Consider the following 144,179-nt stretch of genomic DNA (forward strand, 5'->3'; position numbering starts at 1 on the left):
ACCTGCTTTTGGGGGGGAAATAAAGGGAAAATTTTTTTCCTTTATTTCCCCCCCAAAAAACTAGGCGCGTCCTATGGTCCGGTGCGTCCAATCGTGCGAAAAATACGGTATATGACTAACAATCTGGTTGCTTTTCATGGTACCCAAACTCAACTGCCTGAAATGGCCACCATACTTTGCCTAAGGGTAGGGCTGGCCCACATAAGTGCTCAAACTGAAACTACAACTAATCCAGAATGTGGCAGCTAGATTGGTGACTGGGAGCAGCCACCGAGACCATATAACACTGGTCTTGAAAAACCTACACTGGCTCCCAGTACATTTCTGAGCAGAATTCAGAGTGTTGGTGCTGACCTTTAAAGGCCTAAACGGCCTCGGTCCAGTATACCTGAAGGAGTGTCTCCACTTCCATTGTTCTGCCAGGACACTGAGGTCCAGCACCGAGGGCCTTCTGGCGGTTCCCTCGCTGCGAGAAGCCAAGTTACAGTGGTGCCTCGCAAGACGAAAAGAATCCGTTCTGTGATTCTCTTCGTCTAGTGGTTTTTTCGTCTTGCGAAGCAAGCCCATTGACGGATTAGCGGATTAGCGCTATTAGCGGCTTTATCGGCTTTTATCGGCTTTTATTGGCTTATCTGCTCATCGGATCAGCTGATAAGCGGCTTAGCGGCTTAGAAAAAGGGGGGAAAGGAAAAAACCCCCGCAGGAACTCGTGAAGCAAGCCCATAGGAAATTCGTTTTCCGAAGCACCTCCAAAACGGAAAACCCTTTTGTCTAGCGGGTTTTCCGTCTTGTGAGGCATTCGTCTTGCGGGGCACCACTGTACAGGGAACCAGACAGAGGGCCTTCTCGGTAGTGGCACCTGTCCTGTGGAACGCCCTCCCACCAGATGTCAAAGAGAAAAACAACTACCAGACTTTTAGAAGACATCAGAAGGCAGCCCTGTTTAGGGAAGCTTTTAATGTTTAATAGGTTATTGTATTTTAATATTCTGTTGGAAACCTCCCAGAGTGGCTGGGGAAACCCAGCTAGATGGGTGGGGTATAAATAATAAATTATTATTATATTATTATATAATGTTGAATTCTGCACCATAATCTAAATCCTATGCAATTTAACGTGTGGAAAATACATTCATATCAGACTTGGTTATATCTTATAAATTCAAGTCAGCCTTTCCCAACCTGATACCCTCCAGGTATTTTGGATTACAACTCCCATCATCCCTGACCATTGCCATGTTGGCTGGGGCATGATGGGAGTTGAAGTCCAAAATATCTCAAGGGAACCTGGTGCGGTCATTAGCATTACACCAGAACAGAGAATACCTCCTAAAATAGGAACAGAAGCTTATGGCATCCAGAGTTTTGTGATTCCTTGTTTCCATAATCCCCATTCTCCTTTTGGTCCAGCTAAAGTTTATTCTGTTTTGGCCTGGTGATAAAAGTGAAATGACACTCAAGATGAAAGAGTTAAATATAAGTCCTCCATTTTGGAGCAAAGTTTTAAGCAAAGCTTCATTTAATGCCTAATCCCAGTGAGAAAAAGCATCAAGTTTGTGGTTATATCCGTGCAGGGATAATTTGCATGATGACATATTCCGTAGCTCAGGGATAGTCAATGCGGTGTCTTCTAGAGGTCATTGAACGACAACTCCCATGCAATGGGATAAAAGACATTGCGAAAAATTTGGAAGTGACAAAAAGAAATTAGAAGAGGGAAGGAGGGAAGTCAGCTCATAGGAGCAAATTACAAATGTAAAATGTAATATAATATGTATTTAAAGTGTGAAATTTGGAAAACTAATAAAGATTATATTGGAAAAAACCAAACAAATCACAACTCCCATCATGCTTCACCATGCTGGCTGGGACTGAGTTGTCATCCAAGAACATCTGAAAGGCACCGTTTTGACTACCTCTGCCTTAGCTTTATTAGAGGGATTATAAAAAAAGGCATCAGAATTTGCTGGACTGACCAGCAAAAACACCACCTGAGAATTCTCAAAGCTCTGCTCTACGCTAATAATGGACAGAATGACCTGTAAAGTGTAAGGGCCCAAATTCCTGTCTTTTCCAACCATTGAATGCAGATAACTTACCCTAGTGAAAGAAGCAGGTGCAGTGCATTCCAGATTTTGCTCTATTTAAAGCTCCAGAAGCCTCAGAGATGTAACAGCAGAGTCGAACGTTAGTTCTGCTTAGACACACAAGAGAGGAATGGAAAAATCAGGTATGGTGAAAAGCCAAAATGTTTTAGAATTGTTGATCACCTGTGTGCAAGTCATGGATAAGAGCTTAGTCCTTCCCCCTTAAGTTTGTAGTTGGGCTCTTTTATTTTTAGGGCACTGCAATCTCATTTATTAGCAACCTAGTCTTGTTTTCCATTGGATTATTTAAAAAGTGCTTTTTCTTTCTTCTGCATTACTTTGATTGTTTGGTAATTCTACAAGCATCCTTTAGTAGGAGTGAGTAGCTGAATACTTTTCCTTTCTCAGCGGAAAGCTAAAGTTGCTAGCTCTACGGATGAACCCAGTGCGTATAATCTTAAATGGTACTGTGATTTAAATGTAGCTACCATGCTGTAAAAACTAAGTTTGAAAATGTAGCCAATGTAAGCACAGTACAGTGTGTACCTTTAAGGAGAATTGAGCATCAAAATTCTGTTTTACATTGCTTTTGATTATCGATTAATAATAGAACTTGAAACTGTGAACAGATTTCTCTTTTAGTTTCGTTAGCAAGTAAGACAGAAATTTGGCATTTAATATTTACTGACACTTTCTGTACTGTTTTTTGTACCCCTCCCCGAGTGGAGATAAACTTAGATGAAAGTTGCAGACTAAAACATGATGCTCTGTTGTATCTTTGTCTTTATAGCATTCACTTGAGCCCCTTGCCCAGCAGCAGATGACATGCCGGGGCTCTTCTGTTCCCCTGGCCAGCTGTGTATAATAATAATAATAATAATAATAATAATAATAATAATAATAATAATAATAATAATAATAATAATAATTTATTATTTATACCCCGCCCATCTGCCTGAGTTTCCCCAGCCACTCTGGGCGGCTCCCAATCGAGTGTTAAAAACAATACAGCATTAAACTTCCCTAAACAGGGCTGCCTTCAGATGTCTTTTAAAGATAGGATAGCTGCTTATTTCCTTCATATCTGAAGGGAGGGTGTTCCACAAGGCTGGCACCACTACCGAGAAGGCCCTCTGCCTGGTTCCCTGTAATCTCACTTCTTGCAATGAGGGAACTGCCAGAAGGCCCCCGGCGCTGGATCTCAGTGTCCGGGCTGAAATATGGGGGTGGAGACGCTCCTTCAGGTATACAGGATAGAGAGGGGTGTGGCGGTGGTGAGGTTGATGCAGTGCAAACACAGCAATGGAGCCAGTACAGTGCTCCTGCTGCCTCATTTAAAATGTGCCAACCTTGCCACCACCAACCCTCCCCCTCTCCATCCTGGTACGCTGCAGCAACTGCGTTGGAGGGAAGTGAGCGATGCAGCCTCCCCACGCCATCCGATACTGTCCTTGCTGCTACTAAACGTTCATCAGGAAGACAGGATCATTTTTGTTGCAACAAGCATCCCCTCCCCACCTAGGCTTATTTTTGTGGTTGGCATCCATTTGTCTTGGGAGACAATGGAGGAGTGTGCCTTTGGGGGTGAAGTCAAACCACTGGAGAGCCACAGCGCTTGCTGCGCTTGCTGTGGCTCTAGAGACTGTTGCGGGAGAGACATGTTTCGTTGCAGCTGGGGCAAATGAAGGCGTCCGGTTGTGCTGCTGCAGATGCGCCATGGAATTTCTTCTCTGCGCTCCTCCCAGTGGTCATTCTTGCTCTGGTCACTGCTGTGGATACGTGGCCTACTTGTTGCAATCATACCTCCTTAAAAAAAACACAACAATTTATTTGGTTTTTCAGATTAACATTTTACATTCACATCTTCATCATACAACAGAAAAACAAGATTCCAAGGAATCTCTTAGACTTCCCTCTTCCCCTTTGTGGGTCCTATTGTAAATCATTTCCTCCTGCATCTTTTATAATAATCCAAATCTTTTATCTCTACACTGTATCCAAAATTCACCATTAAACTACAAGTGATATTCCAATCATACTAGCAATTAGCTTACAATGGTCTTTAAGATAAGTTATAAATTTCCCCCATTACTTACTAAAATTTTGGTTTTCCTAATTTCTGACTCTTCCGGTCATTTTAGCCCTTTTGGCACAGTCCATTAAATTTATCTGCCATTCTTCTTTGATAGGAACTTTATCTTCTTTCCATCTCTGGGCCAATAATATCCGCGCAGCCGTGGTCGCATACATAAATACTATTTTCTGCTCCCTTGGGATTTCGGCACCTAGGATTCCTAAAAGGAAAGCTTCAGGTTTTGTTGCAATCATACCTCCTGTTACCTAGGAGTAAGCGCCACCAGTTTCAATGGGCTTACTTCCAAATGGGCATGTATAGGCGTACACTGTAACTTGGTAGTTTTTATGACCATTTTAATTATTATGTTTTTGTACTGAAGTTTTGTTAACTGAGAGAGAGAATGCACAAATGTCATCTCTGGAATGAAGAAACCAATGAACTCATTTTATGTATTACCCCAGAGGGAGTGGCTTCTGGGGATATTTATTCTGGCAACCTGCACTGATGTCTGCCCCATTTATTTGTGTGCCATTGGCAGGCCTTCATGCCTTTAACGATTCCCCTGAAACAGTATCTCTCCCAGCCAGCTGCTCATTGCCTCATGACATATGGTGGGTGTTTCAATGTTTCTGACTCTTCCCCTTTCATTGTCTTCTTTCAGCTAAATTGGATCTCGGTTAAAGAGCATGTTTTACGGCTTTGCTCTCTTAGAACTCTTCTGAAGGCAGCCCTGTTTAGGGAAGCTTTTAATGTCTGATGCATTACTGTATTTTACTATTTTGTTGGAAGCCGCCCAGAGTGGCTGGGGATGCCCGGCCAGATGGGCGGGGTATAAATAATAAATTATATTTATTGTTATTTTTATTATCATTATTCTGCAGTTTTCCACCACCCTGTTAAGGAATATTAAGTTAATAACTCTTTTTATTATATATCTATATATATCTATATATAGATATAGATATATAGATATATAGCAGCCTGCTTCCCGGAGCGTCGGGCGCCCTGAAAGCAGAGCGCCCGGCACTTCGGGAACACATCCGCAGCCTAGGCAGCCCTGCAGGAGTTCCCCGCAGGGCTCCCCACGCTGCGGATAGTAGCCTGCCGCCTGGCCGGCGGGGCACCCTGAAGCAGAGCGCCCCTCGCGCTGGGCAGACATTGGCCAGCCCCACAAGTTTGGGGGACAGCAGGGAGGCGCAGCGCCGCCACCCCGCTGTTCCTCGACCTGGTTTGGTTTCCCCGACCTGCTTTTGGGGGGGAAATAAAGGAAAAGTTTTTTTCCTTTATTTCCCCCCAAAAAAACTAGGTGCGTCCTATAGGACGGAGCGTCCTATGGGACGAAAAATACAGTATATATATGCGAGCACAAATTAATGCCATGGTGATGAGCCGTGTACGTAAGGTTTGCATATTGCAAAAATGTCTGCGAAGTGCATTGCATTTCTGGGTGCTCTGTGCACCCTCAAGCAGTAGGATCCTTCCCAATGATGCACAGGTAACCCAAGTTTAGCCTGTGTTGCAACAGTGTCCAAAATAGTACCATTACACTGTGTCATGCATTCTTGTGATGAAATTGTTTGCTTAATGAATAACACAAGACTGCCAAGAGGGAGTACTGCTGTACCAGTCCCAGAGCTTCCTTCCTTCCTTCCTTCCTTCCTTCCTTCCTTCCTTCCTTCCTTCCTTCCTTCCTTCCTTCCTTTTTAAAATAAATATCAAGCCCTCGTAGAATGAAAGTTATGAAACAACATGTTCAGGCAACATTCAGAGCAATTGCTTTCTGCAATATTAGTCTGTTCCCTTCTTTCGTTGTATTTAACCAGAGTTGTGATTGCTTCTGGAATTCCCTTCTCCAAATAACAGAGAAGGGATTTCCCGGTTCATTTTGGGGCTTTCCTTGCTACGTGTGACTCTAATTTTTCTCTAGATTCAAACCATGTGGTACTGCCAGATGAAGCTTAGTCTGAGGCAAGACCTGATAACATTAACCTTGAGTTCTTTGCATGGTTTAGGGTTGATGGGACCCTTGTACCTTTAACAGCTTTGTGGCACACAGACATTCAACTGTGTAAGTTTGATTAAAAAATAATAATCAGAGATGGAGGATTTCTAAAGGACAGGGCAGCCATTCGGACTGGATATGTGAAAAATCCAGGCAAATAACACAGTACCAATAAGTCTGCAGTGACCTCATGCCAGAGGAAATCAATTTCAGCTGCAGTGCTGAAAAGCACTGTCTCTCAGCCTAACCTACAGGGTTATCGCAAGGATAAAGCAGAAAGGAAAAAAAGTACATCACCTTGAACTCACGGGGGTGGATGGGATAGATGTCTAATACACTAATAAATACACAAGGAGACCTGTGGCGTGACACCCACTTCCCTCTTTCAAAAAAAGAAAAGAAAAAAAAGAGAGAGCCTGATCTGCTTTTTGCCCCTGAGCAATTTGGCTCCAGGGACCATGCATTTGCTCCATAAGAGGAACAGACATTTCCCCTTCCTTTTTAGGAAAGAAAAAATTGTGTCTTTTGGAGCGAAAAATACGGTATATGGCAGGGCATTGCAGTTCGGATGCCTTAACCATCATGGTGGATGGGATGAATGCTTGGCTCCCAATGTGGTACTTCTGTCTGCTAAGGCAGAGAGCAGTGATTGGTGGCACAGCAGAGTTGAGCCATAGTGAAACTCTAATTCCCTGGGACCTTTGGACAGTTCCTGAACTGACTGACTGCTGGTGGCAGGCCTGACTGGGCTGGCTGGCTGGGAGAGGTATCCTTTTCTAAACCTTTGATGGGTTCCCAGTCTCTGGAATCAAAATATTCCTCTTAAAGACCTTCATACGTTATGTCTCCAGCCACAATGTGAATAAAACCTTTATTTTCTTTCTTCAGAGACAACCCCATATTCCACTTATGTTGTACCAGCCCTCCTCTTGCTTGGTTGGCTTGCAGGGTGTGTATTAATGGTTTGGTTTGTCTTCTCTTAAAAGAGGGTAAGTATGTCCTCCCCCGCGTGTAGCAGAGAAGTGTTTTCATGTCATCGCAATAATTTATTAACTTGTGCTTCTGTTCTGCAGGAAAGAAGCCTTTGCAAAAGAACTTCGGGAATTGGAGGAAGAAATGCCTATTTCTTGTTTAAATATACTGTGCAAACTACTGTATGTTACAATGATGACATGACATATACTCTTTGTCTGCAAAGTGCTTAATGCAGAACTAATAACCAAAGCAATTTTGTAGCCTTTAAGAAACTTTTGTATTAAAACTGAATTGGATGTTTAGGGTTAGAATGCTGTTTGTTCATCTCTTGCTACCAACTTCATTTTTCAATGTGTGTATTTCAATGTGTGTATTCAAAGGCAATATAAAAATTCTTCCTTTGCCCTGGTTATGGTTGGAAAAGTGGGGTTAAGTGTTGGCTCTCTAGACCTCTGAACAACTCGTCACCCTATCATTATAATTTTTTTCCAGTTATTCTACACAACTGAGGTATAACTCCACCCAGTCAGTAGAGCATGGGGCTCTTAATCTCAGGATCGGGAGTTTGAGCCCCACATGGGGTGAAAGATTCCCGAATTGCATGAGGTTCGACTAGTTGACCCTTGTGGTCCCTTCCAGCTGTTTTATGATTCTGATTCCGTATCCTAAGATTTGCTTCTGGTGCACATGGGGAACCTGTGGTCCTCCGGATGCTTCTCAGCTACAATGCCCTTGCCGTTGTGGTGTAGTGGTTAAGAGCGGTAGATTTGTAATCTGGGGAACCGGGTTCGCGTCTCCGCTCCTCCACATGCAGCTGCTGGGTGACCTTGGGCTAGTCACACTTCTCTGAAGTCTCTCAGCCCCACTCACCTCACAGAGTATTTGTTGTGGGGGAGGAAGGGAAAGGAGAATGTTAGCCGCTTTGAGACTCCTTCGGGTAGTGATAAAGCGGAATATCAAATCCAAACTCCTCCTCCTCCTCCTCCTCCTCCTCCTCTTCTTCTTTCCTGGCTGAGGTTGATGGAACCGGAGTCGAACAATATCTGGAAGGCCACATGTTTCTGGACACTTTAGCTGTGTTCAAACATAGTTCTAGGAAACAGAGCTATTTAAAGTGCGGAAGCCTGATCTTTAAAATATGACAGAGGATTCTGGGGGCACAGGTGTGCATGACTAGGTGGGAAGGGTAATATAATTTGGAATACATTTAACTAGATTTGGTTTTTGTGAATTAAAGGCTAACCAGAAGAATGAATTTTAGGCAGATTGGCAAGAGAGCTAATTCCCAGTGCCCTTTGTTTCAATTGAACTTCTACCATACAGTGGTACCTCAGGTTACAGACTCTGCTAACCCAGAAATAGTGCTTCAGGTTAAGAACTTTGCTTCAGGATGAGAACAGAAATCTGGCTCCGGCGGCGTGGCAGCAGCAGGAGGCCCCATTTGCTAAAGTGGTGCTTCAGGTTAAGAACAGTTTCAGGTTAAGTACGGACCTCCGGAACGAATTAAGTACTTAACCTGAGGTACCACTGTATTCCTGTGGTGTAGACTGGGAAATCCTTAAACACACCCACACTGATGCCATGGACAGGACAAGACTTCCAATCAATAGTCATGACTCCACACCACAGAAACCCCTTGCTCTTAAACTTTAGGCTCATTGCCCAGGAAGACTATTTTTCTCCCAACAGGACTCCCACTATCTGGTGTTTTTGAGGAGTGCTGCCCACCTGCTGTGTTGCAGTGCATGGAGTGGAATAATCATGGAGAGAGGCTTTTCATGCCAGCCTAATCACTTGTTCCATCTCATTGTTTTTCTTTCCTTTTGTTTCAATAGCCCTCTGTGTAAAATACAGTCTGAAGTCAGAGTCCTGTAGTGATTTCATGCTCCTTATTGCAGCTTGTAAAACAGTGATTGAATTGCCCCCCCCCAAACCTCAGGCTTTTATATACATTATTTACACAATGCGTCCTGTCTGATTGGCTGATTCTTCTTCCCTCCTATAGCCTGATTGGTCTTTTCCTGCAGGCCAATCAGTTGTTTCATTCTACGCTCCTACCAGCCTAATAGGCCGATTAACTTCTTCCTGGAGCCTGATTGGTCTTCTCCTGCAAGCCAATCACTTCTAGGATCCTACTTGCCTATTGTTCTAGGACCCAAGGTTAGTACATAACATGCACCTAGCACAGTCTAGCCTAATTAACAGTAGTAAGTTCCAGTGTACTTTCTCTGGGCACGGGACTGAATTGCAGTTTAAGACTCCAAAACACGTCCTGCACTCTTTCTTGAGACTGTTGAAAATTGCAGACTTGCTGAGATTCTTCCATTGTGACTATTTCACTTAACAGCCAGCCTGAAGAAGAGTGCTGGAGGACTCAAACGTTTGCTCGGTGTTCCAAGACATTTTAGTTGGCTCCAATAAAGATATGACACTAGCATGGCTATTTCACACCTGCCAACATTCTTCAGATGAAAATCAGGATGCACATCTCTTGGTGCTGCACTGCTGCATGAGCCAGTGCTTGATGGGAGCCATGACATTCTTTCCCTGGAAGCTGAAGGCAGAGGAGGAGAAGTGAAGGAAATGCCGCCTAGGACTCTGGTTCCTGGAAGCCACTGCACATCAAGGTGCTGGTGGGTTGGCGGCTACTTCCGCTGTGGCTGCTTCTGGAAATCATAGTTTCTTCCTCCCCACTCTTTTGCTGAGGGAGGAGGAAGGTGAAAGGGCTTCTGTAATTCTGGGACCATCCCAGGAAAATCAGGACACTGGAAGGGTATGATATATTAACTAGAGACAGCAGGAATTCAGTCTGGGACTTTCTGCAGGCCAGTAATGTGTTTTACCACTGAATTATGGCCCCCCCTTTTTAACAAGCTTTCTTAAATTAAGACAATTGGACCTTCTGATCCAGTACTGTGGCAAGGATAATGAGTGGGGTGCCCTCCAGATGCTGTTAGACTACAACTCCCATCATCCATGACCATAGCCCAGCGTGGCTGAGGCAAATGGGCATTGAAGTCCAACAACATTTGGAGGGCAACTAAGGGACATAAGACAGGCATGTCAAAAGTCAGTTTGGGGGGCCTAATATGGGCCATCTATTGGTTTAATCCAGCCCCTGTGGGTAAAATTGTAAAAAAAAAGAGAGCTCAATTTGGATGCCCTCACACATGTTCACTTCATCAAATTTGGCCCTCTTTGAAAAAAGTTTGGACACGCCTGGCATAAGAGGAGTCCGCCGGATCAGACAGTCCAATCTAGTCCAATATCTCATACTGGTCAACCAGATGAATGTGGGAGACCCTCAAGCAAAAAGCACGTACAAGAAATTCTCTCCTCCTGCAGTTTCCATCACTGCCTCCATGGTGTCTACCATTAATCTATGGTGACCACCATCTGTTTTTTCTATTGATTTATAGCCCATCCCTACACATTCTAGGGACGCGGGTGGCGCTGTGGTCTAAACCTAGGGCGAGCCTAGGGCTTGCCGATCAGAAGGTTGGCGGTTCAAATCCCCATGACGGGGTGAGCTCCTTTTCGCTCGGTCCCTGCTCCTGCCAACCTAGCAGTTTGAAAGCACGTCAAGTGCAAGTAGGTAAACAGGTACTGTTTTGGCGGGAAGGTAAACGGCGTTTCTGTGCGCTGCTCTGGTTCGCCAGAAGCGGCTTAGTCATGCTGGCCACATGACCCGGAAGCTGTCTGTGGACAAACACCGACTCCCTCGGCCTATAGAGCGAGATGAGCGCGCAACCCCAGAGTCATCTGTGACTGGACCTAATGGTCAGGGGTACCTTTACCTTTATTACCTACACATTCTATGATATCTGTTTGAACAGTATGATTCCTGACTCATGGAACATATAAGGCATTTATAGAAGAAATTGTACACCTCAAACCATTCTGCATGGTGTTTCATGAAAAACAAGATCAACACGACACTACATTGCAGTCTTTCCCCCATTTGAATGACTGGTATAGTAATCGTATTGGCCACTGTCTGCCACATGGTGGGGCTGCGTGTTTCTAATATCACTTTTTGGAGCAATGCATCTGGTGTAGATCAACCAGTAGATGGCGCTGCCTTTGCACTCAGCGGCTGCTGTGCAACAATTAGCAAAACGCAAGGAGGTGTTTCATTTCCCTCTGTTTTATTTATGGACTCTGGAGGCTATAATTAAAACCCCATAAACTGAAACTGAAGTGTGAGGAAAAGAGAGAAAATATTTTGTTGATGTGAAAATGTTTTGCTTTTCGCTTATGCCCTGCTAAACGCAGGAGGGGAAACACAGATAAATTTTGAAAACACACACACACACCCCACACTAATAAAACCACAACAAGGAAGTGTTCAAAAGGCAACTCCACACTCTTAAACATATGTTAACCCTTACCATGTATTTATATCTCTCTCCACACACACCTGGAACTTCCATAATGTATATCACCAAAACCACCTTGTTAATGGTCACACTGTCAATATTTTGTTTTTTGTCATTGCAACTGCTCATTATACATTTTATATCCCTTGGACCACTTTTTCCTCTTTCTCCTCCCACCCCAAGCTGTATATTCCTGACAATTTAGGATTACACTTCATGGATACGATAGAGAGGTCCCTAATCCAGGAGTGAGCAGATACCAAATTTGCAGGATCTTGTCTTTATACTGCAATCTCGTGGATGCTGGTCCATTTGGGTAAATGGGGAACTTCCCTACCAACTTCACTCTGCCTCAGCCAGCACCTACTTTCCTGTCATCTTCCCCCTCCTTAATCTCAGTGTTACCTGAGTGAAGAATTCAGCAGGGAGGTAAAGGTAAAGGGACCCCTGACCATTAGGTCCACTCGTGGCCAACTCTTTATTGGCTGAGGGAGCCGGCATACAGCTTCCAGGTCATGTGGCCAGCATGACTAAGCCGCTTCTGGCGAACCAGAGCAGCACACGGAAAGACCGTTTACCTTCCCGCCAGAGCGGTACCTATTTATCTACTTGCACTTTGAAGTGCTTTCGAACTGCTAGGTGGGCAGGAGCAGGGACCGAGCAACAGGAGCTCACCCCGCTGCGGGGATTCGAACCGCCAACCTTCTGATCAGCAAGTCCTAGGTCTGTGGTTTAACCCACAGTGCCACCCATGTCCCTCAGCAGGGAGGTAGATGAGGACAAACTAGGATGAGTTGGCTCTGCCTGTCATTGGTTCTAGCCTCACCTACTGTGGTCCTCCTGTTTTCTGCCCTACCAGTAAATGGCATGGAAGACTGGTGGCTTTTCTTTTCTTTTTAAGTCATTTCAATTTTCTTTGCATCAGGTGGGGGCCATAGCTATTTCTACAACACATGCCCTTCCTATTCTGCTGCCCACTAACCTGCCTGCTGAGCGACTTTTTCACAGTCAGTCCTTGTTGCGCCGGCTCCATTCTCAGAAAAGCCCACACAAGATTCCTTATTCATAGCAAAACAACAGTGTTATGTCTCTGAATACCAGTTGTTGAGAATCACAGGCAGTGGGCAGAATGCTGCTGTGCTCATGGCCAGATTGCAGGCTTCCCACAAGTGTCAGGCTGGCCACAGTGAGAACAGAATGCTGGACTAATAATAATAATAATAAATTTTATTTATACCCTGGACTCCCCGGCCAGAGCCGGGCTCAGGGCACCTAACACCAATAAAATCACAGTAAAAACATAATATGGGAAAAAGAGAAGGGGAAAAAAAAACAGGTGAGCAGCCCATCTTTCCCTCCTTCAATGCTGTTTTGTCCCCTCACAGATCTGTGTGAAGAAATGGCACGGGAACTGACAAAAATTCCCTCTTCCAAGAAGTTTATGGCTGTTCCTGCTTTGCCTCATCACAATAAGATGGGCTAGGATGGTAGTGGGGAAAACAACTGGGCCTGATTGGGCCTGATCCTTTTGTGTGACGATAGGAGAACAGCTTGGGATTCAGCAGATCCCTGGCTATCTCATCCTTGGCCTCAGAACATTCCACTTGGGGGCCTTCCACTGATTAGCATCTGTAGACAGATCACCGAGAACATTCCTGTTCACCTGCATGTTCAGCCACTGATGGAATCCACACACACCCCTCAGCCTGGGATAAGCGGGTTGGATTGATCTGTTCATCAAAGCATTTAAGGTAGCTTACAATGTATTTTTTTTAAAAATCCATCTAGAATTATAACAATGCACTCATTGTTCACCATACTAAATAGTCAGCTTGTGTATCCTTATGCAGCCCAAATGGCAGACCTCTGGGGGACCACAATCAGGGCTGGCCCTAACATTAGGAAGAATGAGGTGGCCATTTTGAGTGGTGGATGCTGGAAGGATGAGGGGTGGCAATGAGGTGTTGGAGGACAGAGCTCCCTAGCTTGCTGCTTGCTGCTTGCTCCTTAAGCTAGACTGCTGGGGTGATATCACCCCTTTAAGACTGGTTTATGGAAATGGGCTAGAACCTCAGAAATAATGAGCTTACATACAGCTGTCTCCCGTTAAGGCTTCAAGGCCGGTGTCACAAGGTAATTGGGTGGAAGAGGTGAATGCCCATGGTCTTAGTTCCCATAAAACCTGGATTGGTGGGAGCTCTTGTCAGCCAGCCAGTCAAGTGTCTATTTGGGCTTTTGACAGCATCTTGTCCCGTTCCTCAGCCTTCTGAGGTTTAAGTGTAGGTGTTTATGTTAATTAACTGGATAAGCCCGTGTTTGTTGTTTTCTTACCTCCTATTTTAATCTGTGTAATCATTTGGAGTTTTTCCTTTCGTAGAGTGATGTTTTAGTAAAGTCTATATATGGTTTATGAAACTTGGTCTGGTCTGAGTTCCTGAACTCTTCAGTTTTGACCATGCTTTTTGGAGCAAGGGTCATCCACCACAACTGCTGCCCTCAGATAGGATGGGGGACAATTCCCTGCCACCAAGATGCATTCAACTGTCATCCCAGTCAGCTTCTGCATTTGTAAAGGTGACACCTACTTGACCATGGTCTCAGGCAGCAAAAAGTCTCGGGCCAGGCCTGCACATTATATATTCATTTATAGTCTGTCTTTCCTCTTAGAAAATCCCAAATTGGGCCACCTCCACGATTAGGCAGAGTGAGGCCTATTCTGGATAATTCAACCAATGTTGGACTTCATGAAAGGGCAGCAAATTTTTAGTTATTTAATTTGTCACTGGTGTGCTTTTATTGCTGAGGAGGATGAGAAGTGGTGCCAAAATAAGATAACATGAACACAAGGATGGCCCGTAATATGCATTAAATGGTGCTATGCTGCGCTCATGAGTACGATACTCAGGGCATGTCCTGAGGGCATGGATGACTCATTGTAAGGCTTCTCTGTGGTTCCTTTCCAGACTTTCTAACATAAGGCAAATGTTAAATAACTTGCTCTTAATGTTGAAAAATGATCTGCTATCAGAATTGTTTTGTTGCTCTGTGTTTTCCCAGGCAATTTGTCATTGTCGCAAAGAAATTGCGAGGTGAATGAAATAGAGGGAAAGGACTCACCTTGAACAAGTCTCCTCAAGGCACATTGAAGGGAGATCTGGGGAGCAGGACAACGGAATAAGAGTGACCACCCCACAGAATGGATTTCAGTACTAAGCCAGAGTGATCTATAGACTATGCTAAGGAGGCTCATTTGAATGTTTGGAACTGATGATGGGCTGTTGTTGGCCTCTATTTATAGATTCTGTTGAAGAGCCAGGCTCCTTCCCAAAGAGCATTTCAAGTGTTGATGCTTCCCTTGTTTATCCTTTTAGATCTCCTGTCTCTTGTGCTTAGGGCTAGGCGTAAATTTATATGCCCGGACATCACATACAGGCTGTTTAAATAGTTCCATGCAACGAGGGCTACCAGCAGTTGTGGACTTTTCTTTTTTGCATGTTACTAGTGGTTGTAGCTCACCATGGGATAATAGCTATTGTACCGAACGATCTGAAAGCAGTTTTCGCTTGGAACATGAAAGACTACATCCACACCATAAATTTAAAGCACAGGGATTCCCCCAAGAATCATGGGAGCTGTAGCTTTCTGGGAATTGTATCTCTCAGTACAGTTCCCAGGATTCTTTGGGAGGGGGGAAGCCATTTGCTTTCGACACTTCAGATGTATATTTTTAGAACCCATGTTCCTTCTGTGATTGTAAGTTGTCCCGAATTGTTGTGACCTGCCTTGGGACCTTGGGATAAAGGGCAGGTGAAGAATAATAATAATAATAATAATAATAATAATAATAATAATAATAATAATAATAATATCATCTAGATTATTATCTAGAATAATAAAACGAGTCACCTGCATCTGGGAGTGTGACCACAGGCTTAATATTCCTTAGCTGTACCCCTAGGGTTCTCTTTGACCATCTTTTGCACCCACCCAGCCCACTTTTTCTTCTATTATAGGATTTTTGGGGACGTGGGTGGCGCTGTGGGTTAAACCACAGAGCCTAGGACTTGCCAATCAGAAGGTCAGCTGTTCAAATCCCCGTGACGGGGTGAGCTCCCGTTGATTGGCTCCTGCCAACCTAGCAGGTCAAAGTGCAAGTAGATAAATAGGCACCACTCTGGCGGGAAAGTAAACGGCGTTTCCGTGCACTGCTCTGGTTCGCCAGAAGCGACTTAGTCATGCTGGCCACATGACCTGGAAGCTGTACGCCAGCTCCCTTGGCCAATAAAGCGAGATGTGCGCCGCAACCCCAGAGTCGGTCACGACTGGACCTAATGGTCAGGGGTCCCTTTACCTAGGAATTTTTTGCCTGCCTTCAAAATGGCTGAGGTGGGCAGCTTTCTTTGCCTTCTCTGTATTTGATTCTGGGAACATAGAGGTTTAGGGGTGGAAGCAGTTTAATAGGTTAATTTGGTTGCAAGGTTCATTTGCCACGTTGTTGGCAGAAAGGTGTGGGAAAGGTTAATGAAGGGAAATGTCTGCACCCTTAGGCACCTTTGAAGCCAGCTGCTCTGGGGTGTGGGGACTTTAACCTGAATATAGGACATGAGGCTCTCATGTTGTGGGACTCCAGGAATGCATGGGGCAAGAAGGCCTCCCTACTCATCATAAAGTGGGTCCCAGGCTTTGAGGCTATACTTTGTCATGCCCCTTGGAATGGGCAGGGTTTGGCTCATTCAAGGTTGAGTTTTAAATTAGCTTCCTGCACTTCTCATTTCGCTTATTATTAATAAAATGTGTCCCTTGTTCAGCCTATTGTTTGTGTTTCCCCTGTGTTTATTACCGTGTCCTGTCATGGGAAAAGTATTAGGCCTTCTCTGTCTCATAGACCTGAATGGGACGCATAGTACCGTATTTTTCGCCCCATAGGACGCACTTTTTCCCCTCCAAAAATGAAGGGGAAATCTGGGTGCGTCCTATGGGGTGAATGCAGGCTTTCGCTGAAGCCTGGAGAGCGAGAGGCATCGGTGCGCACCGACCCCTCTCGCTCTCCAGGCTTCAGGAAGCTATCCGCAAGCCTTGCAAGCCCGGTGGGAGTACCCGCGGGCTCACAAGGCTTGCGGGCAGCAGCCTGCAGCCCCCGCGAGTGTCCGCAAGCCTTGCGCACCCGGCAGGAGGTCCAACTGGGTGTGCGAGGCTTGGGGCGGCAGCCTGTCACCCGAAGCATGGGGAGCCCTTCGGAGGGCTCCCCTTGCTTTGGGCGAGTGTCTGCAAGCCTCGCGCGCCCGGCAGGAGGTCCCGCCGGGTGCGCGAGGCTTGGGGCGGCAGCCTGTCACCCCGAAGCACGGGGAGCCCTCCGGAGGGCTTCCCCTGCTTCGGGCAGGTGAGCGCAAGGCTTCGAGCAGCAGCCAGGGCTGGGGGGGGGAATAATTTTTTTTAATTCATCCCCCCCCCAAATGAGGTGCGTCCTATGGGCCGGTGCGCCTTATAGGACGAAAAATACGGTAAATATATTTGGTCTGTGACTTTTGGCTGCTTGTTTGGGCAGCTCTGGTGGCATGAATCAAATGTCAAAACTGAGAATTGAGTGTGTAGCCTGATACAGTAACTGATCAGCCGAAGCAGCTGCGATTTCCTGGAAGTGTTTGCAAATGTGTGTGCAGAACACTGAAGATCTGGGGGTCATCCCACGCTATAGCGTGCTTCTCTATTGGGGCACAAAACTGCATTCCCCGCTTCCTGTTGTTATAAGAGATGCTTCTAGCAATTAGCCTGCCATGCATTGGCCTACAAAATACATTAATTAGCAGTGACCTTGCTTGCTCCAAAGGGCGTGAGCCAAATACCAATTACAAATGTTGAATTGCAAACTAAATTGCAAATTAGGGGAATAAATCAAAGGCAGTCCAAGTTCAGTAACAACTGTGTTTGCGATTGACATATTTGCTACATGCAGACCATTATGAGAAATAGCCTGTACCAATTGTGGAAACATACTAATGCTCATCTCCTCCCACCCCAGTCATGGGTACATTATTTGGGCACCAAAGCTACCCATCCCCTTAAATGTGTTGTTGATCATGAGACAAGGAAGCTGTAGTACCTCCTGACGGACCATTAGTCCACACCACACCTTCCCACTATGGTGAGGACACCGGTCCTGAGAGATCTGCATTGGCTCCCAGTATGTTTCCAAGCACAATTCAAAGTGTTGGTGTGACCTTTTAAGCCCTAAACGGTCTCGGTCCAGTATACCTGAAGGAGCATCTCCACCCCCATCTTTCAGCCCGGACACTTAGGTCCACCTCCAAGGGCCTTCTGGCGGTTCCCTCATTGCGAGAAGTGAGGTTACAGGGAACCAGGCAGAGGGCCTTCTCGGTAGTGGCGCCTGCCCTGTGGAACACCCTCCCTTCAGATGTGAAGGAAATAAGCAGCTATCCTATCTCCAAAAGACATCTGAAGGCAGCCCTGTTTAGGGAAGTTTTTAGTATTTAGTGCTGTGTTGTTTTTAACACTCGATTGGGAGCCGCCCAGAGTGGCTGGGGAAACTCAGCCAGATGGGCGGGGTATAAATAATAAATTATTATTATTATTAAAGTGTAGTCCAGAACAGCAAGCAGGGGGCGAGCTTAAAAGGAGAAGGGGAGTGGGAATTGGTTGGAGAGGCAATGATTGCCTTGTCTCAGGATTCAGTCACTTGTCTCCCATGTTTGTACTTACCAGGTGTGCCAACTTTAGGAAGCGGAGGTGTCTTCAGTCCCCTCAGTATTTATTTGAAGGGGGCCCAGACATCCCAGCCCCTGTGTTGAGGGGCCCATTGCAGAAGGCGGCACCATGGGAGACACCATGGGGACTGGCAAGGCCTGGTGCGAGGTCGCACCGACCTGAACAGCGTCTCTCGATGCTGCTGGGACCGGTGTAACTTAGCGGAAGGCTGCGCCAGCCTGCGCACTGTCAGGAGATGTGTGCGATGTTGCGTGTTGTGCATATACTCTCACCAGCACGCAACATGCGCTGGCCCCGCCAATTTTGGGGGCAACCCGGCTCCTCTGGGACCTACTGCCCTGTTACAAACTCTGGATTTGACTACAACTGCTGTTCTTGGTAGGCTTATTTGCTGAACTGAAATTAACATTGCAGCCATAGCCTTTCCTTCAGCTAATTCTAAACATGGCACGGACTGTTAAGTAATTCAATGTACAGTGGTAGCTTGGTTTACGAACTTAATCTGTTCTTAAACCAAAGCGTTCTTAAACCAAGGTACGCTTCCCCATAGAAAGCAATGAAAAATTGATTAATCCGTTCCATACTTTTAAAAACAACCCCTAAATCAGCAATTTAACATGAATTTTTCTATCTAACAAGACCATTGATTCGTAAAATGAAAGCAATAATCAATGTACTGTACTATAAAATAAATAAAACAGTATTGTAGGTGATAAAAATGAAAATTAAAAAAAATTCTTACCTGCACTGATGATAGTCATTGTTTGGATGGGGGGCTTTTATCCTTTTCCGTAGTCACACAATCAATCAATCAATCAATCAGTAGCTGAACTGTGATCCACATAGATTCCCCCCCCCCCCCCGCGGCTGTGGGAAATGCTCCCTAGAGCGCACGCCTCCCGCTACTGTGAGAACAGAGTGCTTGGCCTGATGCTACAAGTGCATTTTACACCCTTAGGTTTGGTCTGAGGTCTGAGTTCCTCAGTCCCAAGGTTGATTTCTCAGCTTTTCCTGCTGTCTTGATGCAGCACTGTTTTCATCTGCACAAAAGTTCACCAAATCATGAAAACCCAATAAACCTGGCATCTGCACTTCAGAGCAGAATGGTTCTTTAGTTTCCATATGTTGGTGGCATTTATATCTAGGGACTCAGCTACATTAGTAAAGAAAAAGCGTTTTAAACGCGTTATAACATTGTGACACCAGATAGTGGTGTGGAGTTTCATTTTTTGGCAATGTGATTTCCCTTTATGAGGTTTACAATGCGTTTTCCTGAAACTTTTTTTATGTGTCTAGATCCAGTCTGGTTCATATATGCATACATATTTTTTTCCCCATGCTGTTTTGCACGCAGATAACCAACAATGTGGAGAAAAGTGTTGATGTCACTAAGTGGATTTAATTGCACAGCCAATTCTGTCTTTATGGCTTGGGGAAAATATAGTGGCAATTTCAGAAGCAGCTGCTGGCTGAGTGTTTGTGTGTGGTGGTCCACCTGCTTCACACCAGTGTTGCTGCAAATGGCTTCTGTGATTCTGTGTATGAGATCATGTGGAGAAAATAAGCATGCTGAAGTCTATGAACTGGCTCTTCATTCAAGTCCTCAACCTTGGGCTTTGAGGGTCAGTTGAAACAGAGCAGCTGAAAGGCCCAGGCCACGAAGCAAGGCTCATGTGCTCCTTCCATGTTTTCCCCTCAGCAGGTTGCTTGTCCTGATAGGAACCTTTTGGATCTCTATTTTAGAAAGTGTGAACAAAGTACTCAAAGGCACTCTGAACAACATTCCCTCTGAGGTCCATCATGTCTAGGGAGAGAGGAGAAATATAGAATTGTAGAGATGGAAGGGACCTTACTGCCAGAAAGCTATTCCTGGAGTTTGGTTGGAATCTCTTGTAACTTGAAGCCATTGGAGCAGGAGAAAACAAGCTTGCTTCATCTTGTGTGTGACAGTCCTTTAGATATTTGAAGATAGCTAGAATGTCTCATCTCTGTCTCCTCTTTTCCAGGCTAAACGTACTCAGCCCTCTCAACCGTTCCTCATAAGCCTTGGCTTCTAGACCCTGGATCATCTTGGTTGTCCTCCTCTGCACACATTCCAGCCTGTCATTTTGAAATCTGAATGTGTCTTCTGTGGCATTAGCTACCCCTCCCAGTTTGGTGTCATCTGCAAATTTCATGAGCACACACCCAATTCCTTCATCCAAGTCATTTATACTGTAAAGACGTTGGAACAACAATGGGCTCAGGTCAGAATCCTAAAGCACCCCACTTGTTATTTTTTCTGCAGAATGAATGAGCACCCTGTGGAATTTAGTTCAGTTCTCATTTAAATGTGAACCTATGTCATTTGCGCTTCCTGATACAGGGTGCAAACGACAACAGAGCCATCCTTCAAAATTCACACTTCTCTGAATTTTGCAGTGCAGGTCTCCAGGGCAAGCAGTGCATACAACAGTGCATATACTAGGATAAAGTGTGCATAGAAACACATATATTCATGTAAACAACATACAAAAATGCAATATATATGGGGAAATGACTTGAATAATTGTGCCTACTGGGCAGAATTGCATACAAAAATGTGTATGTGATGGAGAAATTCACCCTAAAACGTTGCTGAGTTTTCATAAGAACTGGGTTTTTTTTAATGATGTGGAAATGTGAAGAACTGAATTTAAGATGGGAAAAATGAGAAACTGAGGGAAACCTAATTTGATTGATTAATTTATCTTCGAGCCAATCATTCTGCCCAGACTAGTGATCAAGGAATATATATATGATTTCTCATTAATCATTTGTTCCTTCCATACTTTTTAGTGTATTTCGCTATTACTTTCCTAACCACAAAAGTTCTGGGTTTTTGTTGTTGTTGTTTTTAAAAAGAAAGTGGATTTTCTGTGCCAAGGTGACACAAATAATGCACTTTAATTGTGCATTAATTTTTAGGTCTTATTAGGTTGAATTGGAACAATACAGTGAGTTTCAAGGACATGTTTTACCTGATGGTTACTATAGCAATGTAATCATCAGACATTCAGCAACAAGTGTGTTAAAATAGAGTTGGTTTGAAATATAATTACTCATGAGGAGTTGGTCTGAAACTTGGAGGGAGGTGGGCATTCTTAAGATATGCACCTGGTTCCCTGTGTCAACTCAATAAACTGAAGGTCATTGCATGCCAGACAGAGGTGATGTTAGTGGGAAGTTCCTCTGCCCATTTATAAATGCTATTTAACTTGTTTTGGATGTGACTGAACTTATGCTAAAGCAGATTACTGAAACACATTAACCCCAGTGACTATTCTGGTCTGCAAGGTGGATCCTTTGCCTTTGATCTCAGAAGGTTTCTGTCCACAGGCATGAGGATCAAACAAAACAATACTAAGGTGACACAGGTACTCCTTGGAGATTAGAAAAGTTCAGACCTAAGGATGCACCCCACACTAAGTATTGCTGGAGAGGTGTAACATGCCAATTTGACAAAATGAGATGACACTGGAGCCTAAAAAAGAAAATGAAAGAAAAGGGCAGCCATAGAAGCAGGTCACCAGACACCTTCACTGCAAGCAGAAGTTGAAATTTTCCAAATCATCACTCAATGCGCATTGAAGAGATTTATGATGGCATGTGGAATTTCAGCTTCTAAATCTCAGAAATCATCGTTCTTCCACCAAAGAAAACTGTGTAATCCCATGTACAGGGCACGCTCCAAGAGCCACTTTCCTCCAACTTAGTAGTGTCAAATGAATGTGTGTGTGTGTGTGTGTGAGAGAGAGACACCCTTCCATGCCAAGCAAAGATGTACTGCAACTGTACAGGGAATAAGAGACACGTGGCTTAAATTTAATTATCACAATGCTTTATCAGATGACAAACTTGAAAAGAAAGAATTTGCACAGGCAGTCCTCAAATGCTCAGAAATGGACCCATTCAAGTCATCTGAGGTATCAAGTAGTAATTTATTTGGAAAGATCTGTGTGTTTCAGTGCCCGAAGCAGTAGGTTCCTTGGCCACCTGCAGGAGGGCATTTGAAAACTATTGTAGCAGATTTAAAAGACTTATCACTAGTAAGGGTCCACATAATGTAAATGCCTACATATGCACCATTATTACTGAAGCAAAATGTTCTGTTGGTTCAAAGGAATCACAAGCAAATTTGTGCTACATTTGAAAGTCCTAACATTTGTAGATCTGGCTTCTAGAAGTTCTACTCAAAACCAGTCAGTCAGTCTGTATATCTTATTAGTAGAGATCTCTGTGTTGAGACTTAATCATCTGTTGAATGGTTTGTACCTCGACACTCTAACAAAATGCACCCATTGTAATAATATATAACAATTCATGTCCGGTATAATTCAGAATTAAATATAAAAAGTATGGTCATATATATTATTACAAATACTTTTTCATCCTCTTCTTTGGAAAAAAAAGACAAAAGTTTTGAGAAAAAGCAGGAAAATCTTAGAAAAAACATGAAGGAATTTTTGATTACAACTGCAGTGATTACAACATACGCTAAAAAAATTTCATAAATTATCTACAGTATAGGTTTTGGCTGGAAAGCAGCAAACAATAAATTTGGTCAACAGTTAATCCCTTAAGTAGATTACACTTTCATCTTTGGGTTGTTCTCATGAAGATGGCTTCACACAAAAAGAAAAAAGAAAATGAAAAGGAACAGAAGAAAGCTTGGAGACGAGTCCACGGGGTGAAGATGTCTTGTATGGGCAAGGGTGCCATATGTAATATGTAAGTCAGAAGCGCTTTGCACCACTACCTGCCTCCCGTGAGGATGAAAACAGTAGTGAGGAAGGAGAAGATCTACTTGGTGGCTTTGCCTTCATCCAGTGATTGTGGATGTCAAAACAGAGCACAGGACAGTACCAACCACAACCTCTCAAGAAACAGCACCCATAAGCAGATGTTTGCAGGCAAGCACTGCCATCTCACATATGGTTCCACATCTCACCTGTATTGGAACGCTCACCTGTTCCCTGCTGATTGTGCACGTCTTTTGTTGTAAATACAGAAATTCCTTACATGTGACAAGCTTTCTGCCACTATGGCTGGGGCCATTGGTGTTGTCTAGATGCAAATCACTTTTTTTTTTTTAAAGGGTGCACTGAGTTTTGAGCATTTACAAATGGCAAATTGCTAGGGTCCCTTATAGGGTTCTTTTTTCCTCCAGGCCCTGCAGTTCCCAAGGCCACATTGGGAGACACAAGCATTTGCTGAAGCACGCCAGCCGTAATAGGAGATGTGTGAGAAACCACATCGTAGGCTTTTGACTCACTTGACACATGTCCAAGCTAATGTGTGACTTGGTGCTCCCTTCTTTCATCTGATTTATAAATATCGGAACACCTTCACGGGACGGCAGGTCATTAAGGCTGAAGGAACTTTCCTGGAAACAAGTTTCACTGGAATCGGTGGGACTCACTTTCACAGAAAAACGTGGCGACGGAAAGGGTAAAACATGAAATAGAATCTGCAGGCTAAATGGAAAGCAGGATTAAAATGGTAAGATCATCGTGGGGAAAAGAAATGAAGAACCCTTAAGTATGCAGTGATTTATCATTTCCCGAGTTTCACCAGAGTAACTGTTGGCAGTCGCTGCCTTAGCGAGGTTTTCTCCTCCTCCTCCTCCCTTTCTAGAAAATGCATCGCTTGGTATGTCTCTGTTATCGTTCCTTTTTTTTGTGACAAATCCACTCCGGCCATCCTCAAAACAGTCTCGATTTCTGGAAAGCTTCTCCTTCTTCGAGTCCACTCTATGTAGCTTCATCACCAAACGCGGCACTTTGTCACGGGGTCCATGTATTCCGCATTGGTACACTTAAAGGCTTCAGAAAACTCTGCTGTGTTCTGCAGTGTTCCTAGGACCCTTTAAAACAAGATGAGAATATGTTAGTTCTGCTTCATAAATAACTACACCCAGGACAGCAACTTCTGCTGCTTGTTCAGGAAGCATACAGTTTATAGGGAGACAACTATGGCATCTTAGCACTGCGTGAAGAAGATCCTAGTTTCAGTCCTCAGCACCTTCAGGTAATAATAATAATAATAATAATAATAATAATAATAATAATAATAATAATAATAATTTATTTATACCCCACCCTCCCCGGCCAGAGCCGGGCTCAGGGCGGCTAACACCAATAAAATCACAGTAAAAACATAATAGGGGAAAAAGAGAGGGGGGGGAAAACCCCAATTTAAAATACAGCTTAAAATGCAATTTCAAATGCAGCCGCATTTTAAAATAGCTGATAAATCAAGACCATAAGGGGAGGGCAACATAAGGGTCAGACTGAGTCCAAACCAAAGGCCAGGCGGAACAGCTCCATCTTGCAGGCCCTGTGGAAAGATGTCAAGTCCCTCAGGGCCCTAGTTTCTTGTGACAGAGTGTTCTACCACGTTGGGGCCAGTGCTGAAAAGGCCCTGGCCCTAGTTGAAAGCAATCTAACCGCCTTGAGGCTCGGGACCTCCAAAGTGTTGTTATTTGTGGCTCGGGACCTCCAAAGTGTTGTTATTGAGGCTCGGGACCTCCAAAGTGTTGTTATTTGTGGACCTTAAGGTCCTCCACAGGGCATACCAGGAGAGGCGGTCCCGTAGGTACGTGGGTCCTAGGCTGGGAGAGAGGAATCTGAAAAACTGGAGAGCTATTGTCAGTCACTATTGAGCTAGATGGACCAGTTGGTATGCAGCAGTTCCATGAAATATACATTTTTTAAAAGCAACCATCTTCTTTGCAATGTGGCTGTCATTGCAAAACCACTCCCCCCAGAGCTGGTTCTCACTGTGCACAGGGCATTGTCTTTGCAGAAAGGCAACTAGGAACTGGGAGCTGGAACACATAGCATAAAGGCAGGCCAGGAGAACTGTGCATTCTTTCCCTCTCATAGATTACCAAGGAAGAAGGAAATGAACGCTGCTATCCCACAATGCTTAAGTGATGATGCCCTCCCACTCACCACTAGGAATTACTACCCAGTGGTTGCAACAGTTACTATTGGCTGAATGAGCTGTCCAAAGTGGAGTGTATATCTTTACAGCAGTCTCGTCAGTAATGAAATGCAGTGCTTGTTAGGGAACGCTAAACCGTGTCCAAACAAAAGATATACAATGATCTCAAAGAATGAATCAGCAATGCAAGTGGATAAAAGGCACACCAGGCAAATGTCCTGGGAACTGCCCCATCCAAAGCAAACACTGTAGCTGAGAAATTCAGCTGAGTGTAGGATTTTGGAATATAATTGCATCAGGGAGAAAGTCGCAGATTTCCTGGAAAAACAACAACAAAGCCTTGAGAGCACACCCACATGAAAATACCATTCTGAGGCCAGCTTCAGGAACAGTTGATGCATTCAATAAATGTTTGGTTATGCAGGGTATACTGATGAAGTGAGCATTTGCAAAAACGAAAAGAAAGAGGAATACTGACGAGAAGTATACCAGGTAGATAAAAGCACAGGCTCAGAATTGTATAATAGCAGCACAAAGGCATTCACTCATCTATCACAATATCTTTATATTTTCCATTATTAATCCACTTTGATTTAATAGAACATTGCATTTCTCAAATGATATTTATCTGGACCATCTTGTGAACTCAGAACAGGATGGAGAAACCGAAGCCTTATGATGGGTAATCAATGTGTACTTTGCAAACTGGGTTTTTTTAAACCCGTTCAGGTACAATGAACACATTTCTAAGGCCGAATTTTTGTGTGGCTCTCCAAACGGTACAACTGCTACCCAAAGAGACATTTGCTGTTTGGGTTTTAGTAGTACTGTTGTGTACCATTGAAAGTTGCTGCTCTCCCACACTATGATGAAACACAAATTGTTCCAGGAAGCAGACATTAAAAAACATGTGGTGGAAGCCATTTGAACCCACGTCTTCTGCCCTAGAAACAAGCATCTTAGAATGCAGGGAATGTGTCAGTAGTGGACCTGGGTAATATGGTGCCATGCGCGAGGCCAAAATCCACTCCCCCCCCCGCCCTTGTGCTGCCTTCCCAAAGCTGGGTCAGAAGGTGACTGGCTTTGGAAAGGAGGCACAAGGTTCTGACAGGGTCCTAGAGCCTTTGCACCTCCTTCCCAAAGGTGGGAAAGTGCTAACTAGGCTTTGGGAAGGAGGGGAGAGGATTCTGTGACCCCGCCAGAGCCCTCGCATCTCCTTCCCAAAGCCCTCTTGTGGGCAGTTAACAATTACTGTATTTTTCCGTCTATAAGACACCCCCATGTATAAGATGCCCCCTATTTTGGGGGACTCAGATTTAAGAAAATGGGGGGAGATGGCCCAGAGTATAAGACGCTCCCTAATTTTTGACATTGTTTTTTAGGGGAAAAACCTAGTCTTATATACGGAAAAATACGACACTGCACGACAAAGAGTCTTAAAGATTAACATGTTTAACTGTGCTGTTGACTTTTGTGAGAAAGGTGTGCATTTTGTGTGTGTATGTGTATGTGCATGTGTTTTTTTTTTAAAAAAACCACTGTTTAAGAAAATGGATGATTTAAAATACTAACCTGAATTGGCCTGGGCTGTGGACGTCTGTTTTAATAGAGTTGACAGCATATTCCGGCCTGTATGTCCCACACCATACCTTTAAAAGAACACACACACACACAATATTGCAGAAATGATTATTTAAAAAAGCAGTGACACCTTAGTTTTGATTTCCAGAACATTGGTCATGTTGCAATTGTAGCACATTACCTGCCACATGGTTTAAAGACTAACAAAACGTATTGTGGCATAAGCTTCAGCAGTATTTTCCTGTAGTGGGGATGTGGGAAGGCTGTGTCCCATGCAGTTTTTCTTCTTCTTCTAATTGTTTTTTAAAGTGAAGTCATATATATATCTGTACTGAAATTATATATATATTTCAGTACAGATTTTTTAAAAAATGAAAAGGAATTGTTTAGCTTAGAGAAACAAAACCAGCAAGTGCATCAGCTTCAGGAGTTCAGTAGGCAGCCTCTGTTATCTAGCAATGGGTAGCTCAGTTGGTTAGAGCACGGTGCTGATAACACCAAGGTTGCAAGTTCGATTCCCTTGCGGGGCAGCTACATATTCCTACATTGTAGGGGATTGGACTAGATGGTCCTCAGGATTCCTTCCAACTCTACAATTCTATGATTTTGTGTAGATTCCTGCACTTCAATTAAAGCCCAGAGGAATATGTCATGAGGTAACACAGTTCAAGCAGGGACGCTGCAAGGCACTGGGATAAACGTTTAATGGAAAGAAAAACACCCACCCACCACCCTCAGCCACCTCACAGTGGAAAGGGAAGCTCAGCACCTATGGAAATCATAAAGACATTCTACAGAGCCCCCAGAATGAGGAAGAGAAACAGAACCATTTTGCTCTGGGGAAGGAGCCTTTCAGGAAATCAGAGAGCAGGTTCCATCTCGGCACTAGTACATGACCACACGTTAACTGCGCTTTACAGACTCACCTCCTGGATGCCTCCGTGCACTTAGCTGCGATTAACTTAATCTGACAGGCCACTCTCCTCTCGGCCCTGCTGCCATGAAGGCTGCTCGATTTAGCAATTCTGCCAGTTCACATTAAAAGGAGAAAAGCCAGCCCTGCTGTTTCCAACTTAACTGTGAAATTGCAACTCAAAATAATTTCCAAAGCTTTCAATCAAGCAGAGTATAATACCTGTGCAAAGTTCAAAAAGAACAGCTGCTTATGGTTGAAGTCGAGTCCGGGGAGCAGCTTCTCCTCTCCGTTCTTCTCTACAAACTTTTCATAGGCCTGCCAAAGGAAGAGGAAGGGAAGAGAGATGATGGCCACCGTGAAATCCAACCAGCTCGAACTGCAATGAGAATCAAGCGCAAAACTAGGGAAGGAGAAATCATAAGATTTCTGGTTGCTGCCACTTCATGTCCTTGTCTTTGGGCACCTCCAGGAACATTATGCCAACGTGCTCTTGATCCAATAATAGTGAATTAGTGGTTATTATTATTATTATTTGAGGGACACAGGTGGTGCTGTGGGTTAAACCACAGAGCCTAGGACTTGCCAATCAGAAGGTTGGTGGTTCGAATCCCCGCGATGGGGTGAGCTCCCGTTGCTCGGTCCCTGCTCCTGCCAACCTAGCAGTTCGAAAGCATGTCAAGTGCAAGTAGATAAATAGGTACCGCTCCGGTGGGAAGGTAAACGGCGTTTCCATGCGCTGTTCTGGTTCACCAGAAGCGGCTTGCTGGCCACATGACCCAGAAGCTGTACGCCAGCTCCCTCAGCCAGTAAAGTGAGATGAGCACCGCAAGCCCAGAGTTGGTCACGACTGGACCTAATGGTCAGGGATCCCTTTACCTTTACCACTATTATTATTATTATTATTATTATTATTATTATTATTATTATGCGTTATTAGTTGCCCTACAATTCTTCTCCAAAGCTGCCACATTTTTGTCGGCCAGTGGGGGGTGGGTGGGCTATAGCACAAAGAAAGCAGGACAAAGACAGAGACAACATGGTATGAAAAGGTTATGGGATTTCAGCAGGAAGTTACAGAACATACAGAAAGAAAGCAATATGACCATTCCAAAACAGCTGTGTTCATCAGCTGATGAGCAGATACTTCATCCCTGCTGGGTGCTTCTTCAGAGTGCAGGGATCACAACGTGAGCATAAAGATGGCACAGTGCCACCTTCAGAATATATGTGGATGCCACACAACTCCTCCAGCACAGTATAAAGAGAAATTTAAAAGCAAGTCAGTTTCCCCTTGTGGAAGATATCGCATGACTCACAACGCACTGGGACCCATTAGTAAAAATGGTTTCCTGTATGCTGTGGAATCACATTATACTAGTATAAAAACCACATGGAAGGAAGATGGCTTTTATGTCTCTTATGTTGGGATAGTTCATCTTGCTTTACTGTGACTACGCACTTGGGAAAACTTCTGAAAAATGTAAATGAAAGATAAAAGAGCCATAATCTCAGTACAAGCAAAGAATGACAGTGTTGTTCTTACTAGAATGCACTTTGTCCTGGACATTGGGCTAATAATTACTGTGTGTTCTGTACTCTTAATTAAGATAACAAGAATAGAAGGGAGGAACTGTTTTTTCCATGGCTGCCCTTGAGAAAGATTCACATCGGAACTGTATTTCACAGACAGAATTGGCTTCCCTTATTTTTTAGCACTATTTATTCACCTACCACAACATTTGCCCAATTCTTGCTTAATGCCACAGTGAAAGTCCAAGCTTCCCACCTCATTAAGAAACATTCTTCCCAAGACACACAACTAAGTTAGGTCCATTCATGCTAAGGGGGTCTACTCTAAATAAAACTTAGCTGAATACCACCCTGTTTTTTGTTCATGTCAAATCTGCGTTGTGTGCATGTAGTTTAGTTTATGGAAATGTCATAACTCATTTCTTCCTGAGAAACCCACACAATTTTGCTTTTTAGATTTAGATACTCTGGAGCAGGCTTCCTCAACCTCGACCCTCCAGATATTTTTGGCCTACAACTCCCATGATCCCTAGCTAGCAGGACCAGTGGTCAGGGATGATGGGAATTATAGTCTCAAAACATCTGAAGAGCCGAGGTTGAGGAAGTCTGCTCTGAAGGGTCTCAGCAAGTCTGCATGGAATTGGAATTGAAGTAGCAAAGCCTAAAAGCAACTTCCACAAGCATAGTGATAATGATGATGATGATGATAAGGAGGAGAAGGAAGAAGAAGAAGAAGAAGAAGAAGAAGAGGAAGAAGAAGTTGGCTCTTATAGTCCTCATTTTTGGACAACTGTGGAAAGTTGGAAAGTTCTTAGTATAGAGCTTTGGTGGGGACTCTATTGATTTGACTCATCAAAATTACGTTTGGTGATTTTGTTTTATGGTGTTCCAAATCCCACAAACGAAGCATAATTGTAGCTTAGAAGGACAGAAAGTGTGAAGCATGGTATGAATGAGTTGCCAATAAATGGATGTGGAAATTCTGAGGCAATGGGGAAAGAGGAGCATAACTCGTGCCCCCCTTTCTCCCTTCATGATTTATGTTGCATTTGCAAATTTACAAATGCAACCAACTATACAATATTTTTTTTAGATACCTAGGATTTTCAGTATTGTAACAAGCCACCTGGGCACTGTGCTGCTTACCCTTGCTTTGAATCAGGGCTGGGCAGACTGAAGGCTTGCAGGAGCTACTTCCTTTCTCCCGGAACCTTGAACCAGTGCTTGATGCAAAAGCACAAACCTACACACTTAGAATTAAAGAATTGTGAGGCCAGGAACCTGGCGGCATCTTTTGTTTTAGTACCAGAACTCAACAGAACTCACTGTTCCTCAACACAGAGCTCTACTCTGGGTCATCACCCCAAGTTTTCTTGTGTTCAACAGTGGTTTTTTTTTAGGGCACAGGAGGAGTCATTTTGTTGTTGCTATTGTTAATCAACTGGTGGTCAAAAACGCTTGTTGATCTACTGCAGATCAGCCGGAGGTCCACCAGTAGATTACCATCTACCTTTTACTCACCCCAGTTACTCATCTATATCAGGGATGGAGAATCTGGTTCAGATATTGTTGGACTCACAACTGCTATCAGCACTACCCAGCATGGCCAATGGTTAGGAATTATGGGAGTTTTAGTCCAGCAATGTCTGGTGGGTCACGGGTTCCCATTCCCTGCCTTCCTTTTCTGTCCAGCCACTGGACCTTCCTCCCATGAAAAGAGGTAAATTGTGGTACATGCAATAAATGAATAGATATTTATTAAATTTGGATACTACCTTTGATTTGAGGATCACAGAGTGCTTTACAATTCCCTAACTCTCTTTCCCTAACTTTCTTTCTAAAGTATTCCTATTGAAGAGGGAGAATGAAGGACAGGGAGAGGAGAGGGAGACAGGGGATGAAGCAGGAAGTGAGGGTTGTAGTCTTGAAGCGAAGAAACATGCATAAGGAGGGAGACTTCAGTTGTACTGAAGTGCTGCTTGAGGGTTTCCCATAGGCATCTGATTGGCCACTGTGAAAACAAGATGCTGGACAAGATGGTCCAGTCCTTATGTTCTTATGAGTACAGATTAGGCCCTGAAGACCAGGTAACTAAACTTCAGGGGTTTAACAAAGCAGCTTGTGTGGCACATAAATATTTTTTTTAAAAAAAATTAAAACCCCAAACAACCCAACATTTTAACGAATCTGCACCAACTAACAAACATATGAAGTAAGAGAAAATGGGCATTTCTTACCCTGTATGCTTGTCTGATGCCACCATTATCGGCAATGTTTTCACCAAGGGTATTGATTCCGCTGAGCTGCAGAGAAAAAGGAAGAAATGAAAATGCTACTTACTCCCCCCCCCCTTTTCTTTTTGCCTGAGTGCGGAATGAAATTCTTGGAAGAACAATGAGTCATGGCTTGAAGGTCAGAAAATGGATTATTCCCAACCATCTAGATGTGAAATGTAGAATATGAAGTCTACAAGGCAACATCCAGAGGGCTATGGCTGTCAACAGGGGGAGAGCTACAACCAGCAGAGCTCAGTGGGAGCTCTCCATGGTGCTGTTAAGGCCTGACTGTATCTGGTCGCATCTTGCCAAGTCCAGCTACTTTATCCTGAACCCGTCTTTTACCTTGATGTGACCCTCCTCACTGAGACTTTACATGACATGACCTTTATGGAAGAGTCTTGGTTTCATGGGAGATCTGCTACCACTTCCTCCAATCACCCCCAGCCTCAGCAAAACAGGATTTTCTGAATTACTGATTGTCGTTGTCGTTTTCTATTTTGAGTCGTCTTCTTCTTTGGCGATCACTTGGAGCTGAATAAGATTCTCTTCCATGAACACAGTCTTAACAGTGAGTCTGTAAGTGACTGTGAAGGCCAATTCTGGATCCACACGTCCCATTAGCCACAAATTGGCTTTCTTTGAATGCAACACTGAACCATTGTTTAGTGCTACGTGTCCAAGCAGCAGTTAGCCTGAGCTTTATCAGTGAGCCTTTGACTCGTGCACATTCCCCTCTCCTCCCTCCCTCCAGAGAGGCCATGAGGAGGAGATTGAAAGCTTTTGCTTCCTGTTCTAAATTAACTCGCTTTGGCTGATACACCAGGAACCACCATAACTGGATAGAAATGAGCAGGCCACACTTTCTGGAAACCTACTGTTCAGACTATTGCTGTGTGTGTTGGCCTTAAAATAGTCTAGGAACTGAAATTGGTCCAGAATAGGGCCAGGAATATATTGACTGGGACTGGGTGTTTCAACTATATCACACCTGATGCTCCCCAGTTCATTTCTGGGTACAATTTAAACTGCTGGCTTTAACTTTTAAAAGCCTTAATTGCTTGAGATTAGGTTACTTGTCCCAGTAGTGATGTATGGAAGTGAGAGCTGGACCATAAAGAAGGCTGATCGCTGAAGAATTGAAGCTTTTGAATTATGGTGCTGGAGGAGACTCTTGAGAGTCCCATGGACTGCAAGAAGATCAGACCTATCCATTCTGAAGGAAATCAGCCCTGAGTGCTCACTGGAAGGAGAGATCCTGAAGCTGAGGCTCCAATACTTTGGCCACGTCATGAGAAGAGAAGACTCCCTGGAAAAGACCCTGATGTTGGGACAGATGGAGGACACAAGGAGAAGGGGACGACAGAGGACGAGATGGTTGGATAGTGTTCTCGAAACTACCAACATGAGTTTGACCAAACTGCGGGAGACAGTGGAAGACAGAAGTGCCTGGCGTGCTCTGGTCCATGGGGTCACGAGGAGTCTGACACGACTAAATGACTAAACAACAACAGGTTACTTGTGAGATTGCCTTCTCCTGCATATACCTACTTGAAACCTATCCTCTAGAGAGATCCTGCTCCAAGTGCCTTGATCTCCTCTCTGGGTTATTCCATCACTGAGAAGATCGTCTTCCTAGTGGTCACGCTATACTTCTATACTTCTCAGTGATGGAATAACCTAGAGAGGTTTGCCCAGTGGATGCTGCCAATCTCTTTATCCTGGCTTTACAGGAAGATGAGATGGGAGGGCTTAATGTGCAATCAAAAGCTCACAGACATAACACTAGACCATGATTTAATGCTATATCTGAACCACAGCATTTTTTCTTCAGCTTTATCTGCGAACCTTGGCAAAGGCACCTCTAGGAATACAAATCATCTAAATGTAAAGGGTTATTTGCACCTATGCACATGTCTTTCTTCTATGGAAGTGCAAAGTGTGGTGGCTCAACTACTGTCACAACATACCACTACTGAATGAATTGCACCGGCTGCCAATTAGCTACTGGGTAGGTTCAAGGTACTGGCACTGGTTTGCAAACCCCTACAGAGCTTGGGACCAGGATACCTAAAAAAATTGTTTCACCCCAACCAAGCAATGCTTTTTGCAGGAAAGGGTTAGGGTTAGGGTACCATCCTATGCAGGTACCATCCTATCAGGATGTCCAATCAGCAGGATGTTGGAATTGGACATTGAGTGTGCTGGTACCTGCCATTTGGAATTTCCATTGCATAACAGACAGCTGCCTTCTCTATTGGCTTTTGGCACCTGCTAAAGATGTTCCTCTTTCAACAAGTCTTCAAAAATGATTATCTCAATTGGGACCTGTCCTGGACCTGACCTGACCTGTTGTTTTAACCTGGTATTAGACTTATAATTGTTAATTGTTTTTATATGCAATTGCCTTTACATAACTGTTTTATATATGCCATTATATTGTAAATTGCTTTGAGATGCCTCATTGGGAGGAATTCATAAATGAAATAAATATACAAATAGTAATAGAAACTAAATTTGGCCTCCAGCAGGTTTGTTCACATGGTTAAGTTTCCTTTTGAAGCTATTCAGTCTCTCAACATCTCCCTCCATTACCATGTGGGATATGTTTCATCTAATAAAATAAAAGAATGTTCATTCAAATGTAAGCATTTCAATAAGAAAGAAGGGACATACATTTTGTCCACCAGCCAGATCCCATTTGAAGTTTCCATACTGGTTTACCATGCACTCAGACTGCTTCTTAAAATTTGTTGCAGATGTTTGACTCCACCAGTCTACAAGGTCCCCATTCTCATTAAAATTTCTACCTGAAATAACATATACACATAAGAAATTTGCAATGATAGTCTTGAAGACACTGAAAATATGAAATTGCCTTGTGCAGTAGCAGACTATTGGTCCATGGAACAATATTGCCTACTCAGAAAGGCTCTCCATGACCTCAAGCTAAAGTCTCAAGGACTGAATTTAGGATCGTACACACCAGGTTGAGGAACCTTTTGCCCTCCAGATGTTTTGGAACTCCAATACCAACAGCCCCAGCATGCATGGCCATTGTCAGATATGGGGATCTGCTATTGAGTGATAGTCTTCTGCCTAGCAACAAGAGTTTGCACCATGAGCACACACTTCCAAGCCAAAATCAGTAGAATGTGCAGTGCTTGACTCAAGCACAACTTACTTTCAGCACCATCGCCAATCCTTTTTGTATAATGTTATATCATAATGTGAGGGATGCGGGTAGCGCTGTGGGTTAAACCACAGAGGCTAGGACTTGCCGATCAGAAGGTCGGCGGTTTGAATCCCTGCGATGGGGTGAGCTCCCGTTGCTCGGTCCCTGCTCCTGCCAACCTAGCAGTTCGAAAGCACATCAAAGTGCAAGTAGATAAATGGCGGGAAGGTAAACAGTGTTTCTGTGTGCTGCTCTGGTTCAGCAGAAGCGGCTTAGTCATGCTGGCCACATGACCTGGAAGCTGTATGCCGGCTCCCTCGGCCAATAAAACAAGATGAACGCCACAACCTCAGAGTCGGTCATGACTGGACCTAATGGTCAGGGGTCCCTTTACCTTTATATCGTAATGTATGGTGACATCAGACAAAATATGAAGGTCTTTGACTTTTCTGATGGATTAATCTGATTCCAGCCAGGTGCTCTGCTTGATTCAGGAACCTTAACATTCATCAAGCATGTTTCCCAATGCAGACAATGATGTGCTCATCCAGTGGTTGGCAGGAAGCTGCCATTTGCACATTCAACGTTCCTTTGGAATCGGTTCAGTGGCTGGCCAGGACCACAAGGTCATCCCTCTTGGAAAGGTGCAGGGGTGGGGTGGGGAAAGAGGAATATTTGGCATCATGGCGTGACTGATGTTTCATTCAGCTGCTTTGTTAATAAGGTGCTGGTTGTGAATGAGGAAATGTTATGTTGCTGGCATAAATCTTTGGTTCTTGCTTTATGGTAAGGGTGGGGAAGCTGTGGCCCTCTAGAGGTTGCAAGATCACAACTTCCCTCATCCCTGGTCATTGGCCATGCTGTCTGCGGCTGATGGGAATTGGAGTTCAACAACATATAGGGACCACTGGTTCCCATCCCTGTTTTATGGGTAGTATCATGTAATGCAAGAAATGCCAAGAAGCACAGGAGAGAGGGCCTTGCTGTTTACGAGATAATAATAGTTGGTGCTTCTGGTAATATGTAAAGCCACCCTTAGCCCCTGGGAAACGAATAATAGAGATATTTTTTTCTGGTGCAAAGCACACTGCCACACACAAGAAACAGGGCTTGATTAAATTAAATCAGGATTGTCTCTCTCCATGCACCATACAGATCGTGTAAAGTAATACCAATGGTGAAACATGAGTTCTCTTTCTTACCATTATCGTCAAAGCCATGAGTGATTTCATGCCCAATGACCATGCCAATGCCACCATAATTCAAGGATTTAGGCTGAGCTGCACTGAAGAAAGGTGGTTGCAAAATGCCAGCAGGAAAGACTGCAGAAAGAGATATGACGCCATAGATGACAAGTTAATCTTTTGTACCAGCTCAAACTATTTGCAAAAACACAAGCTCAATTAAATAAACACCCTGGAAATTTTAGCCAACGGTGTGGCTGATTAATTCAAACTACCTCTCCTTCCCCTTCCACCCGATTTGTCTTGCTCTTTGATCACCAGGTGACCTTCAAATGCATGCTCAACTGTACAGGATCCAACAGCATGATGCCATCCAAGGCTGGAGGGGGACAGCTGTGAATTATGTAACCCCTGCAGGTAAGGCCAATGGTGCGAGGATGTAATTGAATGTCACAATTAGTGCAAGGATTTTTCTGTCCCTCTCCTCTCCTCACCTGCCTCTTAAACCTGCTCTAGGAGTTCCCCAACTCAACTCTCTGGACCTCTGGAGTACATTTGGGAAGCACGTGGGACACATGCGTGGAGAAGAGAGTGGGAACACCCCACTGCACAATAGGAAATCCTTGCTCTGATGGGACATGGTAGCTGCATACCTCCCTAAGTCTTTCCTATGAAAATGAGAGAGACATACCAGGGCAGGGCTGGGGAATTTGTGCCCCCCCCCCGATGTTACTGGACTACAGTTCCCATTATCCCTGTCTTTGGCCATGCTAGTTGATGAAGTCCAATACTATCCTTTACCTGCATGATCTGCACTGACCACATGGTCATATTATTCATGGATGTGCCCTTCTACCCTAAGTCAGCATGATGCTGAAACAGTTGCTATTTTCTGGGTCTGCAGGTTCAGGGCACATGAGTTTCTAAAGCCCACCGACTCCTTTCTTGCCTAGAGCACAATGGCTCTCTTGTCCATAAGCCATGGATGTGGTTTTCCCTCTGTTTCCCTTCAACAACATGAGTTTTCCATCCCTCCCCTTCCTTTCAGTTTCCTCCACTTCCCAGATTCCAACCCCACTTCTCAGCCTATTGCCCACTCTTTTGTTTTGTATTTTGTTTCCAACTATCCTGCTTTCCAAAATTGCAGTTCTCCTGTCCCATAGCTCGCATAAGTTTTCCTCCGATGCTTCAAGCTGAAATTCCAGGATCTGATTAACAGGACCTATTATGTTTCTTCCGTAATCACCCAACTCTCAGAGGAACTGGTCCAGATATTGCAGCCAGCAACTGTTGGCTTGTCCAACTCTTTGCTAAGGTCACGCTAACCATCTGTTGTCTTGTGGCCCTCCAAAAATTAGGGTATTGCCATCGTTGGTTGTTTAGATAGGAAAGGGAGCTGATTCCAATTTGTGACAATACACCATGGAGGCATTCCATTTTCCACGGTTTTTACAAATTGTAGACTGTGATTGGCAAGCGCAACCCAGCTTACCAAGGAAAAACAGGTGACCATTGCCTCAGGGAATAAAATTACGATATATTGACTTGAGGTTAAATCCCATACTACCTCCACCACACATTGGTTTAGGGTAAAAGTGCACACAAAAATAAACACACCATTCCCTACACATAGGCTTATTGTGTTTCCTTTGCAATTTTATGAACTGCTTCACTTTGCATTGCAGCCCTTGAAAGTGTCAAAACGTTCTGCTATTAACTCTGTTAGAGAAATGCAACTCTAATGGATGAGATGTTTATTCTAAGCTACTTCATAGCAAACCAATGCTTGCTTATAACATTTGCAAAACTTGAGCAATCTCAAGCAATGCCAGAGATATGAGAATTATTCCTACGAGGCTCCCCCTTCCTAACTAGTAAAACATTTGCCCATATCCACGAGCCATAGAGCTGTGAAGAGGGAATTGCAATTCTTTTCCCGGCTGCCCATTTAAAGACTGCCAGGAATAGAATCCAAATTTCCTAAATTCTTGTAACTTGAGTATGTCCACAGAGACTGTTGCCATAATATGTTTATGCACTGAATGTGGGCACGGTGGAACTAACTCTTTTTGTTAATGGATGAGTAAGCATTCCATTGCTGCTTCGTTCTGTCTTGCTTCTGCATAGCACGGCATTTTGCTGTGCTGCACTAGAACCCTTCATGGCTGCCTAAAGTTTTGCAGCTTCATTTTGACCTAAAGTATATTCCAACCTATTTCAGTTTATTCCAACAGGGCCAAGCTCTCTTCCTCAATGTCCATCAGATTTCACACCAACTGTGACTAGGATGAATTTCCCACAGCTGTGTCAAAGTTGTCCTCACTTAGCCATGATTTCAAGCAAGATATTCTGCTTGTTTTTCTTCAGAAAGAAAACAGCTCTAGGCCTATGACACCAGAGGCCTAAAACTGGTGTGTGAAGAAGTGTCAGGAGCTATTGGGATCTGTGGTCAGCTCCTTCATATGGTCAGCCCCAGAATTGCAGCTGGCAGCTTCCAAGGAGAAGTACCTTCAGGTCCGACCTAGACAGAGTCTGTCCACCCATAATGTCCATTGAGTCCTTCAGGACAGGAAGGAGTATAAGAGGACTTCCTGTCCCAGTTAATCCTGCAGAACTGTATTGCAAAATTCTGAGAACTGTGAATTTTAAAGGATGGCTTCATTTTGGTTTGCTTGTTTCAGGAAGTGCAAATTAGGTAGATTCACCTTTCAGTGGGAACTGAACTGAATTTCTGCCCCATCCCTAGTCTAGACTCTTTTACTTTCTTGATTCTGTCTCCATTCATAGGTATTTTCACTGACTCCAATGCAGCTAGATTTGGTGCATGGAAGAATCAGTGTAGGATTTTGTTGGAGATGTTGTTCGGATGCCTTCCAAAGCAACTACTCTATTCTGAACTTAAAAATGGAAAGTGTAATGCTGATGGTCAACAAAAGAGGTTTAAAGACTCTCTCAAGGCAAGTCTACAAAAATTGGGAATCACTGGCCTGCAAGCATTCCAGCTGGAGAACAGCCTTTACCAAACGTATCATAGACTTGAAGACACTCAACTCAGGACGAAAGGGAGAAAGAGAGAAACGTACTAAGATGAAGGTGTGTTTGGCAAACTCTCACCATAATCAACTCCCACCCGGAAACCTATATTCCCACTGTGGAAGGACGTGTGGATCCAGAATTGGCCTCCACAGTCACTTACAGACTTACTGTTAAAACTTTGTTCATGGAAGACAAACTTACTCGGCTACGAGTAATTGCCAAAGAAAAAGAAGTCCATCACAGTGAACTCAGATGTCCTTGTTCAGGGTAAATTCCACTTTCTGTTGTGTTAATAAAGTGTGAAAATATGGTCCCAGAATAGTTGCAAACCATCACTTTCATTTCAGCCTTACTGCTGGCAAGGTCATCTTGCACAAAAACTGACATCATTCTTTTTACACCCCTGCTATGAAAGTTCAACATGCAAGACTTGCAATCGGGTTTGAACCTGGCTGAATGCTTAGCTTAAAACCAGAAAAATTCATTAAAGAATTTCGCTTTTACTGGGCAAGGACTGCAGGGTCACAACTCATGCTTTTCTTCTATGTCTGTCTGTCTGTCTGGACTGTCTATCCTAATTTTATATTGTATAATATAATAATAACATCTAAGTGTTTTAGATAAAAATTTTTAAAAAAGCAACAATGACATTCAATAAAATTCCCTCAAAACTAGATAAAAACTAAATGCAATATTAAAACAAAGTAAAGCTATATCTCACAAATAAAACTGAGCAGTAAATAATAAATACATGGCTGACTTCTGGGTTCACAGGCACTTCAGGTATAGAGGGCTATGCTAAAATATTACTTTTAATACTAGTGGTCTGTGGAGAAAACATATTGCAGAGGGACAGAGAACTTTGATGCTTTCTTTCCAAGCATCGGGGAGGGGCGGGGGAACCCCACCCCTGTCATCTTGTTTGTAAGTAAGTAAGCCAGCCTCCCACACTTGGAATTTTCCCTTATCCAGAGAAATGAACAGAAATCCCCCCTTTTTTTCAATGGAAGAATGAGGCAAATAAAACGGAAAGGCAAGTTTAGTCCAGCACTGAATTAGGCTGCAGGCTTCCCCCATTCTTCCAGAGAGTTGGCGGTAGTGACTGCATCAGTATAATGAATACAAAATAAATAAGCAATAGATTAATTCAGCAAAAGCACATGCTCCAGTAAAATGCTTTGAAATTATCCCCCTCCAACTTGATTTGTGCTTTGTTGAGTGTGTCAAGTCGATATTCTCATATTTTCCAAAGGAAGCAAGAATGAAAAAGATGCTTCCTTTGCTAAAGCAGCTCATCTTTAAAGCATCTGGCCAATGTCAATAGGACCAGAAACCAAGGAAATTACGAACCAGAACATGTTTTTGAACGTCTATAGTAGAACAGCATTTTGGATAACAAGACTGCCTGCTGCAGGGCAAGGACACACAACACCAAAATTATAGTATGGCATGGTGTAGCAACGTCCTCTAGATGTGGCTGGACTACAGTTTCCATCATCCCAGACCACTGGACTTGCCAGCTGGAGCTGATGGGAGCTGGAGTCCCTGATGTTATTGTACACTACAGTACAGCATAAATCTGTATGTTCCTACAGCAATTTATTGCATTTCCCTGGTCGTTCCCTAACTGTTAATTTCCGTATTATATTTGAGCTTTCACATATTGTAAAGCCCGCTTCTGTAAACATAGCAGATTATAGCATGAGTTTAGAGCTCATTCACATGTTATTTGGGGGGCGGCGAAGATATTTTCCCCCAGAAGCATATACTATGCTATACTCTGCTATATTTCTGGAAGCGGCTTTTACAAACAGAGTGCAGAAATCAAAAGTTAGGGAAACATTGGGAAAGCAGAATAAACTACCATGTTGAAACAACCAGAGAGATGAACAAGTGAAAAAGTCCACTTTCTGACCTGATCTGAGCTGAGACAGGGGACAAGAAATAACCTGTTTCTCACCACATGGCCAGAAAGTGTTTCTAAGAGAGACTCAGCTTACCAATTTGATTCCTGCTTGCTGAATAAAAGGCATTGACGACAGCTGCGCCACTTATCCACCTATGAAAAATTGAAGAGACATGGAAATGTTGATGATGGATGGCATCAGGGCTGCATTTAGGTTTGATGAGGCCCTAAGCTCCTGAAGGTAATGGGGCCCTTTATATGTCCAGCTGTCCTTTGTCAACAACAAATTGTCACTGTTTTTTTGTGTTGAATATATGCTATATGGTAATTTATGAACCTCATAGGTATCTAAAGCCATTTGCACATAACAAATAGGAGCCTACGCAACACAAAACACTGTTGCTGTATGTAGGTTTTATTTTATTTGTTTTTTATCTTATATTTTGGAAATGTACATTCAGGTTTGTTTTTTTAAATTTTTTGAGAGGCCCCAAGAGAGTGGGGCCCTAACCTATAGCTTGTTTAGCTTATATGTAAATCCGGCACTGGATGGCATCAGCAAGAGGAGAAAACTGAGTTGGAAGGGATCTTGAGGGTCATCTAGTCCAACCTCCTACAATGCAGGTGTCCTGGGTGGGCTCGAACCACCAACCTTCTGGTTAACAGCTGGATGCACTGGTGCAATGTGTCACAGGAGGCAAAATCCCACTGGCATGTTCTCATGAATTTCAAGTCTCGTTGAAATGAATGGGTGCCATGGAGGAATACACTACACCATACTGATAGAAGACTGAAAGCCTGATTCACCATTCAGTTCCCTGGTAAGCTTGTTTGCCTGTCAGCTCAGCTGGGCAAATGGGTGGGCAGCATGACTGAAGGCACTGCACCCATGGAGGCTTCCTACCGACATGCTAACGAATGTCCATAGATCATGACAGACGCTGCTCCCTAGCACATGGAGTCAGTTTTACTCCTACTGGACCTTTGCAAGGAGCTCTGGTTTAGTGGGAACCTGAGTTAGCATTAATCATAGGTCACATTGGTGCTGACATACCACTGAAGCGCAGTTAAGCTCAATGGGGGACAGTTTAGGGGAATTGATCCTGAGAATATGTGTGCATTGCCCTCCCTGCAAGAGTTCTCCATTCCAGTAAGAACAGTGCACACAAAGAAATTATGAGGTATAGTATTTCAATTCCTGATTGCTGTGATACTAGGAATAGAATTCAAGATTCCCCAACTTTGTTTTAAAATCATGAGACCTGGTGCAAAGGCAACGATCCCTCCTTTAACATGAAGTTAAAATGAACCCTTCTGGCTATCAGCAGGGGCCACTTTTGCAAATAGCCAGAACCAGATTATTATTATTATTATTTAAGCACTGCATTCACAGTATAAACCATTTAAATACGTACTCTTCCTTGTCCACTTTTTCTCTAAGCTTCTTCAGCCTTTCCTTCTGGCTAAAGTTTAAGTTCTGAATAATGTTCTCAAAATATTCTTCTTCTTTGTAGTGCAGCTTACAAGAAAGAGAGAGAAATGCTCGTGTTATTTGCTGGAGGGTAGGGAAAAACTAGAGGAGCATTGTTGCTCGAGTAGTATTCTTCCCCAACTTCGCACCCCCCATATATTTTGGACTATGGCTCCCATCAGCTGGAAAAGAGGAACTGCTGTGTGGACTGTGTAATAATAATAATAATAATAATAGTTTGGATTTGATATCCCGCTTTATCACTACCCGAAGGAGTCTCAAAGCGGCTAACATTCTCCTTTCCCTTCCTCCCCCACAACAAACACTCTGTGAGGTGAGTGGGGCTGAGAGACTTCAAAGAAGTGTGACTAGCCCAAGGTCACCCAGCAGCTGCATGTGGAGGAGCGGGGACGCAAACCCAGTTCACCAGATTACGAGTCTACCACTCTTAACCACTACACCACACTGACATAAGGCTTTTCACTTATACCTCCAATGTAGACACTTGGTACCTGCTACCATTAAATCTTAAACACACTCTGCTGTCCAAAATAGTTTTTCATATGTACTTACATCTTTGTATTCCGCATTCAGCTTATTAGTATCCGTCAGAATCTCATCAGGGTAGCCAATCCTTTCTTTGATTGCTATGGCCTAAAAAATAAACCATGGTCACTGGTGAACTGGAATCAAGTTGTACATTCAGACATCATAGGGATGGCGAGAAGTCATCTACAGGCTTTTCAATTTGCTCTTCTAGATTTTGCAAACCAGACCCAGTCAATGAGTGGTGGTCTGGGCAACTGCTACTTTCTTTATGATACCAGTTCCCAAAGTGGTTTTGGAAGCGATGGGAAACTCAATTCTTCCTTGTCCTTGTTGTATGCTGAAGATGCTCTTCTTTGCCATGGCCTCAGACACGTGAGATATGTATTTTTATGGCTCTGTTCTTGGGACTGTGATATATTTTAACTGTTTTTCATGTTGAAATTTACATGGCTGTAACCTGCCCTGGGACCTGCTAGTGAAGAGCAGGTAATAATGATAATAATATCACCCAAGAAGGGCTGGGAGAGCAATTTGCCTGAAACCCAAGGAAGTCACTGGCAGTCTTCCCAACAATACTATACTAGCTACTATGGATGTGGAATCTCTGTATACCAACATCCCACACAACGATGGTTTACAAGCTATAAGGAACACCATATCAGATAAAACCACAGCGGACCTTGCCACCAAACTCTGCCAATTTGTCCTTACCCACAACAACTTCAAATTCGGTGATGACCTGTTCCTTCAGATCAGCGGCACAGCAATGGGCACCCGCATGGCCCCACAGTATGCCAACATCTTCATGGCAGATTTAGAACAACGTTTCCTGAACTCCTACCCACTCAAACCTCTCTTGTACCTGCGATACATTGACGATATTTTTATCATCTGGACACATGGTCAACAGACCCTGGACACCTTTCACCAGAAATTTAATGATTTTCACCCCACAATCAACCTTACAATGAATCAATCTATGCAAGAAATACATTTTTTGGACACTACTATAAAAATACAGGATGGGCGCATAGACACCACCTTATACCGCAAACCAACTGACCGACAAACATATCTACATGCCTCTAGCTACCATCCCAAACATACCAAACAGTCCATTGTATATAGCCGGGCACTACGTTACAGCCGCATCTGTTCCAATTCTACAGACAGAGACTCTCACCTAAGAGATCTACAGCAAACCTTCTCAGAACTAAAATACCCAGCAGATGAAGTTAGACAACAGATCAACAGAGCCAGACTGATACCCAGAGAGAACGTGCTGCAAGACAGACCCAAAAAAGAAAATAACAGAACACCTCTAGTCATCACATACAGCTCCCAAGTTAAAACAGTACAACGCATCATCAGAGATCTACAACCTCTCCTGGACAATGACAGTTCTCTTTCTCAAGCTCTGGGAGGAAGACCTTTCATTGCCTACAGACAGCCACCCAATCTTAAACAACTCCTAACCCACAATAATACTACAACCAGACTTAACACAGACACTGGCACCAGAGCCTGCAATAAACCCAGATGCCAACTTTGCTGCCACATACACCCGGACAACACCATTACTGGCCCCAACAACATCATACATACCATCTCGGGACTATTTAATTGCTCATCGTCTAACATTGTGTATGCCATCAAATGCCAACAGTGTCCTTCAGCTCTCTATATTGGACAAACAGGCCAAACCTTACGCCAAAGAATAAACGGACATAAATCTGACATCAAGAATCACAAAACAGAGAAACCAGTAGGAGAACACTTCAATCTCCCAGGACATTCTATACAAGATCTCAAAGTAGCTGTTTTACTACAAAGGAATTTCAGAAATAGACTGGAAAGAGAAGCTGCTGAATTACAACTCATTACCAAACTTAAAACCATGGAAAGACCTGGGCTGAACAAAGATATTGGATTCTTATCTCACTATACATGACTAAACCATTTCTCACCTTCCCACCCCTTGCCTTTTCCTGTAAGACCTATTACAGTCGTTAAGAGTCGTCAACAGGCTCTCTCAGCTATCTGCCTATCTCCCATTCCCACCACCCTTCTGAGTAACACCCCTCCCCACCTTCTCACTATATATAAGGATCTGGCAACTTCTGTTTCAGTGTATCTGAAGAAGTGTGCATGCACACGAAAGCTCATACCAAGAACTAACTTAGTTGGTCTTTAAGGTGCTACTGGAAGGAATTTTTTTATTTTGACTATGGCAGACCAACACGGCTACCTATCTAATACTGATTTAGTTGCACCAGCATGAAGAAGCTTCCTATGTTGCTATCACCATGAAATAACCCCATATGTCACATCAGGGCTTCCACAACTTGGGTCTCCAGCTGTTTTTGGACTACAATTCCCATCAGCCCTGACCACTGTCAGCTAGGGATGATGGGAGTTGGTCCAACAACAGCTAGAGACCCAACTTTGGGAAACCCTGTGTTACATGAAGAATGTTCTACCTGTTCCACTCTTTGCAATGAATTATTTCTGATCTTCTCTTTTGGATAAAGAAAGTAACAGGCTTTCGTTGGCCTCCAAATTTCAAATTCTCATATATATATATATATATATATATATTTGCTTTCGTAGATTTTCACGGGTACAGGAATGTAGGTTTTGGTGTCTTCGGGTGTCTTCCCGTGTAAGAGTTGGGGTGTCTAGGCGACGTTTCGACGAGGTCTCACTCGTCATCTTCAGGCTGGTGCTTTCGGCTTCTTGTTACTAGAACAGAGCAGGATCTCAGTGTTTGAGTTCCTATAAATACTGTTGAGGGGGTGTGGTGTATAGCCTCCAACGTTCTGGGCAGATAGGAAGTTCCTAGGTTAATGTGCCTTTTCTTCTTTTGTTCATTAATTACTTGAGGGATATCTTGAGTGATTACTTGAGTGATATTCTGAGTACCACTTAGGAGGGTCATTAGGTGTGGATTAGTTGCTAAAGCTTTCGTGTCTTGACCTCTTGACCTTGTGAAGAGTTTTTCTGAGAAGATGGCTGTACTGCACTTAGTTGTGCTCTGGCTTGGCTTCGTGTATAGGGGCGAGCTGTGGTTTTGTGCCCTGTGCCAGCCAGATCTGTGTAGGGATTGCAGGGGGGTGCAGCATCCGGAGGTGCCACTATGGTTTGGCTACTGGATGGTGTCTGTAATTTATCTGTGGAGAGGGTCTGGGTTTGGGTCTGGTGTGGTTGATTGGAGATGGCGTTCTGTGTGCCTCTGGTTCTGGTGTCGGTTTTTGTGGGGAGGGCTAATTTCCAGATGTCTGGCAGGCGGGACGTGTCGTCACGCTTGTTCATGTTGTGAGGGTGTTTCTCTATCTCGATGGCTTCCATGATTATTCTCTTGTGGTGATGTTCCATGTTAAAGAGCAATTTGGAATCTGCAAAATTAATTTCGTGTCCTGTTTCTTTCATGTGTTGGTAAAGAGAGGAAGTTTTTTCTTCTTTTTTGACGGCATTCTTGTGTTCTGCGATACGTGCATTTATTCGTCTGTTTGTTTGTCCAATGTACGTGGCTGGGCAGACTTTGCAGGGTATTTCATAGACCCCTTGGTTTTCTAACTGGATTTTATCTTTTGGGTTTCTGAGGATATTGGCTATTTTTTGGTTGGTGCAAAAGGCTGTTTTGATATTGTGTTTATGGAGGATTTTGCTAATTTTATCTGTAGTGCCCTTGATATAAGGAAGGAGGGCCATGCCATTGTTTTCTTCTGTGTCTTGGTTTTTGGGGGGTGTTTCTTTTTGGATTAGCTTCGTAACCCTGTTTTGCTGGTATCCGTTGGCGATTAACACATTTGAGAGATTCTGTAACTCAGTTGTCAAGTGGTCTTTGTCAGCCAGGCGTTTGGTTCTGGAGATGAGAGTCTTGGCTACGGAGTTTATTTGTGCAGGGTGGTGGTGTGATTGTGCATGTAAGTAGCGGTTGGTGTGTGTTTTTTTCCGGTAGATAGTGTGTCCTAGGGAGCCATCAGGTTTTTTGTAGATTAGGACGTCAAGGAAGGGAAGTTGGTTGTTGGCTTCTATTTCCATAGTGAATTGTATTTTGGGGTGTAGGCTGTTGAGATGTGTGAGGAAGCTATCTAGTTTTTCCTTCCCGTGTGGCCAAATTACAAAGGTGTCGTCAACATATCTGAGCCAAAGTTTGGGTTTGTGTTCTGACTTGTCTAAAGCATTGGTTTCAAAGTGTTCCATGTACAGATTTGCGATGACCGGTGAGAGGGGTGATCCCATAGGTGCTCCTTCTATCTGTTTGTATCTTTGTCCATTGTGGATGAAGTACGTGTTGGTTAGGCAGTGGTTGGTCAGGTCCAGGATGTATTCGGGGGGATTGTATTTGTTTTGAATGGCTGTCAAGGCTTCATTAATGGGCACTTGTGTGAAGAGAGATACAACATCGAAGCTCACAAGTAGGTCATCGGGATGTAGGTTTTGCTTCTTTATTGTTTCTATGAACTGGAAGGAGTTTGTAACGTGTGAAGCGATAGATTCTGCATAGGGCTGAAGTTGCTTAGCGAGAAATTTAGCGAAATTTTGTAGAGGTGAGCCTATGGAGCTGACTATTGGTCTGAGTGGTGTTCCTTCTTTGTGTATCTTGGGGAGACCGTAGAGTTTGGGGCATCTGGATGATTTTTCTCTGGGGATGATTCTTAGCTGGATTTCTTCACTGATAGGAGAGGCTTTTATTTTGGATTTGGTGGTTTTTTCCAGATAGGTGGTGGGATCTGTTTTTATAGGTTGGTAGGTAGGGTCTTGGAGTAGATTTGATAGTTTTGCTTGGTAGTCCGATGTGTTCATCACAACAGTGGCATTACCTTTGTCTGCTGGGAGAATGATTATGTTGTTGTCTTTCCTCAGGTTGGTGAGTGCTTTCTGTTCTTCTTTGTGTAAATTGCTTCTGGGTGGTTTGCTGGAGCAGAGGATGTTGGTGACTTCAAGTCTGATTTTATTGGCTTCATCTGGGTTGATTTTGGTTAGGCTAGCTTCGACTCCGCATATGATGTTTTCCGTGGGGATGCGTCTCGGGGCGACTGTAAAAATCATCCAGATGCCCCAGAGAAAAATCATCCAGATGCCCCAAACTCTACGGTCTCCCCAAGATACACAAAGAAGGAACACCACTCAGACCAATAGTCAGCTCCATAGGCTCACCTCTACAAAATCTCGCTAAATTTCTCGCTAAGCAACTTCAGCCCTATGCAGAATCTATCGCTTCACACGTTACAAACTCCTTCCAGTTCATAGAAACAATAAAGAAGCAAAACCTACATCCCGATGACCTACTTGTGAGCTTCGATGTTGTATCTCTCTTCACACAAGTGCCCATTAATGAAGCCTTGACAGCCATTCAAAACAAATACAATCCCCCCGAATACATCCTGGACCTGACCAACCACTGCCTAACCAACACGTACTTCATCCACAATGGACAAAGATACAAACAGATAGAAGGAGCACCTATGGGATCACCCCTCTCACCGGTCATCGCAAATCTGTACATGGAACACTTTGAAACCAATGCTTTAGACAAGTCAGAACACAAACCCAAACTTTGGCTCAGATATGTTGACGACACCTTTGTAATTTGGCCACACGGGAAGGAAAAACTAGATAGCTTCCTCACACATCTCAACAGCCTACACCCCAAAATACAATTCACTATGGAAATAGAAGCCAACAACCAACTTCCCTTCCTTGACGTCCTAATCTACAAAAAACCTGATGGCTCCCTAGGACACACTATCTACCGGAAAAAAACACACACCAACCGCTACTTACATGCACAATCACACCACCACCCTGCACAAATAAACTCCGTAGCCAAGACTCTCATCTCCAGAACCAAACGCCTGGCTGACAAAGACCACTTGACAACTGAGTTACAGAATCTCTCAAATGTGTTAATCGCCAACGGATACCAGCAAAACAGGGTTACGAAGCTAATCCAAAAAGAAACACCCCCCAAAAACCAAGACACAGAAGAAAACAATGGCATGGCCCTCCTTCCTTATATCAAGGGCACTACAGATAAAATTAGCAAAATCCTCCATAAACACAATATCAAAACAGCCTTTTGCACCAACCAAAAAATAGCCAATATCCTCAGAAACCCAAAAGATAAAATCCAGTTAGAAAACCAAGGGGTCTATGAAATACCCTGCAAAGTCTGCCCAGCCACGTACATTGGACAAACAAACAGACGAATAAATGCACGTATCGCAGAACACAAGAATGCCGTCAAAAAAGAAGAAAAAACTTCCTCTCTTTACCAACACATGAAAGAAACAGGACACGAAATTAATTTTGCAGATTCCAAATTGCTCTTTAACATGGAACATCACCACAAGAGAATAATCATGGAAGCCATCGAGATAGAGAAACACCCTCACAACATGAACAAGCGTGACGACACGTCCCGCCTGCCAGACATCTGGAAATTAGCCCTCCCCACAAAAACCGACACCAGAACCAGAGGCACACAGAACGCCATCTCCAATCAACCACACCAGACCCAAACCCAGACCCTCTCCACAGATAAATTACAGACACCATCCAGTAGCCAAACCATAGTGGCACCTCCGGATGCTGCACCCCCCTGCAATCCCTACACAGATCTGGCTGGCACAGGGCACAAAACCACAGCTCGCCCCTATACACGAAGCCAAGCCAGAGCACAACTAAGTGCAGTACAGCCATCTTCTCAGAAAAACTCTTCACAAGGTCAAGAGGTCAAGACACGAAAGCTTTAGCAACTAATCCACACCTAATGACCCTCCTAAGTGGTACTCAGAATATCACTCAAGTAATCACTCAAGATATCCCTCAAGTAATTAATGAACAAAAGAAGAAAAGGCACATTAACCTAGGAACTTCCTATCTGCCCAGAACGTTGGAGGCTATACACCACACCCCCTCAACAGTATTTATAGGAACTCAAACACTGAGATCCTGCTCTGTTCTAGTAACAAGAAGCCGAAAGCACCAGCCTGAAGATGACGAGTGAGACCTCGTCGAAACGTCGCCTAGACACCCCAACTCTTACACGGGAAGACACCCGAAGACACCAAAACCTACATATATATATATATATATATATATATATATATATATATATATATATATAATTATAAACTTGCCTTTTCTTCTGCTTTCTTTTTGGTTTCTGCATCCATCCAATTGAGCTCATCAAGTGTTTGTATAAAAACCTCACGAATCTGAGTGATCATCTCTTGCACCTGAGGATGTACAGCACAACAAGATTAAATCATTCAGTTTTTATCATACATGGGTGACATTCTGACATGTTGCATCCTAGTTGCCACTGATGGAAGCATCGGCTTTTGTTTTTCAAAATAGACTGACAACGACTGTTTTTATTTTTCAAGGTCAAATTACGGCAAAGCCAAAGTTACCAAGGAGTGGAGTTATTGCAAAAAAAAGAAAAAAAAAACACCTTTGTTACTTAAAACATTTCTATGCCTTCAGATGAAAATATAGTGGGATGTTGCAGACTTATATTGTTTTAAATACTAGTTTAGCTGCCATGGCTTCCACTAAAGATTCCTGGAAAGGGGAGATTGGTGAGGTTGCTGAGAATTTGTGGTCCTAGCCTCCTCCTAACAGAACCATAGATGCTAGTAACAAAAAAAGGTAAAGGACTTTTTACGGTTAAGTCCAGGCAAAGACGACTATGGGGTGCGGCACTTATCTTGCTTTCCAGGCCAAGGGAGCTGGTATTTGTCCACGGACAGCTTTACAGGTCATGTGGCCAGCAGGACTAAACCACAACTGGCTCATGGAGGACTGTAACAAGTGCCAGCGTGCACAGAAATGCTGTTTACCTTTCCGCTGCAGTGGTACCTATTTATCTACTTACCCTGGTATGCTTTCGAAATGCTAGGTTGGCAGGATCTGGGACAGAGCTCACCCCACTGTGTGGATTCGAACTGCCAACCTTCCGATCGGCAAGCCCAAGAGGCTCAGTGGTTTAGACCATGGCGCCACCTGTGTCCCATAGATGCTAGCATCCCTTAGTGAGAAGTGAATACTATTAAACCAGTAGCAGCTTGTAGGTTAGAGCCAAACTAGATATGACTCGCATGAAAGCCCATAATGTGCACATTTTGGTTATGTAAACAGGAGCCAAGCTGGGAAGCTTGAGGAGCCTCATAACTGTGAGGGCAGGAGGGCTGAGGATGCTTAATTCTTTCTCTTCCTGCTGTGGTCCTGACTAGAATCACCATTCCGATGCTACAATTTGTATTTAGGAAGGGCAGTAACTCAATGGTAGAGCATTTGTTTTGCATGCAGAAGGTCCCAGGTTCACTTCCTGGTGCCTTCAGGTAGGACTGGGAATGTCCCCTAGTTAGTGCAAAGGAGTGCACATCTATGGTTCCACCTCCTATTAACCTGACCCAGCATGGCCAAAGGCCAGGGATGATGGGAGTCTGCAGGGCACCACACAGACAACTACTGGGCAACACTGAGCTGGAAGGATCAATGATCTCTCTCAGTATAAGTCATCTTCCTGTGTTCTCATCTCCATGTAAAGAGAAATTCCCCATTGGCACCATTTGCAAAGCTGCTTAGGCTTCCCCGCAGCTGCTATTAGTGCAACAATATATGCATTCTCAGGATTGGAGTCACATCTAGTTTGGTCCTAAGTAACCCTCCAAGGCTCCTTTATGAAAATATAATCACCAGTCCTTCTTGAGCTGCTTCCATCTTATTTGTATTGTAGACCCAGGGAAACCTCACTCTGCAGCAGACTAATAATGAGACATGTACACTGGGGTAAGTCCTCCTGCTGCTTTGGCGCACACATGCATGCAGTGCCAGATTTATGTATAAGCTAAACAAACTACAGCTTAGGGCCCTACTCTCTTGGGGGCCCAAAAAAAATTAAAGAAAAAACAAAACACTGGATGTACATTTCCAAAACATAAGATAAAAAACAAATAAAATAAAACCTACATACAGCAACAGTGTTTTGTGTTGTTTGTGTTGTGTAGGCTCCTATGATGTAAGTAATGGGCCCCGCCTCCTAGCCTGTTCCGTAAAATATCGCTATCACTATCACTATTAATATACTTCTTCTAAGTTGTATTTCACTATTAATATACTTCTTAATTGTAGTTCAGTTCAACCATTACTTTGATAAAATACTTATTTTGTTATCTACAAATGGCTTTAGATACCTATGAGGTCCACAAATTACCATATAGCATATATTCAACCCAAAAAAGCAGCAACAATTTGTTGTTGACAAAAGGACAGCTGGACATATAAAGGGCCCCATTACCTTCGGTAGCTTAGGGCCTCATCAAACCCAAATCCGGTCCTGCATGCATGTATACAAAGGTGTTTTTAATCACCTTTGTGGCTTGTCTTTCTCTAGGGGTATGTATGCCCGTAGTATAGATTCCAGTATTTGGCAAGTCATTTAACTGGTTGCTGAAATTTGTGAAGATGGAACACATTCACCAAACTCCCAGTCCAGCAAGGAATACTCTGAATGCAGGTGATTCACCCACCATAAGATGGGTGGAGGGGTAACTGCCTGCATCAGGAAGCCCATATAATCAATATAATCCTTCCAGCCACAAACTCATAGGTACAGGGCCAGATGGCAATACCTGCTGCTCTGCTTATGGAGACACCCCCACCCCCAGTTGTGGGAGTAAACTTCCCATCTTCCATTGACCATCTGTTCAGCAGGATGAAGACAGAGCTCTGCAGATCACCATTTCTTTAGTGGATACACAGATCCAGGGCAATTGTGATTATATGAGGACTCATGATTAGCTGGGGATACATTATTCTTATTGACATGTTTCCTTACTGGCCACTGCTCCTGTGGAGAAGGCTGCAAACCCCAATGGTTTCTTTTGAAGCATTAGACAAAATAAAAATAAAATGGTATTTGGAAATCTATTCTAAGATGGGGGGGGGGGAGAATCAATTAACACACCCCTCCCCAATTTCAGCAAAGTGCATTAAACTGAATTTCCTTTCCTGTAATCTACTGTTCTTTAGCACCTTCACTCTACAACATGCAAGGACTTCTAATCTGCATCATTAGCTAATAACTTGGCTTACAGTCCAGGAAGAGACACATAATCCCATCATCAGTCTGTCTGCCAAAAGATGTCTCTTCCAGCTTCTTAAGCCTACTTTTTTTAAAAAAATCAGTGTGCGAGATCTAAAATTTCATCTCTGCTTTTGGCACCAGAATTCTGTCCTACTGAGCGCCAAACAGAGAGAGTGATCTCTTACGACTTCATCCTCATTCAACACTGCACTAGGGGGGAAAAGTGGCTTGAAGTATTTTGTGCTGCAACAACATCACTGCTTTTGCCATTCCCACCAATAATCCAAAGCTAATGTCTGTTTAAATACCCAGTAAATAAATAATCAGTTAATGATCTAAGAGTGTTACCACGTGTTTACTGTCTCCAGCAAATGCTTCTTGTACATACAGCCTTCCCACAGCATTCTCCATGTTGCCATTGACATAGTTTGCGCAACGGCGCCAGACAGCAGGATCCGAGGTTGTGCCGTAAAGCACCTGTTAAGCGTAAGCATTTGAGAAATTAGTGACAAGCAAGAGGAGAGACTTTGTAGCATCACTAGGTGCTTTCAATTAATCTCGAGGGCTTGATGTTAATAGACATTAAGTGATATTTAAACAGGAACACAGGTTAAGTGAGCCCATGCAACTCTCTCTGCATCTTCCTGTTTGCAGCTCTGAAATGTTCTCCCACCCATCTGCTGCTCCTGCCATTGCATTAGCACTGCACCTTCCACTTGGCCACCACCTCCTCCTCCTCTTCTCCTCAGTAAATGACAGTGACCCACCCGCGGGAAAGCTGAAGTAGTGGCTCTGCCCCAACCAGTAAGCCTCTTCTGGATATAAACACACTTTCTGGGTAATATGGAGGGCCCAGTGTGGAGACACCATTCATTCAAGGCTGCATCCTACAGGAAATGAGCCCTATGAAAATCAAAGTGACCTAGACTGCTGCAGAACAGCTGGCTTTGCCTGTGTTCGTTGCGTACTACTTTTTGATACAACAGGAGTTCCTTCCTTTTCCTTTGGTGTCCTTTAAGGATGCTGATCATAAAGAAGGCTGATCGCCGAAGAATTGATGCTTTTGAATTATGGTCTGGAGGAGACTCTTGAGAGTCCCGTGGACTGTAAGAAGATCAAACCTCTCCATTCTGAAGGAAATCAGCCTTGAGTGCTCACTGGAAGGACAGATCGTGAAGCTGAGGCTCCAGTACTTTGGCCACCTCATGAGAAGAGAAGACTCCCTGGAAAAGACCCTGGTGCTGGGAAAGATGAAGGGCACAAGGAGAAGGGGACGACAGACGACGAGATGTTTGGACAGTGTTCTCAAAGCTACAAACATGAGTCTGACCAAACTGCGGGAGGCAGTGGAAGACAGGAGTGCCTGGCGTGCTCTGGTCCATGGGGTCACGAAGAGTCAGACACAACTAAACGACTAAACAACAACAGACAACAAAGGATGCTGGGGGCAGGTAGTTCAGTGGAAGAGCAGTGGTTTTGCATGTAGAAGGTCCAAGGTTCAATCCCCAACATCTCCAGGTAGGGCTGGAGATGTCCTCTGTCTGAAATCCTAGAAAGCCACTGCCAGTCATTGTAGACCAGGAGTATTCAATGTGGTGCCCTCCAAATATGGCCGGATTCCAACTCCCATCTACTGTAGCCAGCATGGCAAATGGTTGGAGATGATGGGAGTCATAGTCATGGAGAGTGTGCCATGACAACAGCTAGATGACCCAATGACCTGTCTCGTTATAAGGCAGCTTCATCTGTTTACATGTTCCTGTGAGAAAGCTGGCAGGGCAGATCTCAGTCTCAAATTCAAAACTCCAGCAACAGGTGGGCTGAGGAATTTCCTGAAGAACCGGTTTGCAAGTGCCATACGGATTATTGTCATATCTCTCCCCTGCAGAAAGAGCTCCCAGTCAATTTCACAGCTCTGCATGCAAACCATTAGAGCTAGATGAAACTTTGCAGCTTCAGTGAAACTTACTACTGTTTCATGTGCCTTCTATTGCCTGCAAAGAAAGCAGCATCCTTTGGCTGTGCAGATTCTACCTTCAGTGATCTTGCTGCACTAGGTGAGAAGAAGCCGAGGCTTAAGAACTACGCTATGGTAGAGAAATCTGATACAGTCGTGTTAGTAAGCATCAAAGCAATCTTCTGGCAAGCTGAGTTCTTCGTTCCACAGCCCACCACAGTGGTTTTCTTGCTTTATATTTTGAAAAGAAGTATATTATTACGGAAGGGTCAGTTCAAAGTTATTCTGACTTCAGAAAGACGCTGGCTTTGGGGTGATGGCAGTGTAGAAGATTTCATGGTTACGTTCTGGAATGCAGTTTTTATTCACCAGTTTTTAATTTTAAGACAAACAAACGTGAATCCATTCATTGCTTTGTTTTCAACTGTAGCCCACAGTAACTCTTAAGGTCCCATTATCTCCTACCACATCAGTGTGCTGTCAAAAGAAAAAACATTCTTTGGGGTCCGGTTTCGCCACAAGACCTTGAAACAGTGTATGAGGGATCTCTTGAAATTCTATTGCTTATTTCTGCTTGGATACAGAGTGATTCTGAAGCCTGCTCATTTGCGGTCCGCTCGGCTGGCCCCGCCTTCACCAAAGCCACTGATTGGATTATTTGAACCGGGGTTTGGCGGGAACCCCCAATTACTGCGACGTAAGGAAGGTGGGCCAGCACAACCAGCTGATAAGTCTCATGTGACTCAGGGGTGCTGTGTGCGGTCCCGCAAAGGGCGCCCACAATCGGAGGCGTTAGCATTCATTCTGCTGCCACTACCATCTCTGGCACAGCACCAAAAGTGTGTCTGTGTGGAGCCCACTTTATCAGCCACACATGTTGCCAACAACCTGTGCATTTCAAAAAACCTCCATTGATCACGGTAGAATCTTTCCATATGAATATATCCAGCGCTACATGGGGGTAACATGGTCTATGCTGAGAAAACTGTTCACCCCATCTGGCGTGGCCAGTGGTCTGCGATGATGGGAGCTGCAGTCTAGCAGCAATTGGCCATTGCCCATGCCTGGTTTACAGCTTAGTGTGTGGACAGTGAATTAAGCTAGCAAGGTTGCAAAAATGATGTCGTTTCCCCTCACTACTGAAATAGTTATTTCTGTATCTTTCTCCACAGTTGCCAGTTCACTTGACCTTGTGTCTGAAGTTCTAAGTAATCATTTATGAATTCCACCCTTTGGACGAAATTAAAGGCGCTGGGAAAAAATAGGTTGTTTTCGGTCCTAATAAGTGCATAAAGAACGAGGCAGAGAGGAGGCGTTATCAGTAAAACTGGAAGAAAAGAACAGCCTGCCTCTAGTCTAACTCCCTTGCAGACTGCATTGTTTCAGAATCCCCCCCCCCATTTTCTTTTCAACGGGCCTGTGATTTAGCACTGCAAAGGAATATCTGAACAGAGCGGGGCCATCTTTCGACTTCTAATTTGTTTCACCCCTACAAACACTCATATAGACATCTCGGATCCCGAAATAAAGACAACATGGGCTGCAATCCAGTCAAAGTTAAGCTCCTTTTGGCCTACTTATTTCAAGAGGACAACTCAGCTCATGTATGCTTCCCCGCTGAAATCAATGGGACTTAACTTTGGTTGGGTTGTGCCCTTTGTTTGTAACACAATGCAGCATATAGTGATGATGGATTTGGTATTTCTATGTTTCATTAACTGCCTTGGGCACTTTTTCTTAAAGATGGAGTAGCAAGCTAGAAATCGAATACATAATATAAGCAGAACCCATCTGCTATGGTCAATTCACTAGTGGCCATGGAAAACACAGACTACAGCAGACACACACACACCACGCGCAATTCTCCTATGGGTGCAATCTCCTGTTTAAAGAAGAACAAAATAAACTCCAGTTTGCTGGACAGAGAACTAGTGGAGCAACTTTCTTCAACCTGGGGCAAGAAGTTGGGGGAGGCTGTATTAGAGGTAACGTTTACCGTTCTGTATACGCTGTCTGAAAACATGCATGGTCCCAATCCAATGACAGTGCATTTTTCAGAAGAGAAATTGCACATGAGTTTCCTGGCTCTGCCTTTGTTTATCCAGCTATACCGACCTTTCTTTCCTTCTAGAGATGTGCTGGCCCAACTCCATGGCTCCTAATCACAATGACATTTCCACAAACCAGCTTTTGCCCGTCCCCATCTAGCCAATGTCTGGGCACCCCCAACAATCACCATGTACTTTCACCTCTATAGATTCTGAAACCTGTTTATCCAGTTCAAGAAGAGGACAAGTTAGACTTATATAAACCTCATGGCCCTTGAGCTTCTTGGAGAAAAGGCAAGGTAAACAAACAATTGTCTGCTTTTTCCCCTTGAGTGATTTGCAAGAGCTGTGATCAGGAGGACACCTGTGTAGGTCTCAAAACTGTATGGTACGTGTGTGCCTTGGGATTTCAGAGACCATTTTAAAATCTGTTTTCTAAATATTGGCTCACCCGTATCAATTCTACATGCCTGTCCCAATGCAGTTTTTGTTGCGCTCAGATTTATATGTGCCAGAGCATAGATAGGGATGTGATGTTTTGTTTTGTTTTTTTCAAAAACATGCATTTACATGAGGACAGGTGCGGACAGGTGCTCCCTTCAGGTATTTGGGACCCAAGCCATTTAGGCTTTAAAGACAAATAGCTGCAGTGTACATTGGGCCCAAAAGGAAACAAGACAGCCAATGGTGTCATTTTATATTAGGTTTGATGTGCATAGACCTGGTTGCATTACCAGCAAGTGGTATGAATGCCAGCAATACACTTTATGAACACCTACAGCACCCTCATCTAGCATTGTCTACACTGACATTGGCTCTTCAGGGTCTTGGGCAGAGGCATTTCTGATATCCTTAAGTGAAGACCGCTTCTTAAAAAACCATCTTTAGATGAGGCCAATATGGCCAACTATCGCCCAGTCTCAAATCTTCCATTCTTGGGCAAGGTGATTGAGCGAGCGGTTGCTGAACAACTCCAGGCACACCTGGAAGAAGTGGACCATTTGGATCCCTTCCAGTCAGGATTCAGGCCTTGTCATGGGACTGAAACTGCCTTGGTTGCACAGGTCGATGATCTCCTGTGAGCTAGGGACAAAGGTGAGAGCTGTTTCCTAGTTCTGCTGGATCTCTCAGTGGCTTTTGACACCATCGACCATAACATCCTTCTGGACCATCTAGAGGGGCTGGGAGCTAGGGGCACTGTTATACAGTGGCTCCACTCCTTTTTCCTGGGCCATGTTCAGAAAGTGGTGGTGGAGGATAAGTATTCAGACCCCTGGGCTCTCACTTGTGGGGTGCCTCAGGGTTCTGTCCTCTCCCCCATGTTTTTCAACATCTACATTCAGTCACTGGGAGAGATCATCAGGGGGTTTGGGTTGGGTGTTCATCAGTATGTGAATGATACCCAGCTCTACCTCTCTTTCAAATCAGAACCAGTGAAGGCAGTGAAGGTCCTGTGTGAGTGTCTGGAGGCAGCTGGAGGATGCATGGCAGCTAACAGATTGAGGCTGAATCCTGACAAGACAGAAGTACTGTTTGTCTGCCCATGGTTTAGACACTGCAAATCTTAAATGTTAAATATAAAACAAAATATGAATTTCTGCACCTTACGGAAATTATTCCTTGTGTCCCTGTAGTTACGACTTAGAGTGTTTACCATATCCATTATGTATCTCCAGCTCATGTAGTTCTGAATTTCTCTAAATGATAAAACAAGAAGTAGAATCTGGTGAATTTTCTTTTTAAACAGTGGAACGTATTAGCAATGTAAAAAGCAAAACTTTAAAATGTATCTTGCATACATACCTGGGAGAGTATTTATTAAGGATAGCTTTTAGCTTGTTGAGATAGTCTGGAGCATAAACAACCACATCTTCAGTTTCGCCAATATTAATTTGCACAGTTGACATGATATGGTTTATGAATGTTAACCAGTTGAATTGCTGGAAGAAAAATGAATGCACTTTAAGTAGGTTCAACTTATGACATGTGAATAAAAGCGTAAGAAAAACACATTGGTGATCATTAACTCTTATATGGTTTCTTGTGCTGAGTGACTTGTGTGCCTTGGGAAGATTTCAGGCTGCAATCCTCTACACTCATTTGGAAGTAAGTATCATTGAACACACTGAGACTTTTTTCTAAGTAGACATGCATATGTCTGTTGTGTTCTGTATTCCTTAATGATATATTGGATTTACATCTTGCCAACCTCACCTAGGATGGCTCACAAGCAAAAATAACTTGCCACAACTATAATAGCAAGCTAATATTATATATTGGGGTGGGGTGGGGAATCTAGTGAAAATCAGAAGTATATTATATAAAAATTGAAATTTTGAAAATGCAACCATTTTTAAAAGGAAACAGTGCTGGCCAATTAAAACTGTCCTCATCATTTATGAAAAGTGCCATTCGCTTTTGCCTGTTGCCTTTTGGCTCTCCACAGCCAGACTGCTGCTGTAAACAAATTCCTCATACATAACAAGGGGGGGGGGGAGCCCATTTGGTAGATAACAACAAACCTCTGCCGAGTAATGTGTCTTGGAAGCTCTTGGTCAATAGGCAATAAATTAAGCTGAATTCATTTCAATTAAGGTTAATGAGCTATAAAACAATCCTAAGTGCCCTTATGTTGTGATTACAATCTTGATAATCAAAGGGACTTGTTGGACATGATCCAACCATAGTTGATTTTGGCACCCTGATTCAAACCAATGATTTTTTTTTTAATCAACATTGGATGCAATTTTATATTTCTTTTTTTCTTTTAGGATTTGATATTTGAATTTGAGAACTGAAATTTGGCACAAAAAAAATCATATTTGACTGTTAACATGTTTACAATTTCCCTGCCAAATGGTAAAAGAATGGATGAAATTTACTGAACGTTATTGCAAATATCATGTCCAATATTGACTACTACATGATAGCTGTGTATACTGCCAAATACAGATTGCTATTTAGCTATTAGATGCTAACTGTTGCTGATGTGGAATATTGATGTTTTTGAGGGATAGGAATTCATTTTAGTTCCAAACCTGATCTGAAGAATCTGCTTAGCTTGCCACCCTCCCTCCCCCAAAGTCACTGTTGGTTTCCTGGATGGGGCCAGAATGGGATGGCAGCAAAGTTGGGGCCACACACTTGTACCGGCAGGTAGTATTGTAATATGTCCAAGACCCATGAAATATTAGTTTTGTTTTATATTTTCTCTATTTTTGATATAATGTCCCCCACCCCTTGCATATAAACACATAACAAACCAAACCAAACGATTAATAGGTTGAAAGGCAAGTTCACAGACACAAAAGTCCCTTAATCAACTGACAGGCTTATAAATAGATCACAAAGGCCAAGGACCTCAGCCTTTGGACTTACAGAAACTGTCACATTAATCATCTTTCCTTAATGTGTATTAGATAAACAGTAAAAGGTAAAGGTAAAGGGACCCCTGACAATTAGGTCCAGTCGTGGATGACTCTGGGGTTGCGGCGCTTGAGGCAGCCAGCGTACAGCTTCTGGGTCTTGTGGCCAGCATGACTAAGCCGCTTCTGGTGAACCAGAGCAGCGCATGGAAACGCTGTTTACCTTCCCGCCAGAGCGGTACTTATTTATCTACTTGCACTTTGACGTGATTTCGAACTGCTAGGTTGGCAGGAGCAGGGACCGAGCAACGGAAGCTCACCCCATCGCGGGTATTCAAACCGCTGACCTACAACCACAAACCCTAGGCTCTGTGGTTTAAAAATATAAATATATGCTAGACTTCAACCATTTCTGATCCCTACCAGTAAACTTTGTCTACCTGTCAACTACATGAAACACTTGATATATTTTCTGTGGATCCTGATCTACCCAGCAAAATATACATGGCGAAAGAGCCTCATTAATTAGCATAGTTCCAAGGCTTCAGCCATTCTTAATCTGGCTTGATGCTTGTATGTTTTAGATCCCATAAGTTCCAGTAAAAACAAAAAACCTGCTCCCACTTTCCAGAGATATGATGCTGTGGCAAGGTAGGGGCTGCATGAGTGCGCCATTGAAATCACTGGACTGGCTCTGCTCAGGCTTAACCTCAGCAGCACTTCATTTCTAGTAAGCAGCAGCCATGTTGCAGCTGGGAAACCAGCAATGAAGCCCTGCCTTGCTGGACAAACCACTTCTGACTATTTAGCGTGATCATCAATTGTTTCAAAGGGCACCACATGCACACCACTGGATCAGGACCTTTGTTGTCTTTTTTCTTGCTTTCACGGCAGAATACAACAGGCTGACAAATTTAGGTCATCATTTTCAGTTCAAAAGATGAGTTCATGTCACACCACTGCATTGATTATAGCCAGTCACTGAAGGTGAAAAAACCTGTTATTGATCTTTTACCTGGTTATTAACTTCAAAAGTGAAGTTCTTCTGGACATTGGCGAGTGTCATTTTATTGTACAGCAGGAGAGGGTCGTTTCTGTCATCAGCTTTGGTTGTAGCCTAGAAAAACAAATTAGCAGGAGACAGAGGAGATTCTTTGAGGATGCAGCAACAAAAACAGAGACACAGAGAAGCATCAAACAAATAGGCACCAAGATCTCTAAAGTCATATAACTGAAGGTGCTTAAGCTGTCTTGTTAAAATATGGCAGAAATCAGAAACCACATAGCTAGCTAATTCTATCAGTCAAATGATGTTGTTGAAAAATCCTGAAAAGTTATCTGCCTCTTTCCCCCTTGATCTGTTTAACTAGGCTCTCAGTTGTAAGCTACATCCCTGAGAACATAGGAGGATGCTGTCTCCAGGAGCCCAGAGAGTCAATCGCAGCAAGGAAATTATCTTCTCCCCCACTTAGCCACCTGTTCTGCCCTCCCATCCCATGTGGTAGCTGTGAGCATCTTCAGTCTACTAAAGCAAGTATACAATTCTTCTTCTTCACCACACTCCTTGGCAGCAAATTCCACTGTCGAACAGCTCTTACTGTCAGGAAGTTCTTCCTAATGTTTAGGTGGAATCTTCTTTCTTGTAGTTTGGATCCATTGCTCCGTGTCCGCTTCTCTGGAGCAGCAGAAAATAACCTTTCTCCCTCCTGGGATTCTAGTTAACTTGTAGTATGTGTGATCTAGGTCACTTTCTTTCTGCTTACTAGACAGCAATGCAATTCCCACTTCTTCTGAGTGGGAATGTTCAGGGAGGCAGGAGAGGATGTATTGTTTAATTATATCCTTCCCAACTTGTGTTAACAAGTTCTACAATTTAGCAGAGTAACACCCTCCTTTTTTAAAACTTACACAGCAGATAATGTTTTGCCAGGCTTGCTTAAGCCTCTAAAATAAGTTTCCTGGTAATTCAACTTTATTCCCTCCTAAAAGGAATAGACACAACACAGTCTTATATAAAAGTATAAAAGAGTTTACTCACACGTTCTGTACTCAGATGGATCCCAGAAGTCAGACTTAAGTTACAAAATATATACACTTGGAATCTATCCCATAGGGAGATAGTTCCTTTGTCCTCTCTTGGCCGGAAGCATCTCAGGCTGATGCTTCTTTGATTAAAGTAAAATGGAGAAGAGAGAGATGCGGTGGCCAGTCCTGTGCTTTTGTTACCTGCACAGGTGAGGTCACGCCCATCTCTGGTCACATGTTGAGGAAGTTTGTCCCAGCACAGGAGGAAACAGGAAGTTTATCTACTGGCTGGACAAACATCCCTCTTCATGTCTAAACATGTCCACTCTAGGAATGTTGTATTTGACTATTCTGTGTTTCACACCCCACACAGAGGTGTCATCAAGGCATGACTTTGGGACAGAAGTCAAAATGCCCGTGCAACAGAATCAGCAGGGTTGGGTTTTCAGTATGAAATGAGTGAACCAATACATGTTATCATCTAAAGAAGGAGCCACCCCACCCCACATAAGACCATTAGATCCATAATGTACACCACTGATTGTATCAGTTTGTAGAAGGAGAAGGAAAAGGGCTGAATCTAATTGTGTCCTTCCATTAAAGAAGGGTTTTTCATCAGCTCCACTAGCAAAAAAGGTGGGGAGGGTATTTTGACCAATCTCACCTTCTTGAAAATCAGTTCCAGTGGGTTGGGTGACCCTCCAAAAACAGCTTAAGATCCCCACACTAAACATTTTGTGTGCATGAAAACAGTTAATTGTGCATGAAAACAGTTAATTGTGTGCATGAAAACAGTTAATTGTGTGCAAGAAAACAGAAGAGCTTATTTACATTTGCAATCTCCTTCTCCAGATCCATAACTTTGTTCATTTCTGTGGAAATTTGGTTCTCGTCGATCGCAAGACCTCTTTCCTGGCGGATCAGCTTTGCTACGGAAATCATGAACTCAACATAGGCTGAACATGCCTGTGAAGGGGAAGAGGAGGTTGGGAGGAAGGGAGAAAGGAAAAAAAAACACTTTTGCAAATGCATGTTGGATGTTATGCAGAACAGGCAAGTTGATACTTGTGGAATGTAGGCACTGTCTTTTTCTTGCAGCTTAGGGCAGAAATAAACTTGGCATCAGGCTGCCCCCCAAACCAACATGCCTGTATTGGATTCTCCACATTTCCCATGAATTGTGTTGAATTCCATGATATGGTTTCCCCTCCCTTTGTCTGAAAAGATGACTTTTGCGGTTCATTCCAACTCTAAGGTTCTGCAATTCTATCATTAAAAGACAAGTACGAGACTAAAGGTGCAAGAACACAACGTGCCCAAATTAACCACCAGGAGTTTACATTCATTTAATTAAATAGGATGGGGAAATGCACAATCTGGTGATGTCCCTTTTGTGGGTAAGTGAACTTACATACGATGGGAAGGAGAGAATGTGCTCTAGGGATGCTGCTGTCTGCACAAGTCCTGCATTGAGGACTGAACTAGATGCGATGCTAATCATGACATTTGTTCTTAAGTGCAGGATTTTTCTTGCAGAAATAGTCAATGAAAGGGGGTACAATATGGATCAGGATCCTGGCCTAAGGGACATTAGCTGTTTGTCCCCTACTGTGATCCTGAGCTGAATCAGGCCTCTTGTGTATTCAATTTTCAGGAGAGAAAAAACTCCCATCTGAGTGAATGGGAAGTCCAACTTCCCATGGCAGGATTAACATGACATCTGGTTTGACTCTCAGTGTGCTGTGCCATTCTACTTTATTTTACCCTTTCCCTGAACAATAATTTCTTTTACATGCACCCTTTTTTCTTTGCCCTTGTGCATTATCTTTTTAAACAGTCACAGCTTTGTTAAATTACTATTATTGAAAAGGAAAACGAATAGTTAGCTCAGGGTGTGGGTGGGAGGGCCTCACAACAATCCATGTCAAAATAATGTTAACAATAATAACAAACCCAACTGGCAAATGGTTATATGTCTCCAATTAAGACCAATCACAATGCTGTACCAGTCCTTCCTTATGAGCATAATTACATATATCCTAATGTGTACTTAAAACCTACTGCATAAATTGCAGATTTCCTAAGCACCTTACTTAATTAGAGTTTCTGAAACTGTGGTTTCTAGACTACGGCATCAAGCGGATGAGCTGATACCATATACTCATTACAGGAACAATGATTCCTGTGTAGTCAAATACAGTGGTGCCTCGCAAGACGAAAATAATTCGTTCCGCGAGTCTTTTCGTCTTGCGATGTTTTTCGTCTTGCGAAGCACAGTCCGTCGCAACTGCGCCTCTTCAAGCGGCTTTTAAAAAAAAGCGCAAGACATTTTTGTCTTGCGAAGCAAGCCCATAGGGAAATTCGTCTAGCGAAGGAACGCAAAACCAAAAAACCCTTTCATCTAGCGAGTTTTTCCGTCTTGCGAGGCATTCGTCTTGCGGGGCACCACTGTAACCAGTGTATCTTCTTCAGGTATCTGTAGGAAGTTCTGTGATCGGAGCCGGCCCTACCATGAGGCAGAATGATGGGATGGGAGGTGCTGTCCCATCACCAGTGCTGAAGTACAACTGAACTGTGGGTCCAGTTGGATTCCACGTGTGAAATTAAAGGGTGCTATCTTGCCCTTGGACTCAAGCAGCAGAATGACTTGGGCTAGCAGTGCCTGTGATGGATGTTCTGCTTCTTATCAAAGATTCTACTCCCAAAGTGAGCATAGGAAGCTGCCTTCTGTTGAGTCAGACAAATGGCCAATCTAGCTCAGCATTATCTACACTGACTAGCAGAACAGAGGCAGATTTAGGTCAACGCAACCAATTCCACCACACTGGGTGCTGGCTCATATGCAGGCTCATTTCTCATCTATATGCAGGGTAGGTTCCTGCACAATGGGGCCCATGTGAATGAGGCCAGCAGTGTTGCCTTGAATTTCCTGTGCCAGGCATCAAAAGGGCATAACTTGATGTGACAATATGAACGTAAAGAATTTCAAGATGTGATGGGACAATTTCATTTTAAATACAGAAGGAATTAAGATATAAAGAAACTAGGACATCAGAAAGGTGGTGAAGACCGCCTTTCTGATATCCACTACAGGCATATTAGCCTCAGTGAGGCTTCGGAATTAGTTAGGAAGCGAGCAGTTTTTGGAGCCTCTCTTTTCAAGAGAGAGCTGTAGGAGATCCTTGTCCCAGCGTACCTCTTTGTATACTCCAGCGCATTCATAGTAATCGCGGGAAGGGAGTCCAAGTCCAGGCTGATCGATCTATAAAACCAATTGTAAAATATGTTCACAGGCTTCAGAAAGAATGGCAATCCACGGGCAGATAAATGTTTGGGGACCACGGCACCTACCTCTCCCACAGAGATGGCTTCTGGGAAGGACTGGTGTCACAAACCTATCATCCCCTCAACTATATTGCTGTGCTTACTGGGAGGGGTAGGGATGAGCTGTTGGGGAGGTGCATGTGCAAGGGCAGAGTCAATCTGGTGCAAGCATAGCACCAGCCCTGCGCTGACCTCCTTGCGCCTTGACTGTCTCCTGCCAAGTAAGCAATGTGATGCAGCTGATGGGAGGCCGGATGTGAGGTGATGCCCTTCCTCTCGGGACCACCTTGGGCTATGTTTTGAGACATCATCAATGATAGGAGACAGCATCATGTAGGGTCCCAAGATATGGATCCCAAGTCTTCACAGGGCTGCGATTGTCAGCCCCAAGCTGTGTGCTTCCATGGCACACTCTTTTGTGGACTACTACTGGGAGTGGGGAAGGAGGCAATATAGAACCTAAGTCTGAGATGGGGAGCCTGTGGCACTCCAGATGTTGTTGAACTACAGACACCATCTCTAACCATTGGCCATGCTGGCTGGGGTTGGGTTGATGGAGTCCAGCAGCACATGGTGGACCACAGGTTCCATATCCCTATCCTAAGACATGGGGAAAAGGAAATGCAGAGGAGGTGGCATTGACCCACACACCTTTCTAGTATTTATATGCCCCCCACAACAAAAACATTGTGGGCAACACACATTCTGTTCACCTAAAAGTCAACTCTCACAGGGTAAGAGTATTGGTGTTGCTGTTAAAGAATTTGAACAGCATTCTCAGAGAAGATCATGTCATCTTGACTTAGCCTGACTAAGTATATTCCGTACATTGCAGGGAAAATGGGAGTCTGACATTACGTGAAACCTGAAATGAAATGATTGATTGTAACAGGTTTTCCTTAATAATAAAATATGGCTAAACAAGAAAAATGAACAAAAATACTAAGGGTAGCTAACACAGTGCACTCCACAGTGGACTACAACTTCCATCATATCTGATCACAGGCCACACTGGCTGGGGCTGATGGGAGCTGGAGTCAACATTTGGAGAGCAAGATGTTGGCTATGCCTATGTGCTCACAGAGCATGAGCTAGTTGTATATATGCATGGCACTCCTTCAGTGACTGCCACACAACTGTCTGTAGGAGAAAGATAGATGGCCACTGCTGAACTCACACCTCCTTGTGGTTGTGTGAAGCTGCAAGGCCTTTCGAAGCGTGATCAACTCACATGGATTACATGTTGTGTGGAGTTTTTATCATCTGTACCAACAAACAGGCTAATGATGACCTTCTTTCCATACTTAGAGTTTAATTCTGCGATAGACTTCTCTGCGTTCCATGAGGCGCCTAAAACAGCAAAAACATGCTCACACTCAGCATTTTGACACATGCAACCCTACCCCTCATGAATATACAGTATTTGAAAATGGAGCTGGAGAAGAACAGTCCTACCGTAATTGGCTTCCCAGGAGTCTGAAGCCACAGGCCAATCAGAAAAAGTTGGCAAGATGTCAATGAGTGGTTTGCCTCCTCTGCTATCAATAGCGGCTTGTGGGTGGAGGGAAAAACTTCCATGAGTTACTTGTCTCAAAAGCACATGACACTGACATATGGAAATAAGCCTAAATACACACACACACACACACACACGTTTTTCTTCTGCAGAGGCCTTCTATCCCCTGGCAAAATTTATTTGAGACCAAAGTTCTTGGGGCTGGGGTGAGGAAATTGGTAAGCAAAAAGGGAAATGATATCTAGCAGATAAAATATGACAGAATATATGGTGTTTTTTAGCACTTCCTTTCAATTGTATCCATTCTAAACCCATTTAAGACTTAAGTCTTACGTTAATTTCCATATGAATTTATCCCCTACTGTTTCCTCTCCTCTCATCCTGGATGGATATATCTGCTAAGTTGTTGCGGTCCCTTCTTTTCTATTGTGGCTTGTTTCCGTGTGTTTTGAGTGGATTCCTACAATAATGCATTTTCAGGTGTTGGCAGGACCCTCCTAAGAGATCCTGCTAGCTACCTGCATGGGAAATCCATCAACTAAGGCTGTGTACACACTATACCTTTAAAGCATAGTGAAAGCACACACTTTCCTGCATAGAATTATGGGTACTGTAGTTTACCCATCTCAGAGTTACAATTCCCAGCATTCCTTAACAAACTACAGTGCCCAGAATTCTTTGAGGGGGGGAAATGTTTGCAGGGAAATTAGACAAAGTTGGCTATTTAGTGAGCATTTATCCTGGTTTGTTTGCATGGAGGTTAGATGGCATTGCATCAAAGCAAGCTGTATTCCACCCTTTCCTATCAGTTTCCTTTATCTCAGTAAGTTTGACCTGTGGGGAAAGTGGGTTTGCTGTGCAAGAGCTTCAAATGTGCAACCAGAATTTGCTGGTATGTGATTGAAAGCCACCACAAAACGGGTGAGATGCCAGAATCTGAAAGAGCTATTTTAAAATTTTCTATTGGCCTTTACAAATACCCCCTAAATATTGCTAGGATATATTGAAATTTGCAATCAGAATATTTACACATCATAATATTCTATAGGAATAGTTTTTAAAAGTTTTTTTTGCTTTTTTGAATAATAAAATATGTTGAAATTAAAGTATATAAATAAATAAAATAAAGAAGCATGGAGAGAATAAGATAAACCAATCCCTTTGTTAATATTAGTTTAAAACAGATTCTACTGTACTGCACTGATCATATTGTACGGCAAAACCCAGGGACCATCAACAGCCATAGGACTGCTGGGACACCTCTATTTTCATCAGCTCCTGAAGCCAGTCTGATCATACTTTGCACCACTTGTTCCTGTTAATATTTTAAATTCTAGAATGCCTTAGGTGCCTTGGCAGAAAGGCGGTGTATAAATGCAACTAATAGTAGTAGTAGTAGTAGTAGTAGTAGTAGTAGTAGTAGTAGTAATAATATTGGCTGGGTTGCCCAAGCCATTCTGGGTGGCTTCCAAGACATAAAAACATAATAAAACATCAAGCATTAATAGTAACAATCTGATCCAATATAAAAGTTGCAATAACTTTAAAATAAACAGCTTATATCAAACAAAGCAACATTCAACAATTTATCAGAATCTAATAGTAAGCAGTAAAATTAAACACCAGCGAATAATAATTAATCAGTTCAACCACAATAAAGAACTACCAATCTATAATCAATAAAAGTGACAGCAAGTCACAATGCATAAAATACTGCAAAGCATACAAAACCATGTAAAAGGATCAAACTGAGAAACAAAGAAGCACAACTTATAAAACTTTTTAAAAAAATATCCCAGAACTCCTCTCTTCACAGCAGCTGCTGTTGTTCTCAAAGTCATAGTCTGGGGCAAGGCAGGTGAAGAAGCTGTTGCCTCATGTGGAACAGAAAGTCTGTCTCCCCTCACAGTTCATACATGTCTTTATATTGACCCTACCAGGGTGCCACAGAGCCAAATGGAATATTTTTTCCTACAGAGTGGTGTTATCTGGGAGCTGCAAGAACACAGAACAGAGCTCCATACCCTCCAACATTTCTTCGATGGAAAGAGGGATGTCCTATTCCATCATAATAATTTTATTATTTACACCCCAGCCACTCTGAGCGGCTTCCAACATATATAAAAACATAACAAAACACTATCTAAAAACTTTGCTTTGCAGGACTGCCTTCAGACATCTTCTAAAGGTTGTATATTTACTTATCTCCTTGGCTTGGGGGTCAGATAACTCCATACCCTCCAACATTTCTCTGATGAAAACAGGGACATCCTACCATACCCTCCAACACTTCTCCGGTGAAAATAGGGGGCGTCCTAACGAAAAGCGGGACATTCTGGGATCAAATCAGAAACTGTAAATCTGGGACAGTCCCTGGGAAACAGGGACACTTGGGCGGCCTGTGTCTCTCCCATGTGGCAATTTGCAAAGGAACTTACTTTCGTTTACACAAGACCTGTAGAGTGTTTTTGCTTTCTTGACAGCTTCTATATCATCATCACTCTTTGCCTTGTCGAGGACGTCTGAAAAGAAGGGGGAATCAAATGTCGTAAATTAGAATTGGAGAACACTCAGGCCCAGAGGCCAAATGCAGCCTCCCCAGGTGTCTCCATATGTCCTCATGACTGCCCCCCCTTCCTCTGCCACACCTGCTCTCCCAAGCTATACTCCTCAACTGCCTTGCTCTGCACCTTCCTAGGGTGTCTTTGCCTGGTTGAAATGTATCTTGGAATCTGGACCATGCATCATGTTTTGCTGGGGCAGAGGATAAAGTGGGGTGTGCACAGAAACTATCCTACGGCCCAAGGCCAAATTCCCATGTGTTGTTCTGATCACTTTTGTCTCTAGCCCTGCTCACCGCTAGCATGTCGCCCCTGGGAGGCTGCCGAGAAGACAATGTGGCCCTTGGGCTTCAAAAGGTTCCCCGCTCCTGATATAATGTAATTTAAATTGTTCCTGTTATGTACTGAGTTGAATAGGATCCAAAATGCAGCAGTCTGATTGGTCCTAGAACAATAGGATCCAGAATGCAGCAGTCTGATTGGCCCGCAGGAGCCACCCAATCCAGCTCCAGGTGGAAATGAATCGGCAACCTGATTGGCCTACAAGAGAATCCCGGAATTAGCCAATCATGTGGCCCATTGTGTAAATAATGTATATAAAGCAGATGTTTTGGGGGAACTTCCATTCCTTGCTACTATGAGCTGGATAAAGAGCATGAAATCCACACTTGACTCCGATTATATTTCAGTTCCATTCTGCAGGCATCGGTTCACACTGCACCTTCAGTAACAATAACAGACAACTTCGACCAAAGAGCGCAATTTGAAGCCTCTTAAGTTTGCAAATGTTCTAAGGTCCACTTCGCATTCTTATCTAGCCTCTCTTCTCAGCCTCACTGGATGTCACAGCTATAAGTAACACGGACAGTGTTCCTAGAACTATTTTATCTAATTTGGAATGCAGGCTGCTCTTCCTTTTTTTAAAAAAAATTATGCATGAAACCAGATGCGCCTATAAAACATTTACAAACACCGCCAGTGCGCTACAAGGTCAAATTACACTACGTAACATACAAAGTAACTTGCTAGAGTCTCCTTCTTGTGCTCTCTTCTTCTCTGCAACAGTCGTTTTGGTCTTTAGCGGCTTCTTTCAACATATGCAACTAACTAGGAACGTGCTGCCAGTTTCAGAAACTGTATATAATGGAAGCTTCCTTCCTACAAATCCTAGAGATTTTTCCCTTTATTGATTACATTGCATGCATGTTCAGTATTCTGAACAAGACTTTTAATAGCAGGTACTGGAGGTGAGTTTATGGAACTAGGCAGGTGGTGGCCTGGAAAAAAATGGGAAAGCACTCTTCTAAGAGAAGTTTGAGACGCAAACCAATACAGTGTTTGCTTCCAAGCCAGAATTTACTTTCCTCCTTTTTTATGTTTTGAAAAGATACATAGCTTGATAGAGTTGCCATATGCTTATGTTTAGAAAATGCCTAGATTACTGTACCTAAATGGAGGATATAAGGTGGGACAACATTTGCTGCCAGTAAATTTAGCATCGTTCCCGGCTGAGTTGGCCTGAAAAAAAACCACCTACTTCTCACACCTAGGACAGCTGCCCACTCTTTCAGGGTCACAAGGACAGTGGATTCAGCTGTTCAAAGAGTCAGAATGCAATGCTGTGCTCTTTCTTCAGACTAGGGCCGAAATTCACCCGAGTCTGAAATGGTCTCTGTTTGCTTTTGCCAGACACAAGAGAACAATTCCTAAGCTTGTGTCCACACAACAGGAAAACAGACTAGGGTGATTTTAGGCAGCCTGGAGTATGGAAGAACTTCTATAAAGCGCATGACCTCCTGACACAAAGTTGGAGGAGTGGAAAAGAAGAGAAGACCGAACGGTTCCAAATGTTTCATTCACAAATTTATATCCCACTGACCTTTCAAAACAACTTCGAGTTCATCTCTCAAAATGTCAAAGTTACTATAACGGGAACTCGTCTCTGGAATGATGTTCTTCTTTAACCACCCTCCACAGGCATACTGGTAAAAGTCTTTGCAAGGCTCTGAAGTAGCATCCATGTTGTTGATGATTCGGGCAGCTGACACAAGAAACAGACACCAAGGAAATTTTTAAAAATAAAAATGAGGGTTTTTATGGAAGAAAAACAAGACAATGTTTGAATTACTAATACAAAAGGGTTGAAATGTAGTTGCATTTTTGTAAAGTTTTTCTATAGATCTTGGTAGCCTTGCAACTACACGCTTTGTTGAGAATTAGTGGAGCATACTTCCAAGCAGAGATTCATTCATTGGTTTGTACCTACACTGGGGAATAGCTTTCATGATGAACACAATGAACCTACTCATTTACAGAGTTACGGAATTTCTTCCATTCTACCCTGAGAAAAAGATTGTGAACAGAGAGGGGAACTTTACAGTTGATTGATGTGATTCAGAACTTGGGTCACTTTAAAAGATGACAAGTAGTGGCACCAGATTTGGCTGATGCCCACATCACAAACCAAACCAGGTCAATTCAGATAGATCTGGCTGACTCAGGTTGAGACAGCCTCTGGTTGCCCCTGGTTGGGTCAGCTCACTCAGAGCAATTTGGAAGTGTCAAGAGATTGGGGTGGGGGTGGGAGAGAAAGAGAGGCAGGTGGCAGGCTTTGCAAAAAGCTGAATGGGGCTGTTTGCAATAAAGCTTTCAATAGCCCTGCCCTGCCACTGTGGGTTAAACCACAGAGCCGAGGACTTGCCAATCAGAAGGTTGGTGGTTTGAATCCCCGTGACGGGGTGACCTCCCGTTGTTCAGTCCCTGCTCCTGCCAACCTAGCAGTTCGAAAGCATGTCAATGTGCAAGTAGAGAAATAGGTACCGCTCCAGCGGGAAGGTAAACGGCGTTTCCATGCGCTGCTCTGGTTCGCCAGAAGCGGCTTAGTCATGCTGGCCACATGACCCGGAAGCTGTACGCCGGGTCCCTCGGCCAATAAAGCGAGATGAGCGCCTCAACCCGAGTCGGTCACGACTGGACCTAATGGTCAGGGGTCCCTTTACTTTAGCCCTGCCCTGCACTTTGCCTCTATGTGCCTGTTTCCAGAGGGGAACACACACACAAACAGCCAAACTGCCCTGGATAACTCCAACCTGATCGGCAGTGATCTGGGACTGCCTCAATGCAATCCAGCTAGAACTGAAATTTGCTTAAATCATCCCAGTTCTGTTTGGGATCAGGAATTTGACTGGCTCCTACCTTTCAGGTGTATAACACATGAAGTGGGTTTGTAAGACAGGATTTTGGTGAGCCAAGTACTTCAAAATTACTTTGAAGCAGCAGGCAGAACACTCCGCACACTGCATGGTTAAAGTTCAGAGCAGGGGATACGGTCTTTCAAATGAAGCTATGATGATAGTATATCTTCAAACGAAAGATGGAGAACCTGCAGCCCTCCAAATGCTGCTGCACCACAGTTCCCATCATCCATGACCATTGACCATGCTGGATGGAGCTGATGGGAGTTGTAGTCCAACAACATCTGGATAGCAGCAAGTTCCCCATCCCTGTTTTAATTTTTTTGAGTTCACTGAGAGCTCTAAATAAGAATAGGTTAGTCATCTGGCAGTTGAGGAGAGATTGCCAAAGTGAGGGCTCTTCCAGACAATCTGCTCATTCATTCCTTCATTCATCCTGATTTGATTGCACAAAGCTTAGAGTTTGATCTATAGCAGACAAACATTCTGATTTGCTTATATTACAATGATGGTTCATCCTTCATTGTTTGCAGGACACTTACATGTCTTTCTGTTAATCATTCATTCACCCCACACTTTTCAATCTATTGCTTTGTCACTCTCCAAACTGGAAAACAATGTTTCCTTCATTGAAATAAGTGGATTTACTGTTTTGGGGCAACAGAATGCTTTAATCCACTTTACTTGTGCAAAACTAATGTTTCAGTACAGTGGTACCTCGTGTTACGGACGTGATCTGTTCCGGAAGCCCACCCGTAACGTGAAATGCCCACAACCCGAAGCGCTGCGTCTGCGCAGGCGCGCAGTGCGATTTGTCACTTCTGTGCACACGCAAAGCATGATTTAGCGCTTCTGCGCATGCACAAGCAGCGAAACCTGGAAGTAACTCATTCTGGTACTTCCAGGTTGCCGCGGGATGTAACGCGGAAAGACGCAACACGAGGTATGACTGTATATGATTGAATTTGTCTACAAACAGTCTGGAGCAGGCTTCCTCAACCTCGGCCCTCCAGATGTTTTGAGACTACAATTCCCAGCATCCCTGGCAACTGGTACTGCTAGCTGGGGATCATGGGAGTTGTAGGCCCAAAACATCTGGAAGGCTGAGGTTGAGGAAGCCTGGTCTGGAGGATTCCAGCTGGGGATGCAGGTAATGAGTAACCTGCATATACTTGTAATTATAAAGAAAACCTTTGTTAATGAAGTGCCCATCTTCACAAAAGCAGGGCTTGAGTACCAAGATAACAGGAGTGAACATTGCGAGTTTGTAGAGGTGCTCAAAAGACAAAGCAATTGGAAGCTCCAGGAAATGTATGCTTGACTCTGAATTCTGCCAATGGCTTGAATCGTTTCATACAGAAGTTAAATTTCCCACATAAACTTGCCCATAGACCAAGATTATATTCAGAATCAGTCTCCAGAGGTTAAGTAATGGTTGTAGAACAGTGTGCCAACCATACCATTAGGCAGAGTGAGGCAGGTGCCTCAGGCGGCTGATTTTTGAGTGTTGTGAAAGGGCAGCATATTGTTACTTGCTTAATTTATTACTGTTGTATTTTTACTACAAGGAAGATATTATCGGAGGAATTTCTGCCAAAAAACAAACAAACCTTAGCTGGCCTTCAGTAGTGTGCACCTGAAGGAGAAACCATTTATATAGTAAAGCGCCCTGTCATCTTTGGGTGAAGGGTGGTATAGAAATTAAGCAAGCAAGCAAGCAAGCAAGCAAGCAAGCAAGCAAGCAAGCAAACAAACAAACAAACAAACAAACAAACAAACTGCTCACTCCAGCCATGGAAACAAAGTCTCCTGGTTTATCTTGTACATTGGGTGCATACACAACATACTTTAAAGCACATCTCCCCCCCCCAAAAAAAAGAACCATGGGAACTGTAGTTTTTAAGGGATGCTGCAAATTGCAGTCCTGTGGGGGTGAACTACAGTTCCCAGGATATTTTTTGGGGGGGGGGATGTGCTTTAAATGTACGGTGTATACACAACCCTCCTCTTGCATCTCTTCTGGTACCAGGCAAATATCCTTTCTTTCTCTCAGTTCTTTTAAACTGTAGGAAATCTTACAGGTTTTATTCTGCTACTTGGTTTTGCATTTTTTTTTCTTTCTTGATTGCCTTGCTGTTTTACAAATGAACCTGTTTGAAATTATACACTGAACAATTTTTATGGTTTCCTAGTTTACCCATTTATTAATGCTTGGGAAATCCTAGAAACATACTAGGCAAGGGGTCTGTCACTCTCGCACCTCTGGGTTGCTGCACAGCATTGCCTGTAGAAAACTAATTTATTTTATACTATTCTCTACAGTCAAATTGTCAAGATGAGGTTCTTCCTTTTAAATTATAGTTAAGGACTCTCTTCTTTCATGGAGTGCAATGTGACTTGAATTATTTTGTGATTTTCTCTCGGGAGATGGAAAGGTATTTCAGAATGCATCTGAAGAGAGAGTAATGAGCCTTACTACCCATGGATGTCTATTTGAAGAGCTGGAATACTAGGGATTTGCTTTAAAGTAGCAAATTAAAAAGTTTGCATGGCTGGCCCTCTCTCTCTGCAAAGGATCTTTGCCTTGGTTCAGGTGTTCACCACTGTGCATTCTCAGAATGAATGGAAGGAAGAGAGTAGAGCTGAAGGAACTTCATCCAACTCCAAAATCCCCATCCTTGATGGCTCCAGCTCTGACCTTCATGCATTGAATTGGTTTGAAAGGGGGACTCTCTGAGCATTTCACAGAAAGTGTTTAGAATTTTCTGTAGGTTTGGGAACTCTGATCATGCAGGGTTTCCAGTCATGTGCAACATTCTATATATGTCCTGATGAACCCTTCACGCCCAACACAGGAAAGCTACAGCCGGTGAGGAAGGAGGCATCATGGGTAATGCTAGCATGTGAAGTCCCATTAGTACCACCATGTATTCTCAGGCCAGTGCACTCCCAATTCATGTTGGAAGGAGGGCAATAACTATGAAAGGGGGCATTTTTCCAGTGGCTAACCCACTGAATTAAAAACTGCAGCAGATGGGTTCACATCTCAACTCTGAATATAAAAAAAGGTAAAGGTAAAGGGACCCCTGACAGTTAAGTCCAGTCGCGAACGACTCTGGGGTTGCAGCGCTCATCTCGCTTTACTGGCCGAGGGAGCTTGCGTTTGTCTGCAGACAGTTTTTCCAGGTCATGTGGCCGGAATGACTAAGCTGCTTCTGGCGAAACCAGAGCAGCGCACGGAAATGCCGTTTACCTTCCCGCCGGAGCGGTACCTCTTTATCTACTTGCACTTTGATGTGCTTTCGAACTGCTGGGTTGGCAGGAGCTGGGACCGAACAATGGGAGCTCACCCCTACACAGTGATTCGAACCACCAACCTTCCGATCGGCAAGCCCATGGCTCAGTGGTTTACACCACAGTGCCACCCGTGTCCCAACTTTGAATATAGTGGGCCACTAAAATACTTCTCAGCTCCTACCTAGGTAGGTAAAGGTAAAGGTAAAGGACCTCTGGATGGTTAAGTACAGTCAAAGGCAACTATGGGGTTGCGGCGCTCATCTTACTTCAGGATGAGGGAGCCAGCGTTTGTCCACAGACAGCTTTCTGGGTCATGTGGCCAGCAGGACTAAACCACTGCAATGGAACACTGTGATGGAAACCAGAGTGCACGGAAACGCCATTTACCTTCCCGCTGCAGCAGTAACTTTTTATCTACTTGCACTGTTCTGCTTTCAAACTGCTGGGTTGGCAGGAGCTGGGGCAGAGCAACAGGAGCTCACCCCGTCGCGGGGATTTGAACTGCCAACCTTCTGATCGGCAAGCCCAAGAGGCTCAATGGCTTAGACCACAGCACCACCTGCACCCCCTACCTACTTATCTACGCCATCACAGGTGTAGTGCACGAAACAGATAAGGTATTAGAAATACCTGCTAGAATAGTGGCTAGCCTGTTAGGACCATCAAACAAATGGAGACATTCCTACTGAAGGAGCGTCTCCACCCCCATCGTTCTGCCTGGACACTGAGGTCCAGCTCCGAGGGCCTTCTGGCGGTTCCCTCACTGCGAGAGGCCAAGTTACAGGGAACCAGGCAGAGGGCCTTCTCGGTAGTGGCGCCCACCCTGTGGAACGCCCTCCCATCAGATGTCAAAGCGATAAACAACTACCTGACATTCAGAAGACATCTGAAGGCAGCCCTGTTCAGGGAAGTTTTTAATATGTGACATTTTAATGTATTTTTCATCTTTGTTGGAAGCAGCCCAGAGTGGCTGGGGAAACCCAGCCAGATGGGCGGGGTACAAATAATAAATTATTATTATTATTATTATTATTATTATTATTATTATTATTATTATTATTATCACTCACTCTCCTTTTCCTATCTAAATGCACATATAAGGTGAGGTCTGGTCCTGGCAATGTAGGTGGCTGTGCCCAGTGATGTCGTGGGTAGGCATGTACCAATATTGTAGTGTATTGTAGTGACCACTTCCTTTTTCATTCAGCTGGAGCATGTGCAGAGAGGAAAAACATGGATAACCTAATCAAGGGGAGCAAACCCAGGCTTGTGGATGGCAGAATCTAGAATCAATCTAAATCGAAAGCAGCATGTTGGATTCTGCATTGAGAAAACACTACTTCTTAGTGCTACAAAGGAGTAAGTGCGTACACAGGCCAAATCTAGGCAAATCTCTCTCATAATCATGGAGCCTACAAAGAAAATGTCCCAACAAAGAAAATGTCACTGCTGGGTAGACTTTGCAGACCACCTATTAGGCAATTTAAGTAGAGGATCAAGCACCTTCAGTCTAGCATCCACATTTGGTTAGCTAATAGCTATGCCTTCTATTTCATCCAAGTTACAAAGACTTCTATCTTAAGTACAACAACAGAAAAACCTGTGGTGGAGGGTTCTGCGGATGAGACAGCTGCAGACAGATGGCTTATGAGCTTTATGGTTGACGTTGCCAAGATGTTAATTCTGTGAGACCACAACAAATAACACTGAGGGAGGTATTTTAAGGCAGGCATGGTTTTTTGGGTGGTTTCCCCCCCACTTCTTCTTCCATGACGAACATGGATTCCTCCCAAATAAGATATAAGGGTGGGAGTCAAAGGAAGATATGCTTGGCAATGTCAAAGGTGAGAAGAAAGATGCCTGTGAAAAGACGTTCAGATCTGAGGAGTAGGAAGTGGGCGGGCACAGTTTCAATCACAGAAAATCCAATCAGAAATGGTCAAGGCAACAGCTGGAGGTCAAAACGTAAATCTGCAGATATGCCTGCATGAACGCCATACATTTAAAGCACATTATTTCTCCCAGATGGTTAAGGGTGCTGGGAATTGTAGCTCAATGAGGTGGACACTCTCCAGCAGTTAGCAGCTGGACAGGAGACTGAGCAGGCAAACAGGTTATCCTTTGCACGCAAGGGTGGCTTTCCCTCTGAAATTTTGCCTGCATTTGCATCTATACGTATAAATCATCATATGAAAAATCTATGCAAATTTGTGCCATAGGCTTAAGCCCTGAGTTCTTTAAGCAGGGTCCCAGCAGCCTCGCGGAGGTGCAGAGAAGGCAAGCTGCCTATGTCAGAGGTGTAGAACCTCTCGATTTCATCCCTCCCCCCCAAAAAAAAATTGACATCAGGACAAAACAAAAAACAGAAGGATGTGGAGTGTGGGGTGGGGTGTGGGTGTGTGAGTGAGAGAGAGAGAGAGAGACGCATGCCTCTCCAATAACTTTCTAATTTATCTCTACTAACTGTCATACTTCTCGATAAGCTACCCAAGAGCTTCAAATATCTCTTTCTCAGTTTTCAATTACTCAGCACAGAACAACATTGTCCAATCCCTCTACGGCATATGGCTTGGGCTTATTTTAAAATAGTAAACAGAAAGGGGGGGAAATCACACAATTCCTGTGTTATAGAGCTTCCTTCCAGGAGAATTGGTTCCAAGAATGACAGCCACAAATAGAGTGATCCTGAGACACTCCCAAAGTCCAGCTGAGGCACATGGCAATAAGTGTGGGATGATGGGAGAAGGAAAATTGAGGACAGAAAGGAAATCAGCCCCTAACAGCTTAAGCAACACATTTAATCAATCCGTTCTCACTGTTTGCCTTCTCATTATTTTTGTGCCACCCCCTCCTTTTTCTCCCAGGAAGGAAAGAAAAACAGCCCATGGTGGGAACGAATAAGTCTCATGAATTTAGCTTGGCTGTGATTAGTAGCATCCCAGAAGGCTGCACAGACACCATGCAGCACTGGCGGAGGAAGAGGAGTGCGGGGGGAGCGCACCGCCCCCGGCAGCGCGATCCAAGCAGGGTGCCACTGCGGCTGTTTCCCCGCCCACGCTGGGTGCCCCGCCCCCGCAGGCAGCACACCACATGCCAGGATGTGCTCCACGCCCCCAGGACAAGCACCAGCCCTGCACCCGCCTGCTCTCCGCCCCCCAGTGCTGGAGTATGAAGCTCCGCCACTGCCATGCATTGCAGCCAATTGCCAATGGGCACTTGGCATAGTGCGGCACAGTAGTGCAGGCAATCTGCTGCACCTAGTGCTGCTCCCGCATGCTGCTGAGCTCCTAATGTATGTATTTCTGCATCCCTGGGAACCCCCTAAGTACCACTCCTGTGTTTTTGAGTTGCCTAGCTTCACTCCCAGATTGAAAAGCACTTGAGTTTGCTCTTGAAAAGAAATACATGAATCTTAACCAGTGGAACAGTCACTCCCATCTGCAGCCCGATAGTATTCAAAGAGGCTATTAGAAAAGTAAGCTGATTTTTTTTTAAAAAAAATCCAATTTAAACCCCCATAATTGCAGAAGGAGAAGAACATGGATCACAATCTGAAATCCTGGTATTATTCGCCATTGCCGGGTTTTTCATATATTACTTAGCAAATGCTGTGGTTCTTCACAACATTGAATTTATCCAATTCTTTGTAGATTGCTTCACTTTGCACTGGTTCCAGGAAAATGGAATCTGTGATATGAGCTTGCTGAATGCCTCTAGATTATCGCTGCAAGCTGTAACCAGTTTAATGGAGTACTGTGCTGGAAATGTCTTTTAAAACAAAAAACCAAACAAAAAACCCCATCAATTAATGAGAGAGGAAATTGCATTCAAAAATTATTGTTATGAATTTGGGAGAGGGTGGTGGTGGAAGAAGGCTGTATGTGAGCTCCTTCTAACCCCTGGATTCAGCAAGTATAAGCCAGGCTAGCTTCCTGTATTGAGGCGATAGCCTGGGTGATGGGCCATTAAGGGAAACAAAGAAAAGGAACAAGGCAGAAGGATGAGGCAGAGTTTAGAGCCGAGATTCAGTGACAGTGACCCTAGAAGTAAAGAAGCAAGCTGTAGAGAGAGTCAGAGAAATTTTTGAGAGCAATGTCTGATTTCTGTTGGAATCCAGTGCTGTGCTTATGGAGGAGGCAAGACCGTCTTGGGTATAATGCTGGGAACCCCTCCATTGTAGGCTTGGGTTGCATATACAGTGGTACCTCGGGTTACATACGCTTCAGGTTACAGACTCCGCTAACCCAGAAATATTACCTCGCGTTAAGAACTTTGCTTCAGGATGAGAACAGAAATTGTGCTCAGGCGGCACGGTGGCAGCGGGAGGCCCCATTAGCTAAAGTGGTGCTTCAGGTTAAGAATAGTTTCAGGTTAAGAATGGGTCTCTGGAACGAATTAAGTACTTAACCCGAGGTACCACTGTATGTGTAAACAAACCATATATCATAAAGACACCACAGTTTACATGGTGTCCCTTTTCCATGAACCCTGGGTGAGAGCCTTGAACCCCTGGAATCTTGCACAGACTGGGGTTGCAGTGGTGTGCAACATTATTAAAGGGGAGAAAAAATGTTGGCAAAGTTCTCGTGACTGGGGTTCAGGCTATTTGTTTCCCTTTCCTTGCTTTTTTAGGCAGCTGAAGGGAGTTTGTGATGAGTTTCCTTTATTTCACCCTACAAAGTATCTTGCCAGTGGTCTGCACTCGGCAGCCTTCCTTGGTGCCACAGTTTAATTGAAAACCCTGAGCAAGACACATCAGGAGAGACATCTCTTCCCATGAGGAATTTTCAGATCAGGAAGCACAGAGTGGCTGCGAAGTCCTAAAGCGTGGGTAGGCAAACTAAGGCCCAGGGGCCGGATCCGGCCCAATCGCCTTCTAAATCCGGCCCGCAGACGGTCCGGGAATCAGCGTGTTTTTACATGAGTAGAATGTGTCCTTTTATTTAAAATGCATCTCTGGGTTATTTGTGGGGCATAGGAATCCGTTCATTTCCCCCCCAAAATATAGTCCGGCCCCCCACAAGCTCTGAAAAAGTTTGCTGACCCCTGTCCTAAAGAAACGTTTGCAATCATTTACCTATTGATCAGTTGTTTACACAGCTGAAAAGGTTCAAATAGTTTGTACCCCTGATAGAGATTAATTTAGGTTAAACAGTAGCCTAGTTTATCAGATAGATTAGCTCCCCTAATAAGCAAAATAATCATAATACCTACATCAACTATGTCCCATTGACTCATGGAAACCTGATAGTGTGACCTTGTATAGTCAAGATCCAGCTTTGCTGTCGCAGTTCAGATTAAAATGTATTAATCATCAGTGGTTCTTTTGACCCCATGTAGACCCATCTGACTACTGTAATTTGCTCTACGCGGGGCTGCCCGTGAAACTGTCCCAGAATCTCCAGCGAGTGCAGAATGCTGCAGCGAGGCTCCTCAAGGATATTCACCCAGTGCTTTACCAGTTGCACTGGCTCCCGGTGGAGTATCGGGTCAGGTTTAAGGGTCTGGTTTTGACCTTTAAAGCCTCTGTGGCCTAGGGCCCTCGTATTTACGGGACTGCCTCTCCTGGTATGTCCCACAGAGGACCTTAAGATCCATGAATAATCATAGTTTAGAGGTCCCGGGCCCTAAGGAAGTTAGATTATCCTCCACCAGGGCCAGGGCCTTCTCAGTGATGGCTCCGACCTGGTGGAATGCTCTGTCCCATGAGACCAGGGCCCTGCAGGATTTAACTTCCTTCCACAGGGCCTGTAAGACAGAACTATTCCACCAGGCTTTCAATTTGAACTTAGTCTGATCTTTTATTTCCCTTCCTTCCCTCCCCCTCCCCTTTTTATGAAGGTAACCCGCTCTGGGATCCCACAGCTAATTGTCCCCTGGTCTCCTCGCTGGCCCAAATAGGACTAATTTAGCAAGCTAGCCCTGGTGATCATCAAATGTTTATTGGATGGATTTTCCCCCTAAACTGATTTTTTATTTTATTGTTATTCACGTTTTATACTGTATTTTATGCTGTTTTTTTGTAGCACCAATTAAGTGTTTTAAATTTGTTGTTAGCCACCCTGAGCCCAGTTTTCTGAACCGGGAAGGGCGGGGTATAAATAAAAATTAATTATTTATTATCATGGATATAAAACTATGTGGTATAAAAATGGACATCAGCCACATTTGGCAACATTATCAGCTCTGCTTGGAGTTGCATGTTTCTAGTGACATCTCATCACAAGGTTCTGTATTTGCTGAAGTCTGTTCAGAGTATGTGCCATCCACATTATGCAAAATGTGTAGTGTTTTGAATTTTCTTTAATAAATTACAGGTGCAAAGAGTGACAGAATGGGCTCCAGGTTCTTCATGTGACCACAGCAAGCAAGGAGGAGAGTTTTATCTCTTCCTTCCCAGACAAATTCCACACACAAAAACTTCCCAAACCCACAGCTTTAGAGGCAATTCTCATTGGTACCAATTAATAAATCGAACAAATGATCTGGAGACATAGCTGTATGTATGGTACTCAATTTGTGACCCTGTACCCTGTGCTAACCTGATGTTTCTCAAGCCACACCAAATTAATCCATCTACGTTTTGTGTGTGAAGAAAGCACCAACGCCTGATTTAGAAAAATCTCCACCCTGTTAGCTCCTAGCAATCCATTATCTCCAGTATGACCGCCTCTCCCCATATGAACCAACCCAGACCCTCAGATCATCCTCTGAGGCCCTTCTTAGTGTGTCTCCTCAACTAAATAAGATCTTATAGATGTATTGTGCTGCTCTCAACTGTACGGCAGCTTGAGAGGGTTTTCACAGCCTAGAAACATTCTAAATAAACAAACCATATCTCAGTTTTAAAAGCAGTTTGCTATATTGAATGGAAGTGGAAGGTGGGGAAGGCAGTAATTCAAGAAATGCAAACCCAGAGCCCGTTTTATTCATATCCCCAAGATACATTACTTTCAGGAAAACAAGTTGAAATGTTACAGTAAAAAGAAAAAAAAGCTTTGTAAATCTTACCTGATTTTATACAATCTGAAGTTTTGCAAACATCATCTGCGGGGGGGGGGGGAATAAACACATTTATATTGTTATTAAAACCCTTAATAAACTTAAAAAAACCCTCTTAACAACTTGGGACCAGTTTACCTAACAGATCACTTTACCCCATACTTGGCCATTCGACCGCTTCAGTTGGCAGAGTTGGCACTACTGCCAATTCAATTGGCACTTGGGATTGGCAGAATTGGTGCCACATAATACCTGTTTCGCATTTGTAAGAACCTGATTGTTTAGTGTAGCAGCGCCTGCACTTTGGCAACTCGCAGCCTATCGATATCAACCAGACTGTATTATTTTCGGTGCCTGCTGGAGACATTCTAGATTAGACAAGCCTACTTAGATGCTTAGAAATGCTGGTATGAATTTTAATCTGTTTTAGTGTTTTAACTTCTTGTATGTTTAAAAATACTGTTGCATCCCCCCCTCCCCAATTTTATGGTTTTCTCTTCTGGGGGTGCCATGGAGTGCCCGGGACAGGCAGTCAGGTTGTGTATCCACAGCAGTGACCAGAGGAGAAATGACCACTGGGAGGAGCACAGGGAGAAGAAACGCCCTGGTGCTTCTGCATCAGCACAACCAGACGCCTTCATCTGCCCCAGCTGCAACAAAACATGTCTCTCTTGCATCGGTTTCTACAGCCACAGCAAGCACTGCAACCTTCCAACAGTTTGATCTCACCCCCAAAGGCACACTCCTCCACTGTCTCTGGAGACAGACGGACTCTACCTTGGGAGGGCAACTGCCTTCATAGATGGTGATTTAGAAGGCAGTTAATAAACCAATGTCAATAATAATAATAATAATAATAATAATAATAATAATAATAATAATAATTTAATTAACTAACCCCCCCTTCACCATAAGGTCCCAGGACAGGTCACAACAATTTTAAAATAACAATATTTTAACAGTTTATCCATTTGGGACAAGCAATTTACAAGGAACGGGAACGGAAAACATCTTAGGAAAATTTGGCTCGGGTGTCCCAAAGTCTTGGGCTTCATTTTGCTTGGCGTAACCTTGAACATTTCCCAAGTTATGGTAAATTGTTGATTTATTTTTAATTTTTTTTTGTATGAGAAAAAGAGAGAGATGGAAACCTGAATGAATTCTGCTGCTGATTCCATCTGGTCTTGTGGGTTACAAATTGAGATTTGAATAGAAACTGCAAAAGGGGAATCACTTTGACATATGCAGTAGTAAAAGCAGAAATGATAATGTAAGACTGAGCTTTGGTTTTACTAATTGTGTACATTTTTGATGATCGTTTATGGCTTTCACGGGAAGAGCTGCTGTTCTTTTTTTTTTAACAGCTGTGTGCAGGATGGAGAGTTCGGAGTGTTTGGGGTGGACAGGAAAGGTCCATTGGGGTGAGAATGTCCCTGGACATGTTCCTTAGTAGCCAGTGACAAAGTTGCCAGACATGCCTTCTGTTAGGGAAATTACAGCTAAATGGCCATGGGAGGCTAGGAGGTGATTGGAGAAGATGAGTCATCCTTATTCCACTCTCCCTCTATCTATGAGGAAGTGGCAATCGAGGTGTGAGTGGAAAACAACAGAGACCAGGCAGAGCTTCAAAGAATCATATAATGTAAGAGTTGGACGGGCCCCTGAGGGCTCTGCAATCTTGCTCACAGTGGGTGGGCTTGAACCACCAACCTTCTAGTTAACTGCATCACTGGGGAATGCTTTTGTGTGAGTAACAGAAAAAAAAGAGAGAGAGGCAAGGACATCCCATGCTCTGGGACATACTGTTTGTGTGTATTGTCTCTCTATGATGATCTGATATTGGGCAATGAGTTTTCCTGATGGAATGCATAAAGAGAGGGCCACCATCTATTATCAACTCGTATATTTACAAATATACAAATACAACATGAATACTCGTCACAATCTGGCATAAGCCTCCAGTGACTCCTTCCGAAGGAAGCTTATCAGTGCTTGGAAAAATAGGACAAGCATGTAAGTTAGCAAATTCGTTTTCTACAATGCTGTCCAGGGTTGTAAAGACTGCAGAGAGAATAATTGGGTGCACTCTTCCCACCTTAGATTAAATCTATGCTGTCAGGTGCCATAAGAAAGCGGCAGAGATAGCGCGGGATAGTACGCACCCCGGAAATGATCTCTTTCAGCCTCTGCCTTCTGGAAGAAGGTATAGGGTTATAAAGGCCAGGACTAGCTGCCTGAGAAACAGTTTCTACGCAAATGCAATTCTGGTTCTAAATGCAGCATAAGGGGTCTCTATAGTGTAGTGTATTTTAAAATGGGGTTTCAGAGTTGTTAGGGGTTTTTGAATGTTTTGTGTAGTTTTTCAATTTCATTGTTCTGCATGACAATAAAGATATCGTATATATATATATATATATACCTTTTAGGCTGATCACGGGCTCCTGAAACGATCTCGGAGAAGCCAGTCCCAAACAAAGGTCTGTCGAACCGTTTTAGGCATATAGTTATTACACTAAAAGCACAACACAGCTTTTTAAAGTCAACTTGCTTCCCCCAAAAAGGGCATTGGCTCCTTATCATAGAATCATAGAATCATAGAGTTGGAAGAGACCACAAGGGCCATCGAGTCCAACCCCCTGCCAAGCAGGAAACACCATCAGAGCACTCCTGACATATGGTTGTCAAGCCTCTGCTTAAAGACCTCCAAAGTAGGAGACTCCACCACACTCCTTGGCAGCAAATTCCACTGTCAAACAGCTCTTACTGTCAGGAAGTTCTTCCTAATGTTTAGGTGGAATCTTCTTTCTTGTAGTTTGGATCCATTGCTCCGTGTCCGCTTCTCTGGAGCAGCAGAAAACAACCTTTCTCCCTCCTCTATGTGACATCCTTTTATATATTTGAACATGGCTATCATATCACCCCTTAACCTCCTCTTCTCCAGGCTAAACATGCCCAGCTCCTTTAGCCGTTCCTCATAAGGCATCGTTTCCAGGCCTTTGACCATTTTGGTTGCCCTCCTCTGGACACGTTCCAGTTTGTCAGTGTCCTTCTTGAACTGTGGTGCCCAGAACTGGACACAGTACTCCAGGTGAGGTCTGACCAGAGCAGAATACAGTGGCACTATTACTTCCCTTGATCTAGATGCTATACTCCTATTGATGCAGCCCAGAATTGCATTGGCTTTTTTAGCTGCCGCGTCACACTGTTGGCTCATGTCAAGTTTGTGGTCAACTAAGACTCCTAGATCCTTTTCACATGTACTGCTCTCAATCCTTCTAAATACAGAAGCTAAAACATCCAGCAACATCCCAGCTAACAAGTTCAGATGTGCTTAAAAGCATCTTACCAGGGTATTTTAATCAACCCCTTTTCAAGGTGATGAAATTTTGTGTTTTTTCCTCCCCCCCCCTGAACTTCAGGTTCTTAAAAGAACTTTTGCCACAAAAGTAGTAGCTTGATTCACTTCTACTCACCATCATAGGTTGCATACAGAATGATCATGGTGATAGCTATGATAGCAAGGAGAGCAACGACAACAGCAAGCCCAATTTCCAGTGGACTCCATCGCAGTTTTTTCTTTTCTTTTGCAAGGTTCATTTCAGTTATATCCATCTGACTTTCTGACTTGCCCATAACCTAGAGTCTGGGACGAAGAAAGAGAACAAAGAGCAGTGACTGAAATGCTTAAAGCATGGAAACTTCCAAGTTCCTTTTACCTAAGACCCCTTTTTTGTTCCAGTAGGGAAGAGGAAGTATTGGTGTTTTTTTAAAGAAGAAAAGTTAAAATACATCTGTTAGTCATGACGGCAAAAAAAAAATGACAGTCCAATTGACATTTTGCCACTTACAATCCACAGAACAATGTCGTCCTTACACACACGAAGAACAGCTAAAAATGGGAATGGGAACAAAGGAACACTTGGTTTTATTGCTAACATATCTACTTTAATTGCACTCCTCTGCCACAAGAGTTCACAGGCAAGCGAAATGCAGCCCCTACTCATTGAATAAAAATTAACCTAACCTTTCAATCTTTGATCCTTTGCCAATGATCAAAAGTGTTCCATTTTGCCTCTCTGGCATTTTTCAAGTCATTTCAACAATTAATGACTGAAGAATTTATGACTCCTAAAGTAGCTGAGGGAGGGAACATCTTCTTCCCTCTGAACTCAAGTCTGGCAAATGGCATTGTATGGGTGGGTGGGAGCGAACTTCCAACACTGCAGGGCCAGCAGCATGCCCTCCCAGTGTCCCGATTTTCCAGGGACAGTCCTGGAATTATGAAACCATCCCGGCTTCTGATTTAATCCTAGAATGTTCCCATTTCCCCTGCCGGTGTTGCTGGGAGGAGGCCGAACTAGCGCTTGCCCTGAGTGGCAGTTGTCTCTCCATGGTTGTTGCTGCTGGCCTCCTCCCTTTGGGCAGCTCACAGCGGCTGCTGGAGAGTGGACAAGGAGGAGGATAGGCTGCAGCCACTGCGACCCAGCTCCGTGTGACGCACTGGCTCTGAGGGGCAAGGAAAGTGCAGAGCCACCCTGGCCAGGGAAGAAAACGGGAGCAGAGCAGAGCAGGGCACAAGGAGACTTGATTTTTTGTATTTAAAATTGCTTTGTGCGTCTGCATCTAATCTTGCCCATTTCCAACATTTTGTGATGGCCTGGGATTTGGGCTCGGACTTGGAACCAGAGGAGTCTCAGTCTGCACCTGATCCTTTGCCTCAGGCATCACCTGAACCAAGTCTGGGGCCTGATCCTGAAGAGTCCCAGTCTGCACAGGTTCCCCTGCAACAAGCACCAGCTGGGCTGAGTCAGGGGCCTAAGCCTGCCCTGGCTCCAGATGCGGGGATTACCTCGTTTCCTTCAGCTGGGCCATCACTTACAGCTGCTCCACTACCGGTTTGGTCAGGGGAGGCTGAGGCGGCCTCTGGGTCTAGTAACCCATTGACATCTCCCAAACTACAGAGACTAAGGTCTGAGAGAAGGAGAGACCTGAGTACTCGCAGGAGGAGTGCTCACCTCTGGGTGAAACAGGGAGGTGAGTCACCGGGGATCAGGACCGGCTGTTACCCCGACAAAGATAAAAGGCTGTCGGACCCTGCCCCAAGTTGTGGGAGCAACATTGCTGTATGCTAGATCCTGCCTGAGATCCTGTACCTGTCCTTGCCTGGTGTCCTGCCTTGGCCCTGTCAGACTGACTCCCAGCAGAACCTTCGGATTCTGGACCGGTCCTGGACTGCATTTCACAGGTTACCCCCGGGCCCAGCACACATTTATTTATTGGTGTGTGTTTTACTTTTTGTAACTCTACCAAAGAATTATAAGATAAAATTGGGACTGAGGGGTTTTCTCAGGATGGTGGAAGGTGTGCGTGATGTGTCCCAGTGGTGAAGTGGTAAATGGTGGAGACCACCTCCCCCTCCTGAACCTTCCAGAGAAGAGGAAAACAGTATAGATTTACAGGAGTGGTTTGAGGAAGGTCATGGCTCAGAGGCAGACAAAGAGCAGAGTTGGGAAATAATTGGAAAGGAAGTGAGGGAAGCAGAGCCTGAGCCATCTGAGTCTGACACGTTATCACTAGAAAGCATTCCAGTCCCCTCTTCTCACAGAATCTGGCGGGCATTGAAAGTAGGAGAGCAAAGGGCTTGTAGGCAAATGGCCCTGAGCGGCCACTGTAAGGTGGATGGTGTTGGTGATTTACTCAGAGCAACACCATTACTCCAAGAGGCAGCATTTCTCAGCCTCTCTCCGTGAATATTGAATAAAATACATTGGTAAGAGCTTCTTTGTCTGTCTGTTCCTGGCCACCTGCCCTGGGGGGGGGGGTCAGATTTCCTGACGCCTGACAGTGTGCAAAAATGGGGGGGTCAAGGAGGGTCAGTTGATGAGTGAATTCATTTCAGGAATGTTGGAGGGTATGCAGCAGAGAACCCCCAAATCTGCTGTCATATGCCCTTCATTCTACACGTTGCTAAAGCAATGCCTCCACTGATGCCATCACAAAAAGACAGGCTTCACTGGGGCGATGTGCACTCATGAGGAAGAATGACTAGTCAGGCTTCCTACGATGCAATGGCCTCACAGCAGATCCATCTGAATATGTAGAACAGACAACACTCCAGTGCTGCTTGTTATTGTTGAGGTCAGTTGCATTGTAAACTTTTGAATGGACAAAGCAATAAATGCATCTATATTATATATGAGTTTAGGGTGGGGGGAAATAGGCTGTACGCAGAGAACCTCCTAAACCCCCGGATCTAGCAAGTGTTACAATATAAGCTTCCTGTTGCTACTAACATGAGTTTGACCAAGCAGCAGGAGGCAGTGGAAGACAAGAGTGCCTGGCGTGCTCTGGTCCATGAGGCCACGAAGAGTCGGATACGACTAAACGACTAAACAACAACAAAGCTTCCTGTTGAGGTGATCGCCTGGGTGATGAGCCATTAAGGGAACAAAGGAAGTGGATCTGTGGGAAATGGCAAATGGGAGGGTTGCCTGATACAGTGGTACCTCAGGTTACAAACGCTTCAGGTTACAGACTCCGCTAACTCGGAAGTAGTACCTCAGGTTAAGAACTTTACTTCAGGATGAGAACAGAAATCGCATGGCGGCAGCATGGCGGCGGGAGGCCCCATTAGCTAAAGGGGTACCTCAGGTTAAGAACAGTTTCAGGTTAAGAACGGACCTCCAGAACAAATTAAGTTCTTAACCAGAGGTACCACTGTAGTTAGAAAAAGGCAAAGGCAAAAATTGAGAGTTGTAGTGAGGTGCGCCAGAAGATATGCAGCAAATTGGAGAGAGAACATTGTTTGATTTCTGTTTGACTCCAAAGCTGTGGCTATGGGTGAAATAAGCCCCTCTTGGGGTGATAATGCTGTGAACCCCTCCATGCTCAGGTTGTCTATATGTGTAAATAAAAAATATATCATAAAGACACCACAGTCTTCACTGTGCCCTCATTCCCAAAGGAAACATGAACTTGCGGTAACCGCCTAGAACCCCTGAAATCTCGTAGCACTTGGAGATTGGGGTGGTGTGCAACACTACACACACACACACACACACACACAAGCACACTGAAAATGATGAATGTGCGAAAAATAAGGGAGAATAAAATTAAAAGCAATAAAACCGGTATCAAAAACATCACTTCAAAATCAGGAGAAGCTGAATACAGCAAGAACTGCACCGTCCAGCACTACCCCAAGGTAAATCCTGTTGAATTCAGTGGGGTAAGTGGGACTATGATTGCTTGGAAGAAACAGAAAAGATCTCTGAGCTTCTCATGGTGCTCAGCTGGGTATGTTTCCCCCCTTTGGATTTTGTATTTATCCAAAATAAGCTGCAGAGGCTGCAGTCTTGAGTGAAGGGCCCACTGATAACTGAGGAGAGCGGGGAGAGAAGAGGGAGATTAATGCCGGGCAAGTTTTTGTTGGTTGGTTTGTTGCCAGAGGCATTCAAAATCACTCCTCCACTCCCAAACTGCTTTTTTTTTCCATGTGAGGGAAAACATAAGGACTCTCGTATCATTTTCTGCTCATCTCATTGCTGCCCCTGCCATTATCCTAACGTACCTAACGTTTCTGAAAAAACATCATTTCATGCACCGGTTCAGCCCACCCAATAGCGCCTCCCGCTTTTCCTCTCTTCACAACTTGTCCATGCCCTGACTGCTGCTTTAATGTTGCATGGCAGCATTTAAAAGCTGGCATTTCTTTTTAACCGTACAGTGATTTTTATGAGCCTTTTTATTGTGTGTGAAATATTCCAGCCACATGAATGGCTCACGAAAGCTCACATGTTGAAAATATAATAATTGCCGGCGCTCTGAGGGGTCCCGATGAGCGACAGTGACTTTCGGAGATCTGTGCATTGGTTCCCATTCTGTGAAAGCAGGAGGGGGGAGTGCAGTTGAGCAGCGATACATCACTGGCCTCCCAATAACAGCATCTCTGCTGCTCACTGAGATGGTGTGGGGATGGGATAGGGCAGGGGTGAGGGTGAGTGGAGGCTGCCCTGGCAGAGCCAATCAGATTCTCCCTCCACTGTGCCTGCACAGACCCAGTCTCACCACTCCCATACCCTGCCCCATCCCAGTAAATGATAATTCTGCCACTGTGTCAGAGTCCTGCCTGTCACCACCCTTGCCAGACTGTCTTCTACTGGGCATGAGGAATTTTTTTATCTTAGGCCCGATATTGTTCAGTGTGATCTAGTCACATGAATTCAGCCTCAATTATTCCAGGACCAAAACGACCTCGTTACGCATGGTAAATGTATCTTTATGCACATGAGCAGTGAGGACCATTCTTCTAAAATTTCGCAGTCTGAAGTAAAGTACTGTCTTGTGACCCCTTCAGGGAAGTGTATAACTTAGTTAAGTCTACAGAATTCTCATAAACAGCATTCATTTAGTGCAGCCGCTGTTTAGCTAAGGAACTTGGATGAATCAGAAGAGGTGAATCCAATGAAGTCATCCCATCAGCACAATGCAACTCCTTCTCCTCTCTGCATGTATCCCCTGCACCCCCTCAGATCTGCTCCAGAGAGTTGGACAGGGGAGAGGGCACTAGAGGCATGTGGGGAGAAGAAGAGAAGTCCCATTACACAGGTAGAAATCCATGAGCTTACAGGATGACTTTATTAGACACCCCCCCCCATTAATTGGTGATAGGAAGCAGGAATGTGATGGGATTCTAAATGCCCAGATTCTAGTGACCACATAATATCTAAGAAGGTGAATTGGAACATACAGTATCTGAGTCAAAGTTGGGTCACCCTAATTTGCAATGTATGGATAATCATAGCAACCTGCTTTACAGCAGTTGCTGTCAAGGATTACTGAATGTATGTGAAGCACTTTGCACACCCCAAACAACTGCCTAAATCAGCCTTCTCTATGCTGGTGCCCTCTTAGTTTTGGGCTGCAGATCCAATCATTGCTGACCGCTGGCTGGAGCTGATGGTGATTGTGGTCCAATATGTCTGGAAGGCACCAGGTTGGAGGAAGCTGACATAAATTCAAAGTGTGATGGGTAAATTATCTAATCCCATAACCTCAGATAAGTTTGCCATCAAGGCATATGTGGGGATCATTTACAAGATCAGTGACAATTCAGTTTTTAAAAGGTAGCCCATGTGGTTAGAAGGAAGAAACACCTTTTACATTTTCTTATTTATCGATTATGATAAGCCATAACAATAGAATTGCTTCAAAAGGTAATCAAGTGTGCCCTTGAATCTTAACCTAACAGATCAGATGTTCACTTTTAAAATCTCTTCACTGACAAAGTAGCTGAAACTTTAGGCAACTGATCTCCCAGTTAAAGCATGAAGATTTAAGGCTTAAAATGGTTCTTGTGTATGCATACTCACCTGGGAGTAAGCCCCACTGAACTCAAGAACTCGTAAATCTGAGAACACATGTATAGGATTGCGTTGCAAGATGGCCAAACCAGTCCTTATCATACGCCAGTCAAGCAGAAACTTTGTAGGTTCATGAAGTCAAAATTAGAAAATGCCTCAGCTTCTTAGTTTGGTGAGTGCTTTAATGTTCCTAAATTGCAATTTATTAGCACACCAAGAATCACCTGCTTTGACATGCAAATGTGCTTTGTGAAGACAGCATAACTTCCCCAAGGGAGATAGTCTTTATTATACTGCTGCTGGAGTGTTTCCATTATTTAAAGGCATCCCACTGATTTGTTCTTACCTGCAGCTTTTTAAGAAAACAAGCGAACACTATAGGCCACCTAGCAAAGGTCTATTTATGTGATCATTCATTTATACCACCAAGACCTGGGCATAATTAAAGCAGACAGGAGCTTAGGTATTAGAGTTCTGTTCTATTTCTCCTAGGGCTTCAATGATCCTCCCCCAGTTGCCCTCGAAAGTGTAGACAAAACAGGCAGCTGCAATTATTATGTTTGGCAGCAATGGAAATTAACAATCTGAGCTTCAGTTTTCATTTTCAGTCCACCTGCTTCAATCTGACTTCTTGGAGCGGCCTACATGTTCTTCTTTGAAATATGCCAGACCAGGTGATATGGACTTGCGAGGGGGTGGGGGACAACACTATTCCTTTTGGTTAATTGGTTTAGAAATGCATTTCCTTAGCAATGGATGATTCCAAACACTGCATTGGCAGTTGAGGCTGAAGTTGGCTCCTGCTTCCTAGTTCCTTACTCAGTCCAGGTGCCTTGTGGGATATCTTTTTTTTGGGGGGGGGGGGAGGCTAAGGAGTTAACCCTATACAAATCTGGGATGGAGTCCTTAAGATGGTTGGATGACACCTTGTACGCCTCCTTCTGGCAACTCCTGTAGCTAAGATGGTACCAAACGTATTGCTCTACTTTCCTTTGGAACACATCAGTGGAGCCTTGTTGTCTGGGCAGCCCAGGACCTCCATATATGTTAGCTTGCTCCCTTAGAAGGTCACTTGGGTGCTGCTAACACAGCAATTTGATTTCACTCACGGAGGTGTACTCCATTGTCTCTTGAGGCAGATGGATGCCAACAAACTCAGTCAAGGCATGTGGAACCAGCCAGAAGAAAGCACAGTGGTCCCTTGGTTTTCAAACACCTTGATACTCAAACAACCTGGAACCCAAACACTGCAAACCCGGAAGTAAGTGTTCCGGTTTGTGAATTTTTTTCGGAAGCTGAACGGGCTACATTTTTAGTATTATGCTTCCGATTTGAGTGCTACACTTCTGTTTTGAGTGTTATGCTGAGGTCTGTCTGTTTTTGCTATTTATTTTGTGTTTTTATTTTTGCGGCTCTTTTTGTTTTGTTTTTCTGACTATGTGGAACCCAGTTCAGCTACTGATTGATTGATTGATTGTGTGACTGCAGTACATTGTTTATTGCTTTCATTTTATGGCTCAGTGGCCTCATTAGATAGTAAAATTCATGTTAAATGGCTGTTTTAGGGGTTGTTTTTAAAAGTCTGGAATGGATGAATCCATTTCGCATTACTGTCTAAGGGAAAGAGCGCCTTGGTTTTGGAACACTTTGGTTTTGGAACAGACTTCCGAAACGGATTAAGTTTGAGAACCAAGGTACCACTGTATGTGCTTCTCTGCTCCCTATTGTTGTTTAGTCATCCCTGCCAGCAGGACACTCTCCATTATAAGATGCCAAGAATCATGTCTGGCTGCAAGTGGGAAGCAATTGCAGCCTCGTGTTTATTACCCAAATAAGCCATTTACAATGTTTCTGCATACATAAAACTTATTTCAAGTTTCAAGCTTAGGTCAAACATTTAAAGGTAGCATAAACTGTGTAATATGCTTCTGGGAAAATCCCATTTGTTTGAATAGCTTGTGTATACAAAAATGTACCTGGGGTGTGCATTCATACATTTCAGAGTTTATGAAAATGCATTTATTCTGGCCACATATTGACATGTATTGAAGACATACATAGCAGATACGTGTGTGGGTTTCATTTCAGAGAAAACGTTTTTGCAGGAAAGTGGTGTCTCAATGTGAAATTGACATGAAATTGGCATACAATGGTATCTAACCAAAACGGAAACTTTCTAAGACAATTAAGGTCATGGCATGAATTGTTACAAAAAAAGTTGAAAAAAACTCCTTCCATTGAGAAAGGGTATGGCTACTGGGAGAGTTGAAATGGTGACAGATTCAGATTGCAGTCCTTGGTCATCAATTGACTTGTCAAACAGGAATCTAAGGTGGTTCTCACCTTTCAATTTAAATGCATGGAAGCAAGTCTTCCTGCATCTAAGGTGCAAACATTGACTGAATGTAACAACTTCTGAGAGAAGACCTGTGAACTGTGACACCTTAGGAGACACAATTAGTTTGGAGTGTTCTCATTCAGCAAATACATTGGTATCTGAAAATAAGAGGCATTTCTGGTTTGGTTTCCTGGTGTTACTCATAAATGGGGGGGGGGGGATGATGATTTAGTAAAACAGGCCAGCGACTTTCTGAAATAAAACACCATCCCTTGATAGAAAGTTATGTGGCAACTTTTCAAAGAAGCAAAGATAATTGCATACACCTACAGTTCCCATAGAGTTTGCTAGAGGACATATTTGAATTTGTTACTGATAAAAACAGATAATGCATTCACAGCAACACTTCCCTGTTCCTGGATTTCAGATTTTATTCATTTCAGCGTTCTCCTGAAAGCTTATCTGCAGAGTGAACCACTAACAAGACTGGGTAAAAAGATGTCAAGACTTCTGGGGGCCAATTACTACTGTTTCAGTAACATCTTCCATGCATTCAAATATGATACCCAACAAGAACAATATAAATGGCAAGGCAATAAATTGCAAAAATGAGAAAGAGAGCGAGAGGTTTCTTGGTGGGGAAATTAAAACATCAGCTTGTGGGGTTCTGCCAGGGCAAATTTAAACATCAAGGGTAAGGGAGATGGATAAAGTATTCTAAACACACACTAGTAAATTCTGGTGATCAGATATTTCAGGAACCACAACAATCTATTGTTCTCTTTGTAAATAGCTGTGTGACTGAGCACGTTTCATATTTCCTTAAAAGCCACAGTAAAGGTTGCAATTGTAATTCTATAAAATGCTTCAAAGAATAGGATTCAAGTGATGCAACAAGCAGTCAAATGTTTGTGGGTGGGGGAAGATTTGAAAAAGTTATGTTAAACAGCCCATATGTTGTTGCTGTTATAAAAAGATTTAGTACTGAGTTAATGAAGCAATTTTTAAAAAATTAGTAATGCTTATTTTCTAAGTAGTACATGATTGCTTTTAAAAATTGGCAACGGTTAAACATTTATAATAAAAGTATGAAAAACAAAGTTTCATTATTGATGAAGAGTAACTTCATGATTATAAATAATTCCAGGATCTGCCGCTGGTTCAGATTCTTATGTCACACTTACAGGACAGTGCCTGTTGATTCTAGGTTAACCAAGAATCTATCAGCTTGGCGTTCTGCACTAGATATCAGCACGACATATGAGAAGTTCCACTTTGCACATAAAATAGCCACTGGAATTGTATGTGTAAATCTAACCTTTTGCTGCATTTTAACCAAACTTGAGTTTAACCGAACCCACACAAGCCTGCTTCGGAAAAGAAGTGAATATGTACTTTTACTCCTATGAGCAACTGCACAGCAAGGTGAGAGAGCTCATCCTGCTCTCTGGGACAAACAGAGCAATCACACTCTTCCAAAACTCTCCCAACAACTTGGAGCCTTAGGACAATAGAGGCTGGACAGCCAAAGTTTCATGCTTACAGAAATATAACAATGTACAAAGCAAACAGTGCTGTTCTCTCCCCGCATAGAGCGTTTTAGAGCTTATTTTAACTGGCTCTGAAACAATGAAGTTTAAAACGTGTACACTGCAGTTAATTTACTGATGCTGTTGGAAAAATGTAAAAAAGAAGGATGTATCAATGAAATGAAAGCCTTAAATTTAGTTCTCTGCTTGCTCTTAAGGCTCGGGATGAAACGCACGCTATTAAAAATACACGAAAACCAAGTTTGGAAGGTAGGCTAGATGCTATGAGTCTACCTCTGAGGCAACATGCATGCTGAAGTTAATCAGAATCAGGTCGCTACTAAACAGCCGGAGGAAAACATGGGGTGCTTTGAGAAGCTACCTAAGTTGGCGGAAACAATGCCTTTTATCTGCACCCTCCCAAAAGAGAGAAACGCAGAGGCTCCAGTGTGCTAAGAAGAGACCCCTTTTCTGCTCTCAAATCCCAGAGGGCGTGGGGGGGCTGATTGTGACTGCAAAGATGCAGCCCACGGAGAAAGGGGGGTTATATGGGGCACTCAACACATGCTCAGAGGTACCCTTCTCCATTCTTGGCACTGCACAGTGATGAAAGGGCTGAGATTGGCTCGAATGAAGCCCAATACCTGCCCGGCTCTTCTCCTGCTTTCCCTCCTCTGCAGAGAAGCTGCGCTCAGATTTACTGGAGAAGTGATGCCCCGCTCTTCATGCTGGGACTGCCCTCCTTCCCATCCCTCTCTACCCCCTCGCCTTTCTCTAGTCAGGATCCCGCTTCTGGGTTTCACCATCTGTACCCACCCACTCCCCTGTTCCACGGCTCGCCAACTCTACCTCTCCGGTCTCTCTAGACTTACCGAGCTGTTCCTGGGAGAAGTTCGGGGCTGATGTAAATAGACACATCACCGACCGATGGAGAGAAGAAAGCGCAAGCGGAGGGGGGAAGAGAGAGAGAGGCGCCGCCGTGGGAAGACCCAGGAAGGAGGAGGAGGAGGAGGAAGAGAAGAAGTCAGCCGGCAGGAGCCTCCAGGGAAGCGGCGGCGCTCAGGTCCGCGAGACGGGATGGAGGGGCGGAGAGGGGGCGGCGGCAGGCGCTGCGCTCCCGGCGCTCCCCCTGGACTCAGGCGGCGGGTCGTGCGAAGAGCCACCCAGGCATTGCCAAGGCAGCCGAGGCAGCCGCGGATCAGAGAGAGAGAGAGAGAGGAGAGAGTGGGTTTTACTCTTCCCTTGCAGGAGAGGGGGGGGGGGGCAGGCAGGGGCGAGCTGCGCTGGCTGGTTGCGATCCAGCCTCTCCGCTGTTCCTGGGGACTTTCAAAAGGTCTTGCCTCTTATCCCGATTTCTAAGCAGAGACTGGGCTGGGGGCAGGAAAAACGCACAACTCCTCCTCCTCCTCCTCCTCTCTCTCCCTCTCCCTCTGTCTTTGGGGAAACCCAGATGAGGCCGGGAGGGAAGCTTTGTTTCCTATCCCCACAAGATTAGTCAGGCCCTCCAAGAAAAAGAGGGACCCAACGGGTCATAGAAACCAACTCCTAGGAGCCAAGAGGTCTTCACCCCACTCCCATAAAATATATGAGCGGGTTGCACCCCCCCCCCAGTTGATAGGCATTGCCATGCACCACATCATGTGATCGATTATGTAGGGTAGAGCATACCTGTAACCCCCCCCAAAAAATGTTTTATTTAAGTTGGCACCCCTGCCACAGGTAGTCTGAACTCCAGTTTGGCTTTGCTCCTATGGCCTGTGAAGAATGGGAGATGCCCTCACCTTGACAGGCAGGCAAGACTCTGTCCATACATATGGGGTGAAGGACAATAGCTCAGTGGTATAGCACCCCTGGTTCAAGGACTAATCCTCAGCATCTCCAGGTAGGGCTGGGAGAGGACCACATTTGAAGTCCTGGAGAGGTTCCATCAGTGAATGTAGACAGTACACTTACTAGGTGGACCAATGGTATGAGGCCTCTTCCCCTTGCTTCTGATGCAAATGGGGAGAGCTCTGCTGGGAGCCTACTTGAAGTCCACTTTTTGGGAAAGCATAGTTTACAAACAACGGTCCTATTTTATTTTTTAAAGAATTGGGTTGGTTGTGCTGAGTTGGCTAACTCACAAAGGATCTTCCTCAAAGGCTCCACCAGATCTATCATGGGTAGGTGAAATATGGTGTGGCCAAATGTTAGCCCACCAAACCACTATGGAGGACTACAGTGAACCCAAGGTGAAGTGATGGTGATCTTTCACTTGGTTATAACTGGATTTTGGATGGTTTTTCTTCTTCTTATGGGTACACAAATTTTTCTTTCTTATTGTAGTATAAGTTTCCATGCATTTTGTGCACATCTGTGAAATTTATTTGCCACAGATTGAATTTATTGCGTTTCATGGTATTTCTGCCCCACTGTTAACATTTTCTGCCTACATCTCTCTGTTGATCTCTCTCTGTAACTAGAAGGCCTTGCTGGTCATTCCACAGCTGGCAGATTGCCATCGAGTGTCGATGGATAAGTGGACCACTTTTGCAGTGCCACTGACCCTCTGAAACACCCTCCAATAGGTTCATCTGAGGATAATGGGGCTTCCTTCCACATAAATCCTACAGCGTCAACTCCCATTGAGCACACAAAGAGCCCTGCTTTGATCAGGCCAATGGTCCATTTAAGACCAGCATCCTGTACTCACAGTGGCCAACATGTGGGAAACCTGCAAGCTGAACATGAAGGCAATAGCACTCTGCCTGCCTGCGATTCACAGCAACCGATATTCTGAGACACAATGCCTCTGACAGTGGAGGTAGAATAAAGCTGTTGAGGCTGGATAAACACTAATTGTTAACTCATTTGCATGTAGTTTCCCCCAGTTTTAACCTATAAAGCCCTAAACGGCCTAGGACCCTCATACCTATGGGACCGCCTCTCCTGGTATGCCCCACAGAAGACCTTATGGTCTGCAAATTACAACATCCTAAAGATTCTGGGCCTCAGACTGGCCTCGACCAGAGCCAGGGCCTTTTTGGCCATGGCCCCGGCCTGGTGGAACGCTCTCTCACAAGAGTCTAGGGCCCTGCGGGATTTGACATCTTTCCGCAGAGCCTGCAAGACGGAGCTGTTCCGCCAGGCCTTTGGTCAGGGTTCAGTCTGACTCATTTTCTCCTTGAATAAGAACAAGCACGAAGGAGGTTCCCAGCCTGCTCTCAAGTGCTTATAATATCAGTGGAAACAGCTGGTAACTGCCTTCAATTTTAACCTGAAGATTGCCACTTGTCCAGTTTTAATTTTAATTTGTTTGAATTAATTGTGGGATGTATCTTAATTTATTGATCGATTGTTTTTATGCACTGTCTTACTTGTATGATGTTAGCCGCTCTGAGCCTGGCTTTGGCCAGGGAGGGCGGGATATAAATAAATTATTATTATTATTATTATTATTATTATTATTATTATTATTATTATTATTAACAATGCTTTCCCTCAACATGCTGCTTTCAGTTGATATTTATTCTAGAACTGGCCATCCACAAGAATGGGCTTGGTTACTTGATATGCATTTGAAATCCCTTTCCTTGCTTAGGTTATTCATGCCTTTCCCTCTTTGTACATGGTCCAGGTGAATGATGGAGCAAGTGGTGATGGCAGTGATGTTATGTACCCACTCGCAACATTAATTACTGAGAGCCAGTGTGGTGTAGTGGTTAAGAGCGGTAGTCTCGTAATCTGGGGAACCGGGTTCGCGTCTCCGCTCCTCCACATGCAGCTGCTGGGTGACCTTGGGCTAGTCACACTTCTCTGAAGTCTCTCAGCCCCACTCACCTCACAGAGTGTTTGTTGTGGGGGAGGAAGGGGAAGGAGAATGCTAGCTGCTTTGAGACTCCTTTGGGTATTGATAAAGCGGGATATCAAATCCAAACTCTTCTTCTTATCAGGCAGGTGTAGATACGCACCCAGACCTCACACCAGCTACATGGAATGGAAGAAATGGACAGGGAGACATTTTTCTCTCTCTTTCAGAACACTAGAACCCAGGGCCATCCAACGAAGCTGAACACTGGAATATTCAGGACAGGCAAAAGAAATTCCTTCTTCATGCAGTGGGTGGTTACAGAATTCATTTCCTCAAGATGTAGTTATTGATGGCTTTAAAAGAGAATTAGGAAATTCCATGGACTGTAAACCTATCAAAGACTACTAGGCATGATGGATGTGTTCTGTTTTTACTCTTGGAGGCAGCATGCCTCTGAAACCACTTGCTGGGAATTACAAAAGGGGGAAAGCATTGCTGCACCCATGTCCTGCTTGCATGGACATCTGGTCGACCACAGTGAGAACAGGATTCTGGATCAGATGGGATGTTGGTGCTGACCTTTAAAGCCCTAAACGGCCTAGGTCCAGTATACCTGAAGGAGCATCTTCACCCCCATCATTCTGCCTGGACACTGAGGTCCAGCTCCGAGGGCCTTCTGGCAGTTCCCTCGCTGTGAGAAGCCAAGTTACAGGGAACCAGACAGAGGGCCTTCTCGGTAGTGGCACCCACCCTGTGGAACGCCCTCCCACCAGATGTCAAAGAGAAAAACACACTACCAGACTTTTAGAAGACATCTGAAGGCAGCCCTGTTTAGGGAAGCTTTTAATGTTTAATAGGTTATTGTATTTCAGTATTCTGTTGGAAGCCGCCCAGTGTGGCTGGGGAAACCCAGCCAGATGGGCGGGGTATAAATAATAAATTATTATTATTATTGTTATTATTATTATTATCCAGATGGACTTTTCTCAGGTCCTTCCAAGATGCTGAAGGGTGATGGGTGTGGCAAGGACAATCAGGGGTGACATCTAGCGGGGGCCAAGAAACCTCCCCCCAAATTGTCAAGGAGGGGACCAGGCCCCCTTCATTATCCCCCTCAATGTGCGTGCATGCCACACAATGTGCTCATGCCACGTGTGACACATCAGCACGTTGCGTAGCGCCGACTCCCTCAATCATGGGGGCAATCATCATTTTATCCACAGTGACACAATCAAGGAGGCTCAGGGCCAGAGTCAGAGGTCAGCATTGCCACACAAGCTATGGTAGTGTCCCTTACCCCACTGAAAAAGACAAAGGAACCACACGAGTCCAAGTATATAGGGTAGCAAATGCCATTATTTGCTTTTTCAGAAATGCAAATGGGGTGAGGGTGCTCTGGATTCTGGATTCATTCCTGGTATGATGAGCAAATGACCCAGAATGGACATCAGTGAAATTAGATGGATAGACAGCAATTAAGTCAAGAAGCCTGATATGGCGCTTCCTGAAAAAGGATGGTGCGAAAAGTGACAAAACGTTTTCATATACCGAACAGCAAGGAATAAAAATATCCCACAGTGTGTCGAAATGTCTCCATTAAGAAGATGAGCGCTGATATCTCTTTCTCTGCTAATAAAGCTATAAATGCCGACAACAATCATGATACTCTGCCTTCAAAAAGGAGAGGGAGAAATGGCCCCCAAATTAATCAAGACATCTCAATTTCAACATATATATATAAAACCTACCATGGTTCTTTCAAGCACTGCCACTTCACTTATTACACCAACCCATCTACTTAAAAGGCCCATCTTAATGTCCTTTTTAATGCAGCTTCAAAAACCAACCCCAAGACCTACTCCCATTATCACCCTCAGCTTTCTAATTTATACACAGTGAGGGGAAAAAGTTTGATAGCCAGAAAACCACTTTGGTCTGTACATAGGCCAAAAAGTTTTCCATTTATAAAAACTTAGTTTTGAAATCCAGCATAGATTTAAGAGGGAAATGGAAATTTATCTGAGAATATGACTAGAAAAGCAAGAGAGAGAGAGAGAGAGAAGCAGTGACCTCTTCTTTTATTTTTATTTTTCATTTAATGGCTAATGTAATAAAGATCTCTAAACAGTTTACATTAAAATAATAAAAAATATTATTTAACAGTGGCCTCATATGTAGAATATCAACAGGGGCTACCTCTTCTTCTTTCCTATGCCAAGGAAGGCTTTATATTGTAAACTGCCCTCTGATCCTCAGATGAAGGGCAATAAAGAAATTTATAAATAATAATAAAGTCTTCACCAAGACCAACTTTAAAACAGGCACCCTGCCGGGAAATTATTTTTACTCTCACTTCCTCCTGTCCTGAGGTGCCTACATATGTATCACGAAAATAGAGGAATTATCTGTAACAGCAACACAGGAGGCAATTTTTCTAAGGATCACAGCTTGGAATAAAGAGTTACGCTTCCCCTCCCCACATATTGCAGCCTCAATTAAAATTGTCCTTCCTGCCACCTATTATTAAACAAAAAGTCCTAGACACCATTGCTAACAAAGTACTTAGCAGCATATCTAATTTGTCCCTAATACTATTGATTTTCTTGGGGGGGGGGGGAGGGTCCCGAATCATTATCAATCCAATAACTTTAAAGGAATGCCCTTTATAGTTCTTGATTTGTAAATCACATTGAAAATCCGTTGCAGAGTAAGGAATGGGCTTTAAGGATGGAATTGTGGCTGTAAACCCCTTGGAACATAGATGGAGTCCATTTTGAGTTGACATGCAAAAGAGGGTGCTGGATGAGTTTGATTCAGAAATGTGACATGCCCAGCAGTGCAATTGCAAGCATGTTTACCTGGAAGTAAGACCAATAAAGGTCCGTATAGTAAAAGCTATGGTTTCCCCAGTAGTGATGTATGGAAGTGAGAGCTGGACCATAAAGAAGGCTGATCGCCAAAGAATTGATGCTTTTGAATTATGGTGCTGGAGGAGACTCTTGAGAGTCCCATGGACTTCAAGAAGATCAAACCTCTCCATTCTTAAGGAAATCAGCCCTGAGTGCTCACTGGAAGGACAGATCCTGAAGCTGAGGCTCCAGTACTTTGGCCACCTCATGAGAAGAGAAGACTCCCTGGAAAAGACCCTGATGTTGGGAAAGATGGAGGGCACAAGGAGAAGGGGATGACAGAGGACGAGATGGTTGGACTGTGTTCTTGAAGCTACCAGCATGAGTTTGATCAAACTGCAGGAGGCAGTGGAAGACAGAAGTGCCTGGCGTGCTCTGGTCCATGGGGTCACGAAGAGTCGGACACGACTAAACAACAACAACAACAACAAGAAGAAGACCAATAATAATAATAAATAAATTTTTATTTATATCCCACCCTCCCCAGCTGAAGCCGGGCTCAGGGCGGCTAACAACAGACCAAGTGAGGTTGATGGAGCTTACTCCCAAGTCAATGTATGAAAGATTGCCTAAGACATATTGAAATAATTGGACCTGAATTCCACTGCTCAGTACTTTTATCCATGGATTTCAGTCCCTGGGTTGTGCTTTAAATGCTAGGTTCCCGTAGTTCACTTATTTAGGCACATTGCTTCTCCGTTATATACCCAAGGCAACCGTTCTCAACTGCTAGTGTGCCATGAGAAATTGAGTAATAAAAGAACAAAGGTTTCCTTAAAAGCCAAAGCACCTATGAGCAGATGAATTTGTCCTCTTCATCTCTGCCATAATTGCTGCTCTGTATATGACTGTTTCCAACCAGTGGCTATGTGGCTTTTGTTTCGGTTAGGGTGATTCTGAAGCAAGGTCCTTGGGAAGGATTCAGGACTTGTTTAAAGTGAACTGGGAATCTGTCACTCACAATTGAAACAGGTTTCCTGAAGCACTTCATGGTGCCTTGACAACCTGAACATCCATAACAAACACTGCAGACAACTCTGCTAAAAGCAAAACTAACATCCCTAAGACAGCAAGAGGGGTTGTGGGGGTGAGGTAGAGCAAAACCCAGGTGGAGAGAGGGAGGAGGAGAGCTGATTAGTCAAACTTGTAATCAGAAGGAATGATTTACTCAGACTCTCCAATCCCAGTGTTTTTGGGAATGGACAGTGAATCTTCTTCTGGTTCTCTCCCCAACCACATCTACTTTAAAGTTGCCTAGCAGGAAAACAACCAGACTGATTTGTCTGGTAAGTTTCTTACCTAGGAGCATCTCCCTGATGTCAGCTATTTCCAGGCTAATTGACTGGGGGAAAACAAGGGGAGATTAAGTGAAACCTTTTTACCCACTCCGAAATTGTAGAAGCAGCACCCGAACATTGTTTTTTTAAACAAACAAACAAACAAACAAACCCCAAAGTTGTTTTCAATTGACTTGCCTAAGATCCAGCACAAAGCACCACTTTCGAAAATTCCACCGGAAGTCAATTCCCCCTTTGAAATCCCAATAATGTCTGGAAAAATCCGGACACATGGCTACCCTAGTTTGTGGCGAAATCACTGCAGCCTTACTTCTGAAATTTGGCAGGATGAATCCCTTCAGGAGAGGTTCCCAGGCATGAAAATGCCATCCAATTCTTCCCCAAAGTAAAGAAGTTACAGATATTCTGTTTTTCTTTAAAAAAACAAACCAAAAAAAACTTTCAAGGCACCCAGCACTGTTTCCTGATTATTGGTTTACAGAAGTAGATGACTGATTTTGTCCCCACAGTGTTACAAATTAACTCATTCAGATAATTGTGTTGTTTGCACTGATTTTCAAATTTATGTATATTGGTTAAAATTTATGTACCTTATATTGGTTCTGTGTGTGTGTGTGTGTGTGAGAGAGAGAGAGAGAGAGAGAGAGAGAGAGAGAGAGAGAGAGAGAGAGAGAGAGACTTTTGAAATTAGTAGAAATTTGGGGGGGGGAATGATTTAGAAACTCCACACCTGTCATATAATAAATAGTACTGCCTGTACACAAGAATGTAGTGGGGGAAAGAAGGTCATTGAAAATCTGTATAGTGTATAATTGGAATTATCCATGCATGGAGTAAGGGGAGGGTAGGAATTGATTCTGCCTTCAGATTTTTTTCCTTTTTCTTTTTTAAAAAAACGTTCATGGTAGGCATGTGTGCACAAATGCTTTTAAATTATTGTAACTAAATGCTTTTAAAATACGGTAGGTTGTTAATACATATGTGCAGTTTAACCCTGTGATGTGAAGAAAGAAGTATGAACCATCCACCAAGTATTAACAATATCCATTGATAAGCAGAAGAATGGTATATTTCAACCTCACCCCCTTTCACTCAACAATAACAAATAACCACACACACAATTGTGGCAATACTGTATTAGAGACTGCAGTTTCTTGGGTAAAAGGGAAAAGCAGGCCATTTTTTCTTCTTTAAAAAAGGGGAAATAAAACACTTACGAAAGAAGTAATTTAATATTTACATGCTGATTGATTACACTTAACACCCCCACCCCACCCCAAAAAGGTACGATTTATTGTGGATGCTTGGAGACATATATTGCAGGATTTTTCAGTTTGTCATATTCCATCCAGGTTCCAGGTACTTCCTGCAGAGGGAATGGGTAGAAAGAACAGTAGATATTCCCAAGGGACTGATGATAAAGATACCAACTCAGAGAAGTAGTCATTCCATCAGGGGTAGGTCCATGTGAAAGCAGTACATAAAGAACACTTGGAATTATGAAATCTGGAAACCATAGAGAAAAGCAGGGGAGACAAGCAAGTCTAAGAAGAAACTATATTATGTATAAAACTATTGCTCAGCAAACTTTTTCAGCAGGGGGTCAGTCCACTGTCCCTTAGACCTTGTGGGTGGCCAGACTATATTTTTTGGGGGGGGAAATGAACGAATTCCTATGCCCCACAAATAACCCAGAGATGCATTTTAAATAAAAGCACACATTCTACTCATGTAAAAACATGCTGATTCCTGGACCATCCGCGGGCCGGATTTAGAAGGCAACTGGGCAGGATCCGGCCCCCGGGCCTTAGTTTGCCTACCCATGCTTCAGGGGATACCTCACCATCACCACCCAGGGTTTAAAGTGGCCCTGGGGAAAATGATCTCAGGTGGTTTCTTTCTTCTGTAGGTGAGCCCCTTTGGGTTTTTCCTGCCCATGGGGAGAGTCTGTAGGCAGATTTTAATTGCATTCACTTGAATGCAAGAAGGTCTTTCCATGCAACCAAGGACACCTTTCTGCTCAACACAGGAAGGTTGGGACCTATGCATAGAGTAGTGGACACGGGTGGTGCTGTGGTATAAACCACCGAGCCTCTTGGGCTTGCCATTCAGAAGGTCAGTGGCTCGAATCCATGCAACAGGGTGTGCTCTCGTTGCTCTGTCCCAGCTCCTGCCAACCTACCAGTTCAAAAGCACACCAGTGCAAGTAGATAAATAGGTCCCACTGTGGCAGGAAGGTAAAGGGTGTTTCCATGCACTCTGTTTTCTGTCATGGTGTTCTGTTGCGCCAGAAGCGGTCTAGTCATGTTGGCCACATAACCCAGAAAGCTGTCTATGGACAAATGCCAGCTCCCTTGGCCTGAAAGTGAAATGAGCGCCGCAATCTCCTAGTCGCCTTTGACTGGACTTAACCATCCAGGGTTCCTTTACCCTTTTTTTACCTTTACACCAGGGATGCTTGGAGCAGGACTTCTGTGCATACTCCTGTCCTCACTTTTGTTTTTTTAAAAACCTTACACACACACACACACACACACACACACACACACACACACACACACTGCAATATTACAGCAGAGCAAAGGCATTATATGGTTGAATATTTCCCTTTATATGTCATTCCAGAACGTAATGAAGACCAGAGTTCTAAAAAACCTTTCTGGTTGCTCTTGCTTGCTCTTATTTTAAACATTATGTGTTCATACATGAACATAGCTCTGGCACAGCATCCTCTGTTTTGGAGCTGCAAGTTTGCTTTTTATGACATCATTTTCCATCACTGAATGCTTGTGAACTTAAGATGAACTTAAGAACAGCAATGCACATAGTGTCTGAGGGTTACTTTGGTGTGCTGTTTTTTGTTTTTTTACAGTTATCATCCACTTTAAATAATGGCAAATTATGAATACTCTTGCTCTTCATTACATCAGAGGGGCAAAATGAGAATGACATCAAGAGCCTTATTCCAACCACAGTGTATAATCATGGGTAACATAATCGCAGTAAAAACAACTGAGAGCCCTTGTGGCACCTTAGAGCCTCACAAACGCACCATGGGCGAAATGAGTTTCTGTTGACAATCGCCCACTTTGACAAAGCCGTAAAGGGAAGACTTCGATTAGCAGGTCATGTCATGCAAAGGACAGCTGCAATTTGGTCACATTTATTTGCAGAGCCCAATTGTAAGCAAAAATAAGAATAGAGGTAATGTACAGAGATAATGAATATAGCAGTATTTTGTTTTAATTGTGGAAATATGACGGTGTGGGGGGGAGCAGTTCCATAATTCCTAATAGTCCTGAGCCAGAGTGGTGTAGTGGTTAAGAGTGGTAGACTCGTAATCTGGGGGAACCAGGTTCGCTTCCCCGCTCCTCCACATGCAGCTGCTGGGTGACCTTGGGCTAGTCACACTTCTTTGAAGTCTCTCAGCCCCACTCACCTCACAGAGTGTTTGTTGTGGGGGAGGAAGGGAAAGGAGAATGTTAGCCACTTTGAGACTCCTTAGGGTAGTGATAAAGCGGGATATCAAATCCAAAGTCGTCGTCTTCTTCTTCTTCTTCGGGTAGGGTTTCTCAAACTGTGAGCCAGGATCCCCACTCACACCTAGTAGGCCTTGGGCCACTTTCAGGTGGGCTTCAGTGGCATGGCTTGCCCAGGGCCTCCTCACTTGCCTGCCCAGCCCCCTAAACCATGCTGTCACCATTTGATTAGACTGATGCCAGCGCCAACAACTCATCGCATGCTGAATAAAGGTATGTGTGAGCTAGACAAACCCAGAGGATTGAGGGGTGGAAAGGAGCTCTCCTTCATGTGAGGGGGAAGGGCCAGAGGAGGTGCTGAAGGAAATTTGAAAGATAAAACATTCATTTATATTATTATCATGAAAAGTCAACTGGGAACAAAGATGAGGAAGGAGTGAATGTAAAAGAACCAGGCCGGAGGGGTGAAAGAAACTGGATTTATTTATTTTTTTGTGGGGAGGGCGAGGAAGGTACAAATTGAGTGTGAAAGGAGAATAGTTACCTGGCTGGCAAGTTCCTAAGCGACCAAGTCTGTGGAAATCTCATTTTTATGGATATCTGAAATAAGTAAAAGCTGGCATTTTGTATGGTTTGTCCGACAGGTGAGATATGCTCCACTTTTGAAATCAGTGGTGTGGTGAATCAGAATTTTGCTCAGAGGCCACATCCATACCCACGATTCTGCACTTTTAAAAAGAGTTGGCCGGTTCTTATATTCTATTCTGCTGTCACAAAGGAAGTGGAAGGAAGAAACAGGTCAAGTCAAGTCTGGACAAAAGCTGAAGGCAGTTATGTCAAAGGCAGGTCAGTACCCTGGGCAGCTCCCAGTGAGTCCATTTGCTAAGCCTTAGATTATGTTGTCTCAGCAGAGCATTCAGGCCATCTCAGGTCTTACAGAGGTCTGGCAAGGCATATACTGCTGTTGGACCCACCTTCTTGAGAAGCTATCTGTGTTTACCTTTTCCCGGGCGTTTTCTTTCACAATTTGAAAGGGATTTGTCCTCCAAGTCTGAGGAAGGCAGGACAGCTGCATTCTCAGTTTGGGAGAGCTTGTGGGCAGGGGTACTAAATGTTTCCTCTTGAGTGAGGCAACATAATTCCACCTCACTTGTATCTCCCTCAGGGTAGTTTGTGGGACTGGGTTCAGGGACCAAGACATCTGACTAGTTCAGGTATTACAGTGGTACCTTGGTTCCCAAACTTAATCCGTTCTGGAAGTCTGTTCCAAAACCAAAGCGTTCTAAAACCAAGGCCTGCTTTCCCATAGAAAGTAATGCAAAATGAATTAATCTGTTCCAGACTTTTAAAAACAACCCCTAAAACAGCAATTTAACATGAATTTTACTATCTAACATGACCACTGATCCATAAAATGAAAGCAATAATCAATGTACTGTACTATAAAATAAATAAGACAGTATTGTAGATGATAATTTTTTAAAAAATAATAATTCTTACGTGCACTGAGGATAGTCATTATTTAGATGGGGAGGGGGGCTTTTATCTATTTCTACAGTCACACAGTCAATCAGTAGCTGAACTGGGTTCCACACAGTCACAAGCCACAGTCACAAAAATGAAGTCACAAGCCACAATCACAAGTCAGTCCCATAAAACAAAGAACAAGTCACAAAAAAACGAAAAAGCCACACAAACAAAAATGCAAAAAAATAAATAAACAGCAAAAACAAAAGCTCCAAATATCACCTCTGTGTTGCGTGGGTGCTCCGGACTCAACAGCTGACAGACTCAACAGGAAGCCTCTGATTGGCAGCTGGGGACTCAATTTACAAAGGGAACACACTCAACAGGAAGAGGAACATGTTCAGCTTCCGAGGCAAAGTTCACATACCGGAACATCTACTTCCGGGTTTGCAGTATTCTATTTCCAAGTTGTTCATAAACCAAGCTGTTCTAAAACCAAGGTACCACTGTACCTTAGCCTCAGAATGTTTATTGGAGAAGAAACGCAAGTTGTCTAACTGTTGAGAGCTCCCCAAAGAGTTCCCAGATTGCCGGCACTCTAAAAGGAGCTGTTGAGTTATATCAGAATACAGTTTGTCACATCAGAGAATATGGGCAACTTAAATTCTAGAGCACATTACATATTGTTTTCTCCCATATGAACTTACTGATGCATTAGAATCATTCTCGGAGGGCTTCCTTTATGTGCCCCCCATTGCCTGAGGAACATGGGGTGGCTGTGCAGTATCATACTTTCTCAACACAATGCCACCAGTGCCGTGCCACTCTGTTCCAAAGCAGTCCTCCACCTTTGCATGCTTTTAGTTACTAGGTAAATGGGTTTCTTTCTTTAGAATGGCTTTTGAAGTTCATTGATGATTTTTTGTTACTCAGCAATAATTGCTGCTGTCATCTTAATTCTGCTGCTTACTATGCTCCTAAAAAGAGGACGCTTTCATAACAAAGTTTATGTAGATGCCATCCCCCAAAGTAGATTGCTATGGTGAAAAACAGAACTTCTTTCCTGTCTGCTGTCACATTTATAATTCTGGTTGTGCAGGCAGTATTGTGGAAGGTACTAATGCAGGGGGAGGCAATGTAGTGCCTTCCAGCTGTTGATGGATTCCATATCCCATCAGCCCCAGAAAGCATGGCCAGTTGCTAAGGATGATGGGAACTGTAGTCCTGTAACATCAGGGTGTCACCATGTTGGCTACCCTTGTGCTAATAAATGACTTGTGACATTCATATGTCAGAGAAGCAGGGCTGATTCCTGACATTTTCCATCAAGGTTATTAGAATTGTCAAGAATTGTCAATTGGCTACCTGTTGGGTAAGGAGAACTTTAAGCACCACCTGTTATTTTTACATTGCGATTATAAAATGCGGTTTTAAAACATCTCTGAATTGCATGCATGAGAGATGTTTTGTGATTTTTTAAAAAACAAACGTGCTTCTGTGCTCAGTGCAGCTGCACAGATCCAGGGAGAAAAATACATCAACTTTGTTCTACACAACATTTTTGATGTCATTTTTGGCCACCATGACAGCACCAATTTGTTCTGTAGTTTCTGAGTCTCAGGAAAAGCTGCTCATGACCCTTGGGGCATAACTGAGAGACACATACTCAAACCCTGTGACCACCTAGCTTGAGATCATAACAATCCCCATTGTTTGGGAGTCTATTTAGCCATTGTGAAATGTGTAAAATAATAATAATGGAACAGTCCTGAAACAACACTTAATCCAAGCGTACAATATGTGTATTATAAACTTAGGGTGGTATCCAAGTAACTTTTTCAGTACAAGGATTTATGTTTGTGCAATGGTACTCCCCCCCATCTCCTTGCACACATCCTTTACCCTTTCCTGCCCTGTTGTGGAGGATTGGTGGAACCTCCAGAACAGTTTTTGGAGGGCCATGGGTGGAGGAGGTGGAAAAGTTCCATTGTGCAAATGGAAATCCTTGCACTGATGGAATGAGAAAGCTGGATACAGCTCATATTGGTTACATCCACATCCTACATTTTTAGCTTTAAACTGAAATAAGCTGAGATATATACCTAACGAATGTCACAGCTGAAGAGCTTCTTTTCTGTCTGTGAACTTCTGCTGTTGACCAACTGTAACAAACAAGCACCACCCAGTCCCCCTAAAGGAAGAGATTTTCACCCAAATACCCTCAGTGAAAGACATGGGGCCCATTCACTTACCTGCTTCTCATTAGGGTCTTATTACAGCTGGGCTCGCTTTGGGCTAGAAGTGAAGTCCTAGGATGTGGACAGATGTACACCCTGCGTCTTCAGGACCAGCACCCCGGAGAACAGCTTGAATGAAAGCAGTAAGCTGATCCCAGCTTATGCCTTGAAAGTGTGTTCTGCAGATCCTTATACAGGAGGTGGGGTTGCCTAGAACCTCCTTTCTTTCAGTGGATCATTTGACACTCAGGTCCAACCAGTTCTTCAGCAGGGTTGCTGCTGACTCTTCTTGGATGCTTCTCATCAGGGCATGTTCTCTAGGGGTAAAATCAGCAGCCCTTTGTCAGTGTGGACTGATAGTTCTCTGGCTCTCACTGCAATCTCTACTCATGTCCCTATCAGTTTTCCAAGCCTGTGGTTTGGGGTGTGAGTCAGCGAGTGGCAGTTGGAGTTTGTGGTTCGGGTGAACTTGCAGGACCTGGGACAAGCTTTCTCAGCTAGCTCTGAAGGGTTGCAAACAGTGAACCAGCACTTTACAAAGAATTGTTATTTTTCCCTCTCTCTTTCTGCTGCTTCAAGAAGATAGGTTAGGAAATGTTTGCTTGGCCTGGCTGCCGAGCGAGTCTATCACTTGCATAATATGTGGTTTACATTTGGCAGAGATTTCCAGCATCTTTTTTTCTTTCTGTTTTGTTAGGTGGGATTTTTTTGGTGTCTTCTGTACTTCAGCACTAGCCTGGGGCTACCACAACATTATTTATACTCGCAGCATCACACTGTCATATGCAGAATCCACACTAAAAATAGCTGGAGTCGGCTCTTCCATTTAGTTACCATTTGAATTCTCCTCATGTATTTTACTGGGGCGCCATCTTAATCGCAATTTGTTTGCTTACATTAAAGAGCATCTTTTAATTTATTTATTCTCATGATGCTATCTTTTATAGTCCTATTACAGGACTGTCTGTCTCCCCAAATCTCTCTGGTTGCCAGCGCTTACGTGCTTTGTGACAATGTCGAGTTACAGATGGTCCCGATACTGTTATTTTATTACGTTTGGCATGGTAAGAACCCATTTGTTCCCTTGTTATTGTGCTGTGGCTGACTTGGCTTCTATATTACCACCTTATTTCCTGCTCCACAACCAGAGATTGTGCTTAGTATTGTGCCTGATTGCTCCGCTGTGACATATTAAAATTACGTAATTAACGCGAGGTGCTGGAATCTGCCTGCTGAAATGCTGAGCGCCTGCCATTTTATAAAGGAACATTGGAACACCATGCCCCAGAGTCGAAGCACCATACTTGCTTTGCTAATAATGACGTGTGCACAGTCTTGTCAGTGTTAGGAGGTCTCCATGCCGAAAATGCAGGTGTGGAGCTTCCTCCACCATCATGGAAGGAAATTCCACACGAGCACTGGTGTATTTCTTATGCCAATGAAGGTCAACAACAATAACGATAACTGGTGCACCTGCACATGCAAGGAATATCAGGATTTCATTACAACTCACGTAATGCTTAAGTCTTGTCTTTCTTTATAATTAGCAATTGCTGGTTGATGTCCTTCCAAGTAATAAATCATGCTTCAGATACTGTTTTTTTGGGGGTGAGGGGTGCATATTAACTGAGACAAAACAGCATTTCTATAGCCTGTTTTCCTTAAAACAACAGGCAACAAAAAGGACATGTTTTCCATTAAAGGCTTAACTATTCTTTTCCGTTAAATAGCTAAAGCTTATACATTGCACTTAAGTGAGGTGTGTCTCTCGCTGACCTCATATCCCCCATAAGCACAGCTCACACTGATTATTAGCTGAACAGAGAAGAAACAAACCTTTCGACAAAAGAATAGCCAGGATAAAAGAGGAAGGAACTGAAGCTGAGCCAGAACCCAGTCGAATCTAGAAGGCATGCAGTATTCATACAGAGGATGCCTGGGAATTCATGCAAAGTGCCAATGCAGTGAATAAGCGTAGTTCGCATCTAAGGAGCTCAAATCAACATTCAAGGGGACTTTGTTGCAATAGGAGGTTTGGGCAAGAAAGCCTGCGCATTTGGAGTTTTTAATTTTAACAATTGATTTCTAGGAGGGGATGCGGCAACACAGAAAACAACAACCAATGTTTTATTCAAGTTGGCCCCCCTGCTGACAGCCAACTCTCAACTGACTAGAACTGCCAGCTAGAATCAGTCTGGTATCTGCTGGACCAATAACAGAATTAACTCTTAGTGATCCCTGTTGTACTTCCAACAACAGATGCCTTTGGGAAACCCCTCTTGCGGTTTCCAGAGACTGGCATTCAGCAGCCTTGCTTTCTCCTTTGTACAGTGGCACTCAGGTTAAGTACTTAATTCGTTCCGGAGGTCCGTACTTAACCTGAAACTGTTCTTAACCTGAAGCACCACTTTGGCTAATGAGGCCTCCTGCTGCTGCTGCTGCACCGCCGGAGCACGATTTCTGTTCTCATCCTGAAGCAAAGTTCTTAACCTGAAGCACTATTTCTGGGTTAGCGGAGTCTGTAACCTGAAGCGTATGTAACCTGAAGCGTATGTAACCTGAGGTACCACTGTACATCATACAGAGAAGTCAGGCAAATTTAACCCAATATTTTTCTCTTGTTAAAATAAATAAATAAATAAAGTGAACCTGGTTTTACCTTTGAAGGAATTCTTTTCAAAACCTCTCCACTTTCCCTCAATTTCTGCTGTAAGGGCACAAAACTGTAAGGAGCTTTCATTGCTTCCAACGTAAGAGTTAAAACAGAGGACTCGTAGGAAATCAAATTTGTCAGATGCTGGTAGGAAGCAGGACATTAAGAAGAGAAGAAGAGGAGTTTGGATTTGATATCCCCCTTTATCACTACCCAAAGGAGTCTCAAAGCGGCTAACATTCTCCTTTCCCTTCCTCCCCCACAACAAACACTCTGTGAGGTGAGTGGGGCTGAGAGACTTCAAAGAAGTGTGACTGGCCCAAGGTCACCCAGCAGCTGCATGTGGAGGAGCGGGGAAGCGAACCCGGTTCACCAGATTACAAGTCCACCGCTCTTAACCACTACACCACACTGGCTCTCTCTTAAATGAAGACATACATATACCCATGCTAAGATGCTTTATGTTTTCTAGTTGCTCAGGTCTGAGCCTCAGATTTTTATTTTTATTTTAATGGAAAGCTTCTAGATACTTTTAATCCACAGCAGTTTCTCAAAAACAGCAATGTAAAAAAGATAATCAAGAAAAGGGGTGGTATTTTAACACCATTAAAAAGAAAGGAGAGGAGGCAGAGTTTGTTTATTCATTCAAGAATTTCTATACCACTGCATCATAAAATATCTCATCATGTGTACGGCATTAAAACATCAAACACCATTTAAAACAATAAAGAAAATCATTAATGTGACTGGAGAATAAAAACGCTCCTAGTACGTTTCCGAGCACAACTCAAAGTGTTGGTGCTGACATTTAAAGCCCTAAATGGCCTCGGTCCAGTATACCTGAAGGAGCGTCTCCACCCCCATCATTCTGCCCAGACACTGAGGTCCAGCGCCGAGGGCCTTCTGGTGGTTTCCTCACTGTGAGAAGTGAGGTTACAGGGAACCAGGCAGAGGGACTTCTCGGTAGTGGCACCCGCCCTGTGGAATGCCCTCCCATCAGATGTCAAAGAAATAAACAACAATCTGAAATTTAGAAGACATCTGAAGGCAGCCCTGTTTAGGGAAGCTTTTAATGTTTAATAGACTATTGTATTTTAATATTTTGGTGGAAGCCACCCAGAGTGGCTGGGCAAACCCAGCCAGATGGGTGGGGTGGGTATAAATAAATAAATAAATAAATAAATAAATAAATAAATAAATAAATAAATATTAAACATCTACAAAGGCCAGGGTCTTCTAGAGATGCCTGTAAGTAAGAAGAAAGGGTGCCTGCTGAATCTCTGCTACCTTACACAAAAATACGTAGAGGCGCACAATAGTGGCACATGAGAGAGGCATGGGGCAATGGTTCACTCACAATGTTGGTCACACTGTATTTGCCAGAATGGGGATAGGGCAAGGGCAGGGGTAATGGTGAGGTCCAGGGAACTTTAGCTTGTTGGCAGCAGTCCTGAAGGTGCCACACACACCTGTAGGGTCACCGCCACAGACCTAGAGCCTGCCCCCCACAACCTCACCACCACCTTGCCCCCAACATCCATTTCTTTGTATAATTTTTAATTAAATTTCTGTTTTGCATTTTAGAACATTCATTTAAACAACCTTAAGGTATCAATGACTTCCCTTCTTCTCTTTCCATGGTTAATTTTGCATACCATAAATCCCTTACATGAACTAAACCATTCAGTATTCCATTATTACATCCGTCAAAACTTATTTACACCGTTGAATTTATCTTAATGCTGCCAACATTTTCAAGCGTACACAATTCCCCCCATATATTCAATAAACATTTTGCAAACTTCTTCAAATGTATGTTGCTCTTGTTCTCTTATTCTATATGTTAAGTCTGTAAACTAAGCATATTCCATCAGTTTAAGTTGCCATTCTTCTTCAGTTGGGACCTCACTCGTTTTCCATTTTTTGGTTGCTGCCCCCCCCCCATAACACCACTGTACATGCAAACACATTCTTTTCCTGTCACCTTTCAAGTACTTGCGTGGAAGCAAACAAATCAAGACTTAAAAGCAAAGCTGAAGCAAAATATACAAATGCCACCCTAGGTTTATTTGGCAGCTTGCAAATTTCATAATAAATGTCAGAAAGAGTTCAAGGAGATCAATACCTGTCTGGTTAGATTTGTGGGTAGGGTGATGAAGCAGTTTGACTGGAACAGTGACCAGACCTGTAACATGTTCCCCACTGTCTCTCTGCTAACAGACTGTTGATTTCCATGATATGCAGTTTCTTTCCCATCTAGTATTGTTTGAAATGATTGGGGGCAAGGTGCTATTTAAAGCAGAGCCAGTGCAGCTGAATTTCTTGTGGGGTTTTTTTAAAAAATAAAAAACAATATTGCAAATTGCTGTGGAAATAAGTCATTTTAAAGTTTGGAAGAATGAGAAACTGAGAGCAACCCCAATGGTCAGGTTGAGTAGGTTTGAACAATTTGGGGCAATTAAAATGTTAAAAGTTAAATAAACCTTGTGGAAGGAGGAGTGTTAAGGTATACAGTGGTACCTCAAGTTACATATGCTTCAGGTTACATTCGCTTCAGGTTACAGACTCCGTTAACCCAGAAATAGTGCTTCAGGTTAAGAACTTTGCTTCAGGATGAGAACAGAAATCATGTTTCGGCGGCGTGGCGGCAGCAGGAGGCCCCATTAGCTAAAGTGGTGCTTCAGGTTAAGAACAGTTTCAGGTTAAGAATGGACCTCCAGAATGAATTAAGTACTTAACCCGAGGTACCACTGTATAGAAGTGTACATATGGTTAATTTGAATATGTTATTATTGAATATTATTGAATATGCATATTATTGAATATCGTATACTCAATGTATCAGCTGCCTGGGGGGGGGGGTTCACTGTTTGTGTTTTGGTGGTTGGTAAAAAATAATATATATATATAATAAAAAAAGAGAAACTGAGAGCAACCCAAATGGTCAGGTGGAGCCATCCCTACATAGGAGTGACCATGTTGCACCCCTGCTCTCGTGCTTCACACAGAGAGGTGTGCCTTTTAGAACAAACACAATATTGAATGGAATGCAGAAGGGATGAGTTTCCCAACGACAAGACAACAAACAAGGAGTGACATAATGAAACGTGCAGGCTAAGAAGTAAGACAAGGCGAAGAATGAAAGACTGAATGGGTGACCTAAGATGAGATAAGGGCAAGTTGACTAAGGATTTATAATAATCCAACTGAGATAAAATCAAAGAATGCAGTCAATAATGGGGACTGTCAATCAGAAAGTCAAAATCAGAAAGATTAAGAAGCTGTATGTGATGGATGGACCTTAGCAGTGTAGAAAACATGAAATGATTTTTTTATTATTATTACTTAGAAAGTATCTTGGAAACAAGAGAAGACTGCAGAAAGTATCCTAAATGCAGAATTCATAACAGAAGGAGAGGAATAGACCAATGTGATTTAATTTACCAGTATTTGGTCTAAATAAAGTCAGGTCACTTTTCTGGGCAAACACCCATCCAAAGTGACTTATAATAATAAAAAAAATAAAAATTAGGGGAGGCTTGCAAAACCCTCTGTTCTGAAAGTGGGGGAGATTTGAAAAGGCTTTTGCAAGCCTCCTCCTATTTTCCTTTTAAGCAAAAATTATTTTGAAAAATGGGCACCTAGCCCACCTGTCAATCATGTGATGCCATAATATTGCAAAATGATTGACAGGTGAGCAGCCTCACCCGTCGGTCAAATTTGGCCTGAGAGGTGGATTCTGAGAAGTATCTGGCCTGAGAAACCAGGAAGGCTTCATAGGCTCGATGTCAGGTGTGGAGCAGCTAAATATGCATCTTCCTTCCAAAAGTGCTCTAAAACTTCTAAGCATGTTCTCCTGAACTGGGAGTCCTGTGTTAACAGGACTGCTGAGCAGAGCTTCCAATCAGGTTCAGCCACACCCTATTAGATGCCTCCTTCAGACCTTCCCTCTCAACATGGGAAGTTCAAGGGTAGAATATATATATTTATGGTGGGGCAGATGTGCACGCCATGCCCCCTCACACATTTTTGCCCTTGCATGTTCAGGCTGAGAGTATTAATTGGGCTCCAGCAGACCTAGCTGCAGACCGAAAAACAGGATCAACATTAAATGAATAAGCAAAATGCTTTCTGTTGAAAATATATAAAGATCTTAATGGGAGCAGTTTACTTATGGCAGAGGTTTTCAACCTTTCTGAGTCCATGGCTCCCATGACCAACTACATTCTTTCTGCAGAACCTCTGTGGGACTCAGGAGCCAGGTTATGTCACCACTTGCCTGCAGAACTGTCAACTTCTCCCCCTTTTTATGAACACCCTCCCTGATGAAGTGTTCCCTCAGTCTCCTCTCTTCTCCTCTCTCCTTGAGAGTCCTTTGGGCAGCCACTGCTGCCAACCCTGGTCTCTGAACTGCCCCCACCCCATCCCAAAGAGAGGTGCCTGCTCACACTGTCCCACAGGGGCCTGGGACTTGTCTGTCCATTCCCAACAGCAAGAGCTGGTGGACTGGTTGGCTGGGCTCCCTCGCCTGCTTGCTTGCTTACTCTGAAGTCACCTCGGCTCCTGGCAACCAGCAGCCCCTGGCCAGCCCCAGAGGCACTATTCGCCTGCAGAGCTTGTAGGCAGGGCTGCTGCAACAAACAGCTGTGCAAGCTTTTGGGAGGCAGAGACTTGAGAGGGCATCAGAGGAGTGAGGGAAGGAAAGAGGGACAGAGACCAGTGTTGTCCACAGCACCGCTGACCATCATTCAAGGCACCCCAGGGTGCCAGGGCGCACTGACTGAAAACCACTGACTTAAGGCAACTTATTGCCCAAGACATGCCTATTTGATCACTTTGATCTGCGGAACTCACATTTTTACAAGTGCCACATAATGCCCGGTTTATCTTTTACTGCACCAGCACCTTTAAAACTCCCTGTTTATTGACATTCAGCAGGCTATCTTCTTTTAGAAACCACCTGAAAACTTCTTTTGTTTCTCAGGCCTGCGCAGACATACAATTTAGTTACCTAGATTTGTTTTCTTTTTAATTTTTTTATTTCATCTTCGTTTTTAATGATAGTTTAAAAAGCAGATCCACAAGGAATATTACTTAAACCAAAGTTAAAATTATATATATATATATATATATATATATATATATATATATATATATATATCACTTCTTTAATTTATATAAGTTACAGAACTCACATAGTTTCTACTTATTTTCAAATTCTCCCACCCTCTGTGAGTGTTGACAGTTTTCCCCATACTTAGAGATTTCCAACATTTTCATTATAACACAGACTTGGCTAATCCAAGGAGGCTGCCCCCCCCGCCCGCCCGCCTGCCCGCCTGCCGAATTTCATTATTGTAATCTTAGCCATAACAGAAAGCAAAATTGGACCGATATTATATTTCTAACACCAGTAGCAAATGATTGCATCTCGCTGAGAAATCTCCTACGTAGTTTCCAACTATGAATCGGAAGAGTTTCTAAATTCCGTTTGAACATCAAGTGCACACTCCCCCTTCCATCTTTCCTCAGTGAATTGGCTTTTGAAAGGCCAAGGGCTGCTGGCTGCTGCTGAGATAACAGGGACCAAAGAATCTGCAACAGGTGGTACCAACTGTTCAACTTCAACTCCCAGCCAAAACAATCTGACATCCCATTGTGGAGAAAGGGGAGGAATAAGAGCAGCAGGCAAGTCTGGAGGAAGTGAAGGAAGGAAAGCCTGGCTTTCTTAAAGCATCCTATTTCATTTTGTCCCCAAATCAGTGCGGCATGCCATGTTGAAATTTCACAACCCTCTCAACTCTTGCAGGGAGAGAAAACATAACACACACATGCTGCATTTGCAACTTTGGGGCAATGGGAAAAGAACCACACAATTCTATGCAGACTAAGCAGGTAGAAAGTTGCAATCCCGTGCCCCTATATGTGAGTCCAGTTAATGCAGCTGAACTTACATTAGGGATGGACAAATCTCTCCGTTTTAGTTTCTCCCAGTATCTCGGTTTTATAATCTGAAGCTCCGTTTTCCACACTGGTTTGCATTTATTTTTTTTTAAAGCCATCAAGAAAAGTCACCAGCATTTTAGCATTCCTTTCTTTTAATATGAATTTTTGCCCAACACGGAACTTTTTGCAAGTATTTTTTCCTTAAAAAATGCATTTTTGTATGTTATTGCCGTTGATATTTGTGCTTTTATGCACACTTTCCCCAAGCATAAATGCATTTTGCCCACATTCTTTGACTAGAGAACTCTGATGAAAATTTTGAAGGAAACCTGTGATTTGGTTTGCATATAACCTTGGGAAGTGTGAACTGGATAGGGTTGCGTTAAAATGTGGAGCAAACTGAATTTCTCCTGCACCCCTACATCTGTAGACACACACAGGATTTTTTTATTCTTAGCCCACTGAAATTGGGTTCTCTCTCATTGAAATAGATGGGACTTACATACTTGAACTGTAATCTAAAATGTTGGATCCCTCTGCCTTGTGTCTTGTTATATGGTGAATAGCATAAGAAATGGGCACCTTACATTGGGTCGGTCACTATCTCAAAGCCAACACCTTGCAGGAGGGTCATTCCATATCAAGTGATCCAACTTTTTTACCTTGTGGCATCCAAATTTCTTCATATTTTGTACACTTGTTGAATGATCAAAACTACGTTTAAATCTAAAAATTTAATTTTTCATCTCATCCCATTTTTGAGTTATGAGAGCTCAGGTTAAACTTATGAATTTGAGTTATGAGGTAAAAAAAAGTTGGATCACTTGATGTGGAATGACCCAGGAATGTTGCTGGGAGCAAGGGGAGTAAGGGGACGTAGGGGAGACGGCAGGTATTTTATCCTGACTTTTTAGGTGCCAACTCCCTGGATCCCTGGGCACCTGAGAACCTACAGAATTCTCCAAGAAGGGGACAGGCACCCACAAATTTCAGTGCCAGGGCCATGTATGCTACATGACACCCAGGACCCCAGGCCATCACTGTCATGGGGCCAAGCTTTCCTGCCTGACTTTCCTGAAGGAAAAATGGACTGAAAACATATTAATTAAACGATAAAATGAAGTGGGATTTCCCCTACCAAATGTTTAAATTTCCATAGAAAGGATGACAATTTTGTAAGGCGTGTTTACAATATACAGAACTTCAGAGAGAAAGTAAAAGAAATATTTAAAAAGGTTCTCAGCTATCCAAATACACCTTAGGCAGCCTTCCAACTGCTTCTCCCCTTCTCTGGCATTAAGAATCACAACATCAATGAATCAAATGGCTAATAATTTAAGGTCATTTCCTGACACCCCAAAACAGCTGTCTGAAGTGGCCATGCCAGTCTACCTAATGACAGGGCTGGCCTTGAAAATGAAAGCTGCTCAGATGAATTTGTTCCAACTGCATTCAGAGATATTCTATTTATCAGGGGGTATTTCTTCCAATGCCCCTTTAAAAGATGAAAAGAAAGAAAGCTGCTCTTCCGGGGAGTGACTTTCATTGATGCTCAACATCTTTTCAAAGATATGATCAATGACTCTAGCATTGCCTCACATGAGAAAGGCTTCTAATTCCTCCAGATTGCAACCCTACACTGCACAAGGCATCACCCATATATTGTCATCTGCAACAATGGCCTTTAAAAAATGGATTTGCTGAAGTGCAAATAAATTCATTCTCAGAGGCTGCTATAAATAAAACATCAGAATATACCACTTTGGGTTATGAATGAATGGCTTTCTTTGTAGATGTTTGAAATATTATTCTTGCTTTTGTGAATCACAGAGCTGGCAAGTGAAATCTGTAATACAGTTCTAATGCAATTCTGCAAATTTGTTTTTTAGAGTAAGAACTCTCTCTAAATGTAGGGAAATGATTACACAGAATATATGGGGTGATCCAGTGAAGGGAAGAAATATGTCTATGGTCCCAAACAGACATTGTTGGAAACTTGTAAGTTACAGGTGCTTCTGGAAGAGAAGAATTTTGCTATGGGGGCCTTAGCAATCTGCTTTTCCAGATGTGGTAGGTAGTGCTTCTTTGGTTGAAAAAAAGAGGGACAGTACTCATATCTTGATAAAAGAGATTGATAAAATGACTGCCATAGGCAGAAAAAGCAGAGGTGGTGGTACTTGCAAGTACCATCATAGAAAAGCATTGACAGTAGGCATAACTGCCAAGTTAAATTAATGTTAGAATTTGAAGTTACCCTCCTCATATTTAACTACAAAGGTGCACGTCATTTTCTTTACTTAAAACTAGGCATACTTTGATAAGGGATACTGCATTGGGGAGTTTTTAACTACTTTCCCTGTGTCTTTCTCCATATCAGAATATTCCTCTCTCCAAAGTTGCAATTAGGGGGGAAGTCAGTTTTTGGATTGGAGGGATAATTTACTGTGAGAAAACCATGTGAAACTGCTCCTTTCCCCAGGACTGCTTCCACAATCATATTAACTCCACTGCCACCGCTCTGGCTGCTTTGAAGCAATGGAAAAAGTGTCAGAGTTGGTCTTGAGAAATCGGCTGTATTTCTCTGTTTTCAGCAAACTAGAGCCACAAACCAAAATCTCACTTTACTAATATTTTTTCATGGCACTGAGATGTATTCTCTTTTCAGTCTGCCAATTTCGCACTTTAAGGGTATCTTGATGAGCATACGAAGGCTTTAGATAACATATATCACTTCATTAGGCTGAATGAGTATTGGGCATTGGTTTTTAAGGAAGAAATAATGTGAACTGTGGAGCTGAATCTCAGAGAAACTGCACAGGCAAAAAACACAAGAGCCTGACTGGATCAGGCCAAAAGCCCATCTAGCCCAGCATCTTGTTCTTACAGTGGCCAGCCAGATTCTCATGAGTAGCCCACAAGCAGAACCTGAGGCCAACAGCATTCTCCCCACTTGTGATTTGCAGAGAGTATAATTCATAGTCGTATTGCCTATGATAATAGAGGTAGAACAAACTATGCTGTTGATAGACTTATCCTCCATGAATTTGTCTCGCAGTGTTTAGTGTGATGTGCAGGCAGGCTGGCATTCTACACCGGGCTTCCCAATGCCAAGTGCCACTGCTGCTTATTGACAGGGGATGGGGCATGGGGCAGGGAGTTCAGTATAGTGCTGGTATGGCAACAGGAATGTCAGAATTGGAAGGGACTCTGGGGGTCATCTGGTCCAAACCGGGAATCTCAACTAAAGCTTCCATGACAGATGGCCGTCCAACTTCTGCTTAAAAACCTCCAGTGAAGGAAAGTCCACAGCCTCCTGAGAGAGTCTGTTTCACTGCTGAATATCACTTACCATCACTGCTGAATACCATCACTGCTGAATATCTCTTACCATCAGAAAGTTCTTCCTGATGTTTAGTCAGAATCTCCTTTCTTGTAACTTGCAGCCATTAATTCAGGTCCTACCTTCCGGAGCAGGAAAAAACAAGCTTGCTCCATGTGACAGGCCTTGAGATGTGTGAAGATGCCTAACATCTCTCTTCTCAGTGTCCTCTTTACCAGGCTAAACATACCCAACTCCCTCAATTGTTCCTCATAAGGCATGGTTTCTAGACCCTTGATCATCCTGGTTGCCCTCTTCTGTACACCTTTCAGCTTATTAGTTGGGCCAGGATGGGTGCAATATGCTCAAACCATCTTGCCCCAGTGAGAAAACAGGTATGTATGATTTTTGAACCAAACTTGCAAACCTTCACCCATTCCGAGCTTTGGCCTGTCTGGCCTTCTTTCTGCAACTGTTGGCTACGCATGTATGTTCTTACATTGCTCCTAGGAGAAAGGGCTGTAATGCATAATGGTACTTAATAACAGCTGACCCAAGTTATCTGAGCCAGAGGCAAATGAAAACAGGACAAACACACCCTTATTCCATATAGAGAAGCAAACTGGGCTGGCAGTTGAATCTTGCATCAACGCTGCTGAAGAGTGTTCTTCACTTCACCTGAGGACAGCAGAAAATTAATGTTTTATTGTGTTTTTATATATGTTGAAAGGTGCCCAGAGTGAGATGGGTGAGTGGGGTATAAATAATAAAATAACTGTTGTTGCTGTTGGTCCCTATTTTCATTGGAGAAATGTTGGAGGGTATGTTGTTGTCCAATGGTATGCACCATAGGGATGTTTGAAGCCTGCTCACAGCACCAGTGTTGCGTGGCAAGTCCCCTCCCCCATGTGAAATAAAGACACTAGACACGGTATTTAAGGTTAATGGGCATGAAAAGGCCACAACATTATTGATTACAGAATTGAAAGGTATTGGCCTTTGGCATTGGCTCCTAACGACTACCTGGCATGGGGACCGGGAAGGGTTGTCCACAAACCGTGGGAGTCCTGTTGAAGTACGCCAACTAGGATCCCAGCGGGTGTCACCGCTCTGGGGCGTGCTGGAAGGGGCAAAGAGGGCGGTCCCCGGGCGTGCCTAGCCTTAAATAGGCTAGACCACGCCTCCCCGGCCTGCTGATTGGCGGGCCGGGTCACCGACACGCCCGGGGATTCCCTACTCTCGCGGGGGCAAAGGCTAGCCCCCACGTGAGGATGTGGGAGGATTTCTGCCCGCAACCCCCTCTCCTCTGAAGTCGGAAATGGCTTTATAGAGCTCTGATCCTATACAGTGGTGCCTCGCAAGACGAAATTAATTCGTTCCGCAAGTTTTGCCGTCTAGCGAATTTTTCGTCTTGCGAAGCACGGTTTTAACGGTTTAACAAAGTCGCGAGAAGTTTTCGTCTTGCGAAGCAAAACCATAGGGAAATTCGTCTTGCGAGGCAAATCGAAAACGGAAAAATCTTTCGTCTAGCGAGTTTTTTGTCTTGCGAGGCGTTCGTCTTGCGGGGCACCACTGTACTCTTGTATATCAGCATCTTGGCTCAGAGGATGTAAAGCCAGCAAGCTCAGTCTCTGCATTCCACACCAAATGCAGAACACTAGCCAGGTGCTGTGCTCTTCTAGGTGCTTGGCCATTTATCTGTCATTGAAGTCCTGGGCACAGTTCTCAAGCCCAGTGGCAAGTGGCCTGCCTGTCCCCGTTTCCGGAAAACGTGGAAAGAACAATTGTCGTTAATTTTGCATTATGCCGTCACTTTTCGCTAAATTTAGCAAGAAGCATTTTGTTCTAACAACAGCAAAAAAAAGGACCCTTCGTTTGTGGGGTTACGTAAGACACACAAAGACCAGCTTTTCATGAAAAATGATTCTTAAGATTTACAGGGATATTTCTCTGAGGAACGTTCTGTAGATGACGCAGGAATTTAAAGGAAGAAGAACATGTCAAAATAAGCCATTGAAAAGCAAACAACTGAAACATGTCCAGGCAATAAATTGAAAGCCTGGAGCTAGTCTTAATAATAATTTGTTCTTTAAAAGTTGCTGACGATTCTGATGCTCTCTGACCTTGAAACCAGGCCTAGTTTTATTGAGTAGACGTAAGTCAAATTCAGCACACTTCACCTGAGGACAGCAGGAGAGGCCACCCAAAACATACAGTTCTGTTGTCCACTGCATCATCCCAACTTTCTACCTGCCCACCATCATTGCCACCTTATTCTGTCTATTGGTAGAGCTGACTCTGGCCTTATAACTCTCAGTTGCCATTAGTACCCGTGCCTTTCATGGACAAGCTTGTAGACCAGTGGTAGAGAGCATGTTTTGTATGCAAAAAGTCCTAGTTGAGAATCCTTGATATCTCCAGTTGCGGCTGGGGAAGATCCTTTGTTTTCAGTGCAGACGAAAGGCCCTGGCATCGTCTAGATGTTATTTTTAACTACAACTCCTATCCCAGTTCTGGCTGGGGCTAATGGGAGTGGTAATCTGAAACATCTGGAGCATACCAGGTTGGCAAAGGTTGGCATAGCAATTCTAAGCTTGACTCAGCATAAGGCAGCTTATCATGTGCCATTTAGCAAATCCAAATTGTACAATGCAACCAACCATCCATTTTGGAAATAGACTCCAATAAATGTGCTATAAAGAGGGCAAGTAAAGATTTGGTATTTACTTATTTTTTTAAAAAAAACACCCCTGTAGACAAATAAGACATTCTGTAAGAAGCAAAGTCTATCAAACCCAGCGAATCTGCTCTAACGTGACCTTTCGCCTCATGTGGTCTGAATTAGTCATTTCTGCTTCACCCACAAAGCCTTGGTTTATGTCAGTAAGAGATCATTGTTTTCCCCCCACTCCCACCATGAATTTAACATCTGCATCAGCCAAGGTAAACAAGTAATTAACTTAAAAGGCATAGGCTGAGTACTAAACTATTATCACTTGCATTCAGCCTCCCCCAAAGACTGTCATTATGCTAAGCCAAAAGGATGATTAAGCCACAGGAGGCTCAGCAAAAGAGTTCGGGAGACTCATGAATCTTAAAGATAAGGCCAAGATTATTGTGATCCTGTGCCTTTCATTTCAACTGGGCCCTGCTGAAATCTGCAGAGTTAAGTTTTTAATCAGTGCCAATGAAGTGCGGCAAATGATATTATTACGAAACCTGTTATTCAGAATAAGGTTTTGCTTTGTAGCCGAGAGCATCCAAGTGAAGATCAGACCACATGAATTGGTTATCTACCCGTAGCATGAGGTAACACACACACACACATTGGCTGAAAATGTTTTCAAAAAGCTGTTGTATGAATATACCTCAAAAGCAGAACATGTGCCTTTTATCATTATTATTTTTAGTCTTGGAAACTGCATGGTTCTCTGACTATAATGGGTGATCCTTGAGAGTTTCCTCTTGTGAATGGCTTATCAGCTTGCCCATGTTTTCCTGGTGTGAAGCAGCCCACCTGCCAGGAGTTACCAAAACCTGACAGAAAACCTTTCTCATCTACTTTTACATTATCTTTTAAATAAAAGAAAAGAAAAGACAATTATAATTTTCATTTATATACATTGCAACAATTATTTTACCAAGTTTTAATATTTTCAATTTCAACTCCCTTCCCCCTCTTTCTGTGGTTCCTTATATTTCTTTTCATCCTTTCTTGCATACCCCAAATTGCCTTAACTTATTCTTTTAATCATATATTCTCATATATATCTCATATATATATTTAAAACTGCAGGTTTTTACAATAATCCTGCCAATGTCTTGATCTGTTTGCAGTTTGTTTGTAAATACTCAGTAAACCACTCCCATTCCTTTCTAAAAAGTTTGTTGTCTTGATTTCTTATTCTTCCGGTAAGTTTCGCCATTTCTGCATACCCCATTAGTTTCTGTATCCAATCTTCTTTCATCGGGACCTCTTCATCCTTCTACTTTTGGGTAAATAACATTCTTGCAGCTGTAGTTGCATACATACATAAATTTCTATACTGTTTGGGTAGTTCTAATCCTATAATTCTCAAGAGAAAAGCTTCTGGATTGATTTTTTTTAATGAATGTTGTCTTAAACATCTTTTTCAATTTATTATATATCATTTCCCGCAAGCTTTAACCTTATTACAAGGCCACCACATGTGAAAAAGGTGCCTTCCATCCGCTTTTACATTATCATGCATGCTATACTTTTGTGATGAACAGAAACAATGTACATTCCAAGCCACCATTTCTCTTCCTGCAGTCTCCCATTCTTCTCATTTCTGCTAACTTGATTACAGAGTTGAGTTTGTGTGAGTTTCGATTATGCACAAACTTGCATTCTAAAAAAACTGGAAGCTGACACATGCGCATATCAGGGTAGGCCCACTCATGAGGTAAGGTGAGGTGATCGCCTCAGGCACTTTAAAAAGAACAGTCTGCTAAGAATCTAAATAAGGGGAGACTGGAAATGCCAGAAACTTTGTCATGCAATATCTTTATTTAAGATAAGAATAAAAGCTGTCATGCACATTCAATACACTATTTTATGTACTGTATCAAGTTCCAATTACAGGTCAGTCCTGAACTTATTTGTCTGAGGGGTCAAGGAAGGAAGATATACAGAATATTGTATTGCAAAACCTCCTTGGGTATGTGTGTTTTTGACATAACTCTCCATTTGACAAAAAGAATTCCATCAAGAGTTCCACCTTCATGTTTGTTTTTACTTTTGGGGGGGGCAGCAGCAAAAGATGTGAAACATGGTGTTTTAACTAGATATTTCCATTGAACATAGCGAAACGCGGCTTGTAAAGTTTGTAAACAGAATCTTAAGTCTCACGTCCATTTTCAGTGCAATATTCATCCTCTCTACGTCTGATGCTCAGGAAGGAGAGCAAGTCAAGATGACACCATCCACAAACATATTGGAGGTATCTGTAGACTTAGGGGAACCCCAAGGCTGGCAGAAGTCTAAGAAATCAAAACCCTAAGCAGGTATGTCCATAGTCCATTTCGGGGCCTAATCTGGCCCACCGGTCGGTTTAATCCAGCCCCTGTGGCAGTTTATTTCCTGGGGTAAAATCCTTAAAAAAGCTCAACAACTTCAAGCCAAAAAATGTCAACAACATTGGTCAGTCCCTTGGTTGGCCCTCATGGCCCTCCACTTCATCAAATCTGGACCTCTTTGAAAAAAGTTTGGACACCCCTGAGCCTAATGGGATACCACAAAAACAGCTCAATGAGGGTCCTGAGTGGCCATGGAATGTTGAGGGACTCTTGGGAGAAGAAAATAGAAAAAGTGATGGGAGAGAGGATACAATGGAGTCCTGTGGATGAAGGCATGGCTGGCTGGATCAGTGAACAGGAACATTCCACACTGCAACACTGTGTTGCAAGTCCATCATCTTTATTATGAAGTGAGAGCTCTTCGATATGGTGTTTTAATTGCATAGAGTTGTTTTGGAATGACCACTGGTCCATGGTTCTGAGGCTCAGTCAATTTGGCACACCCCAAGTCTGACACATTGTTTTCAAACCTGCTGTTGCATATCTCTCTCTCTCTCTCTCTCTCTCTCTCTCTCTCTCTCTCTCTCTCTCTCTCTCCAGATGCTTCTTCTTTCAGTAAGAAACATAATGCAGAAAAATGCTCCCTTGAGCATTTGGTTTCACTTCAACACTGTTCCATTGTGCTTTTCAGAAGATTTTTGTAATGGCTCCGTGACTGTTTAAGCGTAGATGCCTGAAAGTTGGAGCAGAAGTACAATAAAGCCCCTTTCTTTCTTTCTTTTGCAAAACACCAAACCACAGAAACTGATAACACAGATGTAGAAAAAGGATTGGCCGTCAGATTTAAAGTGTACTCAAGAAAGCAGACGACTATTGAAATGGGCTAAATTTTAAATTCAGATAGGGTATCTTTGTTCTTAATATTGCACTTGAATATTTAACGTTTGAAACTGATATGAAAAAGCATTTTCTGTGAAAGTTGAAATGATGAGACTTCTAGGGGTGGCATAGCCTGTCAGTTTGGGTTCCTCATTTTTCCAGTGTTAAATTCACTTATCCATGTTTTCAATGCAATTTTCTTTGCTTTTTCAAAAAAATCTTCATGAAAATTCATCAGTGCGAATTTATCCTAATGTACACACTTTTATATGCAGTTTTGAATAACGGACACATTTCTGGAAGCACTTTCCACTAATATAATATATATTATTCTCAACAATGCATGCTTTTTTAATGCACAGTTTGCTCCAATATATCCCTTTTTGTATGCATTTTTCTGGCTAGATAACTTCACAACATTTAGAGAAGTGAGGATTTCAAAGAATAGTTGTGTTTCATTTTACACTTTGAAAGAAAAGAAAAGAACATGCAAAATAGGTAGTTTCTCATTAAAATGCAAACAACACACTACACAATTACTTCTGAGTCGTTCCTTTCCCAAATGAGAATCTGGAGTGTGATGTTTTTGTTAGCCAGAGACATACAGATAAAAACATATGTGCTCTTAGATTGTGCCATCTTCCTGAGGACAACTGATTGAGGTAGAAAAATCTCTTCAATGCTCATCCTTTTCCCATTAAGTTTAATGGAGATGGAAAACCGAACAAACATGAAAACCACACCACAGCAGCAGCAACTTACTGATAGTGTGAGAAGTTCTCAAGAGGCTGTTTGATAAGGAGATGTGCCTTGTTGATTAAACTTCTATGATATGTTATGGTGACTGGAGGAATATGCCTGGTATTGTGACTCAGGTTATATACTATGGGAAGAGGTAGGAATGTTCCTCAGCTATCTATGTTTTCACTTCACTAGCTGCTGCAAATTGAGGAAAGGGAAATGTGAATGCTGTATCACTGCCAGTAGTAGTAGTAGTAACATTTGAACTTATTAGTCCCTTGTTACATGCACAAAAAGGTCTTCAAGGAACTAATTACTCAGCATCTAGGAGCCCTGCCCAGATATTCCTTGGTGTGAGATTCACCATCATACCATGCTTGCTGCAGACCCTCCAAGTGTCCCTATTTTCCTGGGACAGTTCCAGATTTGCAGGAGCCATACCAGTTTCTGATTTGATCCCAGAATGTCCAGCTTTTGCTTAGGACATTCCTATTTTCATTGGAGAAATGTTGGAGGGTGTGGAGTTTAGCAACCCCCGAGGCAAGAAGATAAGAAACTATACAACCTTTAGAAGACATCTGAAGGTAACCCTGTGTAGAGAAGTTTTTAAAAAAATGATTCATGTTTTATTATGTTTCTATATATGTTGAAAGGGGCCCATCTGATTGAGGCAACCCAGTCAGATGGGTGGGTGTGATATAAATAATAAAGTTGTTGTTGTTGTGTACTGAGTTGAATAGGATTCAGAATGCAGCAGTCTGATTGGTCTTAGAACAATAGGATTCAGAATGCAGCGGTATGATGGGTCCTAGAACAATAGGATCCAGAATGCAGCAGTCTGATTGGTCCTAGAACAATAGGATCCAGAATGCAGCAGTCTGATTGGTCCACAGGAACCACCCAATCCAGCTCCAGGTGGAAGTGAACCCGCAACCTGATTGGCCTACAGGAGAATCCCGGAATTAGCCAATCACGTGGGGCCCATTGTGTAAATAATGTATATAAAGCAGACATTCTGAAGGAACTTCCATTCCTCCTCACCACTATGAGCTGAATAAAGAGCATGAAATCCACTCTCGACTCTGAGTATATTTCATTGTATGTCCCTATTTTCATTGGAGAAATGTTGGAGGGTATGTTGCTGTCCAATGGCATGCGCCATAGGGATGTTTGGAGCCTGCTCACAGCACCAGCACAGCACCAGTGTTACAAAGCAAGAAGCATTTTGTTCTAACAACAGCAAAAAAGGACCCTTCAATCAATCAATAGACTTTATTTGCATAGCCGACAGGCCAGAGCATCAAAGGACAAACACATATAAATATAACCTCGGAGGAATGGTCAGGACAGGGAGAAAGATAATAATAATCAGATAAATTAATAATCTCAGTACTTAAAACGTGGCAGAGGTAATAAAATAATAATAATAAAACATAATGATAATAATAATAATTTGTGGGGTTACGTAAGACACACAAAGACCAGCTTTTCATGAAAAATGCTTCTTGAGATTTACAAGGATGTTTCTCTGAAGAAAGTTCCGTAGGTGACGCAGGAATTTAAAGGAAGAAGAACACATCAAAATAAGCCATTGAAAAGCAAACAACTGAAACATGTACAGGCAATAAATTTAAGGCCCGAGGCTAGTCTTAATTATAATAGTTCTTTAAAAGTTGCTGACGATTCTGATGCCCTCTGACCTTAAAACCATGCCTAGTTTTATTGAGTAGACGTAAGTCAAACTCAGCTGGCAAAATCTCTCACTGGGCCGAGTTAGAAAATGCTTTGAGACACACATTGCATCTCCTCCTTTCCTCAAAGGTTAAACAAGCACAATATGAGGACTGGATGGAGTTTATTCTTTTGAAGAGCTTTGCTCTTGCCAAATTTTGGTCATTTATATGATTTCTGAGTGGTTTTGCACAACACCGGGGGCAAAGCTTTCTCATGATTTCCCAACAACTTTTTATTTAAAACAAATCTTACAGGAGTATGATCCAGACTGACTCAAAGAAGGAATCACTTTATTTCAAAAGCATTTTTATCTTTTGGGAATGCCTTAGTATCATTGCACTTGGGGAAGTTGCTGGAGGTTGATGTTCTTCAGGAACAGAACTGGCCTTCTGGGAACAGAGACAGCTTCCATTCAGAAAGCAAAGATGCACAGCACAATCCTGTGCATGTCTACTCAGAAGCAAGCTAGACTGGTAAGTGATTATAGGATTGCAGCCTTAGGATCTAAGTCATTGTTTCCCCATTACAACCCCCTTCCTTTGCCTTTGTTCCCATTGCCATTTTAAATTCCCACACCCAGTGATACCAGCAAATAACTCAGCAAGGATTTTAGTATGCTGGAATAGAAAGTGTATATGTGTGTATCTGTGCTATTGAGGTTGTGGACGAATGCCGGCTCCCTTCGGCTTGAAAAGCGAGATGAGTGCCACACCCTATAGACGCCTTTGACTGGACTTAACTGTCCAGGGCTCCTTTACCTGTTGAGGTTGCAGAATGAGGGTGACAACAAAATCTATACTGCTTTGTGAAAGAAATGCAAAGGGAGAATAGAAAGCCTTAAGGGAAGGGGAAGAGGCAATAGGATTTAAAAATAAACGAAAAAATTAAATGTTTCTGGGAAGCAAATATTGCTTTGATCTCCATTACATACACAAGTCTGTTTTGAATCGGCTTGGTTGTATGGCAATTAGCGTGCCTGCAGCCTTTTCCAAAAAGTCTCTCAAAATTGTGTGGTTTGGTACAGACTGTGAAGCTTGTATTTGGCTGACAAAGTATTTGGCCATAATGTGGACGTTTTCACTGAGGACTATATCTTACTTTGACTTATAAGGTAACCAGCTTTCTCCTTCCAGGCCAAGCTGTCTTCACACTTTATCTATCAACATAAAAAAGAACATGTACCTGGCAAGAACACATGATAAGTGTTTGGCTCGCGTTCTGAGCATTTTTGTAAATACCTCTCTTTGATTCTGTTGCCGCTGCTGGTCCAGCGCTTGTGGACCAAGACTTTGATGGATGAAAAACTGGAAATTAATTCTGTTGAACTGCACCAGGAAACTAATGCCTACACAGCTGAAATATTAACCTGCAAAGGGATGATGAGGAACGATCTTGGTTTCTTCAAACCATTGTCACCATTACAACACTAGCAGTGCTCAGGTGGTACTTTTCCATACCATATTTGCATCCTGCCTTAAACTGACAGGGTCTGCAGAGCATGGTGAAAACATAAGTCATTTCTGCTGCATGATTTATAATAATAATCTGATAATTATTCAATGAAGAGTCTTATGCAGGGACGGATACTGAGATCCAGCCCTGAGGGCCTTCTGGCGGTTCCCTCATTGCGAGAAGTGAGGTTACAGGGAACCAGACAGAGGGCCTTCTCGGTAGTGGTGCCCGCCCTGTGGAATGCCCTCCCCTCAGATGTGAAGGAAATAAACAGCTATCCTATCTTTAAAAGACATCTGAAGGCAGCCCTGTTTAGGGAAGTTTTTAATATTTAATGCTGTATTGTTTTTTTACACTTGATTGGAAGCCGCCCAGAGTGGCTGGGGAAATTCAGCCAGATGGGCGGGGTATAAATAAATTATTATTATTATTATTATTATTATTATTATTATTATTATTATTAGCTGTCTAAGCCTTGCCAAAAATGAGGAAATGCTTCTCCCAATAAGAACATAGTGATTTCCATAAGCTATTTTATATGTATTGATGCAAATGTAGAAATACAAATACAAAACATCTTATCATAGTAGAGAAGACTCTGATCAGCTGAAGTGTGTTCCTGTTCAGTCTGCTGTTGAGCAACTAGTTGTTGATGGGCAATTTCAAGGACCCTGCTTTGCCTTCTTCTTTTCGAGATAGCTCCTCATGTTCTGAAGGTATGAGTTTGCCCCCTGCAACCATCACTCTGAACAGGTGGGCAGCTGTATATATCATTCACTTAAGTTCCAGTTCACACACATGGCTCCACACAAACCCATTTGGGTATAACAGTTGGGTCTGATGTTATGTTTGATGTATGAGCTTGACTGGAGTCAGCAACAGAAAGGTGTTTCTACCTAAGCAAAAACATAACACGAATGTTCACTGCTGAAGGAAAAAACAGTCATATTACTCCCTGGTTTAGATCCCATGCTGCACAAAATTTTCCAAATTATAGATCATTGTTATATATCATAATTGTACTTTCAAATGTGGAAATAATAAACATTTGTGCCAGAAAAATGGTTTGCATCTTTATTGGAATGAGCTAACTGGTAGCAAATTCTATGACTTTTTCCTTTCACAGTCTTGTCCAGGATTTCTACTGCCTTATCATTTTACATCGCAGCTTATCCCATGAACATTGCAGCTGGATTCCTCATCCGAGTATTTTGTCTGTATTGCTGTTGTAAATGTCTTTTTCTGGCCTTTGCTCCAAAGTGCAATAAGCACTTAAAATTCCTTTTCAGTTTGTGAGAGCGACACCCCACCCCCCTTTGCTGCTTCAGTAACAGCTTTTCTCCTCAAGTCACATTTCAGTTATTTCGTTAACCTTGGATCAAATGAATGAATGAATCCATGCCCTACCAGGGGGTTTCCTAGAGATAACTACTTGCCCATTCAGGAACTCTTGTAGGAACTACATACTGCATACCTGCCTGGTCCCTTTGCATCTATAGACAAAAGATTTGGGTTTTTTATATATATATACATGTGACACATACTGTATTTCTAACTTTATTAGAGGCTGACATCTGTGTTTTTTTTAATGTGCTCTAACCAACAGCAATTCCAAAGCCAACTTTTCCCTTCTGTTCTTCCTATAGCTCAATGGTGGAACAACTGCTTTGCATGTAGAAGGTTTCAGATTTTATCCCCACCATCCACTGGTAGGGCTGGGAAAGATACCTCTCGAGATCTGCACTGGTCACTGTATACAGTACTGAGCTAGAGGGATCAGTGGTGTGACTCGGTATAATTCTAGGGTTGTCTGTTGATATTTTATTTGGAGCTAGACTCATCAGTATGGAAAATTCCAGCTGCATAATTAAGTGGTTTAAGGAGGAAGGCAATTGTATTTTCCCCTTATTTTCTTCTTTCTGATTATGTTGTGGTTTGCATTGGTGCATGACGTGCTGCACACACAAGATTTAATGAGCAGCAGTGTAACTACTCTCCTCCGAAAGGTGTAATTATTGTAGGATTCTAATCTGAAGACCTGAGGACAATACCACAGTATGGCGACTTACTAACAATCTTTCCTTTCATTTGAAATATGACCATTTCCCCCCCTTTACGGAAACCAAGTCATAATCCACACAAGAAATTAACACAAGATTTTTGTTTATTTATCCCCTTTCCCTGTTTTATAACCCTCCGTTGCTCATGTTAAGGGTGGGTCTCATGGCCTCACTACACAGGCCACAGAATTCCAAAACAGAAAGAAAGAAAGAAAGAAAGAAAGAAAGAAAGAAAGAAAGAAAGAAAGAAAGAAAAGCTTTGGGGAGGACAACTCAGAAAAGCATCAGAGAACAGGATCTTTAACCTGTTCTCTAACTGCTGCTTCTTTTCTCCATGACCCTCCACAAAGATGCCCACCTTGGGATGGAGAAGCACCATATTTTTTGCTCTATAAGACGCACCTAGTTTTAGAGGAGAACAAGAAAAAAAAATTTCTCCCCCTCTGCACAGCGCCTCTCCAGCAAAGGAGGAGGAGAAATGGAAGGGGCTCTGTTTCTCCTGTCGCTTCGCTGAAGGGCCGCTGCGCAGAGAGGGAAAGGTGCTCAGCGCCTCTCCAGCTAAGCAAAGTCAGAACAGCAAGAGGAATCACTGCGCAGCGAAAGCAGTGATCCCTCTTGATGTTCTGGCTTCTGGGATAGCCGTGCCAAGCCTCTTCAGGGCAGGGGGAGCATTCCTCCCGTTGCCCTGAAGAGGCTTCGCGCGGCTATCGCTGAAGCCAGGAGAGCGCACCGATCCCTCTTGCTCTCCTGGCTTCAGTGATAGCTGCGCAGCCTGCATTCACTCCATAAGACGCACACACATTTCCCCTTACTTTTTAGGAGGGGAAAAGTGTGTCTTATAGAGCGAAAAATACGGTACCTGTGAGTGGATGGAGTGAGCATGATTTCAAACATATTTAGTGGGCAGAAGAAAGGTTTGCAGGTCTGCTCTTCGGCCAACCCCATGTCTTAATACTGTGCATGATCTCAAATTTCACAATAGCCCTGTAATGACAGCCAACATGCCTTCAACATAGAACATCATACCTAAGGCTGCCTAGTGAGTACATGGCTTCTAGCTCATTGCTTGTGCCATAACCTCCCGAGAAAGGTTTAGAATCCTAACATCAATCAATATCTGGGGAGAAAAGAGGGGGAAACATAACATAACAAAACAGATGATGATGGAATCACATCAGTTTGGCTCGTTTGTTCAGGCACTTTTATGGGCTCCAGAAGGTGAATTACACATTTTTGTTCTATGGACCTCATATAACACACACACACACACACACACACACACACACACACACACACACACACACTTCTATTTCCTATGATTCCTATTTATTGAATTCACTGGGAGAAAGCAGCACATCTCAGGGCTTCCTGTAATATTTATGAGCTGACCACACATTCAGAGCAAGGCTTGGCATATACTAATATTAATGATCTGGTTGCAAAAAGCTGGCTCCTTGTGGTGCTGTGTCTGTTTCTTTCTTTCAGAAGCACGCATTTGGAACCGAAATAAAAAGCAGTAACACACACTAGACTGCACTAAACATGGATGTTCAGAAACAACACATTGTTATGAGTTTGGGAGGGGGGAGGCTGTGTGTGAGACCCTTCTAACTCCTGGATCCAGCAGGTGCTAAAATATAAGGCAGACTATCTTCCTGGGTTGAGGTGATAGCCTGGGTGATGGGCCATTAAGGGAAACAAAGGAAAGGGACTCTGTGTGAGATGGCTGAAATGGCAAATGGGTGGGGTCAGATTCATGCATAAGCTAAACAAGCTATAGTTTAGAGCTCCACTCTTTTGGGGGCCCCCAAAAAAATTTTAAGGGGGAAAAAACCTGGATGTACATTTCCAGAATATAAAATTAAAAACAAATAAAATAAAACCTACATACTGCAACAGTGGTTTGTGTTGTGTGTGGGCGGGTGGAGCTGTGGTCTAAACCACAGAGCATAGGGCTTGCTGATCAGAAGGTTGGCGGTTTGAATCCCCGTGACAGGGTGAGCTCCCGTTGCTCGGTCCCTGCTCCTGTCAAAAAGTGCAAGTAGATAAATAGGTACTGCTCTGGCGGGAAGGTAAATGGCATTTCCATGCGCTGCTCTGGTTCGCCAGAAGCGGGTTAGTCATGCTGGCCACATGACCCGGAAGCTGTATGCCAGCGCCCTTGACCTATAGAGTGAGATGAGCGCACAACCGCAGAGCCCTTACGTGACTGGACGTAATGGTCAGGGTTACCTTTACCTTTATGGGCCTATTAGGTCCATAAATTATCATATAGCATATATTCAACACAAAAACAGCAACACTTTGTTGCTGACAAGGACAGCTAGACATATAAAGGGCCCCATAACCTTCAGTAGCTTAGGGCCTCATCAAACCTAAATCCAGCCCTGGGTGGGACCCTTCTCCCAGCTCACAGTTAGTTAGAAGGACGAGTCCAGAGTTTAGAGTTTTCCATGATTTGGGTCAAATGTAAAGCAGCAAGCTGGGAGAAAACACAAAGGGAGGGAGCAGTGTTTGATATCTGTTTGAATCCAAGGCTGTGGTGAGGGGAGAAGCAAGACCCTTTTGGGGTGCTGATGCTGTGGACCCCTCAATCACAGACTCAGTTTGTGTATATGCATAAATAAATCAAATATCCTAAAGACACCACAGTCTCTGCCATGCCTTATTTCTGAAAGCAAACACGAACCCTGAATAAGCACCTGGAACCCCTGGAATCTCACAGCAATTGGAGTTTGGGGTGGAATGCAACAATATGTATGGTCGTTCCAATATGTATGGTGTGTGTTTTGTGGGGAAGTTGTGCATTTTCTGTCTCTGCTTGAAGAAGATTTTGGATTTGATATCCCGCTTTATCACTACCCGAAGGAGTCTCAAAGTGGCTAACATTCTCCTTTCCCTTCCTCCCCCACAACAAACACTCTGTGAGGTGAGTGAGGCTGAGAGGGAAGTTGCTTCCGCTTGCTAATACCCTTGGGCTAATATCCTCTTGACCTCAGAGGAGGAAAACAAGGGTTAGACTAGTCTATCTAGTCAAGCAATTTGTTCTCACAGTCAGTGCTGGATTTACGTATAAGCTAAACAAGCTATAGCTTAGGGCCCCACTCTCTTGGGCCCCCCAAAAAATTTTAAAGGAAAAAAAACCACATGGATGTACATTTCCAAAATATAAAATAAAATAAAAGTATGTTGTTTATTAGGTATATTAAGTTAGAACTTAATAATTGTTTCACTATTAATATACTTCTTCTTAATTGTATTTCACTATTAATATACTTCTTCTTAATTGTATTTCAGTTCAACAATTCCTTTGATAAAATACATATTTTGTTATGTGCAAATGGCTTTAGATACCTATTAGGTCCATAAATTACCATTTAGCATATATTCAACACAAAAAACAGCGGCAACTTGTTGTTGACAAAGGTCAGCTGGACATATAAAGGGCCCCATTACTGTCAGTAGCGTAAGGCCTCAACAAACCTAAATCTGGCCCTGCTCATGGTGGCCACACAAGGAGTGTTTTGAAATGTACTCCTCTGGTGTCATTCTCCATATTCTCCATATAAAATAAAAACAGCAGTGTGTGGTGTGGTTTTGTGCAATATCAGGCAGAACACTTGAGGGGGGGGGGTTGTAACATATGATGCTGCAATAGTAGCATATGATGCCACAGATAGAGAGTACCTGTTTGGTTTGTAAAATGTAAGGCTTATCAGCAGTAGGGGCAGGTGCTCATTGGCACTGGTGGGGCAGAAGGTAACGAGGCCCACAGTAAATGGAGCCAGAGCCAATGATTGGCAGGGCCATATAATTATTGTTTTATCCCCATCATCCTCTCTGCCGAGATCTACAAGGGGGAGAAAGCTGACAGCTAGTTCCACCCCCTGGGTTGGTTTTAAGTAAGGAAGAGGTTTGGTGAATGACAGGTTGGAGGGGCAGAGCCCCATAGCCCTAATAAATAGGCCTTCACTGGATTTCAGGTGCTCCTTTTGATGAGGTGAAATCAATGGTCCACCCAGTCCAATGCTCTCGACTTTTAAGAGGTGCAAGCTACCAATGAAACTAAACTTAATTGCCTTCCTTTCAAATATATGGATTGTGGTCAGTCCCAGTAGGAAATGCTTCTGAAATAGTCATATCCAGAAAGTGAAAGGCTTCTGGGATATGATATATTGAGATTAAGAAAATGTTGAAATATACATATGTTAAAAAACCAGAAGCATTTCTACTGGGAATTGTAGGTACAGAAATTAACAGACAAGATATTAAGCTTTTCCTATACACAACAACAGCAGCAAGAATTTTATTAGCACAGAAGTGGAAACAAGAGGAATTACCGACAAAAGAAGAATGGCAATTGAAGCTAATGGAGTATGCGGAACTGGCCAAAATGATGGGAAGAATTCGAGAACAGCGGGACCAAAAGTTAATCAAGGAATGGACCAAATTTGTAAATTATTTGAAAGACAATTGTATTCAATCAAATACGTTGGTAGGATTGCAAGAAGCTTTTTTAGGAAAGGTACAAAACCCACTGGAGATAAGAATAAGAATGTATGATGTTTTCATGTTTTTGATTTTAAAGCAGTGGTTAAATAGTGAAAATGCAGAAATTTGAAATGAAAGATAGAAAATCATAAGGAAGGTTTGAAGGAAGTCAGGGCCCTAAAAAGCCAAAATGTATAATATAAGAGGAGATATTGCAATGGAAAGTATTATTGTAAAACTAATAAAAATGATATGGAAAAAGGGGAAATAGTCATATCCAGAAATCATCAGGAGAACGTGTCAGCCTCCCTGGACATACTGTAACTGTCATGAAGGTGGTCATTTTTGGACATAGTAACTTCACAGGAAAACTCCAGTGGGAAGTCACTAAATTATAATATATCTGGCAATTCTTTCTTCTATGGCTGTATCTCCATACACAGTGGGTTTGTTTATTTTTTTGAAACCACACTGCTTTTGACCAATATCAGTATGCTTGTATTACCACCAATGTTTTTTATATATATATATATATATATATTGGTTTTTTTAACACATAATTAACACATACAAAACGTAATACAATGACAAACAAACACATAAACATGTAAAATTTCAAAACCTTCTTTTCATAAACCTTGTCTCTCCGACTTCCCCATACCTTCCCTTTCTGCATCCCTATTTTCGAATTTCTTCCAGCACATCCTCGCTTCAAAATTTAATTAATTAACCTTTAACCCCTCTTGTCATTACCAAATCAATACAGCAGTAACCTCGTAGTTTCCTAACCTTGGCGTTTTAGCATTCATTTACTTTATAATAGTTCTTAAGATAGACTTTAAATTTCTTCCAATCTTCCTCCACCATCTCTTTTCCTTGGTCTCGGATTCTGCCGGTCATCTCAGCTAGTCCCATGTAGTCAATCACCTTCGTCTGCCATTCTTCCAGTGTGGGTAGTTCTTGTGTCTTCCAGTACTTTGCAATAAGAACTCTTGCTGCTGTTGTGGCGTACATAAAGAATGTTCTATCTTTCTTTAGCACCAATTGGCCAACCACGCCCAGGAGAAAAGCCTCTGGTTTCTTAAGAAAGGTATACTTAAATACCTTTTTCAGTTCATTATAAATCATCTCCCAGAAGTCCTTAATCCTTGGGCAAGTCCACCAAAGATGAAAGAATGTACCTTCAGTTTCTTTACATTTCCAACATTTATTATCGGGCAAATGATAGATTTTTGCAAGCTTGACTGGTGTCATGTACCACCTGTAAATCATTTTCATAATATTCTCTCTTAAGGCATTACATGCCGTAAACTTTATACCGGTGCTCCATAACTGTTCCCAGTCAGCAAACATAATATTATAACCGAAGTCCTGTGCCCATTTAATCATAGCTGATTTAACTGTCTCATCCTGTGTATTCCACTTCAGCAACAAATTACAGTGGTACCCCGCAAGACGAACGCCTCGCGAGACGAAAAACTCGCAAAACGAAAGGTTTTTTCGTTTTCGAGTTGCCTCGCAAGACGAATTTCCCTATGGGCTTGCTTCGCAAAACGAAGCTTGCCCCGGGGACAGCGGGTCTTCTCTTTTGCAGCAAGGGGCTGCAGGGAGATCGCTATCTCCCCCCAGCCCCTTGCTTCAGAAGAGGTCCGGGGGCAGCGGGAAGCGAAGCGCTTCGCTTCCCCACTTCCCCCGGACGTCTTTTGCAGCAAGGGGCTGCAGGGAGATCGCTTCTCCCGGTGCTCCGAAGCCGGGCGGGGGGCAGGGGACACCTCCCGCTGCCGCGGGGACACCTTTTGAAGGCAGGCGGGGGGGAGCAAAGACTTTCGCCCCCCGCCCGCCTTCAGAAGAGGTCCAGGACCTCTTCTGAAGGCTGGCGGGGGGCAAAAGTCTTTGTCCCCCCTGCCTGCCTTCCCAGGGGCTTTTAAATCGCCCCGGACAGCGGAGAAGTCCTCCGCTGTCCGGGGCGATTTTAAAATGCCGCCCGCCAGCATTTTAAGATCGCCCAGACAGCGGAGAAGTCCTCCGCTGTCCCGGGGTTTTTTAAAATGCTGGGGGTGGGAAGAAAAGCCCTTGTCCCCCCCCCCCCAGCCTTCAGAAGAGGTCCGGGGACAGACTGTCCCCGGACCTGGTCTGAAGGCGGTTTCCCTAGGAACGCATTAATTGATTTTCAATGCATTCCTATGGGAAACCGTGCATCGCAAGACGAAAAAACCGCAAGACGAAGAGATTTGCGGAACGAATTAATTTCGTCTTGCGAGGCACCACTGTATACATTCTTGACAAAGTTTTAGTATTGGGTTCTAACAATTCCGTTTCTAATTTGGATCTTTCCACCTGGAAGCCAATTTTCCTGTCTTGTTTAAAGACCTCCATTATTTGATAATAATGGAGCCAATCTCGAACTTTAGACTTCAATTTCTCATAGCTCTGTAGTTTTACCTTGTCCCCCTCTTGCTCTAGAATTTCCCCATATTTTGGCCATTTCGATTCCATATTAAGTTTTTTCAGCCCTTTAGCTTCCATTGGCGACAACCACCTTGGGGTTTTGTTTTCCAACAAGTCTTTATATCTAATCCAAACATTATATAAAGCTTTCCTAACAATGTGATTCTTAAAACCTTTATGGACCTTTACCTTGTCGTACCATATATATGCATGCCATCCGAAAGCGTTATTAAACCCTTCCAGATCTAAAATGTCTGTATTCTCAAGGAGTAGCCAATCTTTCAACCAGCAAAAAGCTGCTGATTCATAGTACAGCTTTAAGTCCGGCAGGGCAAACCCCCCCCCCTTTCTTTTGCATCCGTAAGTATCTTAAATTTTATTCTGGGCTTTTTGCCCTGCCAGACAAATTTAGATATGTCTTTCTGCCACCTCTTGAAACAATCCATTTTGTCCAAAATCTGCAAAGCCTGAAATAGAAACAGCATTCTAGGCAAAACATTCATCTTAATAACAGCAATTCGGCCTAACAAGGAAAGCTTCAAATTTGACCAAACTTCTAGATCTTTCTTAACTTCCATCCAACATTTCTCATAATTATCTTTAAATAGATTCACATTTTTAGATGTCATGTTAATCCCCAAGTATTTCACTTTCTTAACCACCGCTAGTCCTGTTTCCTTTTGAAACTGCTCTCTTTCCGTGGCTGTTAGATTTTTCTCCAACACTTTAGTTTTTTGTTTATTTAGCTTAAAACCTGCAACTTGACCAAATTCTTGAATTAATTCCAAAACCCTTTTCGTACTGGTGTCTGGCTCTTGCAAAGTAAGTACTAAATCATCTGCAAAAGCCTTCAATTTATAATGTTTTGCTCCGACCTGAACCCCCTTAACCAGCTGGTCTTTTCTAATCATATTTAACAGAACCTCCAGGACTGATATGAAAAGCAATGGAGATATTGGGCACCCCTGTCGTGTCCCTTTTTCTATCTGAATTGCTTCAGTAACCACGTTATTTACAATTAACTTGGCCTTTTGTTCAGAATATATTGCACCTATACCATTCTCAAAACCTTGGCCTACCCCCATCCCTTGTAGATTCTTCTTCATAAAACTCCAAGAAATGTTGTCAAAGGCTCTCCGCGTCCACAAATATCAAAACTTCCTTAGTGTTTATATTCACTTCTAATAATTCCATAATGTCTATTATATTCCTCACATTATTTGACAAATGTCTTCCTGGGAGAAAGCCTGCTTGGTCCTTATGAATCTCCCCCACCAACACTTTTTTCAGTCTTTTTGCTAAAATGTCTGCAAAAATTTTGTAATCCACATTAAGTAGTGATATAGGGCGGTAGTTCTTGATTTGAGTCTTTTCAGTCTCTGTTTTGGGTATAAGTGTAATATACGCTTCTTTCCACGATTCAGGTGCCTTTTTCCCTTCTAATATTTCATTACAGACTTCCTTCAAAGGTTGTATCAACCACTCCTTCAAGGCTTTGTAGTATCTGGAAGTCAGTCCATCTGGTCCTGGAGATTTTCCCAATTGCACATTTTGAATGGCACCCTCTATTTCTTGCTCAGTTACTTTCTGGTTCAGGTCTATTTTACTTTGTTGTGAATTTTTTTGTAATCCATATTTCTTGAGAAACTTGTCTATTTCTCCCTCATTCACCGGGCCTTGTGAATATAATCTTCTGAAGAAACTCTGAAAACAGTTTCTAATTTCATTTGGCTTATTGATATTCTTTCCTTCCACCTCTAAATTAGTAACCGTATTTAATTTTT

General features: G+C 43.3%; 1 protein-coding gene and 1 long non-coding RNA gene across 3 annotated transcripts; one reads left to right on the top strand and one right to left on the bottom strand.

Moving 5' to 3' along the window:
• Window positions 1-1,979: 1,979 nt before the first annotated feature.
• On the top strand, window positions 1,980-9,006 carry LOC308585154. The gene is made up of 3 exons (XR_014007085.1): window positions 1,980-2,229; window positions 7,054-7,154; window positions 7,239-9,006. It is a non-coding gene; the product is annotated as an uncharacterized lncRNA (long non-coding RNA).
• A 13,058-nt stretch (window positions 9,007-22,064) lies between these two features.
• On the bottom strand, window positions 22,065-97,583 carry MME (membrane metalloendopeptidase). 2 transcript variants are annotated; one of them, XM_081190194.1, is made up of 23 exons: window positions 97,325-97,583; window positions 86,697-86,866; window positions 83,233-83,268; window positions 71,610-71,771; window positions 69,608-69,691; window positions 67,109-67,204; window positions 66,885-67,003; window positions 65,526-65,591; window positions 63,161-63,295; window positions 61,320-61,421; window positions 58,743-58,879; window positions 58,543-58,636; window positions 53,283-53,411; window positions 49,981-50,079; window positions 42,857-42,937; window positions 42,228-42,331; window positions 40,907-40,965; window positions 35,889-36,008; window positions 34,188-34,321; window positions 31,473-31,538; window positions 27,925-28,020; window positions 26,781-26,857; window positions 22,065-24,126 (listed from the first exon to the last, which is right to left on the bottom strand). In XM_081190194.1, the coding sequence occupies exons 2-23, from the start codon at window positions 86,854-86,856 to the stop codon at window positions 24,027-24,029; spliced, it is 2,256 nt and encodes a 751-aa protein (XP_081046320.1). In that variant the 5' UTR covers window positions 86,857-86,866; window positions 97,325-97,583; the 3' UTR covers window positions 22,065-24,026. The 2 variants fall into 2 exon arrangements, with proteins under 2 accessions (XP_081046320.1, XP_081046319.1); XM_081190193.1 differs by lacking the exon at window positions 97,325-97,583 and adding an exon at window positions 87,072-87,170.
• Between the last annotated feature and the right edge of the window lie 46,596 nt (window positions 97,584-144,179).

Source organism: Podarcis bocagei (genome assembly GCF_964188305.1).
Source record: "Podarcis bocagei genome assembly, chromosome: 4".
NCBI classification, from domain to species: Eukaryota; Metazoa; Chordata; class Lepidosauria; order Squamata; family Lacertidae; genus Podarcis; species Podarcis bocagei.

Bases quoted from the DNA above. Each gene is read 5' to 3' on its own strand.
- MME (XM_081190194.1), bottom strand. From the start codon at position 86,856: ATGGGCAAGTCAGAAAGTCAGATGGATATAACTGAAATGAACCTTGCA. The intron at 42,332-42,856 runs GTAAGTACATAT...CTTTCTTGTAAG, and splicing joins TGAATGCGGAATACAAAGAT to CTGCACTACAAAGAAGAAGA. The intron at 36,009-40,906 runs GTAAGCTGAGTC...CTCTTTCTGCAG, and splicing joins AGCAAGCAGGAATCAAATTG to TCTTTCCTGCTGGCATTTTG.